Consider the following 125,820-nt stretch of genomic DNA (forward strand, 5'->3'; position numbering starts at 1 on the left):
AGGAGACGAGAGGAGATGAGAGAGGAGACGAGAGAGGAGACGAGAGAGGAGACAAGAGGAGACAAGAGGAGACGAGAGAAGAGACGAGAGAGGAGACGAGAGGAGACGAGAGAGGAGACGAGAGGAGACGAGAGAGGAGACAAGAGGAGACGAGAGAGGAGACGAGAGGAGATGAGAGAGGAGAGGAGAGAGGAGACGAGAGGAGACGAGAGAGGAGACGAGAGGAGATGAGAGAGGAGACGAGAGGAGATGAGAGAGGAGAGGAGACGAGAGGAGACGAGAGAGGAGACGAGAGGAGACGAGAGAGGAGACGAGAGGAGATGAGAGAGGAGAGGAGAGAGGAGACGAGAGGAGACGAGAGAGGAGACGAGAGGAGATGAGAGAGGAGACGAGAGGAGATGAGAGAGGAGAGGAGACGAGAGGAGACGAGAGAGGAGACGAGAGGAGATGAGAGAGGAGACGAGAGAGGAGACGAGAGAGGAGACGAGAGGATATGAGAGGAGACGAGAGAGGAGACGAGAGAGGAGACGAGAGGAGACGAGAGAGGAGACGAGAGAAGAGACTAGAGAGGAGACGAGAGAGGAGAGGAGACGAGGAGACGAGAGAGGAGACGAGAGAGGAGACGAGAGAGGAGAGGAGAGAGGAGACGAGAGAGGAGACGAGAGAGGAGACGAGAGAGGAGAGGAGAGAAGAGACAAGAGGAGACGAGAGAGGAGACGAGGGGGTGTGTACGTCACAGTGGGCGTGTCACAGGTGGAGCCGATCGACAAAATGGCGTCTTGAAAATAATCGATTAAAGATTAAACTGTAACACGATAAAAACCTCTGAAAAGTACTTTTTTTTTTTTTTTTTTTGCAGATTTTTGTGCTGATTCAAACACAAACATGGCGTCCTGTGGCACTATGTCGACTTTATTAACCATATTGTGGCTATAGTTCCATTGATAAGAAATAAATAGTGTATAATAGTAACTACTGTAGCACATTAAAACACATGGTACAGATACATATATTACTCAGTGAATTTAAAATGGCAAACGCAATAGTAGTAATTTTCCATAACCATGCACATGTGTTGGCGTAGTCCACGTTGGCGTAGTCCACGTTGGCGTACAGCACGTTGGCGTAGTCCACGTTGGCGTACAGCACGTTGGCGTAGTCCACGTTGGCGTACATTTATTCAAAAAGTTGCATTGAAACCTTGAATTGGCGTGGAGACATTCCGAGTCCAGTCTTTTTTGTGGCATGATTTAAAACCTGTGAACACAAACATTTCGACAGCGCTAATCATAATAACGCTCGATGAAAAGTTTGATCTCGGAGCGTGGCGGCAGCTGCGTCGTCAGCGTCACGGGTCCGGATCGTTTCCCTTTCGTCACAGAGGCGGCGTTTTGTAAAACTTTGGCGGTCCTCGCCTCCAAAATGGTTAAAAAAATGTATCGTAAATGCCATCGCCGCGTTGGTAATGTCCCCGTGGCTGTAAAATGAACCACTATTAATACGTTGGAGCGCATTACGCAACGGCGACACAGCGCCCCCCCCGTTAGCCGTCCAGAGGTTTGCCCAGGTAAACCATGGTGACCTCCGTGTTGCCGTAAACCGCGGACACGGCTGGGAATAGGCAGGCTTTGGGCAGTCCTCGAAACGCCACGCCCAGGAACTCAAAGCCCCGCTCAAACGCTAACGTCTTGTCGTCCATGTCTAGAATCACACGTATCCTCTCTCCAATCTGAAACCAAATTTACAGAAGGAAGAATTAGAACTGGATTATTATTTTTACATGTCAGATTTTTAGAATTACAGGTGAAAATGGCACCGATACTTAAAAATGAGCTGGATCCGGTTCAATTGATGCACATGTTGTTATAAAAAAGACAATATCCTGGTCATAATCAGCCCAAAAAGCCTCTTAATGATCATATACATTTAATCGTTGAGTTGTTCTATAGTTACGTAAAAGTTTCCTCTTATTTATTTGTTTTTTTAAGTAAATAAAAGCCGTTTTCAGTCTCTGCTCTGGTTCATATCAGGCATTGGCAGATTCTACCTGGACTGGTGCATCTCTAGTGTAAACGTTTAGTTCATAAAAGTTACTCCATAAATACTTTAGTCCTAAATATCCTCTTATCTAGAAGCTTTCAGTCGCCATATTTCAACCTTTATTTGGTTTAAAATGCATTTTTAAAATCTCAGTGTCCAATAGAAATACTCAGATTAAATTGATTAGTAAATATAATAATTATCTGCAGCCCTAGTTTAAGTAACAATTTAATCTCCACAGCCTTTTCCCTGATCTGTTAGCTGTTCTTAACTCCACCTCCAGTTCATAGCCCCTCCCACTTCAGGAAGCAGCCTCGTTTTAGACCTGGTGTAGTCCTGTTACAGACCTGGTTTAGACCTGGTTTAGACCTGGTTTAGACCTGGTTTAGACCTGGTTTAGACCTGGTTTAGACCTGGTTTAGACCTGGTTTAGACCTGGTTTAGTCCTGGTTTAGTCCTGGTTTAGTCCTGGTTTAGTCCTGGTTTAGTCCTGGTTTAGACCTGGTTTAGACCTGGTTTAGTCCTGGTTTAGTCCTGGTTTAGACCTGGTTTAGACCTGGTTTAGTCCTGGTTTAGTCCTGGCTTAGTCCTGGCTTAGTCCTGGCTTAGACCTGGTTTAGACCTGGTTTAGTCCTGGTTTAGACCTGGTTTAGTCCTGGTTTAGACCTGGTTTAGACCTGGTTTAGACCTGGTTTAGACCTGGTTTAGACCTGGTTTAGACCTGGTTTAGTCCTGGTTTAGACCTGGTTTAGTCCTGGTTTAGTCCTGGTTTAGACCTGGTTTAGACCTGGTTTAGTCCTGGTTTAGACCTGGTTTAGTCCTGGTTTAGACCTGGTTTAGACCTGGTTTAGACCTGGTTTAGACCTGGTTTAGACCTGGTTTAGACCTGGTTTAGTCCTGGTTTAGACCTGGTTTAGACCTGGTTTAGACCTGGTTTAGACCTGGTTTAGACCTGGTTTAGACCTGGTTTAGTCCTGGTTTAGTCCTGGTTTAGACCTGGTTTAGACCTGGTTTAGACCTGGTTTAGACCTGGTTTAGTCCTGGTTTAGTCCTGGTTTAGACCTGGTTTAGACCTGGTTTAGACCTGGTTTAGACCTGGTTTAGACCTGGTTTAGACCTGGTTTAGACCTGGTTTAGACCTGGTTTAGACCTGGTTTAGACCTGGTAATGCTCAGGAAACAGAACAAATTCGACAGGCAGGAGAAGCTTTAGCCGTAGAGCTGCAATGAGTTTTCACCGCACTAAAGAACTGGAACAGAAAATCAGGCTAAAATCTAAAGATAATAATGGACTCAGACCTGAACTTTAACGTCACGTCAAATCAGTGACATCTGCAGCTTTTTATCGTCTAAAAACAAGAATCAAAGGTAAAATGTCAAAAACAGAGAGACTTATCCTGCATTTGTGTCCAGGAGGTGAGACGACTGTAACGTCCTGCTCACTGGACCAGGACTAAACCAGGACTGGACCAGGACTAAACCAGGACTAAACAAAGACTAAACCTGGACTGAACCAAGACTAAACCAGGAATGAACCAGGACTGAACCAGGACTAAACCGGGACTAAACCGGGACTAAACCAGGACTAAACCCGGACTAAACCCGGACTAAACCAGGACTAAACCAGGACTGAACCCAGACTAAACCAGGATTGAACCAGGACTGAACCAGGACTGAACCAGGACTGAACCAGGACTATACCAGGACTGAACCAGGACTGGACCAGGACTGAACCAGGACTGAACCAGGACTGAACCAGGACTGAACCAGGACTAAACCAGGACTAAACAAAGACTAAACCAGGACTGAACCAGGACTGAACCAGGACTGAACCGGGACTAAACCGGGACTAAACCGGGACTAAACCAGGACTAAACCAGGTCTAAACCAGGACTAAACCCGGACTAAACTAGGACTAAACCAGGACTAAACCAGGTCTAAACCAGGACTAAACCAGGACTAAACCAGGACTAAACCAGGACTAAACCAGGACTAAACCAGGACTAAACCAGGACTAAACATGTTGAATCATTGTTTGAGTTTCCTCACTTCCTGAAGATGTGACTCAGGCCTGCACTTTCAGTCTTTAAATCCAGGCTCAAACTGTTCTGTTTTTCTGCTGTGACTGCACTTTTCTCCTTTGTTGTTAATTTAAAGATGATTATTTATGTTTTGATTTGTTTTTATTGTGACTTTAACGTCTTTCTTATTCTGTAAAACACTTTTCGTTTGTGTTTATCCTAGAACTGGTCCAAGTATTTCATATACACTTTACAAACGCACACTCTGAGCCTTCGGGACTCACGTTTGTGGGAGGAGCCGATCACGCCGAGCCCTTACCTGATATTTTGGCGCATTGTTGCATTGTGGGAAGTTTCCGTTGACCTCTCCGTTGTGAAGAAGATTATTGTCCACTAAGTTCCAGCCCCAGCTCTGGTCGTCACTGCCCAGTAGCGCCACATAGCCTTGGCATTGCATAGCTGCCCGTTTCGTGGCAATACCAATGACCGCTACAGTACCAAGAGGCCCCTCCCACCAGATCTCCCACGCGTGCCGTCCCTCGGAGAAGCCGATTTTGCCGCGAGCGCCGTCCGTGCTTTGGGCGATGGGGTTTCGGTGGAGGGTGAAGCCGTTTTTCTTTATGTAAACATTACGTGAGCAGTCGTGGGAGCTGAGAGCGTGTTGGAAGGACTTGAGCTGAAACAAAGACACGGCAACAAGTGATGAGCTGTCAAACGCCGCATTCCTATTGGCTGAGTGGGACATTCAAAGCCCCAGTGTTGTACAGCCACGGGGGAACCTGTTTTACTCCATTTTTAGCTCTATTTTCATTTATCACAGTCATTTTTTTAAATTAACAACTCAGTGCTGTGCTGTCAAAGCCAATATTTATATCGTCATAGTGAAATTTTGTGTCATTATTAAAGATTATATCACGATAATGATTCAAGTTGCTGACAGTTACAACATTTTCTGGATTTGAATAATTATAATTTTAATTTTATGAAGAGATTCCATATTTAAACAGCCGTTATATTCAGTTCAATCCAAGTTTATTGCTGTAGAACATTTAAAACAACCTGAGCTGAACAAAACAAAAAGCGAATATACAGATAAAACATGTGTATATCCTGTTTAGTGTTAAATACCAGGGAGAAGAGGAGGGTTTTCAACTGCGCTATAGGCTGAAAGAATAAAAAAAAAAAAAGTATTTACAAAGGCAGTTTATTGGATATATTAATCACATTTGTTCTATTGTATCAGTGGTTATAAATGTTTTTAATTACGAGAGAAGCTACAGTGTTTAATTCTACGGGGCTGTGTTGAAGATGTCGTGCTTGGAGCAAAGATACGGGACATTACTGAACTAAAGCCACAGATACAGACGAGATTACAAACATCGACGAGTCTCTGCTACGGCCAACGCAGCGAGAAACGCAGCCCCATCTCGACGCTTCGTGCCACTAATGGAGCTCATATAGAGGTTATTAAACGAGGGAAAACACTTTGGAAACCACTGAGAACAACAAAACAAGTCTGAGTCAGATACGTAATCGACTGCCTTTGGAATAAGCGTCTGAGACTTTATGGACGTCCTGTGTATTTATTGTATATTTATTCTCTAAACGGTGAAAGTCTAAAGCGTCTTCCAGACCTGCTGACTCCCCGTGAGCCCCGTCGTCCGCTCACTTCAGCTGGGACGAGTTTCCTGGTGTTTCCTCGAGTTCTGACCAAACACAGTCAAGCCTCATTTGCTTTTTCCGTGCATCCCAAATGTGGAATTCTTTACCGGAAAATCTGGGTCTTGAAGGAAAATCTAATATTTTAAAATCTAAATTAAAGTCACACCTTTTTAATTTTGCTGTTGAATAATTAATGGAAAAAACGCTCCATGAATTCCTACATTTATTGACTTTTATTGACTTTAACTGATGTTTTGTGTTTGTTCTGTGTAAATTATGTAAATATGTAAATACCAACTATGTGGACTTTAATATTTTGCAAATTGTTGTGATTTTAATTCTGTGTAAAGCACTTTAAGTTGTCTGTGTGCGTGAAAAGGGCTCTGCAAATTGACTGATCGATATTTAGTAAAGATAGACTGATATATTGAGCCGATATTTGAAACCAGCCTCTCCTCCCTGGCATTTAATCCGAGCTACACAGGATATCTTGGTGTGTTATTGGTGTTTTATAGTTTTACTGTTCTGTGTTATCTGTGTTTTTGTTTTTATGTGTGACTTTGTGTGCAGCACTTAAGTTGTATTTAAATGTGCTAGAACAAAAGCTAAAGTTAAATCTGTCACTGGACAAAATGTTGTAGGAGTGAAGACGTTTCTCTGCTCGTTCAAGCTGCTTCTTCAGTTGTGGTCAGATTACTGCTGGACACTGCCTTATGTCTGTCTGAAGGAGGAGATAACTACACCGAAACAGTAAACAGGTTTTGTTTACAGTTTCAGCCTTAACGGCCTCCATTCAACCTTTAATGGCCCTACTGTCTTGCCCGGTTGTTCTCTTTGTTTCCTTTGTTTGCTTTGGGTCTGGGGATGGGGTTATAGATGGGGGATAAATGATGTCTCAGGCCCCCATTTCTGTTTTTCCTAACAAAAATAGCTTCTTTAACTCGTCTCTCAAACCATTTCTTTTCTCTGGCTCAGATCTGAACCTGCAGACTGAAATTCACCTCTTCTCACTGGCATTTAATTCCAGCTAGACAGGATCTTGGTGTGTTATTGGTGTTTTATAGTTTTACTGTTATATGCCGTGTTATCTGTATATTTGTTTTTGCAGACTTTTATGTGCAGGACTTAAGGTGTATTTAAATGTGCTGTACAACTAAATCTGAATTGAATAGGATTGTGCAAAAGATGCTACTGCAACAAGAAATTAGTTCTCTCTTAGTTCACACAGACACATCTAGAGACAGTCTGGAGTTTGCACAGTAAATAATAGATCACAGTGCAGTGATTTAGCTGCAGTTGGTGCTCTACAGAGACATGGTCCAGGCCTTTACATGGAAAATGTGCAAATATGATGCATGCACTGTGCAGGATGCGTGCATTTCAGGTATAAAACACACTTAAATCATACCTTTCCCTTGTAGGTGGGCAGGTTGCAGAGCACATCCGAGCGCAGAGCCTCGTCACTGAGGCTCCTGGTGCACAGACTGCGCCACACCTCACTGTTTTCATCAGACAGGATGTTATACCAGTGCCAGCACACCAGAGAGCAGCGCATGAGCTCCGACAGCTCCAGATACGAGAAAATGTGTTCCAGGACACGGGCTGGGAGTCTCCCGGCCACTCCAGCCGCTCCCCCGGCCTCCCCCGCTCCTCCCCCGGCTGCAGCAGCGGCGTAGGGCGAAGCTGCAGACAGACACCCAGAAGCCACTGCGCCCAGAGAGGCTCCACTGCCCCCAGCCGCCACAGACATCATGGATCTGCTGCTGCGGACACTTACACCAGCTAGTTTTGAGCCCAATCCCCTTGACAGACCCCTATGAAATGCTAAATATCCTCATAGTGACAGAAAAACTCATATTATGTTGCATATCACAGCCATAACTCCCCGGACCCAGGCTGCCGAGCTCAATGGCTGAATGAAAAGGACGCGTCGAAGGCTCTGGAAGAACATAGAAACTAGGGAAACTACATTATACTATTTTACTTTAAATCAAATAAAACACAAAATCAATCAAACCTAACCTGCATTTTAATCTATAAAACAGCGCAAAGTTGTATAGATAATTAAACTACAAGACAAAACTTGGGAAATTAACACATATGGTTTTTAGTGTCCTGTCAGGACCTGAGAGCGGCCATGTTGGATTTTTATTTACACAATTTTTGTTTTTCTATTAAAATACCATTACGACATATTTTGGGAATTATAAAATAATTTCACAAAGATATATTAAATGTATGTAGTTTTAACGGTCTCATTTGTCCAAACTGATATAATTTCCACGTTTGTTTTGAGCGTTCTTAAACCACGTGACTTTGCGGAAGTGACGCGGGGTGCTCAAAAGAGTTCAGTCGCATCTGGCAGCAAAACCTCAGCTAGCTTAATTTCATTTTGACCAAAAGGATCAAAGGTGGGGAATAACAGGCAGCTCAGTCAGCGAACCGTGAGTGGAATGTTTTTTTGTCTTTATTTGTGTGTATCCAGTGTGGGACCGGTGTTTGTTTGGGACCCCGCTACCTGCCGCCTCCTCCTGCGGCCTGTTGACAAGCGCTGCCCAATCCGCTCCTCTGCGGGACAGTCCAGCGGTTTAGCGCGGTCAAAGAGGTGATCTGCAGGTTCAATCACACTGTAACTGATTTCTCGCAGATTATCCTGAATTTCCAGGTGCTGTTAAGAGTTTTCCAGTGATTTACTCAGAGCTGGAGGTTGGCTAGTGATGTCAAGTGTCCTGTTTGGTTCACCTTCACTGTAAATCTTTATGAAGTAAAAGCCACAGCCATCTTTATTTTTATAAAACAGAGACTTAAGGCAGCTTTTATAAAAGACAAAAACACATGTACAAGGGACTAAAGTGTTAACAAGCCCCTGCATATTACATCTTTATTTTTTATAAAACAGAGACTTAAAGCAGCTTTTAGGAAAAGACAAGAACAACTGGACAGGGGACTAAAGTGTTAACAGCCCTCTGCATATTACAAATGGTAGATATCCCTAATGTAATTCAAACATTCTGTGCTATTATTCCAAAATCTTGTCCTTCCTTTCCTTTCTGCCCTTCCTTTCTTCCTTCTTTGTCAGGGACCGTGTACATTAATCTTACAAAAGATAAGATGATTTGTACCAGATTTAGCTGCTATTTTCCACCTGCAGGCCCTGGGCAGGTGCAGCCTGTTGTGGAATTTCTAATAATAAAAACATAAAAAAAACATAAAATCAACAGAGAAGTTGTCTTGAATTAAAAAGTCTGATTTATTGAATCTTTTGACAATTGTCAAAGAGCTGTTGTCCTTGATAGTGTCGTCTTGTCCTCAACTGACAAATGAACACACACACACAGTGTATTTATACCATCAAAACAATCATACCAGTCTAGTCTAGTCCAAGTGGTTTGAGGCCGCTGGAGACATCGTCTCGTAGGCAGACAAAAGATACACCTGTGCATAACAACAGATAGTATCATGAAGGTTAGGACAAAGACAATACAGAAAAATGCAAGTAAAGATTTAGGGTAAAGATTTAGGATAAAGATTTAGGATAAAGATTTAGGATAAAGAATGCCACAACAAGTCCCTGGGCAGGTGAACACACATTAAAATACACATTTCATTACAATTACATTATAAAACAGTCAGTTCATCATTAACATTTGCAGGAAAATGTCTAGTACATGATGTTTATTCTGTCCAAACCAATATAAAAAATCATTATGTGCAGGTTTTTACAGTGAAACAGAACAGCACAGATGAACCAGACTGATGTGACACATCTGATTATCTAAAATGTACTTTTTGAAATTCTTAGTAAAATTATTCAGATCTACAGATGATTTCAGAGTCTGGACCTGATTCTCTGATAGTTTGAAAAGGCGACTGAGCAAAGCCTGAGTATCTGTTTGGACCAGTGCAGTTTGTGTCCACAGAGACCGAGTTTGTTCAGAACAAAGTTTAATAAATGTGTTCAGTGTAGGTGGAGCTGCATTATTAATGATTAAAGTTTCTTAGGTTTGAATACAAAATTAAACTAAATTAAATAATTAAAGGTTTGAGCGCGCTCTCATTGTCCTGAGCAGGACACAGCAGGTCCTGTGTGGGATCATCATGGCATTGAAATATGTGAGAGCGCCCTCTACTGTCAGGCTGTTCCTCATGTGTCTTAGGGAAGAGATGATGTATCTGATTGAGACGCAAACTTTTCTATAGGCTTTTTGAAATACAAAGTGTGGTCCAAATGAAGCCCTAGGTATTTTATTATTTTGTTATTTTTACTCAAACATTAAGAAGTTGCTAATTAAGTTATAAAGTTATCTCTTTTTGTTATGTAATCATTTTAATCTTAATAAATACTTACAAGTTGTGCTATGATTTGGTACCTTGTTTGAGAAAAGCTGCTATTTACTGGTGTTAGTTGAAAACCAGCTGCATTTACATTAAAAAAACAAACATAATTGAAAACATAAATGATGTAATTCTATTTGTTGGCCAATAGAGGGAAGTGCCTCACTGAAACAACTGTTTATTGAATTAAATTGTAATATATTAAATTATGTTTCTGTGCAGAATCTGAGAAGTGACCACGATGAACCCGGTGTACAGCCCTGCGCCAACAGGGGTCCCCTTTACCAACACTAAAGGCATAGGATATCCAGGTGTGTGCTCTTCTGTTCTTCTCTCTATAATTAATCTGTTCTGTTTGTAATTAAATGTCAAACTGGTTTATTTCTGGTTTATATCTTGTTCTTTGTGTTGCTTTTAGCTGGTTTCCCTGTTGGTTACGCTGCAGCGCCTCCGACATACACACCCAGTGTGTATCCTGGTGCCAACCCAGCGTTCCCCAGCGGTAAGAGTCAGGCATTTTACCTCAAATCAACAGACTACAAATACTACTACTACTACGTCTACTGCTACTACTACTGCCATCATCATCATGAGTACTCCCACTACCACTACTAGAACTAAAACTACTATTACTAATATATATATATATATATATATATATATATATATATATATATATATATATATATATATATATATATAAAATTGTATTTACAATACTACTACTACTACTAAATTTGAAAGCAAATCTCAAGGTGAAGCTAAAACAGTGAAAACATAAATAAACAGATGACAGATCGTCTTGTGTTTCTTTCTTCTCTCTGATCCTTGTTGATTCTCATGTTCCATCTTGTGCTTTTCTTCCAGGATACTCTCCAGGGACGCCTTTTAAAATGACCTGTTCTCCAAACACTGGGACCGTGCCTCCTTATACGTCCTCGCCAAACCCTTATCAGGCCGCGGTGTATCCCGTCAGGAGCACCTACCCCCAACAGAACCCCTATGCACAGGTTTACACCATGGTGACATTTTTAAAGTCTATACATTTAATTTTGTTTTATTTTACATTATAAACAAATTCTTATTCTTCACAGAAAAAGAGGGGAAAGAGACGGGGGGGGGGGGGGGGGGGGAGGAGAGAGAGACAGAGGTGGGAGAGAGAGACAGAGGGGAGAGAGACACAGACTGTAAATATAAATGGACATGGCTAACTTGTTATCCGCTGTGTTCCAAATAGATCTAGAGCTTCGGCTATTTGCACATTGTCCCTATCAAATACACTAATAATAATAATAATCATAAATAGGAAGTGATCATGGGCACAACTCTGGCTCAGACTCATTTTAGTCTTAAATGTTCGTATTAACCCTCTACATGATCCTGGGGTTTTTATTTTACTATTTTATCCATAAATCAAGATGTGAACATTAATAATGAAGTAGGCACCTGGACCCGATCAGAATGGGTGACATCACACTCACTTAGTCGTCTTCTTTATACAGTTTATGGGCCCATCCAGGACTTAATCGATATTATGGAACTGAAACCCGATCGAGCTAATTTTTCAGTATCTGTTCCGATATTTAACACCAGTATCGTATCGTACCCTAGTGAGACCCATCATACTTGTAATATAAAATCAAAATAAGTCCCTTGCCCTAGAACATTCTCTCCTTAACTGCTTTCAAATAAACAAACGTTCTTATTTTGCCAGTGAAACAGTTTCTTCTTGTCACAGGCATTAATACCTTCACAACAGCAAGGCACTTACTACACACAGCCTCTGTACGCGGCTCCGCCCCACGTCATCCATCACACGACAGTTGTCCAGCCCAATGGGATGCCAGCCACCATGTTTGCCCCTCACATCCCTCCCCATCGCCCAAATGGGGTCCCCATGGGGATGGTAGCGGGCACCACCATGGCCATGTCGGCAGGTGAGCGTCTCGACACACAAATCTTTTATTTTTACATATTTTTCTTAGAAGACTTGGTTTGGTTCTTAAAAGTGTCTATATTTTCCTCATCACAAACCCTGCAGATTTAGAGTTGTCCACCTTGTGATGTCATCATGTGGTGATACAGGAAGTGCTCCACTGTGTTTTTAAACTCCACACACCTTCATTTATAGAATCATTTGGATCATTTCAGTCCTGGAGTTGTCTCTTATCTCGACTGAACTAAAGGTAAAAGGAGGAGTTAACTTGAAAACTACCACTTGATGACATCACAAGGTGGAACGTCGCATTTTGAGCTTTGTAGATGTTACAGACTAATAATAAAGTGACTCAAACATGTGAGAATGAAACAAAACACAACTCCAGGTCTGTTTTTGAGAAGGTACCAACATTATAACATGGCTTAAAGCTACAAGAGTCAGTTTTGTGTCATATAGTGTCTTTTAAGCAGAGATTTCACGATACAAATTTTAAGTGGTGCGATTATTGTGAAAGGAAACATTGATTTTTCCAGATTACTGTCACCAAACCAAACTTTTTCACATTGTCTAATACATTATGTGACCAGCCATTTTAGGTTGGGCCCACAGTACCTCCGTTGGTAGAGCGTTTATCCACTGATCCGAAGGTTGACTGTTCGAATTCCACTCCCGCAGATGAATGTTGTTGTGTCCTTGGGCAAGACATTTAACCCGCCTCGCCCGCAGTGTCTGTGTACACTGGTGTATGAATGTGTGAGTGAATGGGTGAGTGTTTCCTTCATGTAAAACGCTTTTGAGTGACTGAAGGTGGAAAAGCGCTGTATATAAATGTGATGTAATATTTCTACATTCACAAATTCAAAATATTTGCCAAAAAGTTTGAAACCAAACTGTGATGTGATTTATTTTGTTATATTTATCTGGATTACTGTAATGTTTATTTTCTGTATTTTTTAGGAACATTGTTGACCACTCCTTCACCAGCGCCTGTTGCACCCCACCCGGTCACAATGCCAACATATCGGCCCGCGGGCACACCCAGCTACAGCTATGTGCCCCCGCAGTGGTGAAGTGAGGGGTGAGACGGATTCACACCTCACACATTCACACCACAGCCTCCGTATAATATATGCATTTTTAAACATGTATTTTCTTGTCTCTCCACAGGTTGGTAGTTATGCATTCACACTATACTCCAGTGTTTTTGCTTTTGGTGAAGACAGCCCAGCCACTGTCTGAAGCCAATCGCTCTTCTTCCAGCATAATGTGAATCTTAAACCCTATATATCGTAGAAAGAGTCCCATTTTAAATAAGGAAAAGGGGTAAATTGGATGATGGAAGTGACCCCGGTTAATAAGACGCGCCTGCATTCCTAAACCACTCTCCCGACGCCAGCACCTCTAGAGCCTGCTGCATATCACATATAACACAGCTCCATGCTAACCCTTTTGTGCTCCGTCAGAAGAGTTTTGAAGCTTAATCCTCTTAGCGTTGAAAATAGAGTTTGATCTGGGTTTTGTTACATAAAACATGACATTACTCTTTGGGAACACATATGATGCTGAATGCATGTGTATATACAGTATATAGGCACATGGAATAATGCTAGCTCTATCTACCTGCTGTGACAGATGCAAATTGAACAAAAGGCACACATCCAAAGGAACTAGAGTAATAATCTGATGCTGAATCACTCATGACCATGTCTTAATGTGAAAAGAAGAGGACATAAACGTTAGCTCATGCAAAAACATTCTGCTCTAAACATGCAGACTAAACTGTAACTCCACGGCTTTGTGATTTAGAAAGTGATGGTTTTATTATGATTTTTTCAGTGATGCAGTGTATGCATTCGTCTTATCAGTTTTGTATTTTAGAAAAAAGATGGGACCTTTGAGTTTGTGCCTCTTTGACGGCCATTACTTAATCATTAAGTGTTTAAATGTTTTATTTTTCACTATTTTATAGAAGATTTAATTCCACAGGTCATATGCAGCTTTTTGCCAGAAACACATTTTGATGACGATTTCCTTTTATAACCAAAAGTATTGTTTGTAGGAAAAGTTTTTGGAGTTCATTTGCACCGTGTCAGTGAGAGTGAATGAACTGTAGCCTTGTGTGAGTGTGACTGAGACTAAAAAAAAAAAACATTCAATGGTGCCATAAGTGCAACTAGCTAGAAACAGACACCTATGTTACCTGTGTAATAACAATGCTCTAAGCATAAACTATTAATATAAAACTGTGTGTGAACAGCACTACTGAACAAAGACACTAATTTAAACTTGTGTGAAACACCAAACACTTTACATTGCTCGCTGTTTTACCTCAAGGTACCAAGCTAACAAGCTAACAGGCTAACTCACAAAGATCACTCCAGACTAGCTTTTCTATTTTGCCTCAGTCACCTCCGTTAAATCTGTTTTGTAAATGTTATTTTTGTGATTTTGGTTCTTGTTTTGTATTCTAAAGAAAGACCAAAAATAATAAAATGTTAAAAAATATTGAACCCCAGTGTGTGTTTGTGGAATACGTGCGCGTGCTTTGTGACGAAATGATCTGGTTTAAAAAAAAAGATTATTATTATTATTAAGTTTTGTAATAAATCTGTGCAAAGGTTCAATAATGAAACTTAATAGAACCACGATGTTCGTTAATTAGAAAAAAAAAAAAAAAAAATCCCCTCCTCTACTCCCAGCATGCTTTGCGGCGCGCCAAGATTGAAGTTTGTTTACACTCGGGTTAGCTTCGGGCGCATCAGGCTAGCTTCAGACACCGGGAAATAAGTAATAAACCTTCACGTTAAAGTATTTTATATTGCTTTTTTGACTTTTAAAGCGAGATTTGTTCACGTTTTGAGGCTTTTCTCTCATTGAGTCAAAGTTTTGTTTGTAAAAGCGTCAGAGTCTACGAAAACTACGACCCCATGCTCCAGTCCAAATGGGCGGACAGTCACTGAACACGGCGGATTAAAGGTTGTTTTCTGACCCGGTCCAGAATGAGCAGTGACCCGGTACCGAGCAGTGACCGAACTGAACCCGGTGTAAACTTTGAGGATTTGTGGCAGCAGCTCAGAGAATGTCACCAAAACACTCTTCAAGGTAAAGTGTGCAGGGGTTTACACTCAAAATGTGTTTACTGCGAATATAAATGAGATTATCCATGCTGTACTAGTGTTACTGTTCACTAAAGTACAGTTTTGTTCTAGTTTACATAAAATAAAGACTAAATTTGTGTGCTATGCTTTAGTGACATTCTTGATCTCAATGGGGCTAAGATTAATAAAGGACACATAATACATTTAATTCATACATCTGGTTTGGTGTAAAGTCACATTTCAGATTATTATTGTGTCTGTTTGTCTTTCATTTGGTCAATTTGAGCTGTATCTGTGTCACTGCTGGATGAAGTTTTGTTATTTAAGTAAAAGTACAGAGGTAAACAGTTACTCAAGTAAAGGTATCACATGGAAAAAGTAAGTTTAAGTACCTGTTTTAAAATGTACTTTAATAGTAAAGAGCAAAAGTATTTGTAAAAGTAAGTGTTGTTCAGTCTCTGATCTCTGTTTTATTGTTTCCTCATCATAAACAGATCTGGAGTTGTGTTTTGTTTCATTCTCACATGTTTAACACACAGACCTGCAGATTTAGGCTGAGTTCTTCTCTCAAACTGAAAACACTCTGTTCCACCTTGTGATGTCATCATGTGGGGATACAGGAAGTGCTCCACTGTGTCCATGCAGCTTCACTAGAATCATTTGGATCATTTCAGTCCTAGAGTTGCCGATCTCTACAAAACTAAAGGTAAAAGGAGCTGCTAACTTGAAAACTACCACTTGATGACATCACAACGTGGAACAGAGCGTTTTGATCTTTGTAGATGTCACAGACTAATAATAAAGTGTGACTCAAACATGTGTGAATGAAACAAAACACAACTCCAGGTCTGTTCTTGGATGGATTAAAGCTCATAAGAGTCAGTTTTGTGTGTTGTTTTAAAGTGTAAATGTAGTGATAAAGATTAAAAATGAAACATATTTTGGTCACAGTAACAATACAAATCAATGTCTGAATTTTTCTCATGAATTTTTTTGTATTTATTTTTGTTTTGCTCAAATCCAAAGCTTGAAATTGAAAACTTTTGCCAGGATGTTTCCACGAACATGGTAAAAATAACCCCTCAAATCACATGAAAAGTACTTTTACTTTTCAGTACAGTTAAAAAATGTAGTGGAGTAGAAAGTACAGATACTGCTCTTAAATGTACTGTAGTAAAAGTAAAAAGTACAGTAAAATGTACTTTAATTAGAATTTTCAGGTATCTGTACTTTACTTAAGTACATTACTTTACTACTTTGCTACCTTCTACCACTGATGTGTGTTGTATTTTTTAGAACTGGAAGCCAAAGTAGCCAAACTGAAAAAGGAGCGATGTTTGTAAGTATCGTATTCAAAGTCAGTTGTTTTCTGTGTTTTCTGTTCTTTGTTCTGTACATCTATGATCTTTTATTTTTCTCCAGAGACGCTCAGAGACTGGAGCAGTTTTTTAACCGTAACCAGCAACTGAAAGAGCAAAACAAAAACCTGCAGGAGGCTGTCAGCGGGTTAGAGGAAAGGTAACGCTCCCTTTAATTTTTATCCTTAAAGGGCCCATATGACGCTATTCTCTGATCTCTGACTCTTGTTTGTGATGAGGAAACGCCATTAGAACAGTTTGTGTAATATAGAACCTTTTTAATATGTAGTCACAGCCTTGTTCTAGTTCTAAAGTCTTTCGTCCTTAGGCTTCGAGATGGAGAGTGTGAAAGATGCATCATTTTAGAAGACGGCTTGAAAAATACTGAACAACATAATGCAGTTCTCATTGACCATCTAAGTAAGTCTGTTGTTATTGGGTTTAAAGGGGAACTGATGATAACGGTGGTTCTGATTGGAAGCTAACGGTGTTTTTGTTTTAAAGAGCAAGAGAAAAAAGCCCTCAAAGATGACAACAAAAAGCTAACTGCAGAACTTGAAAAACTGAAGGCGGCCAGGTCAGTTTTCAGTTATAAAACCCAATAGTTAAACGATGGTATAGTTGTTTTCGCTTCCCATATGAACTAGTTTTGACAGGATCGGGAATTTCCTGAGCCTTTACATTACACATATACAGCCATTTTCTAACTTCCTCAATGTAATTTTTAGTTCCCGTTTAAAGCCTTTTGTGTTTTCAGTTCTGATCGTCCGAGGACTTCATCCCCGGAGCCAGATGACTGCGTTATCCCCGACTCTCCTGTGATGGCCAGTTCACTCCCAGCTGCAAACAAACTCAAAAAACGTAAAAATATCGAGAAAGCCAAGTTTGTTCGTTACGTAGAGAAGCCGATACCTCCACCAGCAGCGGCTCACACCTCACTGTTTGTCGGTCAGTGAATGTTGGTCAGTTTTGGAGCTTAACAATGTGGGGAAAAGTATTATAAAGTCGGTGGTTCGAGTCCCGCTCTCGACATAAACGTCATTGGTAGAGCGGTCAGATCATAGACTGTATAAAGAAGTGGACTAAGTGAGTGTGACGTCACCCACAGCGTTTGGCTCCAAATGAAGCTCGTCGACGCTGGGATTTATAGGGTCGACTGTGAGTATCATAGAAACCAAAGAGCCAATCTGGAGCGAAGCTGCTGACAGTAACACCCCTTCCCTGTCAAAGAAAGAAAAGGAAAGAAGGCGCCTGATTTGTCTGTTATTAATGTTCATATCTTGATTTACAGACACAATAGTGAAATAAAAACCCCAGGATCATGTAGAGGGTTAATACGAACATTTAAGACCAGAATGAGTCTGAAGCAGCAGAGACAGAGAGAGGAGACAGTTTAACAAAAAAAAAATCTAAACAAAAAACCCTCAAAACAAGAAAAAAAAGGAAAATGAACTTAAAACAAAAACAACAACTTAAAATAAACCCCTCATAACTAAAAAAAAAGAAAAGAAATTATAATAAAAATAACTAAAAAAAACAAGAAAAAATGAAAATAACAAAAAAATAGACAAACTAAAAAAAACTCAAAGTAACAAACAAAACAAAACTTTAAATAACTCAAAATGAAAAAAAAAACAACCCATGATCACTTCTTTTTTGGAACATGGAAGCTAGCAAGTTAGTGATGTCCATTTATATTTACAGTCTATGTGTCGGATCCACTGACAGACAGGTTGGTGGTGCGATTCCAGTTACTATAGATACATTCTGTGTTAATGCCCCTTGTCCCCAGTGTTTGTGTGCACTGGTGTGTGAGTGTGTGAGTGTGTGTGTGTAAAGTGCTTTGAGTGTCTTGAAGGTGGAAAAGCGCATTATACAAATGACCATTTACCATAAGATGTGTAATTGTGTCCTTGTCGCTGGGATTTTGATCAAAGTCCACATTTTAAACATTAGCATTTGATTAAAAAACTAAAATGCTAACTGCTAAACTACAAATATCCCATGCTAACAACGGGGTTAGCACACACATTCACACACCAGTGCACACAGACATGGGGGGTGAGGTTAAGTGTCTTGCCCAAGGACTCAATGACAGCATTCATCTGTGGGAGCTGGAATCGCACCACCAACTTGTGCTGTGTCAGTAGATCTGACCACTCGACCAATGATGTTTATGTCGAGCGCAGGATTCGAACCGTCAGCCTTCGGATCAGTGGGTAAACGCTGTATGAGCAGAGCCACTGTCACTCATGTAGTTGGGTCTTTATGATTTGCTAAGTGTGAACATTCATATTGAGATTATGATGCACTTATAATTCCTCATAATTAATTAAACACATCAATGAAACTGTGTAATTATTTTTCCATAGAAGCTGAAAAGGACCCAGATGTTTTTCAGAATCCAGTGCTGGTGCCAAACACATGTGAACTCGAGGCCTCTCAGCCGGGTAAGAGCTTTCAAAACATACTTTCTGTGAATTAAACTCTATTCCAAGTATTCTAAACATAAAATATGATGATTGTGGTGTGTTTGTACAGAAGGAGACGTGAATTCAGAAGAAGTGATCGCAGAGACCTGTCGCCTGCTGCTGCCTCGGCGTGTGGTAAGTTGAATATTGTGGTTTGAAATGTTCGTTCAGTCATTTTTTTGTTTGTTTATTTACTACAACGAAGTATAAGGGTCACTTTAAAAAAAAAAGAAAAAATATGTGGGCTCTACGAGAATAAAATCGTAACATTTAACATTAAAGTCGTAATTTTACAAGAATAAATCCACAATTTTATGAGAATAAAGTTATAATTTTACAAGAATAAAGTCATAGTCAATGTAAAGATGTAATTTTGTCCAGATTTAAGATCAAGAGCAATTCACCAACTCGACCAGAGAGAAAGAGAATTATTTGAGTTAAAAGATTAAAACCTAGGATGCGTAACATGTTAGTATTTGAAAGTTTGATCTCCTTAATAGTTAGTTACTTTATTGTCCCCGAGGGGAAATTTGTCTTCACAGTCATGTTCACACAGGGAAAAACGCCATTTACACACAAGACCACACAAACACATCACATACACTGGACAGACCCAAGGCAAGTAAATGACACTCCTGAAGACCTTCTACGACTCTGTGGTGGCATCGTCCTGTACGGTGTGGTCTGGAGCAGCAGCATCACAGAGAGGAAGAAGCTGGACAAGGTCATCAAGAAGTCCAGCTCCGTCCTGGGCTGTCCTCTGGCTAAGGTCATTTCTATGCTGGTCCATGAGTCTCGCCCCCTGCAGGACGCTCTGCCCTGGAGAGCAGCTTCAGTGACTGATCCACCCTCTCGCTGTGTGAAGGTTTCAGGTCTTTCCTTCCTGCTGCTGTCAGACTGAACAATGAACACAGAACACTGTACATGTGTCATTCAACCACCTATGTGCAATACTCAAGTCACTGAACCACACCCATGTGCAATACTCAAGTCACTTTACAGAGATGTTATATTAGAGTCTATTTTTAGTTTATTTTTAAGTCTATTTTTAAAATTATTATAAGCTATTTATCTATTATCTTGTTTTATTGCATGTTCCATTTTCCTTCTGTTCTTTAACTGTGCGGTGCAATACTGGAATTTCCCCACTGTGGGACTAATAAAGGCAGATCTGATCTTATAAAAGTGCATAATAATAATCAGAGTGTCGTGGTCTGTAGATTGTTCAGGTTAATAACGGCTGTGGGTATGAAACTATTTTTGAAAGGTGCTTTATTACATCTGAGAGTCCTGTGTCGTCGACCTGAGGGCAGTAGAGTAAAGTCCCGGCGCAGTAGAGTAAAGTCCCGGCGCAGTAGAGTAAAGTCCCGGCGCAGTAGAGTCAAGTCCCGACGCAGTAGAGTAAAGTCCCGACGCAGTAGAGTAAAGTCCCGACGCAGTAGAGTAAAGTCCCGGCGCAGTAGAGTAAAGTCCCGGCGCAGTAGAGTAAAGTCCCGGCGCAGTAGAGTAAAGTCCCGGCGCAGTAGAGTAAAGTCCCGGCGCAGTAGAGTAAAGTCCCGGCGCAGTAGAGTAAAGTCCCGGCGCAGTAGAGTAAAGTCCCGGCGCAGTAGAGTAAAGTCCCGACGCAGTAGAGTAAAGTCCCGGCGCAGTAGAGTAAAGTACCGGTGCAGTGGGTGAGCGTGGTCCTGTGTTATTGTCTGTGCTGTACGAGTTATGGCTTTAGAGTTTAGCTGTGACACTGGGAGGAGGGAGACCAATGATTTTTGCTGCTAGGTGGGTTATTTTTGTGAAAGAATTACGTTTTTTAACTGTGAGCGTGATAAGAAAACACGGTGAACAGTACAGGAGGACAGGCTGGATGACACTGGTACAGAATAAGCAGTAGATGTGGTGAAACATGAAGTCCTTTTAACTTACGGATAACAGAAAGTCTTTGTTTGCATCTTTTTGAAATGTCCAGAGTGTGAAAGTCAAAAGTCAGTTTATGATCAATTGTGAGTCCAAGATATAATGGACATTTATGTAAAACTTTAACTCATCCATGTGCCAGTCTTTTGCAGTTCGTGTTCATTTTGAGTCGACGTTGAGCTCTAAATCAGTAAATGTCGACTTTTTTTGGCTACAACTTTATTCTCGTAAAATTATGACTTTTTCTGGCTTCGACTTTTTCTCATTAAATTACGACTAATGTGAAAACGTTACCACTTTATTGCCGTAGCGCCGTTATAGTAATATCTTTAATTGACCCTTATACTCCGTCGTAATTTACTTATTTTTGTTTATTCCAGAAAAAAGAAAGCCCTCTGAACCAACGAAACAGCCCTGAGTCTTCACTTAAGTACGACCAAATCAACACACGAAGCTTGTTATTTGTTTGGATTTACAGTGATATTATTTCTGTTTTTAGATCTTGTTCATTAGCAGAAGTGAGAAAGAACCACAGTCCAGACTCCACTACAGACCGGTCCCTGTCTCTGCTGCCCCGGAACAAGCGAGTTTCTGTATTTGATTTTTCCAGCGGCAACAAGGCCAAACGAACAAAAGAGGAGATGAAAGTTTCCCGAACGGTTCAACCTAAACTAGATCCATCGACTCGTCTGAACGGCAGTCGTAAACCAGTCTCAAAGGTCGGCAAGTGTCTGTGTCTTATTCAAACCAAAAACGTGTTCCTTTTTGTGTTTAAATGCGCCGGTTTAATTCTTTTAACAGAGCGAGTCCACTGAAGATGCAACTCTGACTGAAAAATCAAACATGGCGTCTTTGAGTTCATCTTTTAAGAAGCCGAACGCAACAGTAAAACATCGAATTTCGCTCCAGGACGGGATCAAGTGGAGTCAAACCGATACTGAGAAGTGTGAGTCGTGTTGATGTAGAACCACAGACGGTGTAAAGAAGTGACTGAGCGAGTGCGACGTCACCACAGCGTTCAGAGTTCCATATTTGGAATTCTGACCATGAGTATCATAGCAACCAAAGAGCCAATCAGGAGCGAGGATGTTGAAAGTAACGTCCCTTTTCCTCCGGCGCTAGTGGGAGCGACCTCGGGGAGAAAAGGACCTGATTTGTCTGTTATTAATGTTCATATCTTGATTTACAGACACAATAGTGAAATAAAAACCCCAGGATCATGTAGAGGGTTAATACGAACATTTAAGACCAAAAAATTTAAGAAAAAAAAAGGAAAAATCACCAAAAAAATAAAGAAAATAAACTAAGAAAAAAAGCCTCAAAATAACTAAAAAAAAACCAAACCTCAAAATAACAAAAATAAAAAAACAAAACAAAACAAAAAAACTCAAAATATATATAAAAAACAAACAAACAAGAAAACTCAAAATTACTCCAAAAAAAAAAAAAAAAAACTTAAAAAATAATAAACTCAAAATGAACCCCAGGATCATGTAGAGGGTTTATACGAACATTTAAGACCAAAAAATAGAAAAAAACCCTCAAAATCACCAAAAAAAATAGAGAAAATAAACTAAGAAAAAAACCAAAACTCAAAATAACAAAAATAAATAAATACAACTCAAAATATATATATATATAAAAAACAAAACAAAACTCAAAATTACTCAAAAAAACAAAACAAAAAAATAATAGAAAACTTAAAAAATAAACTCAAAATTACTCAAAATGAACCCCAGGACCATGTAGAGGGTTAATACAAACATTTAAGACCAAAATGACGAGTCTGTTTCTTCTCTCTGTAACTGCTGCTGTCAGTTTTTACACAGTGAATTGTATCCAGAGTCGATGGAGCACTGACCACATTAGCCATATCCATTTATCTATGTGTGATTACAATATAAACCCTGACTTGTTTTGTTTTTTCAGCTCCGAGAGAATTTAAAGTTGAACCAATGTGGAGTATGGACCCGGCACTCGCTCTGGAAATGTACGAGACTGAACAAGAGACTGACGAGGTCTGAAAGCACTTTATTTATACTTACTCACATTTTTATAAGTCTTTTAACATGTCACTTTACACCGTACTACTTTTGCTTTGTTACTTTCCACCTCTGATTATAGTAAAGTACGTAAGTATACATTTTGGGTATCTGTACTTAAGTAAAAGTCAAAATTATCCACTGTAAAATATACTTGAGTACATCTGAGAGCAGTATCTGTACTTTCTACTCCATTACATAGAATTTAAACAAAACAAAAATATACAAATAAAAACAGAAAAAAACATTTGAAGCTTTAAAGACTCAAAATCTGTGAGAAATACTTTGACTTTTTACTCTTTAAGTACATTTTTTAACGGGTGCTTTAATACTTTTACTTGAGGAGATTTTTCATGTGGTATGTTTAGTTTTACTTGAGTATTTCTTTGCTCCAATATCTGTACTTTTACTTGACAAACTTAAGTACTTCTTCCACCTCTGACTATAATCTAGATCAACTATAATATTATATAATTTATGGGATGCTCCAAACGCAATTTCGTTGTTCTTTTGTGACAATGACTACAAATAAAAAAATTGAATTGAAATTATTTATTTTTTGTAGGTAAATGAGGAAAAATTCCGTCCTGGCGATTTCGTGGACTCTGACTGTACCTGGATCAGCCACAGCGTCCTTCAGCGTCGAGCAGAAAATGAAGACGACGACACTGATGTAAACGGTAAATTTAAACACAGAATTAAAAATATAAACCAACAGGAAATAAATGTGAATTCAACTTGTACACACAACCAGTAAAAAGTTTGGACACACCCTCTCATTCAGTGTTTTTTCTTTACTTTTACTACTTTTTAAACTTTTTCTCTTCTCTACATAATTCCAAATATCTTGCTTCATATATTTGATGTCTTCTGTGTGTATTTAAAAAGGGGAAATTAGTAAAAGTAAAGAAAAAAAAACACACAAAATGAGTCAGAAGTTTACACTCGCCCGCTCTGTGTGTTTTTAAGGTTTAGGGGAAAAGGCCAATGACAGTTTGGACCGAATGTTTGAAACCAGCGCCTGCGGAGATTACAAGTCCTACGCCACTTTACCTACGGACGACCGGGACAAGGACCAGGACCGGGACCACGACCAGGACCACGACCACACCAGTGACCCGGAAGAGGAGGAAGAGGAGGAAGAGGGTGGGGCTGGTATTTGAGTTTTCTTTTTGCATCTACTCGTTTCATAACACGTGTATTTTCTTATGGAGCAAAGATTTTGACACATGAACCATGAACTGTCACTTTCACTCAGTCGACGTCTGTTTAGTCTGTGATATTAACCCAGAATTATGAACTTTGACCTTTTGTGTTTGCTACAGGTGGGAATGAAAATGACGCTGAAAATGGTGAGAGAAGAAGAAAAAGTGGGTAAGAAATAATCAGTTCATGTCGTCACTATTGTCTTTGAAAAGGTTTGGTTCTGGTTTTGGTTCTGGTTTGAGAACAGATTAGTAATGGCGTTGGCTGGTCTAGTCTTAGTTCTAGTCCTGGTCCAGATCCGGGTTTAATCTCGTCCTAGTCTTGGTCCAGATCCGGGTTTAGTCTCATCCTAGTCCTGGTCCAGATCCGGGTTTAGCCTCATTCTAGTCCTGGTCCAGATCCGGGTTTTGTCTCGTCCTAGTCTTGGTCCAGATCTGGGTTTAGTCTCGTCCTAGTCCTGGTCCAGATCCGGGTTTAGTCTCGTCCTAGTCTTGGTCCAGATCTGGGTTTAGTCTCGTCCTAGTCCCGGGTCAGATCCGGGTTTAGTCTCGTCCTAGTCCCGGGTCAGATCCGGGTTTAGCCTCATTCTAGTCCTGGTCCAGATCCGGGTTTAGTCTCATCCTAGTCCTGGTCCAGATCCGGGTTTTGTCTTGTCCTAGTCTTGGTCCAGATCTGGGTTTAGTCTCGTCCTAGTCCCGGGTCAGATCCGGGTTTAGTCTCGTCCTAGTCCCGGGTCAGATCCGGGTCTAGTCTCGTCCTAGTCCCGGGTCAGATCCGGGTTTAGCCTCATCCTAGTCCTGGTCCAGATCCGGGTTTTGTCTCATCCTAGTCCTGGTCCAGATCCGGGTTTTGTCTTGTCCTAGTCTTGGTCCAGATCTGGGTTTAGTCTCGTCCTAGTCCTGGTCCAGATCCGGGTTTTGTCTCGTCCTAGTCTTGGTCCAGATCTGGGTTTAGTCTCGTCCTAGTCCCGGGTCAGATCCGGGTTTAGTCTCGTCCTAGTCCCGGGTCAGATCCGGGTTTAGTCTCTGTTTAGTTCCAGAGCTTATTGAGGCACTAATATTCTTATAATGACTCAGTGGTGGAAAGTCACATAATTATAGTAATAAAGTACTGAAGTACAGATACCTACATTTTACAGTGGATACTTTTTACTTTTACTTGAGTACATTTGAGAGCAGTATCTGTACTTTCTACTCCACTACAGTTTTGAACAGGACTGAAAAGTAAAAGTATTTGAATTATTGTGTGAGACCTGCTGAAAAAGCTGAGGGTTTATTTTTAACAGAATTTGAACAAAACAAAAATAAACAAATAAAAACAGAAACACGATGGATTCAGTCATTTCTGTTCAACAAAATTCAGCAAATGTTTTATCAAAATCACCACATTTGAAGCTTTAAAGACTCAAAATCTGTGACAAATACTTTTACTTTTCATTCTTTAAGTACATTTTTAATCAGGTACTTTTTCGTGTGATACTTTTACTTCAGTATTTTTTGTGTATCTGTACTTTTACTTAAATAACAAAGTACTTCTTCACTGTATTTTCTAAAGCGCTCCGGCCTTTCCTCATGTGGCTGTGATCCGTAAGAAAGAAGAACGCCGGAAACTCAAAGGAACGACATGCAAAGAATGTGAAATCGTGAGTGTTTTCAGAGTATTTACAGAGAAATAAATACAACTCGTGTACTTTTTAATATATTTTTTATACTTTTTAATATCTCCTCCAGTATTACGCTCATCTGCCAGAGGAGGAGCGGCAGAAGAAGCTCTCAAACTGCTCCAGACACCGTTTCCTTTACATCCCTCCGTGTACTCCTGAGAACTTCTGGGAGGTCGGGTTTCCATCGACGCAGACGTGTAAAGAAAGAGGTAGAGTAGAGCGCCACCATCAGGACAATACGAATATACGAGTAGAGATGCATAGATCCAGCGTTTTCTGCTCTGATTCCGATCTCGATATCAACCAACACCACAAACACACCTGGAGTCGTGTTTTGTTTCATTCTCACATGTTTAACACACAAACCTGCAGATTTAGGCTGGAAAACACCGTGTTCCACCTTGTGATGTCATCAAGTGGTGAAACAGGAAGTGCTCCACTGTGTTTTTAAACTCCACACACCTTCATTTATAGAATCATTTGGATCATTTCAGTCCTGGAGTTGTCACTTATCTCGACTGAACTAAAGGTAAAAGGAGAAGTTAACGTGAAAACTACCACTTGATGACATCACAAGGTGGAACAGAACGTTTTGAGGTTTGGAGATGTTACAGACTAATAATAAATGAAACAAAACACAACTCCAGGTCTGTTTTTGACAATGTTCTAACATGACTTAAAGCTACAAGAGTCAGTTTTGTGTGATATTGGAGCTTTTTAAGAAACTACAGAACAGCTTTGAAAAAAAACAAAAGTTAATTATTACAAGTGTTTTCGGCGAATTTTTAGACCAAAATGTGATATCGGCTGAACCAACATCGACTAAACCGATATCTGATCCATCAAAATGTTCAGTATCGTGCTGGTGTCCTAATAAAAAAGTGACTAGGGCTGCACTATTATCATAAAATATATTGTTATTTTAATATTCACATCACATGTAATAGATTTCTGATGTTGTAGTTTGGATCAGTTCAGTCATGATATTCTCAGTTTAGTCCTAAATGATCCTGGTTTAGACTTAGTTAAAGCTCCAATATCACACAAAACTGACTCTTGTAGCTTTAATCCATGTTCTACTGCTGTTTCCTCCTCAAAAACAGACCTGGAGTTGTGTTTTGTTTCATTTATTATTAGTCTGTAACATCTCCAACGCCCAAAATGCTCTGTTCCACCTTGTGATGTCATCAAGTGGGAGATTTCAAGTGAACAGCTCGGCCGAAACAGGGAGGAAGAGAGGAGACGAGAGGAAGAGAGGAGACGAGGGGGAGACAAGAGGAAGAGAGGAGACAAGAGGAAGAGAGGAGACAAGAGGAAGAGAGGAGACAAGAGGAAGAGGGGAGACGAGAGGAAGAGGGGAGACGAGAGGAAGAGGGGAGACGAGAGGAAGAGGGGAGACGAGAGGAAGAGGGGAGACGAGAAGAAGAGGGGAGACGAGAGGAAGAGAGGAGACGAGAGGAAGAGAGGAGACAAGGGGAAGAGGGGAGACAAGGGGAAGAGGGGAGGAGACAAGAGGAAGAGAGGAGGAGACAAGAGGAAGAGAGGAGGAGACAAGAGGAAGAGAGGAGGAGACAAGAGGAAGAGGGGAGGAGACAAGAGGAAGAGGGGAGGAGACAAGAGGAAGAGGGGAGGAGACAAGAGGAAGAGAGGAGGAGACAAGAGGAAGAGGGGAGGAGACAAGAGGAAGAGAGAAGAGGAGAAGATGAGACAAGAGGAGGAGAGGAGACAAGAGGAGATTTCAAGTGAACTCCTCCTTTTACCTTTAGTTCAGTAGAAATTGGCGATTCCAGAGGCTGAAATGATTCTATAAATGAAGGTGTGTGGAGTTTAAAAACACAGTGGAGCACTTCCTGTATCACCACATGATGACATCACAAGGTGGAACAGAGCGTGTTTGGGTTTTTTTTTCCCAGTTTGACAGAAAAACTCAGCCTAAATCTGCAGGTTTGTGTGTTTAAACATGTGAGAATGAAACAAAACACAACTCCAGGTCTGTGTGTGAACTTTTAAAAACAAAACTCAAACTATTAGAACAGATAAAGTTATATTTTAATGTTTTCTCAGGTTATATCAAAGAAGACGAGAACCCGCAGTCTCGTTTACGGAGGAGGCAGCCACTGAAGGCCCTGTTCTCCCCAAAAGGTAAAAAGCAAGAAGACTAACGAGAGAGTCCTAAAGAGCCCGGCCCCCGTCTCTGGTACATTTTTAAAGCGTTAAAATCCCTGTAAATTGTGAAAATGACATGATGTAAATAAAAATAATTATTGTGTAATAATAACTGATGTGAAAACTGGACTTAAGACGATTTATCTCCTGTTTATAACTCCATCCTCAGACCTGTATCTAAACCGGGGGCGTCAAACTCAATTTCATCGAGGCCCTCAAATTTGAAAAGATGTAAAAAAAAATGTCTGTAACTGCGTATCTCCTGATAAACTGACATTTTAAGACAGTCTTGCATTTTAATTCACCTTGTCGCGGCCACATAAAATGACGTAACGGGCCACATTTTGCCCCTGGGCCTTGAGTTTGACACGTGTGATCTAAACTATAAACATGAACTGATCAGACACATTTGTAAATATAGCTTTATTTTTAGTAAATACGTTAAAAAATACAGGGTAAGAAAATAATTAGTTTTGAAAAATCTCTTTAAGACAAAAGGCTGGACTGGAGTGTTTTCAGTTTCATTATTTGGAATCTCTTTCTGAATAAAGCAGCAGCGCCTCTCCACAGTGACTGGTAATCACACTGTAAACGACAAAGTATTTATGTTAGAGTTTAGTCTGATTTTAAAGAGACATTGGCCGATATGGGGTTTTTGGCTGGTGCTGATGACGATTATTTAGAATCCAGACGAACTGCTGATGTTTTAGGGCTGATTTCGATTATTTTCCCCTTAATTATATGATTTGAAATGAATAATAAGATAAATACTGTCTATGCTTTTTACTGGAATCTGAATAAAAGTTATTTTTCGACATCCACAGCCGTGTTTTTAGATTGTACCATATTTCCCGGACTATAAATCACTTTTTTCATAGTTTAGCCGAGAGTGCGACTTATACTCAGATGCGATTTATACGTGAAATGTTTTTTTTTTCTTTTTTTTTTGTGATCAAATTTTGATTAAAGTATCAGTCTCAGGTGCAAATATACAGGTTAGAATCTGATTACCTTTTTTTCCCACCCCCCACCCTGATGGGCATATAGACAAAAAAAAAAAAAAGATAAATTAGTTAATAAAATAAATAGTAATAATAATAATAGTCACAAATTAAATACAAAATAAACATAAAAACAATACAATGAAGTAATAATAATAATAGTAAAAGTAAAAAGTTAAATAATAAAGATAAAAATAATCCCGTCCAGGGTGAAGTATGTTTTTTTTCTAAATTATTATGCATTTTTGGCTGGTGCGACTTATACTCCAGAAAATACGGTAAATATAACTGAACATGGCTAACTTGCTAGCCGCCAAGTTACAAACAGAAAGTGATCATGGCGCACTTCCTGCTCCATCGACTCTGGCTCCAATTCACTTTTTGTGTAAAAACTGTCCTGTGTCTGTGCTGCCAACCCAAAATGGAGCTGTGGAATCTCACTTTAAACGCCACAATCGCACTAAAATATTAACCCTCTGGTGCACAGCGGTCACTGCAGTGGACAGCTACTAAAACATAACTTTTTCTTTAGTGCATTGTTTTAAATGGTGGAGCTGCACATCAGCCTCTGGAGTGCTCTCTGCTGCCACACTCCATTCAGGTCAATTCAGTGGTCAGTCGGTGTAACTGCAAGTAAATTTCCTCTGGTTTTCTTATTCAGGCCTAAACGTTGCATCTATACAGTGTTGAAATTTCCCAAAAATTGTTAAAATGTTTTTCAAAGCATAAAAAGAAACATATGTCTGTATATTTACAATAGAACACAAGTTAATTCATATTTACAGGCAGTTCACAATGTTGTTTCATGTCCTGAGAAGAATAAAAACACTTCATAATTCACGCATCAGAGGGTTAAAATAAAGCTTTATGTAGCAACTGGTGAGTCCACCTCAAATATCGACCCAGACGGGAGACTTAACGCCGATTACCCATACGCAAAATAGTGCAAATATCGTCCCCATATATCGGTCTGTCTCTGTTATCGAAATAGTGATCCAGATATAAAGCGTTATAATATTCTAGAACGTACCAAGCCAAGGACGGAGCGTTTATGTCGGTGTAAAAGATGAACGGAGACAGGGACATGGCCGTGACCTACAAACACAAAAAGTCAATGCAGATAAATCGATAATTACCTGCGTGTGTGTTTACAGATCAGTTTGAGCGTTACCTTAGCGACGAACATCCAGACTTTGAGATGTTCTGTCGAAAGTCCACTTTTAATTTTGACTGAGACCAACAGCAGCAGGAATCCCAACAAGGCACTGGAAGAGAACGAAGTATTGTGTTTTTAGCTTTAAGTATCTCCGGACTAGATGCGATTTATTTATTTACTTTAAACTCAAATTTTATATAGAAGTGATTGAAATGTGTAGCTGTTTTTATCTCAACTAACAACAGAACAACTTTGTATAAATAAAAATTCAAACATTATGAGACTTTCTGGGCCGACTATGATGAGTAAATAGTCTTTTTAAATCGATTTTTACGCCAAACCATGATATCGACTGAACCGATATTTGGAAGTTGATATCTGATCCAGCAAATTTTCAGTATCGGCGCCAATATCTGATACTTGTATCGCATCAGTGCAAGTCTAGTGTTTATCTTATTTAAATTAAGTTAGAAAAAGTATTTCCTTAACCGACCCCGACTTCTGAAACAAGGCAAGGCAAGTTTATTTGTACAGCACAATTCGTACACAAGGTAATTCAAAGTGTTTTACAGAATAAGAAAGACATTAAAGTCACACAAATCAAAACATAAATAATCACCCAATCTGCAGCTCTCACCCGCTCGTTTGCCCCTTTAAAAACTCTCTCACTCTTTAAACACTGTCTTGCTCAGTTTAAGAACTTTCCCATTACTTTACAAAAAACTTTCCTGTCACTTTACTTTTTTTTTATAAAAGTCCATCAGTCCATGTTTCTTTTGTCATCATAAAATTACCATTAAAGGAGAAGAGGCAGAATAAAAAACCTCAACAACCTTCAATTTATTTCCTTTTAAAACACGAATTTTATACACAAGTAATGAAAATGTGATATGTAGCTGCTATTAATCACTGAACAACTTTGTACAACTAAAAATTCAATATTATGATTATTACTGGACCAAACCAGGACTGGACTGGACTGGACTGGGACCAGACCAGGACCAGACCAGGACCAGACCAGGACCAGACCAGGACCAGACCAGGACCAGACCGGGACCAGACCGGGACCATAGGTGAGGGAAGAACAACTTTGTATAAATATAAATTCTAACATTATGAGACTTTCAGAGCTGACTATGACGAGTAAATAGTCTTTTTAAATCGATTTTTATGCCAGCCCATGAAATCGACTGAACCGATATTTAAAAGTCGATATCTGATGCCAGTATTATAGCGTCCAGAATCGACCTCCGGCCTCTAGGTGTCACTGTTTACATGTTCTGACTCACACCTGTGCCTATTAAAGGGGAGGGAATGTGGAGTAGTGTTGAATATTTGAGGAGAAACAGTCTGTAGACCGTGTTAAACCAATATAAAATAAAAATATAGAGGATTTCCACGCATCTTTTTGAGTACTGAGCTCATTTTTAGGAAACACGGGAAGAATCTGGTGGGAAACGAGAACGGTGACCCCTTCAGGAACAAAGTGGAAACACAGGACGCGCTGAGGTTTGGCGAATCTGTCGTCGTGCGTGGATTTGAGAACGGCGCCAAAGAAAACATCAATGTGGAGGAGATGTTTATGGAGTTCACTCACATCCAGAGTCAGAACTGAGCGAAGAACCAGAAGAAGAGAAGGAAAAGGTGCCGCTGAAGTGCAACTGTACTGTTATTTATCTTCTCTGAGTTAGAAGTTGGGGTTCGTTAAGGAAAAACTCACAAAAACGCACTGGTTTCAACTCGTCATAACTCAAATCATTTAGTCATTTTTTCGTTTACCTGATGCAGCATCCACAGTGAAATTTGTGCGACTGGAGTGAGGGGAACTGAAGAGCGGCCATGAGGTCACCTGAGGAGGGGCGGGGCCATTAATTTGACCACGACACCGACCACACAATCAGAGTTTAATCGTCTCAGGATAATGTAAAAACAAACAGCACGTCCTCTACCTGTGGGGTGAGCTGCCACGGCCAACAGAAGCACACTGTTTGAAAAGAAAACGGAAAAAGACCAAGTTTGTAGCATTAATTTTGAAATATTTTAAAAACTACAGAGTTAAACGATTTACCTGAAGACGTAGTTAATACACTGCTGCTCGATATCACTGCAATTACACAAAGATACAACGGTTTATTATTATTATTTCATGTTTTTCCAGCACAAAAACGCATAAAAGATCAGCCTCCAAACTGGCAACTCCACTGAGAGCACGAGCGTGTTCTTACCTCAAACCAGGGGATTTGTGGTTCACTTTGAAAACTCTATATGAACCTGAAAACAGCATTTTTCATTTATTTAACTGTATTTACTATAAGTTTGTAAAATGTTCAATCGTCTTACCCACACAGACGAGGTGAGCCACGGCCCATTGATAAGCTCTCAGGTCAAACTAAACAAACAGGACGGTGTAAAACATCAGTGTGGAGTCTGTCGTCACAACATGTTTTAAAGATCCATGTACATCGCTGAAGTAAATACAGACGATAAACGGTGATATTTAAACTCATTTCTGCTGCTGACACAAAAATCTAAGAGCAGATTTAAACCATAAAAACTATAATAAATCTACAATATTTTTAAAAATTATGAGCTGCAAGAAATAAAAAGGAGAAGGAAACACTTTAGTCGTTATTTTGAGGCTGGAATGAGTCAGAAAAGTTATTTATTCAACCTCCATCTATCTTCTTCCTCTTATCCGGGGCCGGGTCAGTCTAAGCAGAAACACCCCGACTTCCCTCACCCCAGACACCTCCTCCAGCTCCTCCGGTGGGACCCCAAGGTGTCCCCAGGACAGAGAGACATAGTCCCTCCATTGTGTCCGCCATCTTGTCTTTTCAGTTATTAACCAAACCTCATGACTAGAGGTGAGGGAGGAACAGGGGACTAAACCGGGACTAAACCGGGACTAAACCAGGACTAAACCAGGACTAAACCAGGACTAAACCAGGACTAAACCAGGACTAAACCAGGACTAAACCAGGACCAAACCAGGACAAAACCAGGACAAAACCAGGACCATAGGTGAGGGTAGAAACGCAGATTGACCAGTAAATCGAGAGCTTTACCTTTTATGACTTAAATCTGATCATTCTGACAAAGAAAATAACCAAATATGTCCCAGTCGAACAAAAAACAATTACCAATTAGAAATATTGACCCCAAAAAATGTATAAACTAAACGACGAGTTGATGTAGTGATTATGGAGACAGTTGTAGTTTTATTTACCCCAGGGTCGTTGGGGGGGAGGTTCACGGCCGACAGCAACATGAGACAAACACTACAAGAGAAAAAAGAACACATTTTATCTCAACTTGAACTTTGGGACCTGGATCTTAAAGCTTCTGATAAACCAACCTGATGAATTTCAACCACTGGACCCTCTGTGGATAAAGAAATATTACATAAGTATAATTAGAAAAGCATGAAGTCGATGCAGTTAATAACATGGACACACTTTATAATTGTCTTTTTAAATTATAGGTGTAAACTTATCATGACAAATGTGTCTTTTAAGCCGTGGTGGAAAGTAACAAAGTAAAAGTAAAGTACTGATACCTAAAAATTATACTTAAGTAGATTTTAACGCGGATGTACTTTACTTTGTACATTTTACAGTGTGTACTTTTTACTTTTACTTCAGTACATTGAGAGCAGTATCTGTACTTTCTACTCCATTACATTTTTGAACTGGTAAAATTATTTTTCTTATTATGTGAGACCTGCTGAAAAGACTGAGGGTTTATTTTTAACATGTTCAGAATTTGAACAAAACAAAAATATACAAATAAAAACAGAAAAAAACAAAATTCAGCTCAAATCTTTATCAAAGTCACCACATTTGAAGCTTTATAAGACTCAAAATCTGTGAGAAATACTTTTACTTTTTACTCTTTAAGAACATTTTTAAACACGTACTTTTCATCTGATCCTTTTACTTTAGTATTTCTTTGCTCCAGTATTTGTACTTTTGCTTAAGTATCTCAGTTAAGTACTTCTTCCAGCGCTGCTTTTAAGCCATTTGTGATCCTTTTAAACTCTAAATCTGACTCGAAGAGACTTTACCCGAGCTCTAAACGCTAAAACTAAAACTTAAACACATTTATTTACATCATTCATAATAAAACATTGCTATTACTTCCTCAAACCCTTTATTTCTTCATTATAAAACATCTTATTTTCGTACCTGTCTGTGAACGACCCTCGCAATGATGTAACTCACAACGTGGGACGAATTCTGGAACGTGAAGAAGAGGGGGATGTCCTGCACAAACATAAACACATAAAACAAGTGTGAAAATCCATTGCTTTTCATGTTCCAGGTTTAACGTTCCAGGCTCTTACCATTCGGGACAGAGCTCTGGAGCCGGAGTAGATGTTCCCGACAAACAGGAGTGATCCGGGAAGCCAGGAGAGCGCGGCCGATCTGAAACACGAGAAGATTCTTACATTTGGCAGACGTTTTGTGACGCGGCGTTTGTGAATGAGCGGGCCGAGGTGTCACCTGTTTATGTGGCTCATTTCCAACCAGCCGAGCTTCACGCAGAGCAGCAGCAGCACGGCGCCGATGAGAGTCTGCCATCTGATAAACACGCACGCTTTAAACGCTTTTACATCACGCAAAACGGACTTGTGTGAGGTTTAAGACATGTTAGAATAGTGTTACCTCATCCAAAACAGACCTGGAGTTGTGTTTTGTTTCATTCACACGTGTTTGAGTCGCACTTTATTATTAGTCTGTAACATTTCCAAAGCTCAAAATGCGATGTTCCACCTTGTGATGTCATCAAGTGGTAGTTTTCAAGTGAACAGAGACTTTTACCTTTAGTTTAGTCGAGATAAGTGGCAATTCCAGAGCTGAAATGATCCAAATGATTCTATAAATGAAGGTGTGGAGTTTAAAAACACAGTGGAGCACTTCCTGTATCACCACATGATGACATCACAAGGTGGAACGTCGCATTTTGAGCTTTGGAAATGTTACAGACTAATAATAAAGAGTGTTTTCTGTTGACGGTTTGTGTATTAAACGTGTGAATGAAACAAAAAAACAACATTAGAGCATAAAAAAACAGTAATGCGGACACTTTAATTACACTTAAAATAGTGAATATTGAACTTACCCTTGGAAAAGAGTGGGGTAGGTGAATTTTAATACAGACAGAACAAACTAAAAAACAAAAACAAAAGCGTTGGGTCATTAAAAAGTAATCGTAATTCGAAGTTGAAAGCCTTTGCAGTCTGTCCACGTCTGAATTGTCACGGGATACCTCCAGCCTCCTTTAAAAATGCCATCTTAAAGCAACAGTACTTTTTATATATTCAAAGCACATTTCCTACTTATAAAATCCATGTTTAATGTTGTTTTACACATTTTTCCAGCCTCATTCGTTCCTGCTTTACTGTCAATCAAAGTTACATTAATATTTATGCTATTTACTAACTGTTGTGAATCAGTTTGATGAAGTTTACAGACCACATAGTTAAATAAATACATTTTACTATTAAAAATCAGACTTCAGGGTTAGGCTTAGACATGACATGGCCTCAGGTTAGCAATGCATAAAGGAGTGTTAAATTGTGATTTTTCTGGTTTGTTTGAAAGGTTACACAATGTACAGAGAATGATGTGGAGACAGGAGCCGTTGACCTTTGACCTTCTAAAGCTGTTGGTGCAGATAAAAAGTTAAACACAAACATGAGGATGGATCTGGGCCAAAAACTCACCTTATTTGTGAAATATGATGCGATAAACACAACGCTAAAGATGAAACCAGTGCCATGTGTTTTCCATTGCATTTTGGCTCGCACAAAGAGTGGACATTGTTCGCAGTTAATGAATTTTATCTACAACATTTTGGAAAAAGAAAACTTCCCTCACTGCGCCCGATGACACGTCAAGACGTCGTGAGGTGACGATCGTGTATTGGGAAGTTTCTCACTAACGTCTTCATAAATTAACTGCTTTTATAAAATTAGCACAGTTTAAAATATCAAGAACTAAAATAGATATGATGTGTTTAATTGAATTTGTAGTTACAGCATTAGTATTTGCAAGAAAAATGCGTTTGTTTCAGCGTTGTGATCAGAGTGGTACATCTCCACTTTGTTTTCATTGACGATCTTTGCCTGTGGGGAGTCACGTGGTGCGCAGACGCTTCCGTGTTTACAGAGCGCAGCCGGAAGTGGACTGGTGTTCAGTTTCAGAGGAGGATGTAAACGCAGTCATGGCCTTTTTAAAGACTCCGGAGCGGTCAAAAGAAAGGTTTGTTCATGTTTAAACGGAAATGTGCTTCTAACGGGTTTGTCTCGCGGGATTGAGTGGGTTTTTCTGGTTGTTTTTCCTCGTTTCTTGAGTGGATGTGGGTGAATCTCATTAAAATCGTGTGAGGGGCTGCTGGGATAACGGAGCTGCTCTGTTTGTCTCTTATTCCTTTAAGATGTCTCCTAGATGTGTTTTTTCTAGTGATTACGAGTTTAAATGATCGTGAAATGTCGATCCAGATCAGGCAGCATGTCAAAAATAGAAGAACAAAAGTAGTCATCAAAGAGTAACCATATGTACTGTTATTGTAGAGTTTTAATCCAAAAATGTTTGAATATAGACCTGGAATAACACAAAGGTTTGTATATAGACCTGGTATAACTCTAAATAAACCTAGTGTCAGGGTTCTAATGGTTTCAAATCCAAGAAATCCAGGGATGTTTTTGTGAGTGAAAGAACAAAATGACTCTATTTACTGTTTAAATGCGGGCAGACTGATGTACACTGCATTACACAGAAAATAAATACTATATCTATACTATATATACTATAATAAATACTATATCTGCTGTAATTCACATTTAAACTCGAGAAATACTGAAGAGATGACGTCATGTTTTGGATGTCTGTGTGAAGTGACGTCACAGTAATGCACTGCTCATGAGGTCATGTGTTTGATGTGAGGTCATGTGTTTGATGTGAGGTCATGTGTTTGATGTGAGGTCATGAGTTTGATGTGAGGTCATGTGATTGATATGAGGTCATGTGTTTGTGAGGTCATGTGTTTGATGTGAGGTCATGTGTTTGATGTGAGGTCATGTGATTGATATGAGGTCATGTGTTTGTGAGGTCATGTGTTTGATGTGAGGTCACGTGTTTGATGTGAGGTCACGTGTTTGATGTGAGGTCATGCGTTTGATGTGAGGTCATGTGTTTGATGTGAGGTCATGTGTTTGTGAGGTCATGTGTTTGATGTGAGGTCATGTGTTTGTGAGGTCATGTGTTTGATGTGAGGTCATGAGTTTGATGTGAGGTCATGAGTTTGATGTGAGGTCATGTGTTTGATGTGAGGTCATGAGTTTGATGTGAGGTCATGTGTTTGATGTGAGGTCATGTGTTTGATGTGAGGTCATGAGTTTGATGTGAGGTCATGTGTTTGATGTGAGGTCATGTGTTTGTGAGGTCATGTGTTTGATGTGAGGTCATGTGTTTGATGTGAGGTCATGTGTTTGATGTGAGGTCACGTGTTTGATGTGAGGTCACGTGTTTGATGTGAGGTCACGTGTTTGATGTGAGGTCACGTGTTTGATGTGAGGTCATGTTTTTGTGAGGTCATGTGTTTGATGTGAGGTCATGTGTTTGATGTGGGGTCATGTGTTTGATGTGAGGTCATAAGCCGCAGTGGTGGAAGGTCATGAAGTAGTTAAATACTGTAATTTTCAGGTATCTGTACTTAGGTACATTTTGCAGTGTGTACTTTTTACTTTTACTTGAGTACATTTGAGAGCAGTATCTGTACTTTCTACTCCACTACATTTTTGAACTGGACTGAAAAGTAAAAGTACTTTTCATATAATTTGAGGGGTTATTTTTATGTTCGTGGAAATGTCCTCAATAAAGTTTTTTAATTCAAGCTTCAACTTTGAGCAAAACAAAAATAAACACAAAATTCAAAAGAAAAATTAAGAAATGGATTTGTGTTTTTACTGCTGAAGAGAATATGAATAACTACATTTACAGATTAACAAATGAACAACACTTGTGTGAAATACTTTTACTTTTCACTCTTAAACTACATTTTTAAACAGTTACTTTAATACTTTTACTCAAGTAGATTTTTAGCTGGAGGGTTTTCCAGACATGTCACACTGGGAGGACGCCCCGGGGAAGACCCAGGACACACTGGAGGGACTATGTCTCTGGGCTGGACTGGGAACACCTTTAGGTCCCACTGGAGGAGCTGGAGGAAGTGTCTGGGGTGGGGGAAGTCTGGCCCCAGATAAGAGGAAGAAGATGGATGGATGGATTTTTTTTCATATGATATTTTTTTACTATTTTTACCTCTGTATCTGTACTTTTACTTAAGTAACACAACTGAGTACTTCTTCCATCACAGATCGTCAGAATAAGTGGATTTTAGGCTTTAATGTTTTGCTAATGGTTCATGGCTGTGTTCAGTAACAAGATTAACTTCTCTACAAATGTTTATCGTTATAAATAAGCAGAAAACCAAACGTGGGCTGTGCTATTTTTATATCACTCAAGTTCCAGATGTGGCATTAATGTGATTGACTAAGATTCAGTGGCAGGACCACGCCTCCCCCTCCTCCTGCTCCTCCTGCTCCTCCTGCTCCTCCTGCTCCTCCTGCTCCTCCTGCTCCTCTCCAGCGAACCACAGCTCACCTCAACCACACCTCCAATTACCCAGAAACCCTATTTATACAAGCCTATCCTGAGACAGAGCTCCCGCCCCGAGTCTCTCCTCAGCCTCCACATCAGTCCATATCATCTATAAATATCTTTACCGTGCGCCGTGGTTGTGGTGAGGTCCTTGTAAGTGAATTAGGAGATATTTAAAGTGATATTTAAAGTGTATTGTGTGCCCTTCAAAGTCGGCATATTCTTAAAAGTGTAATCTAAAACACACTGATCTTACACTGACCGAGCGTCTCTCTCCAGGTTTTCTCTTCTGCTGCTGGATCTTGAGGAGTATTACTTCGAACAACACACTGCGTACCATGTGACCTCTGCATCCCCCAAAGAGAGGTAAAGACACCCCTGGATTATTTCCAACTACATCCACTGAGAAGAATGTTGAGTCTTAAAAAATAAAAATAAAAATTCTCCATTTTATTTTTGTAGTGGGTTTTGCTCAAAGCTCCAATATGACACAAAACTGACTCTTGGAGCTTTAATCCATGTCCTAACGCTGTTTCCTCCTCAAAAACAGACCTGGAGTTGTGTTTTGTTTCACTTTATTAGTCTGTAACATCTCCAAAGCTCAAAACGCTCTGTTCCACCTTGTGATGTCATAAAGTGGTAGTTTTCAACTCCTTTTACTTTTAGTTCAGTAGAGATAAGTGACAATTCCAGGACTGAAATGATCCAAATGATTCTATAAATGAAGGTGTGTGGAGTTTAAAAACACAGCGGAGCACTTCCTGTATCACCACATGATGACATCACAAGGTGGAACAGAGTGTTTTCAGTTTGAGAGAAGAACTCAACCTAAATCTGCAGGTTTGTGTGTTAAACATGTGAGAATGAAACAAAAAAAACACAACTCCAGGTCTGTGTGTGACGAGGAAACAACAGTAGAACAGATCAGGGAATAGTGTCATATGGAGACTTTAAGTTTAAATAAAGAAATAATTCGACATCTATATTTTACTGTGGCTGCACTTGTGGGTTTTTCTGAGGTGGAGGCTGGTGCAGCTTTTCAAATATAATCCCGTTTGGTTTGGCTCTGAATATCACACCAGTGTTGGGAAGTAATTTTGAGTAACTGTTTTCTGGTGCAGTTAGTTTTTCATTTGGTGACACTCGATCACACATTCAGGCTTCAAACGGCACAAAATCAGCGAGAAAAACTCCAAACTCAGCTCTTGTGGTGAAGCATGTGAGGTTTTAACTTACAATAACAGTTAGTTTTGAGTCCAATTCCTCCTTTGTGTCACGATTATGCTACGTTTTCTCCACACAAGTTCAAATATTTTATGTTTTCGTTTCAGAAAAGTCAGAGGATCGTTGAAGATCTGCTCCAAATCTGTCATTTTTGACCCAGATGATTTTCAAACACCAATTTTAAAGGTGATTATGAAAAATATTCAATACATAAATATTATGACCTCCTGACACCAGTCTCTGCTACATCTGTGTGGTTTTATTTCCCTGTTGTTGCTGATTCCTGTCGTCTTTGTTTCATTCACAGATTCCTCTTCGTGACTGTAAAAAAATAGAGTTTGTGCAGAAAGACACCAATCCGTTTAATGAGTGAGTTTTACACGTCTCGGCTGAAGATGTTTTAGTCAAGTCATTATGTTATTTAGATTATGATGATTTACAGCTCAAACCACAACTTTCCACACACCTTATAAGACTCATTTGCTCACTAGCGCCTCACAGTGGTCACGTGGTGCTGTGACGTGTCCGGCTGATTTATCCTCCTCAGACCCGAGCTCTTGCGTCGCTTTATTCATTTCTCTTTGTTATTTGGGCTGATTGGACCTGATGAGTCTAAATACAAAGAATTATCTTTTTACATTATGTAGTTTCTGAGAAAAAAAATGGGTAAATCAAATGTCCTCATATGTGACATTTTAATCATTTTGATAAAACATTTGAAAAAACTATTAAGACCCTAAACACAGCAACATTTGTCCTGAGTAAAAACAAAACGAGAAACAATAATCTGCCTCTTGGAACAATGTGTCTCGTGTGAAGATCTGCAGACAGGAGCAGGAATAAAAATAAAAATAAAATAAAATAAAATATTCTAAACATTCTAAACTGTTAAAAAATGAATATATATAATATATTTGCACTGTTCCTGTTCTTGTTGCTGTTATTCTTCTTCTAAAAATTTGCATTGTGGCCTAGACAACCCAAAATGTGTTGTCCACATGAGGACGCCAGGTCTCAGGAGGAAAAACAGGTTTTGGTTCTGTCTTTTTAATGGTGGAGGCAGGACGACAGCGCCATCTGCAGTCTGACTTGTTCACAACAGTGTCCCAGGTGTGAGAGAGTCAAAACGCCCCTCGTCCCGGTTTAAAGTCCCATGGGCACGTTTACATATTCCTGTGACCACTGTGAGGCGCTAGTGAGCTCCAAACTGTCAGGGATGTGTCGTTTTGTGTTTTCTTATGGTATTTAAATGAATTTATTTGTTATTTCAGGCCTAAACCGTCGGCCGTGTCCATTTCTTGTGGACAGGTGAGAGAATACTGTCGATTATTCTGATCTGAGGTCTGACAGTTTCTTCTTGCTAAACTGTTTGCGTTTCTTTACAGGTTTTTTACATCAAGGAAAGCAACGTGATCGCGCCGTATCGAATAGAACGGGTACATTGACACATTTTGAGTCGTTTACTTCCTGTTTGTGTCGTGTTTAACCTGCATCGTCTCCACAGGGAACAAAGAGACTCACTTTTCAGTTGGAGGTTTGGACTAAAACTGAAGATGTTGTTCAAACGTTATTACAGGTATTTAATTATTAACAGACACAACAGCGCCCTCTACATCACTGTTTGTGTCACTACGTCCTGTCCAGTTTTATCTCAATGAGGTTTTTGCCGAATGATGATTAAATAAATCAATATTTAAAGACGAGGCAGTGACAGGAGCTGCAGGGGGGTCAGGGGTCAGAGGTTAGACTCCGCCCACATGAGTAAATTTATGTCATGAGATTTTTTTCTGTTTAATTAACATTTATTTTGGATCCTGTGAGAAGCTAAAGTTCTAAAAAGCATTTCTACTTTTGCACCAGCCTAGAAAATAAAATGAAACATAAAGCCAAAAATGCAAATATGTCAAAATGTCATATTGTCTCGTTCTCGTGGACCTGGTCTCGTGTCTCTGAAGCATATATATATATATACTAAATATATTTTCTTTCTGGATTTCTACAGCTCCACAGAGCGTCTTGTCTGGATAAACTTGGAGATCAGACGGCCATGGTGAGTCTGTCCCACATAAACTAAATATTATTAGATACTAGATATTTGTCATGTAAATTAGAAGCAGATTATTGAAACTGGGAATATATCATGAATGTTGTTTTGAAGATGCAAAAATAAATCTGCAAAAAGAGATAATTCCAGATTTAAAATAAAGAAAATTTGTGTTTTAAATTTCCAAATCTGTAAAGTGATTTTGTAAAGTAATTTTTTTTCTTTTCTTTTTTGTTAGTCATTTCACATTTGTCCGTAACTTTGACATGTACAAGACCATTTCTGTGAACATTTCAGGTTAAATATCTGTTTTTATAAACAGTCTATGGTTGGAGATAATATTGTGTGAAAGTTGTTTGTCGGCCCAATGTTTTATTTTATTTTCATATTTTTTTCTCTTCACATTCCTTCAGATTGAGGCTAATCTTCAGTCTCGTTTGGCGAGGACCTCATTCGACAAAAACTGGTACATCTTTACAAACTGAAGTGTGTTTGCGTGTCGGGGTGTGTATGTGTGTGTGTTTGTGCGTGTCAGGGTGTGTGTGTTTGTGTGTGTATGCATGTGTGTCTGTGTATGTGTATGCATGTGGGGGTGTGTGTGTTTGTGTGTTTCCGTGTGTGTGACGTGTCAAACTGATGGTGGGTGTGTAGTTTCCAGAGCGTTGCGGAGAAGCCTCATATGGAGTGTGCAGTGGAGATGGTGGCGCCCCTAGTGTCCAACCCAGGTCACGTCTGCATCACCGACGAAAACCTCTACTTCCAGCCTCTCAACGGATACCCAGTAAAAACAACCTCTTTACGTTTTAAAGTACACTATGTAACTTTTCTGTTTGCCTGCTTGTCTCCATGGTTACTCTTTTGCCTGTAATGTTCCACAGTGCGACTTTAAACGTAGCTAGGCGAGGGCCGTTCGACACCGCTTGCGGCTTTAATTTTCAATTGTGCTTTTAGATCACAAACAATAATAATAATAATCACAAATAAAATAAAACGATGAGTCTATTGGGTCATCCCAATCAATAAAGTCAATCAGACCCATGTGTTTTTTTGCTCCGTGTTGCCATGGCGATGTGACAAACTGCCAATGTTATCCTAATGGGAAACCTCCCACATTTATCCATTCATCAGAAAAACATTAGTTTCATGGAATATTGTCAAAATTGCCACAATGACTCTTCATCTCATCCTGATGAAAAAAGTCAACTGGACCCATGTCACATTTTTCACTGTGTTGCCATGGCGATGCACAAAACAGCCCATGTTATCCTAATGGGAAAATTGACTAATTTTCGTACATTTCAAAATCTTATAACGACTTATTCACTTCATTGTGAAATTTGCCACAGTAACACTTCAGGTCGTTCCCGTCAAAAAGTCGGGGGCCAATTTTGTATTTTGCACGGTGTTGCCATGGCGATGCCTGTATATTTATATATAAAGAACCCTGAGGGCCGGTGTTGACGGCGTTACCACGGCAACCGGGATTCTCAAACTGTGTGATGTCACAAAGTGGCACAGCCTGTAAAGCCTCAAAGTTTTAGTTTCAGAGAGTTTGTAGAGAGAAGACACTCAAACCTTCAGCTGAAGCAGAAGAACTTGTCTGATAAACTCACGATAAACTCACGAGTAACAGATTATAGTAATAGAGAATAACTCACTAGTGAAACAGATTCACAAACACAACAATGAACGCAAAGGACATTCAGGCTCAGATGAAAAGACTGAAAAGTCTTACAGACCGAGTAAAGTCAGAAACGTGCAGTTCTGATAAACTCACCAAAGATAAAGACGCCGTAAAACAGAGCGAGGATCTGGACTCACTAAAACAACAAAATATTCAATTGTTGGACAAAGTAGAGAGTCTGCGAAATAAAGTCTCAGCGCTCACTCTGCAGTTTAGACAGTGGCAGGAAGCAGAAAGAGAAACTGAGAAGAAAGTCCTAAAATATGAAATGGAGATGAAAACACTCAAGTCTCAGCTCAGTGTAAAAGAGTCTGAGCTTCAAACATCCACTGCAGAAACTCAAGAGACTGAAACCAGAGAAACGACTGAGGAACATCATGAACGAGGGGACGATTCACACGAAACGGCAGAGTTTAAAAAAGAAATCGAAAATCTTAAGCAACAACTCAAACTGCACAAAATCAAAGAAATGAAGTTTGAGGAGGACAGAGAAAAGTGGAGTCAGGAGCAGAAAGATTTGGAAAATAAACTGGAGATCTCTAAAAGGGAGGTGAGCCGGTTAGATCGAGATATTCAAAAGGAAAGGGCAGAAAAAGACTCTTTGAAACACTCGATCAAAGAGTCAGAGCAGGAAGTAGAAGACGTTCAAGAAGAATTTAAACATTTAGTTAAATGTCTTCGTGAGAAACAGGAGGAGTTCAACACTGAGAGGAGAAACTTTGAAGAGCAGCTCCAACTAGAGCAGCAGAAGTTGGCTCAGAAAGAGAAGGAACTCCAGGAAACACGAGCAAAACTAAACGAGGACGTCATGAAGGCAGAAAACGAGGAGCTGAGATCTGTCAAAGAGGCGATGGAGGGGCAGTTAGAGATGAGCAAAGTTATGGGGCAAAAGACAGAACATTTGAAGAAGGAATGTTCCAACTTGCAAATCTTGGAGGCCCAGAGAGAAACGATTTTGGAGGAAAAACAGATGGAAACTGAAGCCAAGGAGCAAACGATTAAGAATCTGCAGAAAGAACGAGCAGAACTTAAAGAAACGATCGAGATTTTGAAAGTGAAACTGAGCCAAAAAGAGGCTCCTTTTAAATTCTCTGATCAAGTGCTAAGGCAAGTCGAGGATTCCATAGACATGGACCGGAGGAAGGAACAAAAAGGCACAGATCTGGAAAAAGAAAACTCAAAACTTGCAGCAAACATTGAGATTTTGAGGAATGAATTGGCTCAACAGGCAAAATCTACTTTGGCAGATCAGCAGGTCCAGATAAAGTTTCTGCAAAACGAAAACGCTAATTTAAGAACAAAAGTAGAACTTTTAAAAGACGAAATGGTACAAAGGGAAGCTGCTTATCTCTTTGCAATTAGAACCCAGACTGAAAATATGTTTAATGAGAACAGTTTAGCGTTAAAACGTGAGGTTCTGCTCAGAGAAACTTTAGAGAAACATCACAGGGAAAGAGACGCATTTTGGACGAGTCACTTTGAAACCCTGACAAAAGACAAACTGGAGCTGGAGAACAGAGTGTACGAGTTACAACAAAAGCACATGGAGGAGCGACAGAAGAGCGTAGAGTCAGCACAAAGTCAACTCCAACTCCAAGAGTTATCCCAAAGTGTGGAAAATACAGAGAAACAGCAACAACAGGATCGGAAAAACAGGCCACGCTCAGGGATATTCACCAGGATTGTTAGGAGAGCGAGACGCCGCTAAGCGGATCTGGTGGGTTTGGTGTCCTTGAGCAAGACACTTAACTCGCCTTGTTGTGTGTGTGTGTGTGTGTAGACTGTTGTGGTTACAGAACAGCAGCATGGACTTTACATGAGTTCGTGAGGCTGTTCGTGAGCCTTTCAGTCACTGATTTGTGGATTAGCCAAACCCATCCTGTAATTGGAACACACCCTCCGGTCCCCCTTCTTATACAGAGGGACCACCACCCCGGTCTGCCACTCCAGTGGTACTGTCCCCGACGCCACGCGACGTTGCAGAGACGTGTCAGCCAAGACAGTCCCACAACATCCAGAGACTTGAGGTACTCGGGACGGATCTCGTCCACCCCCGGGGCCTTGCCATCGAGGAGCTTGAATCACCTCAGTGACTTCAGCCAGGGTGATGGTCGAGTCCGCCTCCGGGTCCCCAGTCTCTGCTTCCTCCTCGGAAGACATGACGGGGGGATTGAGGAGATCCTCAAAGTATTCCTTCCACCGCCTGACAACATCCCCAGTGGAGGTCAGCAGCTCTCCACCCGCACTGTTAACAGTGTTGGTGAAGCACTGCTTCACATTTTAAAATTCATCAAAAAAATAAATCATAATATTTAATTGCACATGAGTCTTGGTTAGTTTTACCTTTTTTCAAGCATCTTGAAATAAATTCCAAGGTGGAGATATAAAAAGTAAGAGAAGGGAAATTTTGCAAAAGTGGCGTTCTGTCCAATATGGCCGACGTCCTGTTGGGTTTAGGACGGGGTCAGAATAGAGTTTTTTATGTGTCATGGGCCTTTGTCACACTAAGTTTCATCTTTATATGTTTAGCAAAAGACCAAGTTTAAATCTGTAACTGGACAAATCGTTGTAGGAGTCGTCCAAGTCTCTTCTTCAGTTCTGGTCAGATTCCTGCTGGACACTGCCTTATATCTGTCTGAAGGGGGCGCTAACGACACTGAAACTGTGAACATGTTTACAGTTTCAGTGTCGTTAGCTCCTCCTACAACGATTTGTCCAGTTACAGATTTAAACTTGGTCTTTTGTTCTGGATCAGACCAGGACGACTGAGGGAAACACAAACATGTTTAAATGTTGAAAAAGGTTTGGAGTCGTCACATTTACATCGTGTATTTTGACTTTTTAAGGCGGCGCCACGGAGACAATTTTTTATCTTTTTCAATTGTGCTTTTAGATCACAAACAATAATAATAATAATCACAAATAAAATAAAACGATGAGTCTATTGGGTCATCCCAATCAATAAAGTCAATCAGACCCATGTGTTTTTTGCTCCGTGTTGCCATGGCGATGTGACAAACTGCCTTATCCTAATGGGAAACCTCCCACATTTATCCATTCATCAGAAAAACATTAGTTTCATGGAATATTGTCAAAATTGCCACAATGACTCTTCATGTCAACCTGATGAAAAAAGTCAACTGGACCCATGTCACATTTTTCACTGTGTTGCCATGGCGATGCACAAAACAGCCCATGTTATCCTAATGGGAAAATGGACTAATTTTCGTACATTTCAAAGTCTTATAACGACTTATTCACTTCAGTTAAGAATGTGAAATTTGGCACAGTGACTCTTCAGGTCGTTCCTGTCAAAAAAGTCCAAGCCCCCCAGTTTGTATTTTGCACAGTGTTGCCACAGTGGTGCATCAGTCACTGTGTGTTTGTTTAGAGACACGTCCAGCCCAAAGCTGCAACAACACGGACAAAACTGGCACGTTAGCGCCTCCTGTAGGGAGTGCCGGGCCTTCAAGAGCCCATGAGTGCATGGGCGAAGCAGACTGTTCGCACCGTGCACAGACTCCTGTATCCTAGCAACTGCATATTTGTTCTTTTTTCGTACATTTCAAAGTCTAATAACGACTTATTCGCTCCATTGAGAAATGTGAAATTTTGTACAGTGATTCTTCAGGTCGTCCTCGTCAAAAAAGTCCGGGGGCCAAGTTTGTATTTTGCACGCTGTTGCCATGGCGCCGCCTGGAAAAACTGTTATATTTCCATTTTGTTCATCAGCACTTCCAGTGTCTTTTGACTTGTTTCGTGCAAAATGCAGCCCAAAGCCGCAATAAAACAGAGGCAACTAACCCTGACCCACAGGGAGTGCCGGGTCGGCCGAGTGCGATGCCGCTTGCGGCTTTAATTATTATTATTATTATGTTATTGTATTTTATTTTTTTATTTATTATTTTATTTTTTTTATTTTTTGCAGGAGCGAGTTATTCAGATTAAACTTCACAGCGTCCGAAGAATTTACAAGAGGAGACATGGACTGAGGCCTCTGGTGAGTCTGTGCTGGTTTAACTGTTTATTATAGTGAAGTGTATTTACTTATGGGCGACAGTGGCTCAGTTGGTAGAGCATTTGCGCACTGACCGGTGCACGGATGTATGGATGTGTGTGACACTTGTATAAAAAGTAAAAAATGTCATTATATTCTCCAGGGTCTTGAAGTGTTTTGCTCAGAGAACGACTTCTGCTCAGACATTTACCTGAAGTTTTATAAAACTGCAGACAGAGACGACATTTATTATTACATCGCCACGTTTCTCGGTAAGTTACTGAACAAACTTTAATGAGAAGTTTATAAAGAAAAAACATCTATTACTTGTATTTAGTGGATTCATGTAGTTCTCAGAAATGTTCAGTTTCACCTTCCCCCTGTCCCCGCCCACTGCCAAATAAAAACATGAATATAAACATGTATGTAAAAGTCTAATATCATTTCTTCCTCTTCTTGTTCTTTTTCTTCTTGTTCTTCTTCTACTTCTACATCTTCTTGTTCTTCTTCTTCTTGTTCTTCTTCTTCTTGTTCTACTTCTCCGTCTTCTTCTTTTTGTTCTTCTTCTTTTTGTTCTTGTTCTTCTACTTCTGTCTTCTCTGTCTTCTTCTTCTTGTTCTTCTTCTACTTCTCCGTCTTCTTTTTGTTCTTCTTTTTGTTCTTGTTCTTCTTCTACTTCTCCGTCTTCTTGTTCTTGTTCTTCTTCTTCTTGTTCTACTTCTCCATCTTCTTCTTTTTGTTCTTCTTCTACTTCTCCGTCTTCTCTGTCTTCTTCTTGTTCTACTTCTTCTTGTTCTTGTTCTTCTTGTTATTCTTCTTCTTGTTCTTCTTCTTCTCCGTCTTCTCCCTCTTCTTCTCCCTCTTCTCGTGTCAGAAAACCACCTGACGGAGCACACGGTGGAGAGCTACATGCTGCAGTGGCAGCGCGGTCTCCTGAGTAACTACCAGTATCTGCTTCACCTGAACAACCTGGCGGACCGCTCGTGTAACGACCTGTCCCAGTACCCCGTGTTCCCCTGGGTGCTCTCCGACTACGGCAGCGCGCAGCTCGGTAAGACGACGGCACAGGGGTCAGGGTCAGGTCAGAGGTCATAGGTCAGGGTTAGCGGTTATTCAGATATTAGTTTGTGTTATTAAGATTTTATTGTACTACAAAACCATGTACTGCTTTTAATGGTGAAGAACACTTATCTATAACTTAATATTTGAATGATATTTATTGTTTTTTATCTTGTTTTTAATGTTGTACAGCCCTTTGCTCGGCTTTGGTTGTTTGTTTGTTGGTTGTTTTTGATTGACTGATTGATATAATAGGACAATAATATTTAAAACCGACAAGACACGGACAAAATAAATACTTTAAAAATCCAGGTTTGGGTCTAGTGACTCACAGAAATCATCAGGTTCAACATTTGTGCATTTACAGTTTAGATATTTCATAAGGTACAATGTAAACTATAGGGAAATGTGTCTCTTGCGCCCCCATCTGGAAGTATGACATCGTCGCAGTCTAGAATCTGAAAACCACAGAACTGAAAGAACCGATACCAGGGCGGAGGCTGCACATGTCATTTATTTCCTTTAAACACAAACAGCAGAAATGTGTTCAGTAACAACAGAACAGGTCTGTGAAAATACACGTTTAATATTTTTAGCTGATATTGTCCAGGGAATCGTCTTATCGATCAAAATGGGATATTGACTAAACCGATATCTTGGAACCGATATCCAATCCACCAAAATTATTAGAGAGAGATGTGATTAAGCAGTTAAAAAGCTTTTTATACTATAAAAAACAAAAAATGAACTAGGCTTCACCGATCACAACACCAAATTCATATTTTTATGTATTTATTTATCTTTTTTTAAATTATATTTTACTTTTATTTATTAATGCTTTTTGTATTTATTGATTCCTCATTTTATTTTATTATATTTAACTTTTTTATTAATTATTTTTTATATTTATTTATTTCTTATTAGGTTTTACTTTTTTATTACTTTATTTTTTATATTTATTTCTCATTTTATTTTATTGTATTTAACTCTTTTATTAATTTATTATTTTTTGTATTTATTTATTCCTCATTTTATTTTATTTATTTTTACACATTATAAAAATGAATTTATGTATATTTTTTTGAATTATTATTATTATTATTATTATTATTATTATTTTCCCCCATTTACATTCTCTGTATCGTCTTTTCTCACTTAAGAATCACTAGTACAGGCAGTGTCTCTAATGTCACACACACACACACACACACACACACACACACACACCCTCACACACACATACACACCCCCACACATATCCTCACACACCCCCTCACCCCCCCCCCCCCCACACACACACACACACCCACACACACACCCCCTCACACACTCACACTCACACACTCCTGATTTCCTGATTTCCTTTTCTTTTCCTGTAGATCTGACAAACGCTGCTTCCTTCAGAGACTTGAGTAAACCTGTTGGAGCCTTGAATAAAGAGCGACTGGACAGACTCCTGGTAAAACACCACAAATATTTTTACATTTCAGCAAAAATATTCCATGTATTATATATTTTGTTTCAGGCTCGATATCGGGGGATGCCTGAGCCCAGTTTTCTGTACGGGAGCCATTATTCATCTCCAGGATACGTCCTGTTTTATCTGGTCAGAGTCGGTGAGTCCAACATGTTTAAGGTTTAAATCATAAAAGTGTGACTCAAACATGTGTGAAAGAAACAAAACACAACTCCAGGTCTGATTTTGAGGCGGAAACAACATTAGAACAGATAAAAAAGAGTCAGTTTGTTTGACCCCGGAGCTTTTAAACAGTTTTACCTCTGACGTCTCTTCTGTCTTCAGCTCCAGAGCACATGTTGTGTTTACAGAACGGACGCTATGACCACGCAGATCGCATGTTCAACAGGTGATACTATTGATTTAAAAATATAAATATTGACTTTAACTGCAGTTTGAAAACATAAAAACATACTGCAGTTACTTATATCATCTGAAATCTGTTTTTAAGTATTTTTATTGATTTTTTTAATCTGTTCTGGATTGACTTTTGACAGCGTTGGTGAAACGTGGAGAAACTGTTTAGAGGGAGCCACAGACTTTAAAGAGGTAAGAATGTAGTACATGTACTACTAAACACTGTAGTAGTAGTAGTAGTAAACCCTGTAGTAGTAGTAAATGTAGTAGTAAACCTTGTAGCAGTAGTAAACATTGTTGTAGTAGTTATAAATGGAGTAGTAAACGTTGTAGTAGTAGTAAACATACTAGTAGTAATAAACATAGTAGTGGTAGTAAACGTAGTAGTAAAACCTGTAGTAGTAGTAGTTGTTGTAGTAAACATTGTAGTAAACGCTATAGTAATAGTAGTAAACGTAATAGTAGTGGTGGTAGTAGTTGTAGTAAACGCAGTAGTAAACATTGTAGTAAACTTAGTACACACTGTACCAGGCCCGTCCACAGATATTTGGGGCCCAGGACAAGAAGTGTAACAGGGGCCCCTCTGTTATAAATGAAGAGGAAGAGAGTCCAGATCTGGGGACTTAAAAAACACGTATTGAGCTTGTGTCTCTATGGTTCTCATCTCTGTGGATCATTCTGTTTTAATTTACACTTTTTAAATCACAATATTCAACTAAAACCACTTCAGAAAAGAAACAAGAAAACTGTCTTGTCCATAAACGTCATCACAACAAAACGCCGTATGCTGTAGCGCCCCCTATGGACAGATGCACATCACACTAGAGCAGAGCGTTTTCATTGGGCGTGTCACAGGGGGCGTGTCACAGTGGGCGTGTCAAAGTAGGAGTGTCATAGTGGGCGTGTCACAGTGGGCGTGTCACAGTGGGCGTGTCAAAGTAGGAGTGTCATAGTGGGCGTGTCACAGGGGGCGTGTCACAGTGGTGGTTAAGCGGGCACAGATCGACAAAATGGCGTCTTGAAAATAGTGGATTAAAGATTAAACTCCAGAGGCTCAACGAGAAGAAACGACCAGAACACATGTGTCAAACTCAAGGCCCGGGGGCCAAATGCGGCCCGCCATGTCATGTTATGTGGCCCGCGACGAGGTAAATTTAGACGTATGACTGTCTTAAAATGTCAGTTTATCAGGAGTTACACAGTGACACAGACATATTTTTTATATTTTTTGCAAATTTGAGATGAACCATTTTGCTGATGTGGCCCTTGGGGAAATTGAGTTTGACGCCCCTGGACTAGAACATGGAGAAACATCTGAAAAGTGCAGTATAGCTCCACTTTGTCCCCCCCTGTGGACTCCCCTGTGTAACTCTCTTATTTTACACTAAACTCTTCTTATTGCAGCTTATACCGGAGTTTTATGGGACGGACTTCACTTTCCTGGAAAATCGTCTGGGGCTGGATTTGGGAAGACGGCAGAATGGGAGTTATGTTGGAGACGTGGTTCTTCCTCCGTGGGCTTCAGGTACATCACTACTGCGGCTAAACCAGAGAGTGTGTCATACTAAAGATGGAAGAAGTACTCCGTTTGGTTACTGAAGTAAAAGTATTAAAGTACCTGTTTGAAAATGTACTTAAAGAGTAAAAAGTTAAAGTATTTCTCACAGATTTTGAGTCTTTAAAGCTTCAAATGTGGAGATTTTGAGAAAGATTTGAGCTGAATTTTGTTCAACAGAAAAAAATGAATCCATCGGGGGTTTTTTTTCTGTTTTTATTTGTTTATTTTAGTTTTGTTCAAATTCTGATTGTGTTAAAATTAAACCCTCAGTTACCCTCAGTAACTTGATTAATTTTTGTCACTATTTCTATTCCGAGTGCCAAACCTTTGTTCTCTTTTAAACATCTGTTGTGTTTTTCTTCTCAGACGCCCGTGACTTCCTTCAGAAGCACAGAACGGCCCTGGAGAGTCAGTTTGTGTCTGAGCATCTTCACGAGTGGATCGATTTAATATTTGGATTTAAACAGAGAGGAAGTGAAGCCGTCGCAGCTCAGAACGGTACGACTTTACTCACCGAGAAAATCGACCAAAAAAATATCAGGATTTTAACGTTAAAACATGTTTATTTTTCAGTGTTTCATCCTTTGACGTATGAGGGCGGAGTCGACTGTGACAGGTGAGTCCAGGATAAATGTTATAATGTGAGTGAAAGTGGGCCACAGTGACACAAGAAAGAGAGAAAAGAAAGAGAGAAAGAGAGACAAAGAGAGAGACAGAGAGGGAGACAGGAAGAGAGAGAAAAAGAGAGAGTGAGTCAAGGAGAGAAAGAGAAAGAAAGAGAGTTGAGGAGAGAGACAGAGAGAGGTGACAAGAGAGAGAGACAAGGGGAGAGAGAAAGAAAGAGAGACAAAGAGAGATGAGAGAGAGTCAAAGAGAGAGGGAGACAAGGAAAGAGAGAGAGAGACAAGGAGAGAGAGAAGAAAAGAAAGAGAGAGACAAAGAGATGAGAGGGAGAGACAAGAAGAGGGAAAAAGAGAGTGAGTCAGGGAGAGAAAGAGAAAGAAAGAGAGTTGAGGAGAGAGACGGAGAGAGGTGACGAGAGAGAGAGACAAGGAAAGAGAGAGAGAGACAAGGAGAGAGAGAGAAGAAAAGAAAGAGAGAGAGAGACAAAGAGATGAGAGCGAGAGACAAGAAGAGAGAGAAAGAGAGAGAGAGACAAGGAGTTAGCAACAGGTTTGATTGACAGCGTTGCTAAGCGCTCGCTCTCTGCTAAACCAGTGGTGCAGACGAGGAGGCGTTACCTTCAACATCCTCGCTCCTGATTGGCTCTTTGATACTCGCGGGTCAGAATTCCACATATAAAACTCTGCTCCACATTTGGCTGCTCCACCTGCTCCACCTGCTCCACCTGCTCCACCTGCTCCACCTGCTCCACCTGCTCCACCTGCTCTGGCCTCTTTGAGCTTCATTTGGAGCTGAAGCTGTGACGTTTCACTCCGTCACTTCCATAGTTCCCGTCTGTTGTATTTTACATCTGTATCAAACACTGAACTAAACTCTGATCCAAACCTTTTCCTTCGCCGTTTGCAGCATTGATGATCCAGACCAGAGAATCGCGATGTTGACTCAGATCCTGGAGTTCGGACAGACCCCGACCCAACTGTTCACGAGCCCCCACCCCCAGAGAATCACCCCCCGATTCCACAACATCACACGCAGCCCCAGCATCACCTCCCCCGGCAGCGAACTCTCCCCCGGTAAAACTTTACACGTCTGATTATTATAGAAGCACAGACCACGAGGACTGTCAGACACACGCTGTAACCTCTCCTGATTAGAAACGAAAACGACAAAACATATACTGTATTTTCCAGAGTATATGTCGCTCTGGAGTATAAGTCGCAGCAGCAAAAATGAAGAATAATGAATTAAAAAAACATATTTCACATATAAGTCGCACCCCTGAAAAAAAGTGTCATTTATAGTCCAAAAAATACAGTACACACATAAAAAATGTACATATATAAAACATATTTGACATCAGAATAACAGTTATGTTTTTAATTATTTTTAGTTTAATTTTGATTCTGCATAATTCCAAATAATAAATAATCCTGCTCTCAGTTTGAATCATTTTAAACACGTCTGAGTCTTGGTGGTTTCTGTCTGTGATGAGTTTGTAGATTAAATGAGTTTTCACGTCAGCGTTTTTCAAATAAATAAATATAAAAGTTTTTCTTCTTCCCACTCCTTTTTGAGCTTATATAAGGATTGATGTGTGAAATGTACTTTAAGTGTAGCCAATACATGTCCTCGAAATAAATAAATACCGTGAATTTGAGACTATAGAGCCGCAACTGAATATGAGCCGCAGGTTTTTGTGTCGTAACATGTGACATTTACACAGAAAGACGACACACAGAAGATATTTTTTTGTTTTAATTTAGGAACTTTTTTATTTTAGGACTTTTTTTTCCTTTTTTTTTTTTAAACTGTGTCTGAAAAGCATCAGTTCATCTTTCCCCATGTCTCACGTTTGCATTTACTGTTAGAGCGCCCCCCAGTGGCTGTTAGGCAGTAAAACTCTATAAATTATCTGCGCTGTTGTATAAGCCGCAGGGGTCAGAGCGTGGGGGAAAAAAGTAGCGGCTTATAATCCGAAATTTACGGTAAATACAAAAAACAAACCAAAAAAGAGCCAGTCTTTTGAACGGCTCTTTGACACGAGCAGATCCAAAAGATTCGGATCCCATAAAAGAGCCGAAAGTCCCGTCTCGATAACCCCGTGTTCTCCCTCAGCCTCTCCCAGCGCCGACTCCTCCTTTGAAGACCTGACGGAGGAGAGCAGGAGACTGGCCTGGGTCAACATGGGAAATCTGACCCTCGTGTCCAGCCACAAAATCCACAAAGAGTGAGTCCAGTGTCCAGACGTTTACAGCACGAGCGGTGGAAGAAGTACTATGTTTTGTGAAGTAAAAGTACAGATACAGGAGCAAAAGAAATACTCGAGTAAAAGTATTAAAGTACCTGTTTAAAAATGCACTTAAAGAGTAAAAAGTTAAAGTATTTCTCACAGATTTTGAGTCTTTAAAGCTTCAAATGTGCTGATTTTGTTCAACAGAAACGACTGAATCCATCTGTTTTTTGTATTTTTATTCATATACTTTTGTTTTGTTAAATTCTGAATGTGTTAAAAATAAACACGGAGCCTTTTCAGCAGGTCTCAGACGAGTATAAACTTCATGTATCTGTACTTTACTTTTACTTCATCATGTTCCACCTCTGCTCAAATGTGATTCACTTCAGTCAAAGCTTCTGTCGTTCTCGTATTTTTTAGATCTTCACTGTTTCCATTTGTCCCTTAATCAAAGTTTTACAAATGTACTTTTATATTTACGTATATTTGACTAAATACTTGTATTTCTTCTCCATCTTCAGGGCTGTCACTGGCATCACTGTTACACGAGACGGATCTGCCATTTTCTCCACGTCTCAAGGTCAGATTAAAGTCTATTTAAGGGGAAAAAAAAGTATTCTGATTTTTATTACAAATATAAAATGAAAAAGAAAAACATTTTAAGCACATTCAGCTGGAGAAGTGATTTTACAGAACTCTAAATAATACAATTTCTAAACTTAAACCCACCAAACACAACAGGGTCTTTTGTTTTAGGACTGTTTTGCTCCTCCCAGACTCCAGGGGGCGTGGTGTCAATTTGGAACAGACTTCAATGTTCTTCTCATAGATTTTGTTGCTACCTCAGTGTCTTATTCCAACAGACTCGACCTTAAAGATGTTTTCTAAAGAGCTGAAGGATTTCCAGAGGAGCATGTCGTTCTCAAACATGGTAAACACGAACTTTAAACCTTAAATTAAATATTTGTCTAATTCTAATTCTCACCTGATGATTCTCGCGCGTCTTCGAAGGCGTTGTCCTCGTGTTTGCTGCTCGCCGACGGAAAAACTGCAGTGTGCTCCTCATGGGACAACAACGTGTAAGTGATCTGCAGTGTTTTAATTTGTTTTTATTTTTTTTATGTACGTTTCTTTAGCAACGCTGTCAATCAAACCTGTTGCTAACGCTAACAGGAGCGACCTCGGGGAAAGAAGGACCTGATTTGTCTGTTATTAATGTTCATATGTTGATTTACAGACACAATAGTGAAATAAAAACCCCAGGATCATGTAGAGGGTTAATACGAACATTTAAGACCAGAATGAGACTGAAGCAGCAGAGACAGAGAGAGGACATGGTTTATATATATAAAAAAAAAAAAAAAACTTCAAATAACAAAAAATAACAAAAAAAAACTCAAAATAACAAAAAAAAAGAAAATAAACAATAAATAATAAAAAATAAAGAAAGAAATGAAAAAATAACAAAAAAAATCCTCAAAACAACAAAAAACCTCTAAATAACTCAAAAATAAATAAATAAACTTAAAAAAATCCTCAAAAAAAGAAAAAAAAACCTCAAAATAACTAAAAAATAAATAAACTTTTTTTTTAAATCCTAAAAAAAGAAAAAATAACTCAAAAATAAATAAATAAACTTAAAAAAAATCCTTAAAAAAAAGAAAAAAAATAACTCAAAAATGAATAAATAAACTTTTTTTAAAAATCCTCAAAAAAAAAAAGAAAAAAAAAATTAAACTTAAAAAATAATCTGAAACCTAAAATAAAACTCTAAATGAACCCCAGGATCATGTAGAGCGGGTTAAAACGAACATTTATGACCAAAATTTTTACACAGAAAGTGAATTGGAGCTGGACGTGCGCTTATGATCACTTCCTGTTTAGAGCGCAGCAGCTAGCATGCTAACTATGTCCATTTATGTAAACAAGTCTATGGTCGTAGCCTAAACTTTGGTCTTTTACAGATATTTCTACTCTGTCCCGTTCGGTCGGCGTCAGGACACGCTCATGGGTCACGACGATGCGGTCAGTGCGATTCGCTGGTTTGACGATCGGCTCTACACGGCGTCGTGGGACTCGACGGTTAAGGTGAGTCCCGGGTGATGTTTTATCTACGAGTGTGTTAAAATATGAAGATAATGCCGTTTGTTCTCGTCTCAGGTTTGGCACTGCGCCGCTGAAAACGCTCATAAAAGATCTCAGTTTGAACTCCTGGCTGAACTAGAGCACGATTCCGGGGTGAGTCTGCGGCGCTTAAGTGTAATCAGATCAAGAAGATGAATCCAAGATGGCGTCGTGTTGTTTTTACCACCTGTGACATCAGAATCAGAGCGACAGCTGCTAGAGTGGAGCTAGCGCAGGCTCAGAGCGGGGCTAGGCTAAATGTTACAAAGCTAATTTTTTAGGCTCTTTGAGGATTTGTAAAAAAGTTCATGTTGTGAAAATGCAAAATCTGACCTTTGTGAAAGCTGGATGCCCTGTCAGAACACGAGCAGATTGAAATCACAAACACGCACTGTGCTTTATGGGAGAATTCTGCCTGGGCTGAAGTTTCTGACAGCTGCAGTACCTGGAGCGGCCACTAGTCGATCTGTTTGGTTCTGCTCCTGCACGATTTGTCCAAAGTTAAAGCTCCATGACGACATCGCAGCTAAAACAAATATTATCTCTGTCATTAATCATGTTTTTAGCTGTTTTTAGATCCTCCTCAGTCTGTGTTTAGAAACGCCTCATTCCACCTTAAATGTTCATATTATTCATATTGTTCGTGTCTCGTCCGTTTCCAGGTGAACAGTATAAACCTGAGCTCTGCTGGGACTCTGCTCGTCTCCGGATGTAAAGACGGGACGGTCTCTGTGTGGGACACTCAGAGCCACACGGAGCTGCAGCAGGTGGAGTGTCACAGCGGCAACATCCACCACACGAGCTTCAGTCCAGGTCAGAGACACGTCCACCGCACGACACACAAGACACGTCCACCACACGACACACAAGACACGTCCACCACACGAGACACAAGACACGTCCACCGCACGAGACACGTCCACCGCACGAGACACGTCCACCGCACGAGACACGTCCACCACACGAGACACGTCCACCGCACGAGACACGACCATCACACGAGCTTCAAAGTGACCGTAAAAATGTGACCATGACCATTTTATATAAATATGTGACTTAATATTTGAATCGAATACTCACTCACTGCACTAATAATAAAACGTGCAACTCCCATCGTTTTTAAACTTCGGCCACTTCTAAAACTTTACTTATGCATTTTTAATCCGACCACTTTGATAATTTAACTTTCTTATTTTTTGTCAATAAATCATTTTAAACATGAAGTAATATAAATATTTTGGTCCATTTCCATTTGTCTTTGTCTTTTATAATTTCTTATTTTAATAGATATTTTTTCCAGACCAAGGTTCAGTTTGTTTCATCCCTGACAGTTTGGACTCCTCACTAGCGCCTCACAGTGGTCACGTGATGTCGCTGTGACGTGTCCAGTCCGCTGATTTAAACAGGTTTTGGTGCAGAACAACAGCGCCACCTGCAGTCAGACTTCTTCAGGACAGTATCTCAGGTGTGTGAGAGTAAAAAAGCCCCTCGTCCCGGTTTAAAGTCCTGCAGGAACATTTACAAACGTAATCGAGCGACGATGTTTGTCCTGCCTCCATCTGACCGCACACGTCACAGCAACATCACGTGACCACTGTGAGGCGCTAGTGAGCTCCAAACTGTCAGGGATTAAAACAAACTACACCTTGGTCTGGAAAAAGAATCTGTTAAAATAAATGACGGGGAGTCCAGAATAACAACGACATTGGACTGAGCTGTTGTAATGTCAGAAAATGTTTATTTACTCTCGATAAACTACCTCCGCCCCTCGCTCTGGTGTGGCCAATCAGATCTCAGGGCCACTCCCTCGAAAAGCTCCTGCAAAAACAGACCAAACCCTACACAAAGTACACAAAATACACAAAGTACACAAACATATTCACCCTACACAGAGCGATCTTTGTAGAACAGTTTCAGTTGTGGACAGTGGTTCCTCGTGGCTGAAGGTCCGTGTTTGTTGCAGACAGCAGACATGTCCTGAGTGTGGGGGACGACTGCTGTATGAAGGTCATCGATGTGCAGACGGGAATGGTGATGTCATCAGTGAAATCCGACGAGGAGCAGAGGTCAGGGGTCACTGCATGTGTTTATGATGAGACGGTAACACAAAACACCTGTACTCTGTCATAAAGAAGGAATGTTCATTTCAACAGATTAGATTTGGCTTTTTATTGTGTAGTTTACATAATTACACATAACACTTACTGCACAATAGTATTATATGTCATTCATGCAGTTTTAAGTTGTATGTTGCATGTCTGATTGGTGGATTTACATCTTCACAACAGTGTGAACGTGACATCAGACCTGGGATTAAACCTGGACTAGAACAGGTCTTCAACAAGGACTAAATGGGACGAAAGTGGCACAAAACCAGGACTAGACGAGGGCTGGACCAGGACAAGACCTGGAGTGAACCAGGACTAATACTGAACTAAAGCAGGATTAAAGGGGGACTAAACCAGGACTAAACTAGGACTAAACCAGGACTAACTCAGGACTAGACCAGCACTAAACCAGGGCTTGAACAGGAGTGAACTGGGACTGAACCAAGACTAAACCAGGACTAAACTGAGACTAAACTGGAACCAAACCAGGGCTAGACCAGGACTAATACAGAACTAAAGCAGGATTAAAGCGGGACTAAACCAAGACTAAACCAGGACTAAACTAAAACTAGAACAACGTTTGAACACGACTTAACCAGGGCTAAACCAGGACTGACAGAATACTTATAGAATACTTTGGGTATTCAGTATTCTGTAAGTAAATACATTTTCAAATTAAAATGTATTTTTTTTTACTTATTCTGTCACATGGTCCTATCAGAGTACTGTGTTTTGCATACTTACAAGTATTCATAACACAGTACTCTGAGTATTCTAACTGTGCCCTGTTTGTTATTCATTCATTAGAAAGTAACTGTACTCTGAATACCACCAGAGTAACTGTACCAGAATACATTTACTCAGAGAATGCACATGTGTGTAGTTCCTCCTCACTCTCTCTGCTCTTCATACTGACGCAGATGTTGTCATTGTTCTTGTCTGTTGAGGTGTTTCTGTTGGGACGGGAGCTCGGTGCTGTGTGGGGGTCAGTCTGGAGACCTGCTCCTGTGGGACCTCCTGAGCAGCACCGTCATCAAGAGGATCCCGGCTCACTCGGGTAAAACGGCATTAGAACAAACTGCAGCCGTACGTTTAACCCTCTGGTGCACAGCGGTCACTGCAGACGACGGCGACTAAAACAACTTTCTCTTTAATGCATTTGGAGCCTCTGGAGTGCTCTCTGCTGCCACACTCCATTGAGGTCAATTCAGTGGTCAGTTGGTGTAACTGCAAGTAAATTTCCTTTGGTTGTTTTTTTTTTTTTTTCTTATTTAGGCCTAAACTTTGCATCTAAACAGTGTTGAAATTTCCCCCAAAAATGTTGAAATATTTTTCAAAGCATAAAAACAAAGATGTGTCTGTATATTTACAATAGAACACAAGTTAATTCATATTTACAGGCAGTTCACAATGTTGTTTCATGTCCCGAGAAGAAGAAAAACACTTCAGAAAAACATAAATCTTGACCAAGGCTTTCATAATTCATGCATCAGAGGGTTAAAGACGCCTGTAGACTCTGAGGCGGAGAGAACGAACTATAAATGTGAGAACGTGATGTTGAACTGTTAAAATTCTAAAGTCGTGGTTGTGGCTCACTCACTTAAACTTTACCACGACCATAGTTCTCAAACATCTCGTTCTCGTTGTGTTTCCTTCAGGTCCCGTCACGGCGATGTGGATGAACGACCTGTGCACCACCGTGATCAGTGGAGGAGAAGACAAGCAGATCATGTTCTGGAGGCTATAGCTGCACGAGCCTCTTATGGACAAAGACTCTGTTACAACATCAGAAAACCCAAGTACCGACCTCTTGTCCCGGTGGACGCACTGTACCACGACGTGTACAGGGCTCGGCGTTAACACATCCAAACGATTCCTTCCTGAATGAGTTTGTTTTTTTCTCATCTAAAATATATTTTATCCCACAGTCAGTGAGAATAACAATGTAAAGTAGTTCCGGCAGCAGCTAAATCACATTCTATATCACTGCTCTGCTCCGTCACCATGGCAACGGGTAAAAACGAGTAGAATGTAGGAACTAGCTTCATTTAAAACACCAAAATAACTTGTTTTTTTTGTGGTGTTCTACGACTGCACGGATTAAAACTGAAGACTCTGGCTCCAATTCAGTTTCTACGTAAAAACTGTCCCCTCTCTGTCTCTGCTGCTTCAGACTCGTCATTTTGGTCTTAAATGTTTGTATTAACCTGCTCTGCATTATCCTGGGGTTCATTTTTTTTCTTATTATTTTGAGTTTATTTTTTAAGTTTTATATAATTTTTTTTTTTTGTTATATTTTCTTAATTTTTTTTTGTTATTTGGAGTTTTTTTTAAAATTTCTATTCTTTTTTTTGTTTAGTTTATTTTCTTATTTTTTGTTTGTTATTTTGAGGGTTTTGTTTTGTGGGTTTGTGCTCCGTCTCTGTAGCTGCTGCTGTCAGACTCATTATTTTGGTCTAAATAGTAAAATAAAAACCCCATGATCATGTAGAGCGTTAATATGAACATTTAAGACTGAAGCAAAGACGTTAATGTCCAGCCCTGGACGTCCACAGGAGCCGGACGAAGGACCTTTGTCGACTTTGAAATGGCCTTTTCATTTTTGCCTCGATAAACGTCACATATGAAGCCTGAAAACATGATGTCATATGTTTTTTTACCTGCGTTTGCTGCTGTTTGATTTGCACTGTGTGTGTGTGTGTGTTGGGGTGTGTGTGTGTGTGTGTTTGTGTGTTTGTGTGTGTGTGTGTGTTGGGGTGTGTGTGTTTGTGTCTGTGGGGGTGTGTGGGGGTGTGTTTGTGTGTTACGTGTCATTTGTGCTTTTCGAGTCTTTTAAAAACTCAGGTGTGATTCAGGAACGACAAAGACCTGAAAACATTATCCCTGGTGTTTTTCTGTTTTTATTTTCAGTGTTTCAGTGTTGATTTCTACAGCGGTGGAAGTAAAAGTACAGAAAATATACTCAAGTAAAAATATCACATGGAAAAAATGTATTTAAATAAAAGTATTAAAGTACCTGAGTAAAAATGTGCTTAAAGAGTAAAAAGTTAAAGTATTTTGTGCAGATCTAATAAAGGCAAAAGACGACGTTTAAATCTGTAACTGGACAAAAAGCTTCTTCAGTTCTGGTCAGATTCCTGCTGGACACTGCCTCATGTCTGTCTGAAGGAGGCGCTAACGACACTGAAACTTGAAACGGCTTTTTGTCTCCAGTTTCAGCCGTAACATCTCGATTCAACCTTTAATGGCCTATGCCTAGTGTTCTCTTTGTTGTTGTTTGCTTTGGGTCTGAGGATAAAGTTGTAGATCGGTGAGCGTCTTTCCGAACAAAAATAGCTTCTTTATCTAAACTGTCATCATGTGGTGATACAGGAAGTGCTCCACTGTGTTTTTAAACTCCACACACCTTCATTTATAGAATCATCTGGATCATTTCAGTCCTGGAGTTGCCAATCTCCCTCTTTTCTCTCTCTTATCTCTCTCCCTTCTGTCTCTTCTCTCTCTCCCCCCTCTCCTTCCTCTCATATTTATCCCTCTCCCTCCTCCCATCCTCTCTCCCTTCCTCTCTCTCCTCTTTCTCTCTCTCCCTCTTTTATTTATCTTCTCTCCTCCCCATCCACTCTTTCTCTCTCTCCCCTCCTCTTTCTCCTTTCTCTCCTTTCTGTCTCTCCTCTCTCTCGTTCCCCCTCCTCCCTCTGTTATTTATCTCCTCTCTCTCCTCTTTCCCTCTTCTCTTGCTCCTTTCCATCTCCTCCCCCCTCTCTTTCTCTCTATCCCTCTCCTCCCTCTGTTATTTATCTCCTCTCCTCTTGCTCCTTTCCGTCTCCTCTCTCCCCCCTCTCTTTCTCTCTCTCTCCCTTCCTCTTTCATCTCTTTCTCTTATCTCTCTTCTTTCCGTCTCCTCTCTCTCCCCCCTCTCTTTCTCTCCTCTCTTTCTCTTCTTTCTCTCTCATCGATTTGTCCAGTCACAGATTCAGATTTCGTCTTTTTCTCTGGACCAGACGACTGAGGAATCACAGACGTCTAATAAAGCGGTCGCTCCCGTTAGCATTAGCAAACACATCGATAGCGTTGCTAAGCGCCCGCTCTCCGCAAAACCAGTGCTGTGGGCGGGAAGGGGCGTTGCCTTCAACAGCCTCGCTCCTGATTGGCTCTTTGGTTGCTATAATACAGTCGTAATTACAAATAAATTAGCCGCTATAACTGCTAGCCTCGATGAGCTAACGTTCCACTGCTAGCCAAACGCTGTGTTGACGTTACGCTCACTTCTTTAAACAGTCAAAGTTCAGTTTAACATCCATTTAAACGTCCAATAAAGTTTTACTTTGTGCGTTTACGATGGAACGATACAAGAGATCGACCGATTACGAAACCGATCGTTTAAAATCCAGAGCAAACGATGGACGATAACCTCTGACCGATTTAAATGTACTACAAACTTTAAAACGTGACCACGGCGCTCTGATCGGTCTGAGGTTAAAGTGTGAAAATAAAGCTTTATGTGGATTTTTTTATGCGGCAGATCGACCAAAACAAAATATCGCCCTCTGCTGGAGATTTAAGGCAGTTTGTCGATACGTGAAAAAGTCCAGTTAATATTTACGTTTGAATTTAAAGTGCTAATAAACACGTCGATGAAATATGTCGTTTATAACAAGACGTTTTCTTATTTTATTACAAACAAACAAAAACACGTCACATTTTCAAACTGCGCTCGTTTGTTTAGAGTCACATTTATTTATCGTCGTCTTTACGTTTGGACGAGTGAAGAGCAGCTGGATCCAGGGTTTATTTCTGCTCTGTAGCCGAGTTCTGCGGAGAAAAAATTCAGATTATTATTATTATTATGACTCTAGTTTCACTTTCACGTGGACATTTGTTTTTAATCTTATAATTTACTGTTAAATTACCGTATTTTCCGGACGATAAGTGTCATTTTGTTCACAGTTTGTCCGAGGGTGCGACTTATATGTGACTTTATTCAAATAGATAATTTCACATCTTTCCACTGAACATTTAAAATATCAACATTACGCTGATTTAAAAGACAAAGAGAAAAACACTGAACAAACATGAGCCTAAAATAAAGTCGTATTCTGCCGAGCGACGCTTCATCTTCCTCTGGAGTTGGTGGATTTGTTCAGAATCGACACCGAGGATGAAGAATTCAGTGGATTTATTGATTTGGAGTGAGATCCAGAGTAAACTTGTTGCTTTTTCTTCTTTATTTATCTGATTAACTGTTAATATCTTACGTTAACAAACCAGACACGTGTTCAGTTCTGTCTGTGCTTCATGGAGCTGAATAAATATAAATGTGTTAAGTTAGCGTTAGCATTAGCATTAGCGTTAGCGTGATGTCCTGATATTCAGCCTGTTGTTCCACATTTTATTATTATTATTATAACTTGACTTTAAAGATAAAATGTCTGTTCTTGGTCTCGGATTTTGTAAAATAAATTTCCCCCCAAAATGCGACATGTTTTTTTCTTCCTTATTCTGCATTTTTTTGCTGCTGTGACTTAAACTCCAGAGCGATTTGGACAATATGACTTTTTTGTTTATATATTTTGTTTTTGCCTTATATAAATAATAGTAATAACATTAATACATAAATCATTAATAAATATGATTATGAAATGGGCGTAATGTTCAAATCCACAGCTGTGAATCTGGTTTTGTTTTGAGTTTGTGCTTCGCCAAATATTACGCAGCTTTTATCTTAAACTTTGACATTAAATTATAAAAACACATCCGAGATTTCAAAATAAAACATTTTCGTCAAGTTTAGGATGTACGTTTTTTCTTTCAGTTCATATTTCTTTACATAATGAATATTTCAAAACTCAGATCTGCCTCATAAAACACAGATTTTGTACCTTAAGTTTCCGCAGAGCTCGGAACATTTTTGGCGTTGGTGGTTTATTTTGAAAGAGCGTCATTCCTTTGGGTTTGTCCTCGGCTTTGGCTCCGGTCGGAGCTTTGGCCTTCATCAGTTTCCTCAAAGATAAAAGTCCAAACGTTAAACTGTTGATCTGATCTGTGTTTGTCTGATAGAGTCACAGTCACAAACGGAACTGGAGGGTTTGGATTTATTCACACGATTTAACACATAAACCCTCTCTCTCCTCTCTCTCTTCTCTCCGCTCTCTCTTCCCTCTCTCTCCTCTCTTTTCTCCTCTCTCTTCCCTCTCCTCTCTCTTATCTCTCCTCTCTCTTATCTCTTCCCCCCCTCTCTCTCGCCTCTCCCTCTTCCCTCTCTCTCCTCTCTTTTTTCCTCTCTCTTCTCCCTCTCTTATCTCTTCCCCCCCTCATCTCCTCTCATCTCCTCTCCTCTCTCTTCCCTCTCTCTCATCTCCTCTCTCCCTCTTCTCTCTCTCTCCTCTCTCTCTCTCTCATCTCCTCTCTTCTCTCCACGCTGTCTTATCTCTCTTCTCTCTCCCTCCCCTCTCCTGTCCTCTCTCTCTCATCTCCTCTTCTCTCTCCCCCTTCTCTCTCTCTTCTCTAACCCCTCTCTCTTCCTCCCCTCTCTTTTCTCTCTCCTCTCCTCTTCTCTCTCTTTTTCTTCTCTCTCTCTCCTCCTTCTCCCCCTCCTTCGCTCCTTTCTCTGTCTCCTCTCTCTTTCTCTCCTGTTATTTATCTCTTCTCTTTCTCTCTCTTCATGTGGTGATACAGGAAGTGCTCCACTGTGTTTTTAAACTCCACACACCTTCATTTATAGAATCATTTGGATCATTTCAGTCCTGGAGTTGTCTCTTATCTCGACTGAACTAAAGGTAAAAGTCGCTGTTCACTTGAAAACTCCCACTTGATGACATCACAAGGTGGAACGTCGCATTTTGATCTTTGTAGATGTAACAGACTAATAATAAAATGCGACTCAAACATGTGAATGAAACAAAACACACGTCCAGGTCTGTTTGTGACGCACTCACTCTGTTCTAACATGTTTTAAAGAGTTAGTTTTGTGTCACATTTTACTTTTAAATGGTGTTTCAGATCAGATTCTCTCGTGGTTTTACTTTCGTCTCTCTCCGCTCACCTTCCTTTCCGGGCCAACACTTTCTGCGATTCGGGATAATGAACCAGGATGTCGAACAGATCCTTCTTCTCCAGCACAGACAGATTAGCGAAGCCGTGGGCCTTTACGTTGGCGGTGCGTCTGTTTCCTCCGTCTTTGGCCGACTGGAGTAAACTGGAGCGGAGATTCACGTCGGCGTTAATCGTTTTAATCGTTTTAATCGTTTTATGTAAAAGTAAACGTGAAGTCCAGACCTGATCTCTCCAAACACACATCCGGCCTTCAGAGTCACAAACACGATGCTGTTGTCGGGTCCTCCCACCACCTGCACCGCTCCGCTCTTTATGATGTACATCTCTTTACCGATGTCGCCCTGGAAACACAAAAAACAGCACATTTATCTTTAAAAACGACTCGACGTTGTGTTAATCTAACCTTTATCGTCCTAAATACTACGACGAAAACGACTATTTATGCAGAAAAAAGTGCGAGGAAACAGTGGATTTATATAAAAATACAGATTAAACTTGTGAATCGTGAGTTTAATCCGACTTTTTTTACAGATAAATACAGAAAAAAAACGCCACATCTTCAGCCCCTCGTTCACGTTTCTGCTGCGTAACATTATGATCCACGTTTCAACCGATTAATCGAATAAACCACTAAAGGCTGAAGCTTTGATCAGATTTAACACAAAAACAGTGAAAAAACTCGTCTTTTCACAAAACCCAGAGGTGGAAGAAGAACTAGAGTTTGTTACTGAAGTAAAAGTACAGATACTGAGGCAAAGAAGTACTCAAGTGAAAGTAAAAGTATCACATGAAAAAATCTACTTGAGTAAAAGTATTAAAGTACCTGTTTAAAAATGTACTTAAATTCTGTGATAAATACTTTTATTTTTACTCTTTAAGTACATTTTTAAACAGGTACTTTAATACTTTCATGTGATACTTTCTTTTACTCGACAATATTTTTTTTACTCTTACTTGAGTATTTTTTTACTCTTGGGTATTTTTATTTTTTTTACTCAAGTTTTTTTTTTTTAATCTTGACTCAGAATCTGTGATAAATACTTTTACTTTTTACTCTAAGTACATTTTCAAACAGGTACTTTAATACTTTTACTTAAGTAGATTGTTTTCATGTGATACTTTGACTTTTCCCTAAGTATCTGTACTTTTTAAAGTAACAGAATCATTTCCTTCTTTTCTCTGAGTATTTATGATCTAAATGTGTCACTCACTTTTCTGACCACAAAGTCTCCAGGAAGATAAATGATGGACTTGAGCCTGAGGAGCATGTCCACCAACATCTGCTGATCACAGCCCTGAGGAAACGAGAGGAAACGAGAGGAAACGAGAGAGGAAACGAGAGAGGAAACGAGAGAGGAAACATGAGAGGAAACGATGAGGAAACGAGAGGAAACGAGAGGAAACACCAGAGGAAACGAGAGGAAACATGAGAGGAAACATCAGAGGAAACGATGAGGAAACGATGAGGAAACACCGGAGGAAACACCAGAGGAAACAAGAGAGGAAACACCAGAGGAAACACGAGAGGAAACGACGAGGAAACACCAGAGGAAACACCAGAGGAAACACCAGAGGAAACGACGAGGAAACACCGGAGGAAACACCAGAGGAAACATGAGAGGAAACACGAGAGGAAACACCAGAGGAAACGAGAGGAAACATGAGAGGAAACACCACAGGAAACACCCGAGGAAACGATGAGGAAACACCAGAGGAAACACCAGAGGAAACGACGAGGAAACACCAGAGGAAACGAGAGAGGAAACACCAGAGATGTTAAAACATCCTTGCTTCATTTATTTATGGAAAAGTGTGGCACCTTGAACAGGTCAATCTTCTGGAAAGTCGCTAAGTTGATGTCCACAGCGATCGCCGTCTTCATCACTAAAGGCATTTTATCCAGCAGCTCCGACTCGTCTGAGGAGGAGACGAGACGGTCGAACCGCGGCGGCCATGTTTATATAATGTCTGTATAATTACCCAGCATGCCCTGCGCGGCCCAGGTGTAGTTGTACCACATTCGGACTCTGTTCTGAACCATCTTGGGGATGTGGTACGTGTTCATGTAGGACACGCAGTCGTCCATCGACGCTCTGAAGTACGTCTGCGCCGCCGTGGCCGCGCCGATCACGTCCCTCATCTGGAAAAAACACTTTAATGAAGGGCCCAGATTATTTTATTTATCTTTTCTCTCTCTCCTCCCATCCTCTTTTTCTCTTTCTCCCCTCCTCTCTCTCCTTTCTCTCATTCCCCCTCCTCCCTCTGTTATTTATCTCCTCTCTCCTTCCTCTCTTATTTATCTCCTCTCCTCCCTCTCCTCTCTTTCTCTCTCTCCTTCCTCTTTCATCTCTTTCTCTCTTCTTTCTGTCTCTTCTCTCTCCTCCCTTCCTCTCTCTTCCCCTCCTCTTTCTCTTCTCTCTCTTCATGTTGTGAGAACTGAACTAAAGTCGGCGTTGGAGGAAGTATAACACTGGCCACGCCCCTTGACCTCTGACCTGTCCAATCAAACTGGAGAAGACGAAGACGCCGATGAAGAAGTTCAGCATCTGGAAGGAAATCTCGTACGTGTTGGTCGGCTCTGGGAGACCGCCGATGTTTATGAGACTCCGCACGGCGAAATAATAACACCGGAGATATCTGAAGACACGAGAGACAAAGACATGGACCAGAGAGGACAAGACAGAGACAGAGGACAAGAGAGAGACAGAGGACGAGACAGAGGACAAGAGAGAGACAGAGGACAATAATAACACCTCAGATATCTGAAGACACGAGAGACAAAGACATGAGAGGACGAGAGAGAGACAAGACAGAGACAAGACAGAGGACAAGAGAGAGACAGAGGAAGAGACAGAGGACAAGAGAGAGAGGACAAGAGAGAGACAGAGGACAATAATAACACCTCAGATATCTGAAGAGACGAGAGACAAAGACATGGACCAGAGAGAGGACAGGACAGGAAGGTTTCTCAGTGTGGCTTTAAACCACAGACTGTATAAAGACGTGGACAGAGTGAGACGTCCCCGTCCTCTCGGGGTCACTACATTTGTCTCCTCGGCGTCTCCCTCTTCTGTCGTCACAGACTACGGCTCCTGCGCTGCATAAAAATGTCCCACATAAAGCTTTACTCGTCCTCGTACTCACGCCGTCCCGTTCCCGTCGTAGACCCAGTGGCTGGTGCCCAGGCCCTGGTGGAGCGAGGCCACGTAGTAGATGCAGGAGTTAAGGTGCAGCGCGTACAGGAGGTACCCGGTCGTACGAGCCACTCTGAACAAAAACACATCCACAGTGAAAAAAAAAACAGTTTAAACGCACAACAAACAGAAAGACTCACCTCCAGATATAAGCCTTCGCCATGATGCTCTCCAGACGATCACTGAACTCAAAAAAAGAATCGAGCTGAAGAAACGAGAAGACAAATATACAAATATAAAAATACACACGTTTAATTTTATAAACACAATTATGATAAATGTTTCAAACATCACGTCCATGAACATCCTGCTCAAGTACAGAGCAAACAAAAAACACATAAGTCCAGACTGTGAGAAAGAAGAGAGACAAAGCCCCGTGAAAACACACACAGACACACACACACACACACACGCCCATTCATACAAATACAAATGATCCGAGAGCTTCTTTTTAACTCAGTTCCAGTCTTTTCTCTGTCACAGTGACTGAGGTCACCCTGAGGTCACCCTGAGGTCGCCCTGAGGTCACCCTGAGGTCGCGTTCACACTGCACTCGCTCCAGAGCTTGGCTCCAGAGGAGGGCGGGGCCGCTCTGTCTCCTGTCTCTCGGAGCGGCCCTTTACTGTGGTCCAGAGTGAGACGTGTGGTCCAGAGTGAGACGTGTTCACTCCGGCCTCTGCTCTCACACAGAATGTGAACTTCACTAATGAAACGACCGAGTTAAAAACAACGACAAAACTGGAAAAACACAACGTGATTCAAATGGAAATAAAAAATACACTAGGGCTGTAAATGTGAGTTTAAAAGAGCGTCTGGGAAATAGTAAATAATCATAATAACAAATAAATAAAACACAAATCAAACAAACTGTGGAGTTTTGATCTGAAGTGTCTTACTCTGATGAAACGGTTGAGACGATAAACAGACGAGAACTCAAAGTGTAAACAGAGCAGGTCGAACGGAACGATGCTGAACAGGTCGGTCTGAAGACGAGAAACGAGAAACACAAAGAGGAGAAAATATGAAGACAACCAGGAAAAAACAGGAAATAAACATAAACAACCAGGAAAAACGGGCAAATAGAAAAGTAATTTTGCTTTGAAAAGTCTCACCTTAAATTTGGGGGATTTCCGGTAATGTTCTTTGGTCATGACTCTGTCTTTCTGCACAGATAAAAGTTTAACATTTTAAAGGTGTATTCTGGGATCTGTCTCCGGTGCGTCTCCATGGTGATTCTGAGCCTTAAACTTAAAAATGTTCTTGTATCTGCTCCATCACTGGTGCTTGTTTTGCAAAAGAAAACAACAACAAACAACTAAAAAACCCTAACCTGCTCATCTCCACTGATTATAAATAAGTTTAATGCCATAATGTGAAACATTCCAAGCAAAGCAATAACATCTCCATGGAGACAGGCAGGTGCAAGAAAAGTGACTGAGTTTCTTACGATTATGTCTCCGGCTTTCACAAACTGGAGGCGGGGCTGCCAGATGATGATGTCGATGACGTTGATGATGTCACTGACGACGTCGAAGAAGATCCAGAAGGGGTTCACGACGGCGTTATGGAAGGGGAACGCCAGACGAGCCGTACACAGCCACACGTTATAGTTGTACGCCACGGCGACGAACGCCATCCACGAAATGTACCTCCGATCTGAAGCACAGAGACGAGAGCTGAGACCAGGGAACGCCGCACGAGACGTTACACACACACCAGGTTTAAACGAACCTGTCACACACACACACACCCCCCCCCCACACACCCACACACACACACACACTGGGGGAGAAGTGTCTTGCTCAAGGACACATCAACGGTTCTGACCTGAGGGAGCAGGATTCAGCTCCACCTTCAGATCACAAGAAGAATCAAATATATGAAGTAAGTAAGATGTATGGAATTATGTAACAATTAAAACAAGGTGAATAATTCAACAATATTATATATATATATATATATATATATATATATATATATATATATATATATATTTTCAACACCTCAAAGCTTCCACCCTCTGGTCTGTTGAAAAATATTTAGTAGATTTATTTAACTTTTTACTTCATAATTCCATATATGTTCATATATTTGGTGTCTGTGTAACATGTATGAAGAAGTAAAAATAAAGACAAAAAAACACCAAATGTACACCTGTCTCACACTCTGTACACCTGTCTCACACCTCTCTAAACCGGTCTCACCCCCCTGTACACCTGTCTCACACCTCTCTACACCTGTCTCACACCTGTCTCACACTCTGTACACCTGTCTCACACCTCTCTACATCTGTCTCACCCCTGTATGCCTGTCTCACACCCCATATACCTGTCTCACATCTCTACACCTGTCTCACCCCTGTGCTCCTGTCTCACACTCAGTGCACCTGTCTCACCCCCGTGCACCTGTCTCACCCCTGTGCTCCTGTCTCACACTCTGTACACCTGTCTCACCCCCGTGCACCTGTCTCACACCCCGTGCACCTGTCTCACCCCCGTGCACCTGTCTCACCTGTGAAGGGGTCTATGGTGGACCCCAGCACCTCGTCCATCTTGGCCTCGATGGGGTGGAACAGAACGTCGAAACAGCGACAGTGGAATTCTGGGAGGATCCTCTGTTTCCTCTTGGCCTCTGCTGCCAGTCTCTCTTCTTCTGCCTTTTTCTCAGCCTCCAGACGCTTCTCCTCGTCTTTCTTCTTCTTCTCCTCCGCCTTTTTGGCCGCTTCCTCTGCTTTCTTTTTGTCCGCCTCCTCCTTGGCGATGCGTTCCTCCTCCTTCATTCGGATGTAGTCCTCCTTTTTATAAATGGGAGCTGAAAAGAGAAAAGAGAAAACCAAGTCCCTCGGGTCCTGACTGGAACCAGGAAGTACTTCTCACATGTTTAGTCCTGGTTTAGTCCTGGTTTAGTCCTGGTTTAGTCCTGGTTTAGTCCCGGTTTAGTCCTGGTTTAGTCCCCCAGTTTAGTCCTGGTTTAGTCCTGGTTTAGTCCTGGTTTAGTCCCGGTTTAGTCCTGGTTTAGTCCCCCAGTTTAGTCCTGGTTTAGTCCCCGTTTAGTCCCGTTTTAGTCCCGTTTTAGTCCCATTTTAGTCCCGGTTTAGTCCCGGTTTAGTCCCGGTTTAGTCCCGGTTTAGTCCCGGTTTTGTCCCGTTTTAGTCCCGTTTTAGTCCCGGTTTAGTCCCGGTTTAGTCCCGTTTTAGTCCCGGTTTAGTCCCGGTTTAGTCCCGTTTTAGTCCCGGTTTAGTCCCGTTTAGTCCTGGTTTAGTCCCGTTTTAATCCCGTTTTAGTCCCATTTTAGTCCCGTTTTAGTCCCGGTTTAGTCCCGTTTTAGTCCCATTTTAGTCCCGTATTAGTCCCGTTTTAGTCCCGGTTTAGTCCCGGTTTAGTCCCGTTTTAGTTCCGGTTTAGTCCCGGTTTAGTCCCGGTTTAGTTCCGTTTTAGTCCCGGTTTAGTCCCGGTTTAGTCCCGGTTTAGTCCCGGTTTAGTCCCGGTTTAGTCCTGGTCTGTTTGTTTGCCCCTTTAAGGTGTAATTCCTGTACTCACTGACAGGGGGGGTGATTTCTGGAGACGTGGCGTATGGATCTATGACTTTTTCTTTCAGCTCTTTTGTTCGATCTTTGAGTAGTTTGCCCACGGCTCGGAGATGGTCGTCTGCGTAACGAGAGTAGACGACGGGCGGAGGAGACTTCGGCGGCTCATCACTGGGGAAAGAGAAAAATATGTTACAAAATGAAATATGTTTAAAAAGCGAATGAAGAGGAGAGTCCACAGTCAGGGCCGTCCACAGACATTTGGGGGCCCGGGTCAAGAAGCCTCAGATGGGCCCCTCTATAAAACAAATGAATCATCACAAACAGACCTGGAGTTGAGTTTTGTTTTTGCAGATTTAGGCTGAGTTCTTCTCTCAAAATGAAAAAACGCTCTGTTCCACCTTGTGATGTCATCGTGTGGTGATACAGGAAGTGCTCCGCTGTGTTTTTAAACTCCACACACTGAACTAGAATCATTTGGATCATTTCAGAAATCCTGGAATGGCCACTTATGTCGACTGAACTAAAGGTAAAAGCAGCTGTTCAACTTGAAAACTACCACTTGATGACATCACAAGGTGGAACAGAGCGTTTTGAGCTTTGGGGATGTCACAGACTAATAATAAATGAAACAAAACACAACTCCAGGTGTGTTTTTGACGCGTTAACAAAATTCTAGCTGCTTAAAGAGTCAGTTTTGTGTAATATTGTACCTTTTATGTACGTAGCAAGTAAGATCTACGGAAAGGCGAGCCCACTCACAGTAAGAATACATGTTTTTCAAATGGTTCAAACCAACTCGAACTCAATAAATGCAACATCAACAGGTCTGACGCCATAAACACACACACACCCCCCCCCCCCCCCACACACACACACACTAAAAAGTTGTGTTAAATGATCTATTAGCGACACAAAATGATAAAATACATTCTATAATTTGTTGTTTTCAACTTGTTTTATTCTGTGTTTCACCAGAGGCTGATTCTGCCCCGAGACACAGTGTTGCTCCTCTGCGTGGTCACTGTGTGGTCACTGCGGGGCACTAATACCTATAAGCCTCTAATCTGCTTTTCCCTCTTTAGCCTCAGACTGTCACATTGTGGAGGCGGAGTCACACAGCATAAAGCACAAAACACAAAACACACAACATAAAACACACAGCATAAAGCACAAAACACACAACACACAACATACAACATAAAGCACACAGGAACGGAGCGAGTGGAGACGTGTCTCACCCTTTTCCCTCCTCTGGGTTTGCAGCAGCAGGAGCTCCAGGGGCAGGAGCTCCAGGGGCAGGAGCTCCAGGGGCAGGAGCTCCAGGGGCAGGAGCTCCAGGGGCAGGAGCTCCAGGGGCAGGTGCGGCCGGGGCAGGTGCGGCCGGGGCAGGTGCGGCCGGGGCAGGTGCGGCCGGGGCAGGGGCTAAAAATATAAAAAAAACACATTGAATAAATCAGGTTTAATCAAAAGGACATCATCTTTAGGCTCAACACGTCATTAGTGTTTTTCTTTAGAATTATTTACAATTCATGAATTTCGTTATTTGTTAGAATCTACTTAAATAAAAAAGAAAGAAAGAAAGAAAGACAGCAAGAAAGAGAGACAGAAAGAAAGACAGACAGACAGAGACTTTACTCTCCGGCCCATGGCTCCTGTATAAATGTGTCTATATAAATCTACTCTTTTTGTGTCTGTGTCTATATTTACTCATTTATTTTTAATTCATTTCATTTTTGTTCACTGTGTCTTAAAACCTTAAAAATCTATAAAAAAACAGATGAGACGCCATCTTGACGCCTAATGCTCCACCCTTAAGATAAGCCCCGCCCCTCCACAGAGTGTCCAGGACGTCACAGTGTTTTTGTAATTCTGACCACAGGTATCATAGCAACCAAAGAGCCAATCCAGAGCGAGGCCGTTTGTTTACGTCTGTGTTTCCAGGTGCAGCTCTCACCTGGTTTAGGCTCCTCCTCCTTTGCTTCTTTCTTTTCTTCTTTTTTCTCCTCATCTTTTTTCGGGGGCTCCTCCTTTTTCTCCGGAGGTTTTTCTTCCTGTTAACGAACACGTTTACAGTTTGTCCACAGACGAAGGCGGTTTGAGTCCGGCTCTCGACATAAACATCGTCTGTCGAGCGTCAGATTCAACGACTCACAGGTCAGCGGTGCAACTCCAGCCCTCACAGACGAACACTGTTGTTGTGTCCTTGGGCAAGACACTTAACCCCCCTCTCCCCCCATTGTACACACAAAAATGTCAATGATTTTAATTGATCTGGTGTAAAAAAAAACAAAAAACTGAACACACACTGGACGCACTAATACAATAAAACAGAGTAACATGGGTTTTTCCAGGCGTCGCCATGGCAACACCGTGCAAAATACAAACATGGCCCCCGGACTTTTTTGACGGGGACGACCTGAAGAGTCACTGCGCCAAATTTCACCTCCTTGAACGAAGCCAATACGTTTTTATATCACTTTGAAATGTAGAAAATGTGGAAAGTAAAAGTAGTAAAGTACTGTACTTAAGTAAATATTTAGGCGTCTGTACTTTACTTTAGTACATTTTACAGTGGTACTTTTTACTTTTACTTGAGTACATTTGAGAGCAGTATCTGTACTTTCTACTCCACTACTTCTTATTGTGTGAGAAAAGTCTGAGGTTTTATTTTTAACACGTTTATAATTTAAACAAAACAAAAATATACAAATAAAAACAGAAGAAAAAACAATTCAATTATTTCTGTTGAACAAAATTCAGCTCAAATCTTTATCAAAATCTCCACATTTGAAGATTTAAAGACTCAAAATCTGTGAGAAATACTTTTACTTTTTACTCTTTAAGTACATTTTTAAACATGTACTTTAATACTTTTACTTAAGTAGATTTTTCATGCGATACTCTTACTTGAATATTTTTTTTACTCTTAATTTACTATTTTATTTTTTACTCTTGAATATTTTTTATTTTTACTCTTGAGCACTTTTTATTTTTTACTCTTGAATATTTTTGATTTTTACTCTTGAGCACTTTTTTTTTTTACTCTTGAATATTTTTTATTTTTACTCTTGAGTATTTCTTTTACTCCAGTATTTGTACTTTTACTCACTCAAATACTTCCTCCACCTCTGTACACACACAGGGCCAAAACTGACGGAGCTGCAGTTGGAGTTTCAAACATAAAACATTTCCATTGTCATTATTTTAGACACTTTAAATCTGTCTGTACTGAGCTCTTTAGCGCCCCCTGTAGACCCGAGCAAAACTTACCACAAATCACACTTATTTCCAATCAAATGACTTTAGTTAAGGTCGACACTTAAAGCACAGTAGTAGTAGTAGTAGTCGTAGTCGTAGTAGCACATTGTAGTAAGAGGGCGGGTCTTACCTTTGCGGGTGGAGGCGGGGCTTGCGGTGGGGTCTCGGGCTCGGTGGGCTTCAGCCGCCGCTTGAACCAGCTGAACATCGTCTCTATGATCCACAGAAATAACACCAGAGCCTCCTGTGTGTCCCGGGACGACTCGTGTCCTCGCCTCGCTCCAAACACTGAGCCAATTAATTCTTTAGACTCATTAATTCTAAGTTGGCCACGCCCCCTTTGCTCCACAGGACTACAGACACCAGAGGGCGCTGCGGTTCACGAGTCTACGGTTAAGAAAAGGATATTTTAAGTTTGTAGAAAGGATCAGTGGGTCAATTATCTGTGTGTTTTTTTTTTTATATTTCTGACTCAGTTTTCATTTTAATTAGTGGTATTTTAATATTGAAAAACATAAAAATACAAAAATAAAAGACAGTTTTGGTTGTACAGGGTTATTTCTTCGTTTTATTTTATGATCAGATTTAACAAAACAACAACTTTCATACAATAGAACAGAGCAGTGTAATTTCAGTTTGATTTAGCTGTGCAAAAAGATTAATAATGAAGTTCAACACATAAGGAACCGGCCAGTATCTATAGCAACCAAAGAGCCAATCAGGAGCGAACGCTGTCAATCAAACCTGTTGCTAACGCTAACAGGAGCGACCTCAGATAAAGAAGGACCTGATTTGTCTGTTATTAATGTTCATATCTTGATTTACAGACACAAAAGAGAAATAAAAACCCCAGGATCATGTAGAGGGTTAATATGAACATTTAAGACCAGAATGAGTCTGAAGCAGCAGAGACAGAGAGAGGGGACAGTAAAAAAAAAAAAAAAAAAAAAGGAAAAAAAAATTAACTAAAAATGAAAACAAAACAAAAACACCCCCCCCCTCAAAATAACTAAAAAAACCCACCAAAAAACAAAACCTCAAAATGACTAAAACAAAAACAAACAAACAAAAATAAACAAAAAACCCTCAAAATAACAAAAAATAAATAAAAATAGAAATACCTAAAAAAAAAAACCTCAAAATAACAAAAAAAAACCCAAAAAAACAAAACCTCAAAATGACAAAAAAAAAAAAAAAAAAAAAAAAAAAAAAAAAAACAACCCTCAAAATAACAAAAAATAAATAAAAGAAATACCTAAAAAAAAAACTCAAAATAACAAAAAAAAAAAAAACAAAAACTCAAAATAACTAAAAAAAAAAGAACCCCAGGATCATGTAGAGCAGGTTAATATGAACATTTAAGACCAAAATGACACGTTTCTTGTTTAATCTTCATTGTCAGTTCATCTGTTCAATGTCATATTGTTTTGGTTTGTCGATAAAGTTCGTACAAATTCAGGCGCATCACTTCCTGTTTATTGGCCCAGTAGAAACACAAGGTCCACAGAGAGAAAATCCAGTCACATCCACTGGACTGAAGAATCAATGGGGCTAGTTACTTTAATTCATAAAATGGAAGATTATGTTTGTAAATCCATTTATTATTATTTATTTCATGCAATTGTTAAATAATTTCGGTTAAAAGCGTGATGATTGTAACATAAAAATCTGATGTAAAAATAAGCTGCACAGAAATAATACTTTGTCACGCTCAACAAAGAGACACACGTTTTCAATGGAAAGTGAATTGGAGCCACTTCCTGTTTGGAACGTAGCGGCTAGCAGGTTAGCTATGTCCATTTATATAAACAGTCTGTGGTCGTACTGTGTGACGTTTGGGTTTGGTTATTGTATCGCGGCTTGAATTTAGATCCAAAATCATCCAAAAACGAGCAGATAATGAGTTTTAAACGTGTACACGACGTCTCTTCACGTGTTCGCCTGGAAATAGAAATAAACAAAAGTGACCGTTAGCTCGAGCGACTTTCCGGACGCTTTAAAATCAGAGGACGGGGCAGTACCTTCAGTTTGTCTACGGTGGATCTGTTGATGGTTCCACCGAAAGCGCGCAGCAGTTTTGGCGTCTGCGGCTTCGGGCCAAACAGCGCCAGCCCTTTCTTCTTCTCCTCCTCGACTTTCGCTGCAGCCGGACCCTTCGCCTTCATCAGTTTTCTAGATAAAACAGAATGTGTGAGCTGTTCAACTTATCAGAGAAGTTATACGCGCGGTGGGTCGTCGTCGTACTGGTTGGAGGATCCAATCTCCGCACAACAGCGCCCTCTAGCTCACCGTTAGCGTCACCACTTCCTCTCCCTATGAGGTTTTCACGACATCATGTTAAAATGAATATGAATAAAAAATGAAATGAATATTTAAAGATGAGGCAGTGGATTAGCGTTTAGAAAGAGACGTGTTTGTGCCTCGATGCTAACTCTAATGCTAATGCTGAAGCGTAACAGAAACTGAAGTATTCTACATTTAAAAACAATTGTGTAGTCTTTATTTATTTAATTAATTTGAATTTTAATAGGATGAGACAAGCAGGTAACACCAAAAGAGCCAAGTTACAGGTCAGATCTGTGGAAAGGCGACCCCCACTCACATCAGAATGCAGTAATAACACCTGTAATTGAACATAAACCAGATAAATATGTTTATGTTTCCACGTATTACATAGTTGTGGTGTCACTACGACGAGATCTCATAGTATCCAGCTTATCGGTGAGAAGTGTCTTGCTCAGAGACACAAAAACAGCACTCCGGCCTAATACATCGCTCAAAAGTGTCAGTTTTGTGTAATAGAGGAGCTTTAAAGTTTAGCTGTTGCTAGGGAAACTTGGGCATCTACACTGACGAATATTTTGGAGATTGTACAAGTTCTAGCCCCGGGTCAATGTAGTCGTAGTAAAAGTAGTCGTAGTACTTTTACATAAAAAACAATTTGTCTACATCTCTGAGTCGCTCACCTTCCTTTCCGGGCCAGGACTTTCTGCGACTCTGGATAATGGACCAGAATGTCAAACAGGTCTTTCTTCTCCAGCACAAAGAGGTTAGCGAAGCCGTACGCTTTCACATTCGCGGTTCGCCGGTTTCCTCCATCTTTGGACGACTGCAGTAGACTGTGGAGACGGGCGCAGCGTTACAAAAATCAGGTCTACGGAGGCGAGTTTGTAAGAAGTTGTGTTTCAGATCAACATATTCAATCGATCAATAATTTTTAATACAGATGGAGCCAGACAAAAAGGAACATCGTTAAAAGGCAGATTTGTGTTACAATCATAGCCTGTTTATGTAAATGCACATAGCTAACCTGCTAGCCGCTGCGTTCCAAACAGGAAGTGATCATATGTGCACTTCCTGTTCCATCGACTCTGGCTCCAATTCACTTTCTATTGATAAACTGTAACTGTGTCCTCTCTCTGTAACTGCTCCTTCAAACTCGTCATTTTGCTCTTAAATGTTCATATTAACCCGCTCTACATGATCCTGGGGTTCTTTTTTTTTGTTTTTTTAAGTTATTTTGAGTTTATTTAATTTTCTTTTCATTTATTTATTTATTGAGTTATTTTTTTGTTTTGTTTATTTTGTTTGTTTGTTTTTTTAGGGCTTTTTGTTTGTTGTTCTTATTATTTTTTTGTTATTTTTAGTTTTTGGGTTATTTTATTATAATTTTTTTGTTGTTTAGATTTATTTATTTTTGTTTATTTTCTTAATTCTTTTGTTATTTTGAGTTTTTTTTTTTTTTTTTTTTTTTTTTGAAGTTATTCTGAGGTTTGGTTGTTTTTTTTGTTTATTTTTTGTTTTTTTTTAACTGTCTCCTTTCGCTGTCTCAGACTCATTCTGGTCTTAAATGTTCGTATTAACCCTCTACATGATCCTGGGGTTTTTATTTCACTCTGATAGAAATGAAATCAACATTTGTGGATTTACTTTTTGGATATTTCATGGCAAAATACAATATTACTACTAATCAAGAGGGAAAACTGTCCCTTGCGCCCCCATCTGGGAGTATGACATCATCACACTCTGGAATCTGAAAACTGCCCGTGTTTGGGCTTTAAAAACAACTTTAAAAACAACACACTTAATTTAAACAGTGTGAGTGTGAAACTGTTCATAGCGTCGCACTTCAAGTCACTCAAAGCTCTTTACATCAAGTGAAGTGTCTTGCCCAAGGACACAACGACAATATCCATCTATCGGAGCTGGAATCGCACCCCCAACCTGTGGATAAACTACCACCTGAGCTGTTGTGTGTTCTGATGTCGTTTCCTCGTCATAAACAGACCTGGAGTTGAGTTTTTGTTTCATTCTCACATGTTTAACACACAAACCTGCAGAAAACACTCTGTTCCACCTTGTGATGTCATCATGTGGTGATACAGGAAGTGCTCCACTGTGTTTTTAAACTCCACACACCTTCATTTATAGAATCATTTGGATCATTTCAGTCCTGGAGTTGTCTCTTATCTCGACTGAACTAAAGGTAAAAGGAGCTGTTCAACTTGAAAACTATCACTTGATGACATCACAAGGTGGAACGTCGCATTTTGAGCTTTGGAGATGTAACAGACGAATAATAAATGAAACAAAACACAACTCCAGGTCTGTTTTTGAGGAGTAAACAGCATTAGAACATGGATTAAAGCTACACGAGTCAGTTTGTGTGATATTTGACCTTTAAACACTGAGCGTTTTGCAGGTCAAAGGTCAAAGTGTTAATGATTCAGACCTGATCTCTCCAAACACACATCCGGCCTTCAGAGTCACAAACACGATGCTGTTGTCGGGTCCTCCCACCACCTGCACCGCTCCGCTCTTTATGATGTACATCTCTTTACCGATGTCGCCCTGGAAACACAGGATCGAGAGAGAAACTCAAAACGATTCAAGTTTAAGAGTTTATGGAGCTTTACTGTCGTTTCACTCACTTTTTTGACCACGAAGTCGCCGGGTAAATAGATAATAGACTTGAGCCTCAGCAACATGTCCACCAACATCTGCTGATCACAGCCCTGAGGAAACGATGAGGAAACATATGAGGAAACGACGAGGAAACAAAAAGGAAAGGACAAGGAAACGACGAGGAAACATATGAGGAAACATATGAGGAAACAACGAGGAAACATATGAGGAAACATATGAGGAAACAACGAGGAAACGATGAGGAAACATATGAGGAAACAACGAGGAAACATGAGGAAACATATGAGGAAACGACGAGGAAACATATGAGGAAACGACGAGGAAACATGAGGAAACATATGAGGAAACGACGAGGAAACATGAGGAAACATATGAGGAAACGATGAGGAAACATATGAGGAAACGACGAGGAAACATGAGGAAACATATGAGGAAACGACGAGGAAACATATAAGGAAACGATGAGGAAACATGAGGAAACGACGAGGAAACATGAGGAAACATATGAGGAAACGACGAGGAAACATGAGGAAACATATGAGGAAACGATGAGGAAACATATGAGGAAACGACGAGGAAACATGAGGAAACATATGAGGAAACGACGAGGAAACATATAAGGAAACGATGAGGAAACATGAGGAAACGACGAGGAAACATGAGGAAACATATAAGGAAACGACGAGGAAACGACAAGGAAACGACGAGGAAACATATGAGGAAAAATATGAGGAAACATATGAGGAAACGACAAGGAAACGACGAGGAAACAATGAGGAAACATATGAGGAAACAAACGAGGAAACATACTGAATAACATAATAAATAAAAAGAAGAAGAGGAAGAGGAGAAGAAGAGGCAGCAGTAGCAAAATAAGAAGCAGCAGCAGAAGAAGAGGAAGAAGAGAGGAAGAGGCAGCAGAAGAAAAAGCAGCTGAAAAAGCTGAAGTAGCAGAAAAAGCAGCAACGGAAGCAGCAGAAGAGGAGGAGGAAGAAGAAGAAGCAGCAGAAGAAGAGGAAGCAACAGCAGAAGTGGTAGAAGAAGCAGACGAAGAAGCAGACGTAGCAGAAGAAGCAGCAGCAGACGACATAACACTTGTATGGTGTTTTTTATGACACTTGTCGCTTCACACAGTTCAAGACAAAACAAGACACAGTTTTTTGAAGGCAGTTTTGAACAGTTGAGTTTTGTGGCTTTTTTGAAGATGTGGGCGTGGCTGAGACTCTGATGTGTTTGGGCAGGGCGTTCCAGAGGGCGGGGTCAGCAGAAGACCCCGCCCCCGAGGTCTGCAGTAGGTCCAGTGTTCTACCTGCTGCTTAAAAAACTCATATCCCTCGACTTTAGTCACGACAGGAACAAAATAAATGTGTAATTATGAAAAATAGATCACCACATTATATACACACCCTCAAATGTGATGTTTTTTTCTTTATTTTTACTTCTTCTTCTACATTTAATATACAAACAGAAGACATAACTCGACGTTTTATTAGTAACCTCTGTTTGATTTGGTTGAGGTGTTTTACCTCAGAGTTTTACCTTAAAGAGGTCGATCTTTTTGAACGTTTCCAGGTTGATGTCCACAGCGATGGCCGTCCTCATCACCAGAGGCATCTTATCCAGCAGCTCCGACTCGTCTGAAAATCAGATCAGCCACAAAATCAATTCAACAAGTGAAGAGTCAAACAGAGGAGGCGTTAGAGCTGAGCCACATGACAACAGAATGTATCATAAACGCTTTGTCGGATTTACTTTATTTTGACTCTTAAACATTTTTTGGTTTATTTATTTGACAAGGACATTGCATAAGCGTAAAAAACAAACAAAAAAACTGATCACTGACCAGTAGAAATAACTGAATCTCGATCTTGATTAATAATTTACTTAACTTCTTTACTTCTACTGCAGATCACTCCTCCTTACCCAGCATGCCCTGTGCGTCCCAGGTGTAGGTGTACCATGTGCGGACTCTGTTCTGGACCATTGAGGGGATGCGGTTGGTCACCATGTACGCCACAGTGTTGTCCATAGAGGTTCTGAAATACGTCTGTCCAGCGGTGGCAGCGCAAATGACGTCCCTCATCTGAGACACACAGAAGAACAAAAACACAACAGATGTTTAAGTCACGCTTTGTATCGGCGAGTGCTGGTGGTGTTCAGGGTGATGTGTTCAGGGCGGTGTAAATTATAAATTAAACGGCTTCTAAGACTGAATCATTTTTAACTTTTTTTTACATTAGAATTAAAGTGCAATTTTTATAAATTAAATTATTGTCATATATATATATATATATATATATATATATATATATATATATATATATATATATATATATATATATATATATATACATATATATATATATACACACACACACATATTTCTGTCACTTTTTTATGACAACACCAGCACTTGTTTATTTATCCATTTACAATAAAAAACATTTTAAAGGTCCCATATTAAGATCTTTAACCACAAAGAAAACGCTTGTATTGAGTGAATTGGGTGTCACTTTTTGTAGAATGGATCAGGTTGAATAAACACTTTAAAAACACGGCTATAAAAATGTGTTTGAGGCCAAAACATGATGAGGTTTTCAAAAAAAGTTGATTTAACTTAATATGGGACCTTCAGTTAATCAAATCCAGTCACTGAAGCTTTACTCTGCCACAAAACTGAGCTAAACGAGCTACAGAGACTGAGGACGACCTTTGGGAAATCTCAACACTAAGGATGTCGTTGGAGCTCGCGCTCCGGACGCCGCGCCGTCGTTTACCTGTCCGAGTAAACTGGAGAACACAAACACTCCAGTGAAAAAGTTTGTCATCTGAAAGGCGATCTCAAAGACGGTGTGGGGCTCGTTTAGACCCCCGATGTTGATGAGGCTGCGCACGGCGTAGTAGTAACAGCGCAGATACCTGAGGAGAGGCGGGGCTGTTAGAGGCGGGGCTGTTAGAGGCGGGGCTGTTAGAGGCGGGGCTGTTAGAGGCGGGGCTGTTAGAGGCGGGGGGAAGGGGGAACTGACTAGGTCTGGGTTTGAGTGATGTTCCAGTGGCATAAACACAGGATCATCCAGTTTGGTTCTTGTGACATAAAAGTTACATAAGTCAGTTTTACAGTGTGTACTTTTTACTTTTACTTCACTACATTTGAGAGCAGTATCTGTACTTTCTACTCTACACTACATTTTTGAACTGGATTGAAAAGTAAATGCACTTTTCATATGATCTGAGGAGTTATTTTTACCATGTTCGTGGAAACATCCTGACTAAAGTTTAAGAATTCAAGGTTTGACTTTGAACAAAACAAAAATAAAAACACAAAATTCAGAAGAAAAGTTAAGATAATAATTTTAAATCAATATCACTGCATTTACACTTTAATAAATGAACAACACTTGTGTGAAATACTTTTACTTTTTACTCTTAAAGTACATTTTGTCCTGTCAGATTTTGTCACGTCGATGGTGCGACATTGGAGGCGGCAGCGAGAAGAACTTAGTGTAAAAAGACGACAAAACTTCAGAGGAAATAAAAGCAGACGGCCGGGGTTGGTGCTGTTTTATTTTCTAAACCTGCAGGTGTGTTCATCCCGTCGCTGCCGATTTTCAGACACAGTTTGAAAAAAAAAAAGCCTGTCTTAAATTAAAACTCAGAAAAACCTTCCGTGTTCTGTCTTTCTGTTTAAATATCTCATGTTACGACTTTTGTAACCTGCGTATATATGTACAAAACAGATTTTCTTTTCAATTTCCGCAGGTGTGGCTTATATTCAGGTGCGTTAAATAGTCTGAAGTTTACAGTATGTGCATTTTTCTGTATTTGAACCAGACGCCCATAAACAGGAGCGTCTCACTGTCCTCTCCCTGCGTAAATAAAAACACATCATCTCCACATCTCTGCCGTTCTGCTCACAAAACACACCCACGGACACAAGCCGACGACGCAGCACGACACAACACGACACAACACGACACAACACGACACGACACTCAAACTACCTGCCCCAGAATGATGGACAGAAAGAAAGCCCCAAAAAGGTAGTTAACCATGTGAAAGATCTGCCCGAACATGGAGTCAGGGACGGGCAGCTCCGCGATCATCAGGAGCGACTTCTCCGCATAGAGGAAACAGCTGAGGTAACTGCGGCGGCACAACACAGTCACACAGAGGACGCCATCGCCACGTTATGTTTACAAATACTGTGTCTGGATGTCTCCCCCCAGCTCCTAACCCCCTTATTTCAGTAACTTCTATAAGTACCACCCATAGACTGTAAATACAAACGCACATAGCCAACCTGCTAGCCACCGCGTTTCAGCGACTCTGGCTTCAATTCACTTTCTATGGAAAATCTGTGCCCCCTCGCGGTACCTACTGCTGTCAGACTCATTTTGGTCTTAAATGTTCGTATTAACCCTCTTCATGATCCTGGGGTTCTTTTTTTAACTATTATTATTTTAAGTTTATTTATTTATTTATTTTTTTTTATTATTAGTTTTTATTTTTGTTATTTTGATTTTTTTTGTTTATTTTCTTTTTTTTTGGTACTTTGAGTTATTTTAGTTTGTTTTTTAGTTATTTTGGGTTGTTTTTTTATATTTTGAGTTTTTTTTGTAATTTTTTTAAATAATTATTTTTTTTAAATTTTTGTTATTTAAGGGTTTTTTTGTTGTTGAAAACTGTCTCCTCTCTCTGTCTCTGCTGCTTCAGACTCATTTTGGTCTTAAATGTTCATATTAACCCTCTACATGATCCTGGGGTTCAGTTTTTTTATTATTATTTTGAGTTTATTTTTTAATTTTAATTTATTTTTAGTCATTTTGAGTTTTTATTTTTGTTATTTGGATTGTTTTTTGTTTATTTTCTTTCTTTTTTTGTTACTTTGAGTTATTTTAGTTTGTTTTTTCAGCTATTTTGGATTGTTTTTTTTATATTTTGAGGGTTTTTTTTTTTTTAATTTTTTTATATATAATTACTTATTTATTTTATTTTATTTTAGTTATTTAAGGGTTTTTTTTTGTTGAAAATCTGTGTCCTCTCTCTGTCTCTGCTGCTTCAGACTCATTCTGGTCTTAAATGTTCGTATTAACCCTCTACATGATCCTGGGGTTTTTATTTCACTATTGCGTCCATAACTCGACATATGAACAATAATAACAGATAAATCAGGTCCTTCTGTCCCTGTTGTACCGGCCAATTAAACATTTGGACGTCCCTGTTCCATCCGTTTTACTTCTCGACGAGGACAAACCCAGACGACAAAATGGTGGATTAAACTGACTCTAAATGAATCCTGTGCCCAGTTTTATAAATAACAATGAACCTTTCTCTCATCACTCATAATTATAACTGTATTTAAAGAAGGAAAAACATGCTGTGTGTATATATAGTGTATATATATTTACTTACGCACTGCCCTGTCCAGAATAAACCCACTTGGTCTTTCCAATGCCCTGATAATCTGAGGCCACGTAGTAGATGCAGGCGTTCAGATGGAGCATGAACAGGAGGTACCCGATGGTGCGGATCACTCTGAGAAGAACACATTTATTTACACCGGAAATAACTTTTACAATCAAGTATTTTTCAAAGACGTACCTCCAGATGTAAGCTTTAGCCATGATACTCTCCAAACGATCACTGAACTCAAAGAACGACTCTGCCTTGAGAAGAAAACGGATCATTACTACGGCCAAATGTTTGATTATTATTTTGATTATGTAGTAAAATACGACGGGGAAGCAGTTTGTTCTGTTCTGATGTCGATATCGATGCTTCGGCTTTAAGAATCTGTCGTTATTTCGATATTAACTATAGTAGAAATGTTAGTATCATGTGTTGTTTTCCGTTGTCCGAGATGCACTGCAAGAAGTGATAAAAGGAAGGAAGACTACAGGTAATTCACATGTCTGCTGTTTTATTTCACGTGTTTACTGTTTGATCATCTTTACCTGTCGTCAAACACTAATATAAAGGTGTAAAGGTGTGATCTCTCTGAGCTGAAAAGCCCAAATGTCCAGCCAGACTGACCTGACAGTGTTTAAGTGTCGCTACCTCATGGCTCGGGGTCACTCTGTCAGCACTGGGAGCGTTTGTTTACAGTTTTCTTGTGTGTTTTAATATAATTTTACAGATAATTTCCACAATAACTGATAGTGTAATGACATAAAATGGTTCTTATTTCCTTAAAACACAGTCCATGCACTACACAGAGATCTTATTGTGTTGTGTAACTGTTGTTTATTATTAAAAAAACAACTGAACAACTTTGTGTAAAGAAAAGTTTAAATATTTTGAGATGTTTTAGCTCAGAGTCTGTAAAAATCATATCACGTCCAGAACGTGGGTTGACCTCAAACGTTTCAGTGTCATCCCTAAAACACGATGAAAACTTTAGCAGTGAATTTGTATAAAACTTACTTTCAGAAGACGGTTGAATCTGAAAATGGATTTGAAGCCAAACTGGTAGTACAAAAGGTCAAAGGGTAAGAGGGAAATCATGTCCATCTGAGAGAGAAAAGACCAGAAACAAGAATCAAAGCCACAACTATGACCCAACTCTGTGTGGGGTCATTTTGAGAGGGATTAATGTAGTAGTAGTAGTAGTCGTAGTAGTAGTAGTAGTAGAAGTCGTAGTAGTAGTTGTAGTAGTAGTCGTCGTAGTAGTAGTAGTAGAAGTCGTAGCCGTAGTCGTCGTAGTCGTAGTCATAGTAGTAGTCGTAGTAGTAGTCGTAGTCGTAGTAGTAGTAGTAGCAGTAGTAGTAGTAGTCGTAGTTGTAGTCATAGTAGTAGTCGTAGTAGTAGTCGTAGTCGTAGTAGTAGTAGTAGCAGTAGTAGTAGTAGTCGTAGTTGTAGTCGTAGTAGTAGTCGTAGTTGTAGTAGCAGTAGTAGCAGTAGTAGTAGTAGTAGTCGTAGTAGTAGTAGTAGTAGTAGTAGTAGTCGTAGTCGTAGTAGTAGCAGTAGTAGTAGCAGTAGTAGTAGTAGTCGTAGTAGTAGTAGTAGCAGTAGTAGTAGTAGTAGTAGTAGCAGTAGTAGTAGTAGTAGTAGTAGTCGTAGTAGTAGTAGTAGTAGTAGTAGTAGTAGTAGCAGTAGTAGTAGTAGTCGTAGTAGTAGTAGTCGTAGTAGAAGTCGTAGTAGTAGTACTTTTCATAATGCTCATTACAAAGTGCTTTCCATTCAGAACATTTATAATTACAAGAGAAATGTAGATATTAAAACAACCAGTTAGAATAAAAAAACATTAACAGTTATAACAGAATATATACATAAATAATCTATTAAATATAAACATAAATAATCTATTAAAATACATAAAAAGTCAGTGAGATTTGAGTTTTCTGAGCGTGTCCAGAGCCGGGGTCTGCAGCCCCTCTCCAAAGAGCCACATTCAGCTCATTAAAGCCTCTAGAGCGGTTCTTCTTCGCACTTTGGTTGAGGAAAAAAAGTTTGGGAGAACATTTTTAGGTTTTAAGTTTGTATTTGACAGTGTTTGTATCAGACCAAAGAGGATTCATTCTATTTTTATGTTTTTAGTGTTCGTCTGAGCAAATCCCTGCATAAAATCAGAAAGAATAATTATAGTTTTGCAGTAAATATTACACATAAAATGCACCAGAATACAAGACAAAATGTGTGGCTCTTCTTCTGTTAAAGGCTGCAGACCTGAGGCTCTATCGCCCCCTGTGGCCAGACAAATATAATTAAAACAAGTGCATAACATAATAAAAACAGTTTTATTCTTCTGGAGACACAAGGAGCTGAAGTGTGGAGACGTTCAGATGTTTTTTTCTCACCTTAAATCTCTCGGTCTCTCTGTAGTGCTTCTTGGTCATAACTCGGTCTTTCTAAAATCAAAAAGGATTTAGTTAAACTGTAGTGAAATATCTGAGTTTATTTATGAGTTTGAGAGAAGTGGGCGGAGACAGAGCGGGAAAAAGCAAACATTTTCTGATCAATGAAGCTTCAAACACAGAGCAAAAAAAGAAAACTCTTTTTACAGGATATGTTTTGTTTTAAAAATCAAGATACCAAAGGGTCAAAGGTCATCTGGGATCTCACGTATAAAGCGCGCGTCCAAAATGTCTTCTACAGCGGCGTCTCTCCCTGAGCCCCTCCCTCTTTGTCACCGTGTGTCAATCAAACCCGCTCATTATCAGCTCATTTTTAGCTCTTGTCATGTCTCATTCTGAATTCATTTTGCATTGTCCTTTTATTGTGAAATGGAGGTGTTAAAGGGGCGTGTCCTGTCCTTTTATGGTGAAATGGAGGTGTTAAAGGGGCGTGTCCTGTCCTTTTATGGTGGAAGAGGTGATAAAGGGGCGTGTCCTGTCCTTTTACGGTTAACTTAAGGTATAAAGGGGCGTGTCCTGTCCTTTTACGGTTAACTTAAGGTATAAAGGGGCGTGTCCTGTCCTTTTACGGTTAACTTAAGGTATAAAGGGGCGTGTCCTGTCCTTTTACGGTTAACTTAAGGTATAAAGGGGCGTGTCCTGTCCTTTTATGGTGAAATGAAGGTGTTAAAGGGGCGTGTCCTGTCCTTTTATGGTGAAATGAAGGTATAAAGGGGCGTGTCCTGTCCTTTTACGGTTAACTTAAGGTATAAAGGGGCGTGTCCTGTCCTTTTACGGTTAACTTAAGGTATAAAGGGGCGTGTCCTGTCCTTTTATGGTGAAATGAAGGTGTTAAAGGGGCGTGTCCTGTCCTTTTATGGTGAAATGAAGGTGTTAAAGGGGCGTGTCCTGTCCTTTTACGGTTAAATGAAGGTATAAAGGGGCGTGTCCTGTCCTTTTACGGTTAACTTAAGGTATAAAGGGGCGTGTCCTGTCCTTTTACGGTTAACTTAAGGTATAAAGGGGCGTGTCCTGTCCTTTTATGGTGAAATGAAGGTGTTAAAGGGGCGTGTCCTGTCCTTTTATGGTGAAATGAAGGTGTTAAAGGGGCGTGTCCTGGTATTTTATGGCGAAATTGAAGAATAAAGAGGTGTGTCGTGTCTTTTTATAGTGAAAGAGGCGTTAAAGGGGCGTGTCCTCTCCTTTAATGGTGAAATAGAGTCATAAAGGGGCGTGTCCTGTCCTTTTATGGCACATCACATGAAGACTTTTGCTGCAGACCGTAAACTTTGAGAGGAAGGTGGGTAAGTGTATGGAGGGTTTTATAAATCCCGATATTTATCTACTTACGTGGAGTTTGACTTTAAGTACGTAGCAAGAAAACCCAGAGTTACAGACTGTTTTATAAATGAGACGTTTTATCAAATCTAAACTTTAAGCTGCCGTTCAGAATCACAGTCTCAATAACAACTGGACAAATGAGGAATTACATAAACAAACTTACTATGATGTCGCCTCCTTTGACAAACTGTGTGCGTGGCTGAAACAACACGCTGTCTGTGAGGTAGATGACGTCGGCCAGAACGTCCAGAGCAAACCAGTACTTGACCATGTCGTCTTCGTGATACGGGAAACACAGCCGAGCCGTCAGGAACCAGGTGTTATAGTTGAACGCCAAGGTCACTACACTGAGCCACGCGATGTACCGGCGATCTGCGAGAATCAAAACAACTCATTAAACATCTGAGACACACTGATCAGAGCCGGAATGAAAACCAAGGCTGGACTGTTGGCTTAGACGTGAGTTAAGTCACTAAAACAATGTTCCACAGTAGGGCATTAAGTAGTAAGTACGGATGTCTTTTATGGTGAAATAGAGTCATAAAGGGGCGTGTCCTGTCCTTTTATGGTGAAATAGAGTCATAAAGGGGCGTGTCCTGTCCTTTTATGGTGAAATAGTCATAAAGGGGGCGTGTCCTGTCCTTTTTATGGTGAAAGAGTCATAAAGGGGGCGTGTCCTGTCCTTTTATGGTGAAATGGAGGTGTTAAAGGGGCGTGTCCTGTCCTTTTATAGTGAACTGGAGGTGTAAAAGGGGCGTGTCCTGTCCTTTAATGGTGAAAGAGTCATAAAGGGGGCGTGTCCTGTCCTTTTATAGTGAACTGGAGGTGTTAAAGGGGCGTGTCCTGTCCTTTTATAGTGAACTGGAGGCGTTAAAGGGGCGTGTCCTGTCCTTTAATGGTGAAATGGAGGTGTTAAAGGGGCGTGTCCTGTCCTTTTATAGTGAACTGGAGGCGTTAAAGGGGCGTGTCCTGTCCTTTAATGGTGAAATGGAGGCGTTAAAGGGGCGTGTCCTGTCCTTTTATAGTGAAATGGAGGTGTTAAAGGGGTATGCCTAAAGGACTGGGGGGGTAAAGAGCACCGTTTACCCAGGGCCCAATGAGGGGCCCCCCAAGATGATTTTTTACCTCGGGCCCCAGAATTTGGTGCTGCACCCCTGACACCACCAGGTCAAGTTACAGGTCACATCTGGGAAGCGGCGGCCCCAGTGACCTTGTTTTTGTGCGAGTGGGGCTATAAAACACCTTTAAGTGATGAAACGCAATGATAAGTTTAATGCCATACTGTGGAACATTACAGACAAATGGAGTCAGTACATAGTGCAGATGAAATGTGTTTATGTGCAAAAAAATAAGGCTCTTTTCAGCCAATGATGAGGTTTACAATGACTGTCTAAACCACAGACTGTTTATATAAATGGACGTAGCTAATCTGCTAGCCGCCGCGCTACAAACAGGAAGTGATCACGGGCGCACTTCCTGCTCCATCCACTCGTATTAACCCTACTCTACATGATCCTGGGGTTTTTATCAGACTGATCAAATCTCAGGGCGTAAACTTTAATCTGTAATGATTTTATTTCTGCTGATTTTTGCACAAACCCAAAATAATGAATTACAGCTGTGAAAAAGTCTCGTAATGAGTCTGAGCCAAATCATATTCAGTTTTACAGGGACAGCTCACTCCAGTCCAAGAACAGATTCTTAGATTACAACTAGAGATGCACCGATACTGATACCGATACTGAAACATTAGCTGGATCAGGTATTGGTATCGTGTCATAAAAGCAGAATGGTTCGTCCCATCGTCACCTTAAACGTGTTTGTGTTTTACCTGTGAATGGGTCGATGGTCACCCCCAGCACCGGGTCCATCATGTCCTCCACCGGCTTCAGCCCCAGGTCCACACAGGACCAGAACGCCTCCTGGACCCGGGTCTTCAGTGGGACTTTGGGCACCTCCTTCAGGGCCTCCTCTGCCTTCCTCTTCTCCTCCTCCTCCTTCTTCTTCTGCTCTGCTTCCTGTTTCTTTTTCTCCGCCTCCTCTTTCTTCTTCTTCTCCGCCTCCTCCTTTTTGATGCGGTCCTCCTCGGCTTGGCGTTTTCGCTCCTCGATGACCCGGGCGTACTCCTCTTTGCCCAGTATAGGAGCTGAGAGGCACAGAGGGAGCACGGACGTGTTCAGATATTTTAAAACGACTTTACCGGAGTTAGAGCAGATGTAAAAATCAGATTATTATATCCAGAGTGAAGAAGAAAACAAATGTACTGAAAATATATATTCTGAATGTTCATTTAGACTAACTGTAGTCCTGGTTTAGTCCTGGTTTAGACCTGGTTTAGTCCTGGTTTAGACCTGGTTTAGACCTGGTTTAGTCCTGGTTTAGTCCTGGTTTAGTCCTGGTTTAGACCTGGTTTAGACCTGGTTTAGACCTGGTTTAGTCCTGGTTTAGTCCTGGATTAGACCTGGTTTAGACCTGGTTTAGTCCTGGTTTAGACCTGGTTTAGACCTGGTTTAGACCTAGTTTAGTCCTGGTTTAGACCTGGTTTAGACCTGGTTTAGACCTAGTTTAGTCCTGGTTTAGACCTGGTTTAGTCCTGGTTTAGACCTGGTTTAGTCCTGGTTTAGACCTGGTTTAGTCCTGGTTTAGTCCTGGTTTAGACCTGGATTAGACCTGGTTTAGACCTGGTTTAGACCTGGTTTAGACCTGGTTTAGTCCTGGTTTAGTCCTGGTTTAGTCCTGGTTTAGACCTGGTTTAGACCTGGTTTAGTCCTGGTTAAGTCCTGGTTTAGACCTGGTTTAGACCTGGTTTAAAGTGTTAATATTAATACGAACATTTAAGACTAAACTGACGAGTCTGAAGCAGCAGGGACAGAGAGAGGACACAGTTTTTTAATAGAAAGTGAATTGGAGCCAGAGTCGATAGAGCAGGAAGTGCGCTCATGATCACTTCCTGTTTGGGACGCGACGGCTAACAGGTTAGCCACGTCCACGTAAACACAGTGTGTGGTACTCACTGACGGGGGGGGTGATCTCTGGAGACGAGGCGAACGGGTCTGTGGCTTTCTCCTTGTACAGCTCCAGTCTCGCTCTCATGCGTTTGACGACGGCTCGGAGCTGGTCGTCCGAGTATCTGTTCACGACGATGGGGGGCGGAGTCGGGGGCGGAGCTGGTTCTTGCCTGGAAAAGTTTGAGGAAAAGCAAAAGCCATAAAAAATGTCATATTTTTTACCAACAATAAGCTGAGTTCTTTTCTCAAACTGAAAACACTCTGTTCCACCTTGTGATGTCATCATGTGGTGATACAGGAAGTGCTCCACTGTGTTTTTAAACTCCGCACACCTTCAGTAGAATCATTTGGATAGTTTTAGTTCTGGAATTTCCAACTGAACTAAAGTTAAAAGGAGCTGTTAACTTGAAAACTACCACTTGATGACATCACAAGGTGGAACGTCGCATTTTGAGCTTTGTATATGTGACAGACGAATAATAAATGAAACAAAACACAAATCCAGGTCTGTTTTTGAGGAGTGAAGGTCTCAGGTCTGAATCACTACCTCACATTTGTCCTTCTCTGATGCCTCCTGGTGGACAGTTCACATATTACACGTGTAGGAGGAAAAAAAAAGAGGAGAAAGAAGTACTCAAATCTGTTACTTAAGTAAAAGTACAGATACAGGAGCAAAAAAAAAAATCTACTTAAGTAAAAGTATTAAAGGACCTGTTTAAAAAATTACGTAAACAGTAAAAAGTAAAAGTATTTCTCACAGATTTTGAGTCTTTAAATCTTCAAATGTGGTGATTTTGATAAAGATTTGAGCTGAATTTTGTTCAACAGAAACAACTGAATCCATCTGTTTTTTTTCTGTTTTTATTTGTATATTTTTGTTTTGTTCAAATTCTGAATGTGTTAAAAATAAACACTCAACTTTTACTTTTCAGTCCTGTTCAAAAATGTACTCGAGTAAAAGTAAAAAGCACACACTATAAAATATGTAGATTTATACTTAAGTACAGTACTTTAATAGTTTTACTTTGTTATATTCCTGATATTCAGCTGTGGAGTCGTTCTCTCTGTGTGAAAACTCCTCTGTCTCGTCACGTTTGTCTTAATCAGATTTTGTGCTGATTTTAAACAAACTGAAGTCACTTTGGCCACAGAGACTTGAACTTAACTGAAAATGGATGTGTGTTTATCCTGGACACATCTGCAGCCGGATCGTCCTGGTCTAGTCCTGGTCTAGTCCTGGTCTAGTCCTGGTCTCGTCCTGGTTTAGTCCTGGTCTAGTCCTGGTCTAGTCCCGGTCTAGTCCCGGTCTAGTCCCGATTTAGTCTGTGAGTGGATCTTGTGTTTGTTGTTGTTCCTGCAGGAGGAGGGCCTGAGCACAGGGGGCGCTGTGGGACACATCTCCATTTGCTCGTTTTATATAAATATTGACCAGTGTCTGTTTCACTGTTGGATTTTCAAATTTTCTGTTGGTTAAATCCATAAAATTGTTGAGCGTCAGAGGCGACTGAGGAACATCTCCACCTCTCCTTCCTTCTCTGCCCCTCGTTCCTTCTCCGCCCCTCGTTCCTTCTCCACCCCTCGTTCTCCACCTCTGCTGTTGTGGCTCTGAGCTTCTTTGGTCTCAGATCTGTAAATCCTTTAATCCACTTTGTTCGTGTCGTGTGTTAATCTTCCGTCGGAGACACAGATCTGGCATCACCGGCCTCAGTGTCGACTGTCGGCCATTTTGCCAATCTCATTAATTACACTTTGGGAGATTGGTTTAATTCATGTTTGGAGCGTCACGTTTGGAAGGTTTGTGTTTGGATTGGACGACCTCTGACCTCTGTAAGAAACTGATACCATCGAGATTAACATGAAGCTACCCCTTTAATCCATGTTCTAATGTTGTTTCCTCCTCAAAAACAGACCTGGAGTCGTGTTTTGTTTCATTTATTTTTAGTCTGTTACATCTACAAAACTCAAAACGCTCTGTTCCACCTTGTGATGTCATCAAGTGGTAGTTTTCATGTTAACTCCTCCTTTTACCTTTAGTTCAGTCGAGATAAGAGACAACTCCAGGACTGAAATGATCCAAATGATTCTATAAATGAAGGTGTGTGGAGTTTAAAAACACAGTGGAGCACTTCCTGTATCACCACATGATGACATCACAAGGTGGAACAGAGATTTTTTTTCTGTTTGAGAGAAGAACTCAGCCTAAATCTGCAGGTTTGTGTGTTAAACTTTGCAGAGTAAAGCACATACCCCTCCGCCGCAGCTCCAGCCGGGGCCGCCCCTGAAACAAATATTAATTAAAATAAATTAATTAATAAAAAAAAAACGTATAAATTTCTCCAACACGTCAGAACAGAAATAAACAACCTCCTGCTAATGAACCAGCGTAATTCAACACAGACTCATTAAAACTAGAGAAATTGAGAGTTTGAACGAGATTTTGCAGCTAATTTGAGTCAAAAAACATAAAAATGCCACGTTTAGTTATGAGACGATCGTTACATCACAGTCCTGAGTTTGTGTTTTTGTTTCAGTTTGAAGTCGCTTTGTTCAGATGTTTATGAAGCTCGTTTATGGAAATGAGGCAGAACAAATAAAAACTAAAGACTTTTATTTGTCCCGTCGCTCTTAATGATAAAAAACAGTTCATAGACTCAGACTGACGAGGCTCAGACAGAGGAGGGGAGTACTCAGGTACATTTACTCAAGTACATTTACTCAAGCAAAACTGTACTTCTCAGAGCACTTTTCTAACAGCGTACTTTTACTCCTACTTGAAAAATATTTTGAGGTAAGAGCACTTTTACTCGAGTACTATATTGTACAGCGTAACAGTACTCTTACACGGATGAAAGTCGTGTTCTAAAGTGACTTCAGACTAACGCGCTCGCCGTCCGCCATCACGTCAGGGTCACACATTCACCTCCCATCGACGTCCATTCATTTTAGCAGCAATAAACATGACCCACGCCGTATGGGCCATGACCGTCTGCAACTACGAGACGATTTAAGACCAAAATGAGAGAGGACACAGTTTATACATAGAAAGTGGATTGGAGCCAGAGTTCGATGATCACTTCCTGTTTGTAACGCCGCACGTTCGCTCTGTCCATTTATATAAACAGTCTATGGCGCAAACAGAAGACACCTGACACAAATATCTGATGTCTTCTGTGCGTTTACAAAATCGTATAAAGTCGTAAACATGAAGGACAAACACGTTGAACGAGGGGGCGTGGCCAAACTCCCGCTCGCGTTTGATAAAAGTCTCATTCACGATCACACACTGAGCCGTTCGTGTTCGAGCTGAATCGTTTCCCAGAACTGCCTCTGAGTTGGATAATTGTTCGTTTGTGTGGCTCTTTTGTTTCTTCGCATCAATAATTGAACGTCGCACAAAACTGATCACGGCCATTCAGCTCCTTTTGTGTGTGGAACATCGCGGCGCCGTCAGCACCTCACGACGCCGTTCGGGAGAAAAAAGAGAGCGTTCGGGCCGAGCTGGAAACGCCCCCCCCCCCCCCCCCCATACGAGCATCGCGTTTGTGAAGGAGTCGGCTCTTTTGAACATTTCCTAGACATAATGTAACAAATGTTTAAACAAATCAAATATTTTTCTTTATAATTGATGTGCGTTTTATACTCAGTCAGATCCCATAAAAGAGCCGTGACTCCCATCTCGGACCGCGGCGGCGCTCGAGTCCCAGACAAAACGCACTCACCCGCCGGTTTGTCCTCTGTCTTGGCTCCATTCGGCTTCGCGTCCTGCACAAACACATCAGCAGAGAAGTTCATCAGAGCAGCTGGAGACGAGCCACAGAAGCACTCTCTGGATTTGCATTTTAAGGAGAAGCGTTTGATGAATGTTTAAGGAGAAGAAGCGTTTGATGAATGTTCGTCCTCGTCTTTATGAGTTTAAGAAATCAACAGCTACAGGAGAGAACTGCAAAGTGTACAGAGTCCTGAGTCAAACCTGGAACGGCTGGGACCTGTGGAATAAGACTAAAGAGAGTCCTGGTTTAGTCCTGGTTTAGTCCTGGTTCAGTCCTGGTTTAGTTCATGTTTAGTCCTGGTTTAGTCCTGGTTTAGTCCTGGTTTAGTCCTGGTTTAGTCCTGGTTCAGACCTGGTTTAGCCCTGGTTTAGCCCTGGTTTAGTCCTGGTTTAATCCTGGTTCAGACCTGGTTTAGCCCTGGTTTAGCCCTGGTTTAGTCCTGGTTCAGACCTGGTTCAGACCTAGTTTAGTCCTGGTTCAGACCTGGTTTAGTCCTGGTTTAGTCCTAGTTTAGTCCTGGTTTAGTCCTGGTTTAGACCTGGTTTAGTCCTGGTTTAGTCCTGGTTTAGTCCTGGTTCAGACCTGGTTCAGACCTAGTTTAGTCCTGGTTCAGACCTGGTTCAGACCTGGTTTAGTCCTGGTTTAGTCCTGGTTTAGTCCTGGTTCAGACCTGGTTCAGACCTGGTTTAGTCCTGGTTTAGTCCTGGTTTAGTCCTGGTTCAGACCTGGTTCAGACCTAGTTTAGTCCTGGTTCAGACCTGGTTCAGACCTGGTTTAGTCCTGGTTCAGTCCTGGTTTAGTCCTGGTTCAGTCCTGGTTCAGACCTGGTTTAGTCCTGGTTTAGTCCTGGTTCAGACCTGGTTCAGTCCTGGTTTAGTCCTCGTTCAGACCTGGTTTAGTCCTGGTTTAGTCCTGGTTCAGACCTGGTTCAGTCCTGGTTCAGTCCTGGTTCAGTCCTGGTTCAGACCTGGTTTAGTCCTGGTTCAGACCTGGTTCAGACCTGGTTTAGTCCTGGTTTAGTCCTGGTTCAGACCTGGTTTAGTCCTGGTTTAGTCCTGGTTCAGACCTGGTTTAGTCCTGGTTCAGTCCTGGTTCAGTCCTGGTTCAGACCTGGTTCAGACCTGGTTTAGTCCTGGTTTAGTCCTGGTTCAGACCTGGTTTAGTCCTGGTTTAGTCCTGGTTCAGACCTGGTTTAGTCCTGGTTCAGTCCTGGTTCAGTCCTGGTTCAGACCTGGTTCAGACCTGGTTTAGTCCTGGTTTAGTCCTGGTTCAGACCTGGTTTAGTCCTGGTTTAGTCCTGGTTCAGTCCTGGTTTAGTCCTGGTTTAGTCCTGGTTTAGTCCTGGTTCAGACCTGGTTTAGTCCTGGTTTAGTCCTGGTTCAGACCTGGTTCAGTCCTGGTTTAGTCCTGGTTCAGACCTGGTTTAGTCCTGGTTTAGTCCTGGTTCAGACCTGGTTCAGTCCTGGTTCAGTCCTGGTTCAGTCCTGGTTCAGACCTGGTTTAGTCCTGGTTTATATCAGATTGTTCAAAATGGGGAGACCTGTTTTTTTCCCAGTTACACTAAAATGAATCAAAATTTAAAGCTGAGGCAGTGGATGGGTCAGGGGTCAGGGGTCAGGGGGTCAGACAGTGGACAGAGAGCTGCAGGTGGATGTTAAACACGACACAAACAAAATGAAAACTTCAGCAGAGACACTTCTGTGTTTAGAAAGAGACGTGTGTCAATATTAACGCTAACGCTAACTCTGAGGCGCAATAAATAATAAAACAGCAGCACAAGTGACGTATTCGACATAAAAACAATCATCTGGGGTTTACTTTAATTAATCTGAATTTTAGAGTTTATTTTGTGTTTTCTATTTTAATATAAGAGACTTTTGCTAGCTTTGCGTGCTAACTAGCGCGCTGCTGTGCAAAGGTCATTGTAGTGATGTGTTTGCTGCTCATGTTGACAGAAGCTAAAGGTGCACTATGTCACTTTTTTGCCTCAGTGCAGATGTTATTGCTTTGACTGTAATGTTCCAGTTGGGATTTCAAATTATACATTTGTTCAACAAGTTTAATAACGCCCCGGATAAGCGGAAGAAAACAGATGGGAGTTTAATAACACTTAAAAAAACACACAGAACCCTCTGTGGACACGGCCCGGTCATTTATGGAGATACTGTGGAACATTACACACAAAACAAAAACATGTCCATAGAAGCAAACAAGCAACGGACCTTATACTAGGAAAAGTTACAGAGTGCACCTTTAAATTTAGTTAAATATCACACAAGAAATGTATTTAACGCAGTGCGGCCAAGTGGAGAAGTGTTTGGATGAAGAGCGACAGGACGAAGGGTCAGAGTTAGTCGTGTTTTCTGACTCTGTGTCGCTTTAAAAACACTTTGTATAAAACATGTCCGTCTTTAGAAATAGAATACTTAAATCTGTCAAGTTTAAGAGTGAAGACGTTTGGCTGCTCGTCCGAGACACTTCTTCAGCTGTGGTCAGATTCCTGCTGGACACTGCGTTATATGAGGCAGCGTCCGCTCGTCTGAAGACACTAAGGCACAGGTCAGAGCCAAAGAAAAGAAACGGTTTGAGACGAGTTAAAGAAGCTGTTTTTGTTAGGAAAGACAATCCATCTTTGAACAGGAACGGGGCTTTAGACGTCACCTATTCTCCTTCTATAACTCCATCCTCAGACCCAAAGCAAACAAAGAAAACAAAGAGAACAACAGAGCCTGACCCAATCTGACCAGAACTGAAGAAGTGTCCTGGACGAGCAGCAAAAACGTCTTCACTCCTACAACTTTTTTAGGTTTAACTTTGTGAAATTTTATGATTCACGAATTAAAACGTCACAAACTTCACCGCCGTCTCACCTTCGCCGCCATCGATGGACCAGAGACGAGGCCCTTGGGTCACGAGCAACTCCCGACTGGTCAGTGCATTTCACCGGACGTCCCCGTGAGTGCGCTCCCTCTGCTCCTCCTCTCTGCTCGTCTGCTTTTCGGTGTGCTCCCCTTTGCTTCTTTGCTCCTCGCTGCTCCTCTCTGCTCCTCTGTGTGCTCCTCTGCTCCTCTGTGTGCTCCTCTGCTCCTCCTCTCTGCTCCTCTGTGTGCTCCTCTGTTCCTCCTCTCTGCTCCTCTGCTCCTCCTCTCTGCTCCTCCTCGCTCTCCTCTCTGTACAGTCACATATATAGTGCTTATGGTCGAGGGGCTTTACTGTTTTTATCCCTGTAAGACTAAGACCCAGGCCCCGCCCCCTGCTGCAGAATAAGCCCTTCACCTCAGGGACATCGTTGTAAAAAAGAATTTGTTCTTAAATGTTTTGCCTGGTAAAATAAAAGTTAAATAAAAAATAAAATAAAGTACAGATACAGCAGCAAAAATACTCAAATAAACGTAAAAGTAAAGTAAAAAAAACATCTATTTAACTAAAATTATTAAAGTACCTGCTTAAAAATGTACTTAAACAGTAAATATTTAAAGTATTTTAGGATTTTGAGGCCTGAATAAGCTTCAAATGTGGTGATTTTGATCCAGAACACAAACTCTTTCAACACTTTACGCTGAATCTGTGTTTGCAGGTGAGTGTGATTGACAGGTGGATCAGCCAATCAGGGACAGGCCTGGTCCATAAAAGGAAATAAATCTCACATTGGCTGAAAAACATGTTGGATTTCTGCAGAATCACAGAGCGAAGCCTAAACTGTGTTAATCTGAGGTGAGAGAAATGTGGTTTTATTTGTAAATCACAGGCGACCAATGAGCTCCTTCGTTTCACACGTGTCACTGAAATAAACTGATCTGATTGGACGATCACGTTTGACCAGAGGGACAGGACCAGACTGATGTGAATCTGTATAAAACACAGATCAGTCTGGATCTGACGAGGAAACGGATTTGAGCTGAATTTTGTTCAATAGAAACAAATGAATCAATGTTTTTTTTCTGTTTTTATTTGTTTATTTTTGTTTTGTTTAAATTATGAACGTGTTAAAAATAAAAACTCAGACTTTTTAGCAGCTCACACAATAAAAAACTCCTCTTCTGTGTTCCTCCATGTGCTCCTCTGCTCTGCTCCTCTTCTCTTCTCCTGTCCTTTGCTCTTCCTCTCTGCTTGCTCCTCCTCTCTGCTCCTCTATGTACTCTTCTGCTCCTGTGTGTGCTCCTTTGCTCCTCCTCTCTTCTCCTCCTTTCTGTTCCTCCATGTGCTCCTCTTCTCCTCCTCTCTGCTCCTTCAATAATAATTAAAAAATACTTTTACTTCTCAGTCCTGTTCAAAACTGTAGTGGAGTAGAAAGTACAGATACTGCTCTCAAATGCAATGAAGTAAAAGTAAAACTACTCACTGTAAAAAGTACTTAAGTGAAGTCTAGATACCTAAACATTTTACTTTATTCCTTTTACTCAGTTACATTCCACTACTGCCCCCTTTGGCTGGACTCACAAATGACACAAACACAAACTCTCGTTACATGTTTGTCATCTGTGTTTTGTCAAAGTGACTCGTTTGATTTGACACTGGAGCGTTGTTTCGTTCTCACTCAGAGCGTCTTGTTGTTTTAATGTTATTTTAATGCGCTGACATTCATCTTGTTGTGTAATCCGTCAGCTCTGAACCGTCAGGATCATTTCAGCTTGATCGATGTCTCCAGACGACTCCCCTGCTCCTCCTCTGCTCCATCGGGGCTCACGGGGCACAGCCACAGTTACGTCTTTTACATTGGCTTTAGTTTTGTCTTTAATCATGGTATTTTTTCTGGAACAGTGGCAACAAAAACGGGCAGAAACACGACTGAAACGAGGGCAACAGTGACAACTCCAGAGGCTGAAATGATCCAAATGATTCTATAAATGAAGGTGTGTGGAGTTTAAAAACACAGTGGAGCACTTCCTGTATCACCACACGAAGAGAGAGAGAAGAGAGAGGAGAGAAGAGATAAATAAGACAGAGGAGGGAGGAGAGAAGAGGCAGAAAGGAAAGAGAGATGAGAGAGAGAGAAGGGGGAGGGAGGAAAGAGACAGACAGAGAAAGGAGCGAGAGGAAGGGGGAGAAACAGAAAGAGGAGAGAGATGAGAGAGAGAGGAGGGGGGAGAGAGGAGATGAATAAGTGAGAGAGAGAAAGAGGGGAGAGAGGGGGAGAGAAGAGACAGAAAGAAGAGAGACAGGAGAAAGAGGAAGGGAGAGAGAGAAAGAAAGGAGAGGGAGAAAGGGGGGAGAGAGAAGACAAAGAAAGGAGCAACAGGAGAGAGAAAGAGAGAGAGAGGAGAGGGGGAAAAGAGAGTAGAGAGGGGGGAGAGAAGAGACAGAAAGGAGAGAAATTAGAGAGAGAGAGAAGAGTGGAGTTTAAAAACACAGTGGAGCACTTCCTGTATCACCACATGATGACATCACAAGGTGGAACAGAGTGAAGAGAGAAGAACTCAGCCTAAATCTGCACAACTCCAGATCTGTTTGTGATAAGAAAACATTCTAACAGATAAAATAGAGTCATGTGGGCCCTTTATGTGTAAAAGTGCAAAAATAATGCATTCAAAATCAAAAAGTAATTTTTTTTTTACTCGCAAAGGTTTGAAAATCAAAACATTACCAGACCAAGTTTTATTTCTCAGAATGTTCTGGTCCAGAGACAGTCTGTGGGAAAGTCTGAAGTTTCCCGAATAATTGTTTGTTTTATTTTGGTAATACTTTTGCGTGAAGTCTGAAGAAACAGGAGGCAGGTGATGTGACGCACGTGGGCCGTACTGTAGACCTGACTTATGAACAGGGCTGAAACACAGGGCTGAAACACAGGGCTGAAACACAGGGCTGAAACACAGGGCTGAAACACAAGGATGGAACACAAGGATGGAACACAGGGCTGAAAAACAGGGCTGAAACACAAGGATGAAACACAAGGATGAAACACAGGGCTGAAATACAGGGCTGAAACACATGGATGGACACAGGGCTGAAACACAGGGCTGAAACACAAGGATGAAACACAGGTATGGAACACAGGGCTGAAACACAGGGCTGAAACACAAGGATGAAACACAGGTATGGAACACAGGGCTGAAACACAGGGCTGAAACACAGGGCTGAAACACATGGATGGACACAGGGCTGAAACACAAGGATGAAACACAGGGCTGAAACACAAGGATGAAACACATGGATGGACACAGGGCTGAAACACAGGGCTGAAACACAAGGATGGAACACAGGGCTGAAACACAGGGCTGAAACACAAGGATGAAACACAGGTATGGAACACAGGGCTGAAACACAAGGATGAAACACAGGTATGGAACACAGGGCTGAAACACAAGGATGAAACACAAGGATGAAACACATGGATGGACACAGGGCTGAAACACAAGGATGAAACACAGGTATGGAACACAGGGCTGAAACAGAAGGATGAAACACATGGATGGACACAGGGCTGAAACACAGGGATGAAACACATGGATGGACACAGGGCTGAAACACAGGGCTGAAACACAGGTATGGAACAGAGGCCTGAAACAAAGGGCAGAAACACGAGACTGAAACACCGAACTTTAACAGAGGGATGAAACAGGGCCGAAACACCGAGCTGAAACACAGGGCTTCAGAGCTCTATCACAACACAATCAGCTGCAACCCACTAATGAAACGACTCCACATCACATCAGGTTTGTGAAGTCGTAGTGCACAGTTTTGTATCACGTTTCTGTATATTTATGGAGGATTGTCGTGTGGAGCGTGGGTGATGTAGACTTGTGGGCGGAGCCTCGTACAGAATCATCATGAAAGTTTGAATAGGGTCTGGGAGAGATCACTAGATTATTCAAACATGCACGGGTGACATTTAACAGAACAGCTCCTTTGTAAAGTTCTGTTTTTAAGTGTGTGGACATGTCCGCCCTGTGGACTTTGTGCAGGTGCAGAGTCTCACACAGAAGTCAGTCGTGTCTCCAGCTGCAGGTAAGAATCACCTTTAACTAGAACCTTTTTTTAAACCAACGCAACCTCAACCTGTATCACTGATCTAACCTGTTTTTGTGTCCTTGTGCAAGACATGACCTAAAGCAGAGGACATGGCAGAGAAGAAAACCAGTTCTAAATGTCCTCTTTTAGCATGGACAGTAAAACCTTTGTGAGGGTCACTGAGGCAGAGTCCAGTCACGTCATCGTCACATCGGACTTATTCAGATAAACTTTTACAGCTCCAGTATAAAGCATTAAAACTGCAAGCAGAGATAAAGGGCCCTCACAGTCCTTCGACACAGCTGCATATCAACTTCAGCTTGACGTGTGATTCGATAATTACAGTGTCATGTTGGAGATAAATGTTTACGTCTCATTGTAACTTTGCAAGGGGCGCTGGAGAGACATTTTTAAAGATAGAATTTTAATCCACACATCATTTTGTTCAGCTCGTCAATATACACGGGTGGTATATTGGGTTTGTCCAGATCCAATGATGTTTACATAAGTTACAGGAATATTTATGTTTTTAAAATGGCTGCTTTGTTAAGAGCTCGTCATGACCACATCCTGAGACTTACATAAATTATTTAAAAAACTTTTGACCCCAGATATGTCCTGATGATGCTGCCTTCGTTCGGAGTCCGTCGGATAAAAACCCTACGGCAAGTTAGTTAAAGTAAGAGGTCTTTTCCTGATCCATTTTAATGTTGCAGGGGGCGCTGGAGAGACATTTGATAGACACACGTTTAATTCACGCATCATTATGTCCAGTTCATTAAAAAACACACACAAACTCTACATTTGCTTCGTGCAGATCTGACAATTTTTGCAAGAGTTACACGGATTTTTAAGCTTTCAAAATGGCCACGTATGATATGTCCAACGTCCAGTGCGGTTTAGGGCGGAGCTATACTGTATTTTGTGCCTATCTGGGGATGCTCTGTGTACCTGCCAAGTTTTAAGTGCCACAATCAAAAAATAGTCCCGCCCCTGTAACTAAACGAGGACTATATCAGGACTAAAGCAGGACTAAAACCGGTCTACATCATGTCTAAAGCAGGTCCTGGCCCCAGCGGAGTCTCTCTGAGCAGTAACCGCTCCAAAGACTTGGGCATTGACTTTAAGAAAGGACAAACTGGACCCTCTGCTCAGCTCAGGTCAGTCTCACAGTCGTACTTTGCTTTGCTTTGGACCCCCTCAAAGGTCACGTTCAACTTTTCACCTCTGACCACCACCACGGACACTGATTTTAAACTCTACAAACAGATCAGCGCTCGTTAAATCCACGTCTAGAGGATTCGACGTCTGCATAAAACACTTACAAAACAAACTCTGATGTATCTGTTTATACAAAAGTTTATATCAGTGGAAAGCAAAAAAACTCAGGCTTAACTGATCTAACCTGTTTTTGTGTCCTTGTGCAAGACATGACCTAAAGCAGAGGACATGGCAGAGAAGAAAACCAGTTCTAAATGTCCTCTTTTAGCATGGACAGTAAAACCTTTGTGAGGGTCACTGAGGCAGAGTCCAGTCACGTCATCATCACATCGGACTTATTCAGATAAACTTTTACAGCTCCAGTATAAAGCATTAAAACTGCAAGCAGAGATAAAGGGCCCTCACAGTCACTTCAGCTTGACGTGTGATTCAATAATTACGGTGTCATGTTGGAGATAAATGTTTACGTCTCATTGTAACTTTGCAGGGGGCGCTGGAGAGACATTTTTAAAGATAGAATTTTAATCCGCACATCATTTTGTCCAGCTTTTCAAAATACACATATAATACAGGGGGAACATTGGGTTTGTCCAGATTAGACAATTTTTTACAAGAGTTACAGGAATTTTTAAGTTTTCAAAATGGCGTCTTCTTTAGGAGCTCATCATGACCACATCCTGAGACTGTAAATTCTTTAAACAACTTTTGACCCCAGATATGGGGTTTGGAGTCTGTTGGATAAAAACCCTACAACAAGTTCATTAAAGAAGAGGTCTAGATTTTGGATGTGTCAAGTTTGACCCAAGTTGGCCGACGTGCTGTGGGATTTAGGATGGAGCCATAATATACTTTTGTGTCTATCTCGAGATGGTCTATGTACCCACTAACGTGCCACAATTAAATAATATTCTGTTAGTAACAATAATAACAAGTTTTTATGTTTGCAGAGAAATGGAGAATTCTGGACCAGGACCAGGGTCTGGACGTAGACCCAAAGATGAGCCAGGACTAAAACCGGTCTACACCAAGTCTAAAGCAGGTCCTGGCCCCAGCGGAGTCTCTCTGAGCAGTAACCGCTCCAAAGACTTGGGCATTGACTTTAAGAAAGGACAAACTGGACCCTCTGCTCAGCTCAGGTCAGTCTCACAGTCGTACTTTGCTTTGGACCCCCTCAAAGGTCACGTTCAACTTTTCACCTCTGACCACCACCACGGACACTGATTTTAAACTCTACAAACAGATCAGCGCTCGTTAAATCGGGCTGTTATCACAGTTGTTGTCTAGAGGATTCTACGTCTGCATAAAAGATCATATTTAAAATTCAATTTATTTTTGTTGTGCCCAAAATCACAGCAGCATCGCCTCTTTGGTCTGAACATGAGAATTGATTTAACCAAAAGAACGTTACAAAATCAACAATGAAACCCCAGCCAGGTCATCCATTCAGGGGAGGGAAGGGAGGGTCTGGGTCCACAGAACAGGATCAGGGCACAGGAGGGGATCTAGGGTCCAGTCATCACTGAGCCGTCAGCGGGAGGGCATCTGAAACAGTTGCACTCCTCAGACGGGAGTGGGACAAGAAACAACGTGTGAAGAGCAACGAACAAACTCCAGGTGAACTGAAGAGTGAATGTTGTTGAAAGGGAAAATAGGAGGAAACAGAGGATGGTGCTCAGGTTGCCATACTTCCCTCAGCGTAGCTGCTCCTAGGCAGTTTAACTAAAGTTGCAGGTTTTATTTCTGACCTTAACTGTCCTGGACATGAGCTCATCCAAACAGACACGTTTTAAGCCTGGTCTTAAATGTAGAGACTGTGGAGCCTCTTTAACATGAGCAGGAGCTTGGTCAGTGAAAAAACTCCCTCCTACGGTGCTTTTAGACACTCCACCAGTCCAGAGTGCTGTTTGGATGATATGGTCCTATATCTGTAGACACAATGGAGCCATGCCCTTTATGGCTTTATATGTCAGGAGGAGAACTTTGAATTTAACTCTAAACTTGACAGAAGTCAGTGACGTGACTCCAGCTCTGTGATGTGTGTCTTCTCTTAGTTCCTGTTAAGAGCCTGGCATTTTCAACTAGTTGAAAGCTTTTTAGTAAGTTTTAGGGTACGCAGCTAGTAGGGAATTACAGTAATCTATCCTTGATGTAACAAATGCATGGATATGTTTTTCAGCGTCACTTTTAGACAAGATTTTTCTGATTTTGGCGATATTATGCAGGTGGAAGAGGGCTGCTCTGCAGGTTTGGTTTATATGTGGTGTAAATGAGAGCTCTTGGTCAAAAAAGACTCCAAGTTTCCTTACAGTAGAGCTGGAGGCTCCATTGACACTGTCCAGAGTCACTCTCTGTCAGATACAGAGTCTCACAGGCCTTTGGGGCCAAGAACAATGACCTCTGTTTTTTTGGGGTTAAGAAGCAGATAATTAAGTGTCATCCAGGTTTTTCAGTCCTTCACACAGGCACTAAGTCTGTCTACTCCATCAGTCTGATCTGGTTTCATTGATAAGTGCAGCTGTGTGTCAGAGCAGTGGACGTTAATGCCACGTTTTCTGATGATATTTACCTAACAGCAACATATAAAGTGTAAACAGGATTGGACAAATATGTCTCTCATTTAATCTTTTTCCATTAAACATTGCTTCCAGACTCAAAACTCCATGTTTTGGTTAAACCAGTCATATAAATAATATTACTACAGTTTGAAGTACTCTGATATCATTTTCAGCTTGTGACCCCTCCGGGCCCCTGCAGCTTCCCTCACATACGTTGCTTTCTGGCGGCCATTTAGCTATTGTTAGCATTAGCATCAATGCCATGTACTAACCCTGCACAGTGAGGATTCTTGTGATACTTGTGAGTTAAACTCTCGACTATCTTCCCATACTCCTGCCCTAAGGTTCAAATTCATACAGCACCTCATGGACCAATCACAGAGCAACACTGAGGATTGGGCGGAGCTAGAGGCGAAACGCCCAAACAAACCAAAACAAACATGGCAACGCAGACAGACTTTAGCTTGTGCTAAACGTGCAGTGAAGAAGCTCTGTGTGCTTTTGTAGAGGAAAGAGGTCTGAGCTTTTGTCTCAACTGGATTTAAATAAAGTTTGATTTTCGTCTTGTTTTGCTGCTGTGACGCTTCGACCAAACAGATCGAAGTATTAGTCAAAGGTCTGTAGTGGTTCTGTGTAGATTTAGTCTCTGTGGTGCTTCACACTAGACACACTGTCCCATATAACTCTATGGCTGCAGGTTTATTAAATGAAATATTAACACATCTTTTGATGCAGAATGGACAATTAAAGTTCGTTGCTAAGAGACTAAAATTAAAAATGTGTTTTTGCTGTAGTGTTTCCATATTTTATCTACTATGTTTTTCTTATTCTCTGATTTATTTATTCTTTTGCTTAAATTTAATTAAAAATGATCACACAAACTAATGAAATACTCCCAGCCTCGTAAACAAAAACTCAAAAAAACAAAAGCAGTGAAAGCTGCAGAAACCATAATCACATGTGTAAAGCTCATTTTAACTCTCACACGTCGCCTTTACAGAGCAGACGACACAACAGCATCCAAGTTAATATTTAATAAAGTCCAAAGTCCAGTTTGATCTAAAACACAATGAGTCATGTTGTTCCAGAGAGTCATTTGGTTTAAGATCATATTTTAAACAGGTAAAGTTCAGTAACATAATAAATATGGCACAAGAATGACAGGGCATCTGACACACAGGAGCATGGAGGACTTTCCCTTGGACACAGATGGACCTTTTTTGTGTCTCACCTCAGTCTCTTTCACAACATAAACATCATTATTTTTCTCAAGAATTTGTAACTTCTATTTGAGCATTCTGTGACCTCTCGGTGACCTCTCTGACCTCTCTGTGACCTCTGTGACCTCTCTGACCTCTCTCTGCAGGGACACAGACTGCTCCAAACCTCTGCTCAGATCTCAGTCCTTAAACTATGAAAAACAGAGGACGACTCATGGACAGGTCAAACAGGAGAACCAGACTGGACCCAGGTGAGGACTCCATCCACACTGGACTATGGCTCTGTCCCAGTGCCACACGACACACTTCAGTGCAGTGTGTCCAGGTGCAGTGTGTCCAGTGAGTTTCCAGGAGCCACAGTCACACTTCAGATAAAATGCAGAGTAAACCAGATGTAGTTGAAGTGCAGGTCAGTTCTAAGCCTGAGTTTGTTTTACTAATTTGCTGAATTGGCCACAGACGAGTTATGTTAGTGTTTTACAGTGTTGTTACCTGTACAGTCTGCGTATGTGTTTAAAATATTATACATTTAACTGTTCAGACATTTATTTATTTCTTTATATATTATCACTATTATGTTGCTAATAAGTTGTTAAGGTTTGAGCGCTGCACTGTTTGAAAACATCACAGAGAAATGCATTGTGGGGAATACATGGCTCCACTCTCACTGACGTAGAGTCGCTCTCTCTAGCATTAGCAACAGCTTTGATTGACACTGTTGCTAAGGGGCGTTACCTTCAACAGCCTCGCTCCTGATTGGCTCTTTGGTTGCTATGATACTCGCAGTTGGAATTCCAAATATGGAACTAGGCTCCAGATTAGCCGCTATAACTGCTAGCGTCGATGGGTTTCATTTGGAGCCAAACGCTGAGGGTGACATCACACTCAGTCCACTTCTTTACACAGTCTGTGGGCAGGGATTCGGTCTGGACCTTCACTGAGTTCTTGTCTGTGATCCACAGAGAGGATACGAAGAATCCAGGGTCTCAGACTAAAATGGACTTGGTGTTTCAGGTGAGTCCAGATGTTCTCCTGCATTGCCAGTGCTGTAGCTCCAAGATTAGGCCCGTCATGATAATTACTATATCAACTTATCGTTCAATACATGATGGACAGAACCATCTTTTTTGGGGGTCAGTATTTATCTTGGAGACTTTTTCTTTGTAGTGGTGGGAACTATAGAGGTACATAAAAATGTCCTATTGTGATAGCCCTACATGTGACCTCTGACTCTGATGTGTATGATTTGTCTGACCTCTGACCCTGGTGTGTACATTCTGCCTGACCTCTGAACCTCTGAACCCTGGTTATTTTCCAGATTCTGGAGGAGCAGGTCCAGAAGTTTGTCCAACAGCAGCTGCAGAGACTCCACAGGCTGCTGGCCTCAGATTACCCAGAATGCTCTGAGAGTGAGGAGGAGGAGCCCAGCAGAGAGGCTGTTCTGACCATCGCCTTGGACTTCCTAAAGAAGATCAACCAAGAGCAGCTGGCCCAGCGCCTGTTCAACAGTTAGTTCAACTTTTGAGCTCCTGCTCCATCAGCTCTTCTGACCTTATCTCTGGGTCATTAGAAGGTTCCAGGTGTTAGACCGTGTTCGGATCCAAACCATAGCAAACCACAGACTATAGTGTGTTTCTGAGGAAGTATCACGTCACCCACAGTGTTCAGCTCGAAATGAAGGTCATTGAGGCTAGCAGTCATAGCGGCTAATCTGGAGCCCAGTTCCAGTTTTGGAATTCCAACTGCGAGTATCATAGCAACCAAAGAGCCAATCAGGAGTGAGGTTGTTGAAAGTAATGGCCCTTCCCGTATAACAATGGTGTCAATCAAACCTGTTGCTAACACTAGAACTGACCTCAGGGAAAGAAGGAGCCTGATTGATCTGTTATTATTATTATTATTGTCATTATTATGTTCATATCTTGATTTATACAAACAAACAACAAAATAGTGAAATAAAAAACGCCAGAGTCATGTAGAGAGGGTTAAAGTCTCCATCAACATTTTATGTTGATTATTCGGTGTTGCAGTAATATTTCTTGTGTCCTGTTTGCTGTTAAATCTAGAGATTGCAGTAATTTTTCATGACAAAGTTCAGGACATAAAAAATTATATCAATTCCACCAATGCAAATAACAATCGAGCAGCCACCGAGACACTTAGAGCTGACTCACTCTGCACCTGTAACTGACAAAACTGTCACAGAGATTGTCATCTCCAGTCTGAGTTCATCTACAGCTGCCTCCATGTGTTACCCACAAAATTTCTAAAGTCTGTGCTCAACAGTTTGCTGTCACCACTCACTCACATAGTTAACATGTCACTTCAATCTGGAACATTCCCAAGAGCTTTGAAAACTGCGGTAATCAAGCCTCTCCTAAAGAAGAGCAGTCTTGATGCCACAATACTGAACAATTATCGACCGATCTCAAATTTGCCGTTTTTAGACAAAGTCCTCAAAAAAGTTGTTTACGAACAGTTTATTAACTTTCTCCAAATGAACAACTCCTACGATGCTTTCCAGTGTTCCAATGTTTAAATCCAAGCTCAAAACAGTTCTGTTTATCTGTGCATATGACTGAAAGGGTTTTATTCTGCACTTTACTCCTTTAATGTTAATTTTCTGATGATTATTTGTGATTATTTATGTTTTGATTTGTTGTATTGTGATTCTAATGTCTTTCTTATTCTAATTATTCTTAAAGGACTTTGAATTACCTTGTGGATGGATTGTGCTGTATAAATAAACTTGCCTTGCCAGACTATGGTCCTGACTGGAGTGTCCCTTTGAAGGACCTGACCCAGTCACCTTCACACTCTGAGCGTCTGTGGGTTTTACCAACACAGACATTTCTTGACACTTCAAATTCTCAGAACTTTGTCAATCTTTGAGAGTTGTTTGTATGTTTCAGGATGGAAGGAGACGACATGCAGAGATAAACTGAAGCGTGATCTGCAGAAGAGGTTCAGCCACGTGTTTGAGGGTGTGGCTAAACCAGGAGAGTCCGCCCCCCTGACCCAGATCTACACAGAGCTCTATATCACAGAGGGTGGAGCCTCAGAGGTCAACCAGGAACATGAGATCAGACACATGGAGACCATGTCCAGGAGATCGGCTGCTCCAGAGATCACCATCAAATGTGAAGACATCTTTAAACCCCGCCCACACTCACCAGAGCCAATCAGGGCGGTGCTGACGAAGGGCGTGGCCGGTGTGGGGAAAACAATACTGACTCAGAAGTTGAGTCTGGACTGGGCTGAAGGCAAGGCGCACCAGGACCTCCAGCTGCTGTTCCCGTTCACTTTCAGAGAGCTCAATGTGCTCAGAGACACACAGTTCAGCCTGGTGGGACTGCTGCACCACTTCTTCAGTCCATCCAAACATCTATGCAGCTTCCAACAGCTTCAGGTGCTCTTCATCTTTGACGGTCTGGACGAGTGCAGACCTCCTATGGACTTCAGCAGAACCCAGGACCTGACCGACCCCACAGAGTCGGCCTCAGTGCACGTGCTGCTGGTAAACCTTATCAGGGGGAGGCTGCTTCCTTCCGCTCGCCTCTGGATAACCACGCGCCCCGCCGCGGCCAATCAGATCCCTGTTGAGTTCGTCTCCATGGTGACAGAGGTGCGAGGGTTCACCGACCCACAGAAGGAGGAGTACTTCAGGAAGAAGTTCAGAGACCAGGCCGCAGCCATCATCTCCCACATCAAGAGCATCCGCAGCCTCTACATCATGAGTCACATCCCGATCTTCTGCTGGATCCTCTCCACAGTTCTACAGATGCCTCTGTACCAAACAGAGGAATCAGCGCTGCCCCGGACTCTCACACAGATGTACGTCCACTTCCTGGTGGTGCAGGCCAAAGTCCAAAACATCAAGTATCACCAGAGATCAGGGGAGGACCTTCACTGGACTGAAAAGACCAAGAAGATTGTGTGGTCTCTGGGAAAACTGGCCTTTGAGCAGCTGCAGAAAGGAAACCTGATCTTCTACGAGTGTGACCTGAGCGAGTGTGGGCTGGACCCTGCAGAGGCCTCAGTGTACTCTGGAGTGTTCACACAGGTCTTCAAAGAGGTGCCAGGCCTGTACCAGGACAAGGTCTACTGCTTCATACATCTGAGTGTGCAGGAGTTTCTGGCTGCTCTTCACGTCCATCAGACCTTCTTCAGCTCTGGAGAAAACCTGCTGGAGCCACTACACTCTGAGAGTCCAGAGCCTGAGGCAGCCTTCTACTGCTCGGCTGTGGACCAGGCCTTACAGAATCGAAATGGACACCTGGACCTGTTCCTGCGCTTCCTCCTGGGACTGTCCCTGCCAACCAATCAAAGGCTACTGCAGGGTCTGCTGACTAACACAGAAAAAAAACAGAACAAGGAGACGGTGAAGTACATCAAACAGAAGCTGAACGTAGAAGGTTTGTCTGCAGAGAGAAAACTGAACCTCCTCCACTGTCTGAACGAGATGAACGACCTGAGTTTGGTGAAGATGATGCAGTGGTACATGAGAGAAGGACTTCTCTCTGATAGAAACATGTCACCTGCTGAGTGGTCGACTCTGTCCTTTCTCTTACTGTCCTCAGACTCAGACCTTGAGGAGTTTGACCTGTGTAAATACCAGGCCTCAGAGAGAGCTCTCTTGGGCCTGCTGTCGGTGGTCAGAGCCTCCACCAAAGCCCTGTGAGTCCAGACTGTATTTAAACTCTTGTGTGGTGGTTCTAGTCTCTAATGTCCCTCTTTCTCCTCAGTCTGATTGGCTGTGGCCTGTCTCCTCACAGCTGTGGGCCGCTGGCATCAGTCCTCAGCTCTTCCAGTCTCACACACCTGGATCTCAGTCACAATGACCTCCAGGATGCAGGAGTGAAGTTGCTGTGTTCTGGACTGAAGAAGGCCCCCTGCACACTGAAGACATTCAGGTGAGTCTCCAGAGGCTCTGGTCCAACAGTAAAGGAGTAAATGTTTATTTTCTGACTGGTAATCTCTTACTTACTGCGTGAGTGTTTCAAAGTTAGGCCTTTATCATGTTTGGGCTGAAGCTGAACGAACCAGGACCACACACGGTCAGATGGGGTCAGTGACAGTTTCCTCTTGTCTCCTCAGTTTGTCCCTCTGTGGACTGTCCCCTCGCAGTTGTGGGTCTCTGGCCTCAGTCCTCAGCTCCTCCAGTCTCACACACCTGGATCTCAGTCACAACGACCTCCAGGACTCAGGAGTGGAGCTGCTGTGTTCTGGACTGAAAAGCGCCCCCTGCAGACTAGAGTCGCTCAGGTGAGACACTCCCATGATGCACTCTGCCCCCTTGTGTGCACATGGGTGTAATGCTGTGTCTTTAGGCTGTCTGGATGTCTGGTCTCACAGAGGGGCGGAGCTGCTCTGGCCTCAGCTCTGAGCTCCGCCCCCTCCCACCTGCGCGAGTTAGACCTGAGCTACAACCATCCAGGACCCTCAGCCGAGCTCCTGACCGCTCTACAGGACCAGCGCCCCCTGCTGTCTGTCAGGTGAGACCGCCCCCGCTGCCAGGTGAACTCAGTTGAACATACCTGTATACTCTGCACCTATGTGGAGCACTTTGTTCAGAGACAAAGAGAGAGAGAAAAACACAGAGACAGAGACAAAGAGAAAGAGAGACAAATAGAGACAAGAGGGCGAAAAAGAGACACAGAGAGAGAGAAATAGAGAAGGAGATAAAGAGAGAGAGACACAGAGACAAAAAGAGACAGAGACACACAACAAAAGAGAGAGCGAGAGAGACAAAGAGAGAGGTCCTGGTCTCTGGTCCATGGTTGGTCTTTGTCTTGGTCCTGGTCTCTGGTCCATGGTTGGTCTTTGTCTTGGTCCTGGTCCATGTTTGGTCTTTGTCTTGGTCCTGGTCTCTGGTCCATGGTTGGTCTTCGTCTTGGTCCTGGTCTCTGGTCCGTGGTTGGTCTTGGTCCTGGTCCATGTTTGGTCTTGGTCTGGTCTAAACTGGACTTGTGTGTTTTAGGCTGGATCCTGCTGGAGAGCGCTGGATGGTCCCAGGTCTGAGGAAGTGTGAGTGCTTTTATTTCATTCACACATTACTAGTTTTATGAATAATACTCTCACATTTAAATGTTTGTGTTTCAGACTCCTGTGAGTTCTCTCTGGACACAAACACGGCTCACAGACACCTGCTTCTGTCTGAGGACGATCGGACTGTGACACGTGTGAGGAAAGAACAGGAGTATCCAGATCATGAGGACAGATTCACAAAGTGGGAACAGGTCCTGAGCTGCACTGGCCTGAGGGGGCGCTATTACTGGGAGGTGCAGTGGACCGGAGAGGTTTCTATAGCAGTGAGTTACAGAGGGATCAGGCGAAAAGGAAAAGGAGAGGAGTGTGGGTTTGGAAACAATGATCAATCCTGGAGTCTGGTGATCTACAATGACCAATACTCTGTCAATCACAAACATATATGGACAAAACTCACACAGGCTGGTAAAGTGGGCGTGGTCTCTGGCACAGTGGATGTGGACTCTGGCAAAGGGGGCGTACCCTCTGGCACACTGGGCGTGGACTTTGGCAGAGTGGGCGTGTTCTTGGACTCTGAGGCTGGAGTTCTGTCCTTCTATGAGGTCGGTTCTGATGGAAAACTGTTCCAGCTCTACACCTTCAACACCACATTCACTGAGCCTCTGTTTCCAGGGTTTGGACTGTTATCTTATGGTTCCTCAGTGTCTCTGGTCAAGACTCACAGCAGAAACAAGGTGGTGTAGTGCTCAGCACAAAACCAGAAGCTCTCAGGTTCAGTGTACATATACCAGTCTATGCCTGGTGAGTTTCAAAACTGTGTTTCAGTGTGGAAATAAAACAACCCTGGCAGGGAAACAGATTTGAGTGAGCCTTAGTAATGCTGCACTGTGGAACTTTTCTGGTTGAGGCCTGTCTTCATAGAGATGTTAATTGTACAGGGATTTCATAAAATTGAGGTCCAAAAGTCATGAATTGAGGTATTAAGTGTATGAGAACAAACTGACAACTGTAATGAGACTACTATAAAAACAACAGGGAAATAAAAAATAATAAGATTTAAATGATATAAACCCGACGCTCAGACGACAAATGTACAAATGTACCTGAGTGTTTTGTTCACAGTGACAACTCATGACAGAGAAACTGTAAATGAGTTGAACTGTGTCTTTAATGATCGACAGTGTCTGCGTCAATGAGCCAGAAGAAATAAAAACATTTTACAGTTAGCATTTGGGTTACCTCCTCGATGGCGACACATCCTGAGTATGTTAAATCTCTGGACGTTGTGGGACTGTCTTGTCTGACACGTCTCTGCAACATCATGTGGCGGTCGGGGCCAGTACCACTGGACTGGCAGACCGGGGTGGAGGTCCCTCTGTTTAAGAAGGGGACTGGAGGGTGTGTTTCACTTACAGGGGAATCACACTCCTCCGCCTTCTCAGTAAGGTCTATTCCAGGGACTGGAGATGAGAATTTGACCCACAGTTGAACCTCTGACCCTCTAAAGTTCGCTGTTGTGCTTCAGTGTCGTTAGTGCTGATGCTAGTTCTTGGACGATCTTTCTATTTGTCTTTTTCTGTGGTTAATAAGTGTGGGTCTGTGGCAGAAATGATCCTTTTTTTTATTTGGTTTATTTAACAGGGACAATGTACATTAATCAACATTTCTGTAAATGTACCAGATTTATTCGTCTGTTTTTCGTCTGTGGTCCCTGGACAGATGGTGAAACAGTCACCCAGGAATGTAACCCTGACCCTCTTTGTAATTACTTGGTTGGTTTTAATAGTCAGTGTTGTTAGCACTGATGCTAGTTCCTGGAGGAGCTTCCTGTTTGTCTTCTTCTGTAGTTAAGTGCAGCTGTGTGAAATGGTCATCCAAACTTAATTTCATTATGTTTGAGAGACAGAAGATTGGAGAGTTTTTATGAATGAACTCAGCACTGCAGGCAGCAATAAACAAGAACACTGCGAACATTTTTTTCACAACCTGCTCGTCTTCATTGGTGTTTATGGCTTTTAAACTTCTATCTCTATGGAGACAAGCACATGACACCACCAGGCCAAGTTACACCGCAGATCTGTGGAGAGGCGACCCCACTCACTGTAGGAAAGCATGTTGCAAAGTTACACACTGCACCTTTGTTCATGAGGTTTCAAATCCATTTGTTTAGTAAAATACATAATAATACTACACCAGAGTTTTTTTTTGTTTTTTTTAAATAATTTATTAGAAGTTCCTGTGTGGAAAAGTGTTGAACCTTTGTATATGTTTGGTCCAGCCTGTGTTTGTCTAGGTCAGGTCAAAATCAGAAAAAGTTACATTCAAAAAGCATTATGGGTATTTTTCACCTTCTCCTGTCTCCATCCTCCACACTGACACATCTTCCCTATGGCTCTGCCCCATAACAATCTCCAGAGACACTCTTGGCCCCCCAGGTCCCCCATGGGCCCCCATGGGCCCCATAGAACCAGGAAGTACTTCACATGTGTCCTGTGGCTCAGAGAACAGACTTTAAAGCAGCTCTGGACCAGCACCAAAGAACATCTCCCACATGAGCCACATGAACCATCTCACATGAGGAGGACTAAACCCGGGCTAAACCAGGACTAAACCAGGACTAAACCAGGACTAAACCAGGACTAAACCAGGACTAAACCAGGACTAAACCAGGACTAAACCAGGACTAAACCAGGACTAAACCAGGACTACACCAGGAAGATGTGACTCAGGCCTCGACTTTGACAAAGTTTAAATCCAGACTCAAATGGTTCTGTTTATCTGCTGTGACCTAAAGGTTTTTATTCTGCACTTTTCTCCTTGATTGTTATTTATTTTGATTTGTTGTATTGTGATTTTAATGTCCTTCTTATTCTGTAAAGCACTTTTAATTACCTAGTATATGAATTGTGCTGTACAAATAAACTTGCCTTGCTTTTCATCCAGTATTTTCTGGGCTCACTGAAGATCAGAAAACGTTTCTATATTTATTATTTCTTGCTCTTTACAGCATTGAAATAAAAATATATGTTTGTTTTTATCTGTTGTAAAAGGCTGATATAAATTCATAACACGTAAAATAAAGTTTAATGATCTATTTTCCTTTTGTTTCCATTATGACCATGTAAAGTTTGACCACCAGGTGGAGCTATTGTAGTTGTTATCGGTCAATCAGCTGAACTTAACACACTGCAACAGGGAACAGATTCTAGAGGGAAGTTGATGTCTTTGTTTATGAAAACTAACAAACAAAAGCAGTGAGCAAACTCAGGCCTAAACAAAACTCAAACAATCACTTTGGTCTCCGTGGAAACGCGGTTTACGAAGCACAAACAAAACTTCTGTAGATTTACTCCGAGTGAATAAACAGACAAGATTATATCAGGCCGACCAGCTCCTGCAGAGGTGGAAGAAGTACTGTTACTGAAGTAAAAGTACAGATACTGGAGCAAAGAGATAATCAAGTAAAAGTATCACATGAAAAAATGTACTTAATAGTATAAAAACGATGTACTTAAAGAGTAAAAAGTAAAAGTCACAGATTTTGAGTCTTATAGAACAGAAACAACTGAATTTATTGTTTTTTTCTGTTTTTATTTGTTTATTTTTGTTTAGTTCAAATTCTGAACGTGTTAAAAATAAACCCTCAGCCTTTTCAGCAGCTCTCATCTCACACAGTAAGAAAAATACTTTTACTTTTCAGTCCTGTTCAAAAATGAGAGCAGTATCTGTACTTTCTACTCCACTACAAATGTACTTAAGTAAAAGTAAAAAGTATTCCCTTTAAAATATACTTAAGTACGTTACTACTTTTCATTTGTTACGTTCCTCCGCTGCTCTCCTCGGCCCAGGTGCATTCTGGTCTACGTGTCTTACCCCTCGGCCCCAGAGAAACAAACATTAAAAATGCAAATTAGCCTAAACTAAACTGGTAAAACTACTTTCACATAAACAAAAATAATAAACTCAACTTGAAAGTAAAAGTTTTAAGTGGATTTGATCATAACGTTCAGATAAAACATTCAGTCTTTGTGCTATTAATTTTTGTTGACCAAAAGCTTTTGTTTGGTTTTGAATGGACTCCAAATGTATTCATGGTTTCAGAGTGATTAGCATTTCTGCCATAGCAGTTCAAAACAAAATATTCACATTTTTTGAAAGGTGTAAAGACTTTTAAGATGATATTTAAGGATGGAAGCATAAACTGTTTATATAAATGGACATAGCTAACCTGATAGCCACCGCTTTCCAAACAGGAAGTGATCATGGCGCACTTCCTGCTCCGATGACTCTGGCTCCAATTCACTTCCTATTGAAAATCTGTCCCCTCTCTCTGTCTCTGCTGCTTCAGACTCATTTTGGTCTTAAATGTTCGTATTAACCCTCTACATGATCCTGGGGTTCTTTTTTTTTGAGTTATGTTGAGTTTACTTATTTTTATTACTTTGTTATTTATTTATTTTTTTCTTTGTTTTTTTTATTTTTATTTTGAGGGCTTTTTTAATTTATTTTTTATTATTTTGAGGTGTTTTTTTTAAGTTATTTTATTTTTTAAGTTTATTTTTCTTTATTTTTTTGTTATGGGGGTTGGTTTGTTTTTTAGTTATTTAAATGTTGTTTTTTTTTGTTTAGTTTTAGTTTTGTTTTTTTAACTGTGTCCTCTCTCTGTCTCTGCTGTTTCAGACTCATTTTGGTCTTAAATGTTTGTATTAACCCTCTACATGATCCTGGGGTTTGTATTTTTCACTATTGTGTCTGTAAATCAAGATGTGAACATTAAAAACAGACAAATCAGGCGCCTTTTGTCAACAGTTGAAGTTTTACGAGGTCTTCGGGGCTTTAGCTCGTCTGTTCTCTGGTTTGAATGAGAAAACGTGATCTTGTATTGTATTGTTTTACTGGCTTTGAGCGCACTCTCTGGACACAGCTGCACAGTGAACGAGGGGTTGCCAGGTGTGAGAAAAAAGAGCTCGAGTTGGAAACGTGCCAGAGGTTCTGCTGCTGCCGCCGATACGAGAGCGGAGAGGAGCCGTTTGTCCAGCTCGTCCCCGGCGTCTCGAGTGAGCGCTCTGCCCTTTTTAAGCGATCTGTTATCATTATCCAGCCCAAAATCATTATCTGGATATGTGAAACTTTTAATCTTTGTTAGAAGGTAGTGGCAGCCCGGCCCATTCTGAGTGAAGATGCAGGAGTTGCCAGATCTGTACGACACGATGCAAACTCAGGGAAAACACTGAGCCTGAGTCAAGAGAAGAGGCCAGTGGAGTCCATGAAACTGTGAGAGTGGACTTTAAATCATCATCACTGTGTTTACACGACACACAGTACAGCAAAACTGGGACTACAGCAGGACTAAAACAGGACTACAGAGGGACTAAAGCAGGACTAAAACAGGACTAAAGCGGGACTAAAGCAGGACTAAAGCAGGACTAAAGCAGGACTAAAGCAGGACTAAAGCGGGACTAAAGCGGGACGAAAGCGGGACGAAAGCGGGACGAAAGCGGGACTACAGCGGGACTACAGCGGGACTACAGCGGGACTACAGCAGGACTACAGCGGGACTACAGCGGGACTACAGCGGGACTACAGAGGGACTAAAGCAGGACTAAAGCAGGACTACAGCGGGACTACAGCGGGACTACAGCGGGACTAAAACGGGACTACAGCGGGACTAAAGCAGGACTACAGCAGGACTAAAGCGGGACTAAAGCAGGACTAAAGCGGGACTAAAGCGGGACTAAAGCAGGACTAAAGCAGGACTACAGCGGGACTACAGCGGGACTAAAGCGGGACTACAGAGGGACTACAGCGGGACTAAAGCGGGACTAAAGCGGGACTAAAGCAGGACTAAAGCGGGACTAAAGCGGGACTAAAGCAGGACTACAGCGGGACTACAGCGGGACTAAAGCGGGACTACAGCGGGACTACAGCGGGACTAAAGCGGGACTAAAGCGGGACTAAAGCGGGACTAAAGCGGGACTACAGCGGGACTACAGCGGGACTACAGCGGGACTACAGCGGGACTAAAGCGGGACTAAAGCGGGACTACAGCGGGACTAAAGCGGGACTAAAGCAGGACTACAGCGGGACTACAGCGGGACTAAAGCGGGACTACAGAGGGACTACAGCGGGACTAAAGCGGGACTAAAGCGGGACTAAAGCGGGACTAAAGCGGGACTAAAGCGGGACTAAAGCAGGACTACAGCGGGACTACAGCGGGACTACAGAGGGACTACAGAGGGACTACAGCGGGGACTACAGCGGGACTACAGCGGGGACTACAGCGGGGACTACAGCGGGACTAAAGCGGGACTAAAGCGGGACTAAAGCGGGACTACAGCGGGACTAAAGCGGGACTAAAGCGGGACTAAAGCGGGACTAAAGCGGGACTACAGCGGGACTACAGCGGGACTAAAGCGGGACTAAAGCGGGACTAAAGCGGGACTAAAGCGGGACTAAAGCGGGACTAAAGCGGGACTAAAGCGGGACTACAGTGGGACTACAACGGGACTACAACAGGACTAAAGCAGGACTGAAGAGGGACTAAACCAGGACCAAAGCAGCTCCACATCAGGACCACACTGAGATCTACACATATGGTGAACCCACACATTAACACATCCGTGTACACAGACACTGGGGCGAGGGGGGATAAGTGTCTTGTGGAACCCCTGACTCAAGAAAAGTATATTAAAATAATTAAATAGTTTGGACAAAGAGCCAGGTTCAGAAGATCTACAATAGGAATAAGAACAGAGTGAACGTAAATGAAATGGAAGGAAACAGAAATGAGTGATGATGGTTTAGTGTAGACAGAAAAAATTAAATCAAATGAAAATGTTTACAACTTAACAGTCGGTAATCTGTGTTATATTCACATTGTGTAAATCAAAAAACAAGTCCAACTGAGCGCAATGATGTTTCAGTCGTTTCAGTCAAAGTCAGATGCTCAGAAAGGTTCTTTGTTGTGACAGTTTGAGTCGTTACCGTGTGATGAGATCAACAAGAAAAGGAGAGAAAGTCGCCTTTTCTCCATTCACAGGGTTCTGAGACAGGCTCACCGTCTCCTCTGAGAGTCTTCAGAATCAAAACGAGCCTGCGGAACAATAATGTTTACAGATAGTTTAAAGTCCATTTCCATTCTCTAATCTTTGTAGTAGTAGAAGCCAAAGCTTTCTTTAGTTTTTAATCACAAAATATCAAATATTGTATTCCCATTACACAATTTTAAATATCAGTAACATGCATGTTTAAACTCAAAATGTCACATTGCACATGATATTGTTTTTAACAGATGCAATAATAATAATACAATTAATTTCTCCTTTAAGTTTTTTATCTCATTAACCATGTGATTTGTGATAAATATTAGTATCCAACTGAATTTGTAACTTTTAATCCTTTTTTAAGCTTTTGTAAATCAAGAAATTAACTTATTTATACAGTAACTCCTTTAAACTGATCTAAATCTGCATTTAAAATCAAAATAAACATCACATCTCACCAGGAAACAGATCAAAATTAAATAAAAGTACAGAGACATTTGTCGTCAACTTAATTCTTGCTTTAAAAAAACATGAAACAAGGACAAATAAGTTTCACATTGACCTTAAGTAGAAGTTTACAGCGCGCGATTAGCATTAGCATCCCGTTAGCATAAGTGTTTTATTCTGCACTCTTTTGTTTTAATGTTAAGTTTATGGCGATTATTTCTGTTTTGATTTGTTGTTCTGTGATTTAAACGTCTGTCTTATTCTGTAAAACACTTTGAATTACTTTGTGTACGAGTTGTGGTGTACAAATGCCCTGCTTGCCTTGCCTCAACACGTTAGCATCACGTTAGCTTCACATTAGCATCACCTTAGCTTCACATTAGCTTGTTTTTCTTTATAATAAGCAGATGTTGACTCACCCAGACGATGTGAAGCAAAAATAAAGGTTTAAGAAGCAGCCTCTCTGTGTCCAAAACTTAAAAGAACAAAAACTAAGATGAAACTGTCAACAAAACACGAGGAGCCGGGACTGAATCACTTTGACAAATAATAACGTCATCATCAACCACGTGACAAAACAGGAAGTCAACAAAGAGAGAGCATCACACTTCCTCTTACCAAAATAAAAGCTTTCAAAATAAAATGAGCGCGTCAACGTTAGAGAGGAATAAGGCACGTTTTCTCTGCTGGGTTACACTTGCTCAAGGGTACAACATCAGTATTCATCTGTGAAAGCGGGATTCGAACCGGCAACCTTCAGATCGATGGGCAAACGCTGCACCGACTGAGCCACCGCTGCCCTACATTTCTATTTTCTGGTTTGTATGAAAATGATAAACTGTGAAATATGTTAAATGTTCGGTTGCCACGATATTTTTGAGCCAAAACGTCTGATTACTTTAAAGATGCACTATGGAACTTTTCATGTGGGGTCAGCGAACAGCTCGACTCCTTTTGAGATGGATTTAATTTTTTAGTCCAGCTTCTATTTACAGATGTTTCTAGGGCTAACACTGAAAAACGAGCATTTATACTCTAAGCGGGGACGCCTCTCCGCAGATCTGACTAATAGTGAGTTAATGACAAAGCAAAAACAACTGCAAGTCGTGAACCCTCTGCCTAAAAAGTTCCACAATGCACATTTAATAGAACAAAACTGTTGTACAATTTTCTTTCAACACATATAGTGACCAGTCGTTTTATGTAAATGGACGTAGCTAAACTGCTCGCCGCCGCGTTACAAACAGGAAGTGATCATGGTCGCACTTCCTGCTCCATCGGCTCCAACTCACTTTATTTTGAAAAACTGGCTCCTCCCTCTGTAACTGCTGCTGTCAGACTCCAAAGTGTGACCTTCAACAGCCTCGCTCCTGATTGGCTGTTTGGTTGCTATGATACCCGCGGTTCCAAATTAGCCGCTATAACTGCTAGCCTGCAGGTGGCGAACTCTCCATCAGAAAAGTTACATGGAGCATCTTTAGTTGACACAATGTTCTTAATCTCTGAACATAAATCGTTTTATGACGAGCCTTTGAGTTTGAATTTTAATAACGTCTCCGCTCTCTGTAAATGTGCTCTGACATTTTGAGAAAAGTTTGAAATACGATTCAATTCTCGCCGTTCAACAAATGTAATGTGTTTATTAAGAGAGCTAATAAAAGTGTCTCGTCTCCACGGCGACAATATCCTCCAAATGGAATGACTCCACGAGCAGCTCCTCTGGAACAGCTCCTCTGGAACAGCTCCTCTGGAACAGCTCCTCAGGAACAGCTCCTCTGGAACAGCTCCTCAGGAACAGCTCCTCAGGAACAGCTCCTCTGGAACAGCTCCTCAGGAACAGCTCCTCTGGAACAGCTCCTCAGGAACAGCTCCTCTGGAACAGCTCCTCAGGAACAGCTCCTCAGGAACAGCTCCTCTGGGCATCAGGGTTTATTCTGGGCCCATCTACTCCTTTATTATTTACATCTGTCTGACACAGAGACAAATGGAGAGAGAGGAAGAGGAGGAGAGAGAGGAGGAGAGAGGTGGAAAGAGGGGGAGAGAGAGAGAGAGGGGGGAGGGGAGGAGAGAGGAGGATAGAGGGAGAGAGAGAGGAGAGATCGAGAGAGAGAGAAAGAGAGGAAGAGGAGGAAAGAGGAGGAGAGAGGGAGAGAGAGAGGAAGAGGAGAGAGAAAGGAGGAGAGGTGGAAAGAGGGAGAGAGAGAGGGAGAGAGAGGAGGGGAAGAAAGAGAAGGAGAGAGGGAGAAGGAGAGGAGGAGAGAGTGAGAGAGGAAGAGGAGAGATGGAAGGAGACAGGACAGAGAGAGAAGGAGAGGTGGAAAGAGGGAGAGAGGCTTCAAACTTATTCTGGGCCCATCTACTCCTTTATTATTTAAATCTGTCTGACACAGAGATTAATGGAGAGAGAAGAGGAGGAGAGAGGGAGGAGAGAGGGGGAAGGGAGAGAGGAAGAGAGAGGCCATGGACTTATTCTGGGACCATTCACCCCTTTATTATTTACATCTGTCTGACACAGAGACAACTGGAGAGAAGAAGAGAGGGAGAGAGGACAGAGAGAGGAGGAGAGAGGGAGGAGAAAAGGAGAAGGAGAGATGGAGAGGGAGAAGAGAGGATTTGGATGAAGAATAGAGGAGGAGAGAGGAAGAGAAAGAGGGAGGAGAGAGGGAGGAGGAGAGAGGGGGAGATGGAGAGAGAAAGAGAGAGAGAGAGAGAGAGAGGCTTTTGACCTATAATAGGACCATCTCCCCCTTTATTATTTTAATCCATCTGACACTGAGAAGAAAAGAAGGAAGAGAGGGACGAGGAGGACAGAGGGAGAGAGAAGAGAAAGAGATTAGGAGAGAGAGGGAGGAGAAGAGAGGAGAGAGAGGAGGTACATGCATCTCAGACAAGTGTGAACACATGAACAGGGAGAGAAGAGAGAGAGAGGAGGGGAGAAAAGAGTGAGGGAGAGAGAGGAGGGGGAGAGGGAGGGAGAGAAAGGAGGAGAGCAGAAAGAAAAGAGTTAGTAGTGGAGAGAGAGAGAGGGGTTATGGAGACAGAAGTAAAGAGGCAGAGGGGAGGAGAGACGGAGAGAAATGGACAGGGAGGGGTGAGGAGAGATGACAGGAGAAGAGAAGGAGGTAGAGGGAGAGAGAGGAAAGAGAGTTAGAGAAGAACAAAAGGGAGCAGACAGACACATGTAAAAAGAGGGAGAGAATGAGCGTGATGGAGCGAGGGAAGTCCCTGTTT

At 41.2% G+C, this 125,820-nt stretch overlaps 8 protein-coding genes across 10 annotated transcripts; 4 read left to right on the forward strand and 4 right to left on the reverse strand.

Moving 5' to 3' along the window:
- Positions 1–896: 896 nt before the first annotated feature.
- On the reverse strand, positions 897–7,639 carry fbxo45 (F-box protein 45). Its single transcript, XM_033986106.2, has 3 exons — positions 7,131–7,639; positions 4,380–4,736; positions 897–1,729 (listed from the first exon to the last, which is right to left on the reverse strand). The coding sequence occupies exons 1-3, from the start codon at positions 7,473–7,475 to the stop codon at positions 1,544–1,546; spliced, it is 888 nt and encodes a 295-aa protein (XP_033841997.1). The 5' UTR covers positions 7,476–7,639; the 3' UTR covers positions 897–1,543.
- A 398-nt stretch (positions 7,640–8,037) lies between these two features.
- On the forward strand, positions 8,038–14,506 carry fam168b (family with sequence similarity 168 member B). Of its 2 annotated transcripts, none has more exons than XM_055230023.1 (7): positions 8,038–8,166; positions 10,280–10,368; positions 10,476–10,559; positions 10,925–11,067; positions 11,796–11,994; positions 12,954–13,074; positions 13,164–14,506. In XM_055230023.1, exons 2-6 carry the CDS (start codon positions 10,299–10,301, stop codon positions 13,064–13,066), a joined length of 609 nt encoding a protein of 202 aa, XP_055085998.1. In that variant the 5' UTR covers positions 8,038–8,166; positions 10,280–10,298; the 3' UTR covers positions 13,067–13,074; positions 13,164–14,506. The 2 variants fall into 2 exon arrangements, with proteins under 2 accessions (XP_055085998.1, XP_055085999.1); XM_055230024.1 differs by lacking the exon at positions 8,038–8,166 and adding an exon at positions 8,188–8,327.
- Positions 14,507–14,715: 209 nt separating this feature from the next.
- rbbp8 (retinoblastoma binding protein 8) lies at positions 14,716–27,924 on the forward strand. Its single transcript, XM_055230262.1, has 18 exons — positions 14,716–15,098; positions 16,391–16,433; positions 16,517–16,612; positions 16,781–16,872; positions 16,957–17,029; positions 17,210–17,400; positions 18,825–18,902; positions 18,994–19,058; positions 21,212–21,288; positions 21,331–21,550; positions 21,633–21,777; positions 22,761–22,849; positions 23,439–23,553; positions 23,843–24,019; positions 24,199–24,247; positions 25,634–25,721; positions 25,810–25,951; positions 27,807–27,924. Exons 1-18 carry the CDS (start codon positions 14,996–14,998, stop codon positions 27,902–27,904), a joined length of 1,941 nt encoding a protein of 646 aa, XP_055086237.1. The 5' UTR covers positions 14,716–14,995; the 3' UTR covers positions 27,905–27,924.
- Positions 27,925–28,319: 395 nt separating this feature from the next.
- On the reverse strand, positions 28,320–35,972 carry LOC117388305 (transmembrane protein 241). The gene is made up of 15 exons (XM_033985818.2): positions 35,791–35,972; positions 35,187–35,233; positions 34,568–34,645; positions 34,408–34,489; positions 34,250–34,327; positions 33,421–33,446; positions 33,292–33,343; positions 32,406–32,454; positions 32,291–32,336; positions 32,134–32,169; positions 32,015–32,049; positions 31,845–31,914; positions 30,081–30,174; positions 29,940–30,004; positions 28,320–28,493 (listed from the first exon to the last, which is right to left on the reverse strand). Exons 1-15 carry the CDS (start codon positions 35,860–35,862, stop codon positions 28,433–28,435), a joined length of 891 nt encoding a protein of 296 aa, XP_033841709.1. The 5' UTR covers positions 35,863–35,972; the 3' UTR covers positions 28,320–28,432.
- A 267-nt stretch (positions 35,973–36,239) lies between these two features.
- Positions 36,240–62,297, forward strand: nsmaf (neutral sphingomyelinase (N-SMase) activation associated factor). 2 transcript variants are annotated; one of them, XM_033985977.2, is made up of 31 exons: positions 36,240–36,328; positions 39,008–39,094; positions 40,060–40,138; positions 40,260–40,321; positions 41,224–41,260; positions 41,338–41,388; positions 41,457–41,528; positions 41,955–42,002; positions 42,410–42,462; positions 42,648–42,777; positions 47,609–47,680; positions 47,841–47,949; positions 48,552–48,728; positions 50,116–50,195; positions 50,262–50,352; positions 50,538–50,601; positions 50,750–50,801; positions 52,014–52,134; positions 52,534–52,665; positions 52,741–52,783; positions 53,698–53,864; positions 54,907–55,018; positions 55,546–55,604; positions 55,888–55,955; positions 56,036–56,103; positions 56,989–57,112; positions 57,185–57,262; positions 57,811–57,961; positions 59,112–59,214; positions 60,204–60,313; positions 60,915–62,297. In XM_033985977.2, exons 1-31 carry the CDS (start codon positions 36,291–36,293, stop codon positions 61,001–61,003), a joined length of 2,727 nt encoding a protein of 908 aa, XP_033841868.1. In that variant the 5' UTR covers positions 36,240–36,290; the 3' UTR covers positions 61,004–62,297. The 2 variants fall into 2 exon arrangements, with proteins under 2 accessions (XP_033841868.1, XP_055085992.1); XM_055230017.1 differs by having other exon boundaries at positions 36,254–36,328; positions 52,534–52,783; positions 60,915–61,418.
- A 1,747-nt stretch (positions 62,298–64,044) lies between these two features.
- Positions 64,045–76,498, reverse strand: cngb3.1 (cyclic nucleotide gated channel subunit beta 3, tandem duplicate 1). The gene is made up of 18 exons (XM_033986223.1): positions 76,421–76,498; positions 74,987–75,083; positions 74,271–74,454; positions 73,043–73,200; positions 72,015–72,314; positions 70,951–71,159; positions 70,616–70,666; positions 70,400–70,486; positions 69,644–69,708; positions 69,454–69,576; positions 68,805–68,946; positions 68,290–68,449; positions 68,129–68,226; positions 67,521–67,604; positions 66,532–66,650; positions 66,299–66,451; positions 65,136–65,256; positions 64,045–64,068 (listed from the first exon to the last, which is right to left on the reverse strand). The coding sequence occupies exons 1-18, from the start codon at positions 76,496–76,498 to the stop codon at positions 64,045–64,047; spliced, it is 2,253 nt and encodes a 750-aa protein (XP_033842114.1).
- A 1,721-nt stretch (positions 76,499–78,219) lies between these two features.
- LOC117388636 (cyclic nucleotide-gated cation channel beta-3) lies at positions 78,220–100,049 on the reverse strand. Its single transcript, XM_033986224.1, has 17 exons — positions 100,038–100,049; positions 97,038–97,159; positions 93,404–93,567; positions 92,221–92,535; positions 90,553–90,761; positions 89,013–89,063; positions 87,640–87,726; positions 86,818–86,882; positions 86,629–86,751; positions 83,994–84,135; positions 83,140–83,299; positions 82,756–82,853; positions 81,222–81,305; positions 81,023–81,141; positions 79,257–79,409; positions 78,312–78,462; positions 78,220–78,231 (listed from the first exon to the last, which is right to left on the reverse strand). Exons 1-17 carry the CDS (start codon positions 100,047–100,049, stop codon positions 78,220–78,222), a joined length of 2,067 nt encoding a protein of 688 aa, XP_033842115.1.
- A 5,116-nt stretch (positions 100,050–105,165) lies between these two features.
- On the forward strand, positions 105,166–115,842 carry LOC117388637 (NACHT, LRR and PYD domains-containing protein 3-like). Its single transcript, XM_033986226.2, has 11 exons — positions 105,166–105,275; positions 106,284–106,472; positions 109,258–109,362; positions 110,074–110,125; positions 110,430–110,619; positions 112,024–113,788; positions 113,857–114,024; positions 114,209–114,376; positions 114,442–114,606; positions 115,092–115,138; positions 115,214–115,842. The coding sequence occupies exons 1-11, from the start codon at positions 105,166–105,168 to the stop codon at positions 115,840–115,842; spliced, it is 3,588 nt and encodes a 1,195-aa protein (XP_033842117.1).
- The last annotated feature ends 9,978 nt before the right edge of the window (positions 115,843–125,820 follow it).

This window comes from Periophthalmus magnuspinnatus, chromosome 20 (genome assembly GCF_009829125.3).
Source record: "Periophthalmus magnuspinnatus isolate fPerMag1 chromosome 20, fPerMag1.2.pri, whole genome shotgun sequence".
Taxonomy (NCBI): Eukaryota; Metazoa; Chordata; class Actinopteri; order Gobiiformes; family Gobiidae; genus Periophthalmus; species Periophthalmus magnuspinnatus.

Excerpts from the sequence above, each read along its gene's own strand:
- cngb3.1 (XM_033986223.1), bottom strand. The coding sequence starts at position 76,498 with ATGTTCAGCTGGTTCAAGCGGCGGCTGAAGCCCACCGAGCCCGAGACC. Across the intron at positions 72,315-73,042 it reads AGAAATCACCCCCCCTGTCA|CTCCCATTTATAAAAAGGAG; the intron begins GTGAGTACAGGA and ends TTCTCTTTTCAG. Across the intron at positions 65,257-66,298 it reads GTGTTGGCCCGGAAAGGAAG|GAAACTGATGAAGGCCAAAG; the intron begins GTGAGCGGAGAG and ends TTTATCTTTGAG.
- LOC117388636 (XM_033986224.1), bottom strand. Across the intron at positions 86,752-86,817 it reads GCTAAAGCTTACATCTGGAG|AGTGATCCGCACCATCGGGT; the intron begins GTACGTCTTTGA and ends TGTTCTTCTCAG. Across the intron at positions 78,463-79,256 it reads GTCCTGGCCCGGAAAGGAAG|AAAACTGATGAAGGCGAAGG; the intron begins GTGAGCGACTCA and ends TGTTTTATCTAG.
- rbbp8 (XM_055230262.1), top strand. The coding sequence starts at position 14,996 with ATGAGCAGTGACCCGGTACCGAGCAGTGACCGAACTGAACCCGGTGTA. Across the intron at positions 19,059-21,211 it reads TGCTGCTGCCTCGGCGTGTG|AAAAAAGAAAGCCCTCTGAA; the intron begins GTAAGTTGAATA and ends TGTTTATTCCAG. Across the intron at positions 21,778-22,760 it reads TCAAACCGATACTGAGAAGT|CTCCGAGAGAATTTAAAGTT; the intron begins GTGAGTCGTGTT and ends TTGTTTTTTCAG.
- fam168b (XM_055230023.1), top strand. The coding sequence starts at position 10,299 with ATGAACCCGGTGTACAGCCCTGCGCCAACAGGGGTCCCCTTTACCAAC. Across the intron at positions 11,068-11,795 it reads AACAGAACCCCTATGCACAG|GCATTAATACCTTCACAACA; the intron begins GTTTACACCATG and ends TTCTTGTCACAG. Across the intron at positions 11,995-12,953 it reads CACCATGGCCATGTCGGCAG|GAACATTGTTGACCACTCCT; the intron begins GTGAGCGTCTCG and ends TGTATTTTTTAG.
- nsmaf (XM_055230017.1), top strand. The coding sequence starts at position 36,291 with ATGGCCTTTTTAAAGACTCCGGAGCGGTCAAAAGAAAG. Across the intron at positions 48,729-50,115 it reads CTACGGCAGCGCGCAGCTCG|ATCTGACAAACGCTGCTTCC; the intron begins GTAAGACGACGG and ends CTTTTCCTGTAG. Across the intron at positions 52,135-52,533 it reads TCTTCCTCCGTGGGCTTCAG|ACGCCCGTGACTTCCTTCAG; the intron begins GTACATCACTAC and ends TTTTCTTCTCAG.
- fbxo45 (XM_033986106.2), bottom strand. The coding sequence starts at position 7,475 with ATGATGTCTGTGGCGGCTGGGGGCAGTGGAGCCTCTCTGGGCGCAGTG. Across the intron at positions 4,737-7,130 it reads TGCCCACCTACAAGGGAAAG|CTCAAGTCCTTCCAACACGC; the intron begins GTATGATTTAAG and ends TCTTTGTTTCAG. Across the intron at positions 1,730-4,379 it reads ACAATGCGCCAAAATATCAG|ATTGGAGAGAGGATACGTGT; the intron begins GTAAGGGCTCGG and ends ATTTGGTTTCAG.
- LOC117388637 (XM_033986226.2), top strand. The coding sequence starts at position 105,166 with ATGTCTAAAGCAGGTCCTGGCCCCAGCGGAGTCTCTCTGAGCAGTAAC. Across the intron at positions 113,789-113,856 it reads AGAGCCTCCACCAAAGCCCT|TCTGATTGGCTGTGGCCTGT; the intron begins GTGAGTCCAGAC and ends CTTTCTCCTCAG. Across the intron at positions 115,139-115,213 it reads GGTCCCAGGTCTGAGGAAGT|ACTCCTGTGAGTTCTCTCTG; the intron begins GTGAGTGCTTTT and ends TTTGTGTTTCAG.
- LOC117388305 (XM_033985818.2), bottom strand. The coding sequence starts at position 35,862 with ATGCAATGGAAAACACATGGCACTGGTTTCATCTTTAGCGTTGTGTTT. Across the intron at positions 34,490-34,567 it reads GAAATGAGCCACATAAACAG|ATCGGCCGCGCTCTCCTGGC; the intron begins GTGACACCTCGG and ends CTCGTGTTTCAG. Across the intron at positions 30,175-31,844 it reads CACTGTGGATGCTGCATCAG|TGCCTTGTTGGGATTCCTGC; the intron begins GTAAACGAAAAA and ends GTTCTCTTCCAG.